Source organism: Triturus cristatus, chromosome 1_2 (assembly GCF_964204655.1).
Source record: "Triturus cristatus chromosome 1_2, aTriCri1.1, whole genome shotgun sequence".
Taxonomy (NCBI): domain Eukaryota; kingdom Metazoa; phylum Chordata; class Amphibia; order Caudata; family Salamandridae; genus Triturus; species Triturus cristatus.
In genome coordinates, this window is record NC_140580.1 from 841,673,713 (window position 1) to 841,817,891 (window position 144,179).

General features: G+C 45.8%; 1 long non-coding RNA gene across 1 annotated transcript; it reads left to right on the forward strand.

The window, feature by feature from the left end:
• The first annotated feature begins 44,711 nt into the window (after positions 1–44,711).
• LOC146868124 (uncharacterized) lies at positions 44,712–100,378 on the forward strand. Its single transcript, XR_014962417.1, has 3 exons — positions 44,712–45,501; positions 74,166–74,298; positions 100,226–100,378. It is a non-coding gene; the product is annotated as an uncharacterized LOC146868124 (long non-coding RNA).
• Positions 100,379–144,179: the final 43,801 nt, after the last annotated feature.

The window sequence follows — 144,179 nt, forward strand, 5'->3', positions numbered from 1 at the left end:
TCCTTCCCCTCCCAGGCCGGGGAGGCAACGTGCAGCCCTCGCCGAGGTCCCGCTGCGGAGGCCCGGCGGCGGTGAGACCAGCCTGGTGTCTCTGAGACCCTGTTTCCCGTGCCTGCGTTCACCGGTCTGCTGCGTCCCTGCCGATCGAGAGGGGTGGGGCCGGCCGCCTGGAGGGATCTGCGAGACGGCCCTGCAATAACCTGAGAGCCGGTGCTTTGAGGGGAGCTGAGGCCGCGCTGCCGTGACTGCCTTCCAGCCACCTGATGCGATGCCGGTGAGTGCCCCCTGCTGACGGCGAGGCCTGCCGGTGAGCCCTGCTGCTTTCCTACGCAGCGAACTGACACACGAGGCGCCCCCCCTTCCCCTGAATTGCTGGCTTCTGCGGATCCCCTGCCGCGAACTGCTGCCCGAGCTGAATCCCTTGCCCTCCTGAGCGCCTCCGTGACCTGCTTGGCGCGTACCAGTAGGAGGGGGCGCGTTAGGCCATGCATTGACCTGTTGGCCCACACTGATCCCGGGGGCCCGCGACGAATTGACCACACGGGGACTGGCTAACTCCGCCATCTTTACGTTTGCATTACTGTCTGGCGGGGGAGCGATAGACACACTGCGGCACATCAGACACTCTCCATAACGACGAAGGCAGGAAAGGGGGTGCTAACCACTATTTGAGGCCCTTGACCACCCACCGGCCAGCTACTACTACCAGATTGCTTTGGGGCGACCCCCCCCATATGGATAGGAGGGGGGTGAGGGCAGGGTACTCCTTAGGGCGCCGGGCCCTACACGAAGATACGATGGGACGCACGGATAAGTCGCAACCCAAATTGTCATTTGACCCTAGGCGCCCGAAGCCTGGCGGAGCCGCGACGGAGGGAGATGTCGTGGACCAAGACCAGAACCCAGACGAACAACACCGGGATATTCGCGGCCTCTTGCTCTCCATGGAAAAGAACCTCCAGGGTGGGATAACCTCTTTGGGGGCCAAAATGGATGCGCTGACCTACAGAATGGACCGCATGGCGGACAGATTGGACAAACATGCAGAGCGTCTGGACAGCTCGGAGCGCAGGCTGACGGAGACGGAGGAGGCGCAGACCGCTCTTGATGCGGAACACAAACAGCTGGGCAGGGTGGTGCAGCTCCTCCAGGACAAGACAGAAGACTTGGAGGCCCGCTCTCGGCGCTGCAATCTCCGCATCACGGGCCTGCCGGAGACGGCACCCACAGGGAGCATGGAGCTCTTCATAGAAAAGCTTTTGAAAACACTGTTGGGTGACTCCTCCTTTTCAAACATGTTTGTGGTGGAGAGGGCGCACCGCTCTCTTGGCCCCAGGCCGGCGCCGGGCGCCTCTCCCAGGCCAGTCATAGCTAAACTCCTGAACTATAGGGACCGTGATGTCGCTCTTAAACTTGCCCGCGAGAAACAACCGCTTCGATTCGAGGGGTCGACAATTTCACTCTTTCCAGACTTCACTGCTAGAGTTCAGGAGGCGAGGCGCTTGTTCGCACCCATGAAGAGACAGCTTCGGGAGATGGGTGCGGATTATGCCATGCTCTATCCTGCTAAGTTAAGAGTGAATCGGCAGGGCCACTCACATATATTTACTGATCCGAAAATCCTGCAAAAAGCTTTGAAGGATTGGGCGAGGGAGGGGCGGGCACTGCCGGACCGCTGGCTCTTGGACGAAACGACCGGGGGTCCCTTGGATGAGCAGGGCTGACCTGCTTTGGAAGACAGGAACTGTTGTCATTTATTGTTGAGTGTTTCATCCACCTATGTGTTTCAGATCACCGAAGTCTTATTATTGGGGGCCATGACTGTTCTCCTTTATATTTGTTGCTATGTGCTTGCTGCTTGATTTGTATTAGGTATGCGACTTGCTTATTTCGCCCCCCTTTAGACCCCGGGGGACATGCGCTCTGCTGCATTTATTCACAGCTGCACGTTTGCATTATGGCGGGGAGCGGAGCAGTGAGCTAATTGATCACACTTTTCTTTTTCTCTTTTTCTGTTGAGCGGGCTACCTCCCCCCCGTGTGTAGTACACCTGGGATGTTTCTGGATGTTTTGATTTGGGTGGGGTTTCTTTTCATTGGGTGGGTGGGTTGGTTCCGCAGCCTAGTTGGGGTTGGGCAGGCGTGGGAGGGGGGCGAGAAGGGTCTGATTTTTGTTTTGTTGCGTGGCTTGCTATTGTGGGATGTTGACATGGGTTTTTATGCCCCTGGCAGGCTGACGCCTACTTTGGATGCTGTCTGTATGATTGGGCACGATTGGGGGCGCAGGTTAGTGATGGGAAGGTTCATGGTTTTATTTTCGTTGCATTTTTATTTGGTTTATTGTTAAGGCACGACACCGTCTGGATTGCACTCTCTTCGTCCTTTTATTATTGTCTTACCACATATGAGTGACACAGCTAAGTTTCATTGCAATAGCCCCCTAGACTCGCTGGTTTTGTTGACCTGGAATGTCCGCGGCCTTAATGATTTCCGTAAAGTTCGCAAAATATTAAGCTACTTGAATAGGCACCACGTGGATGTGGCCCTCCTGCAGGAGACCCACCTTCACCCGGATAGCCCCATACTGCGTACCAAAGGGTTGATGGGTAATATACATGCTGCGGGCTTCACATCACACGCCAGGGGGGTCATGACGTGGGTGAATCCGAGGGTTGCGCTCTCATTGACGCCCCTGGATACGGACAAAGAGGGTAGATTTGTTTTGTCTAAGTGCTGTGGTAAGGGGCTCGAGCTTTTCATTTTCAATGTTTATGGCCCTAACTATGACCACCCTGACTTTTATGCTAACTTAGTGGCGATGTCCCAACTATACGCTTTGGACAATATTCTGTGGGGCGGGGATTTTAATTTTGTCATGCACCCTGCTCTGGATAGGTCCAATGGCCCGGACAGACACCCGTCGGCCTCTGCCAGACTGGTAGAGTCGTCCCTGAGGAAGTTGGACATGCATGACGTATGGCGCCGTAGACACACTCAGCAGGGTGGATACACGCACTATTCTGCACCTCACAACATACATACGAGAATTGACTACTGGTTTGCTTCACAACAATTGACTCACCAGATTCGGGCATGCACGGTCCTCCCCCGCACCTTCTCTGATCATTCTCCATTGCTTCTTACGCTGGCCTCCCCAAAGAAACGCATCCCACCATTTGCATGGCGCTTTCCTCCATTCTCCCTTCTTGATTCTGTTTTTAAGGAGGAGATCGCAACGTCCATTAAGGCCTTTTTCGAGACGAACATAGGTTCAGTTGACTCCTTTCTGACAGTTTGGGAAGCCTTTAAAGTATATATCAGGGGGGTGACCATATCCAAACATGCGGGGGTGCTAAAGTCGATACGCACCAGACTGACTGCTTTAGAGCGGAAACTGAAGGACCTTGAATCCTCTCGTAGACAGGTACACAGTGAGGAACTTGACCGGGACCTGGCGCAAACCCTACGAGACTACCATAAGGAAGCTGATGCAGAGATAAAACATCTCGGGAAATATGCCACCCTGGTTGCGCCTGAGCAGGCTCGCTTTGTTCCCAGCCGTAACTTAACCTATAACCTGCGAACTGTCTTCGCAGCTTTACAACATACCCGCTCGGAGGTCCCGGCGGTCGCGGTATTCTTAGACATGGGGAAGGCCTTCGACTCTGTTGAGTGGCCTTTCATGCGGCACGTCCTGAGCCGTATGGGAGTGGGGCCAGTTTTCCTGCAATTACTTGCGACACTCTACTCCTCCCCCACGGCACGCATTCGTATTGGGTCCTTGGTCACCGATCCCATACATATTTTTAGGGGCACGAGGCAAGGATGCCCTCTCTCACCAATATTGTATGCCCTGACGGCGGAACCCCTGGCTTGTGCACTCCGTGAGTATCACAGCCATAGGGGCATTCGATTCCCAAACTATCACCTAATCGTATCAACGTATGCGGATGATACGCTAATTTATGTTAGGGAGCCCGAGACCCATCTGTCTCCGGTATTAAGGGAGGTGGTCCTCTTCGGTTCTCTTTCAGGCATAGGGGTCAATTGGAACAAGTCTATCATGTTTCCTCTTACTCCAGCCACGGTTCGCTTTGAGCCGGAATACCCCCTTTTATGGTCCACAGAGGCGGTACGATACCTGGGTATCCGACTACATACTGACTCGGAGGGTGTTCTGCGGGAAAATTATGGTGCTGCGATCTCCAAACTGGAGGACGATGTGGACAGATGGATTGCTCTTCCGCTCTCTCTGATGGGCAGAGTGACACTCATGAAAATGATAGTCCTACCGCGGTTTCTCTTTCTATTTATGAACATACCCATGGTTCTGTCCAGGGCATTTTTCAGTCGCCTTCACTCTCTATTGGTGCGCCTGGCATGGAGGGGCAAGCAACCTCGCGTTGCCTGGAGGATATTGACGTTACCATATGCGATGGGTGGCCTTGGTGCCCCTGACTTGGATTTGTACTATAGAGCCGCCCAATCCTCATACGCACAATATTGGATACATGGACCCTCGGATATACCCCACTTGTTGATTGAGACTATCGTCGCCGATCCCAGGCCTCTGCCCGCCTTGCTGTTTTCGCCTTGTGACAGGCGTACGGGCATAATGGACTCTCTTAATTCGGTCGTACACGCTTGGCACTCTATACTGGCTGCTCATGCCGGTAATCTTCTGTATGCTCCATTGACCAGTTTGGACTGGTGCAGTTGGCTGGCGCCATGTAGGGACAGAGGTGTTCTCCTGGCACTGCAGTCACTCAATTTACATACCATGGGTGACCTCTTTGAGGGCGGTACCGCCCGTTCCCTGAGGGATGTCACTGAGGGGGATACAGTCTGTACTCCCCTTGCACTATTTCAATTCCATAGGGTTAGACACGCCCTTAAGGAAATATTAGGAGCGGACATGGCGGAACCTCCAGAGCTCCCGATATTGACCGCCATTATTAAAGCTCAGTCATCGGCTAAATTGGTCTCTAGAATCTACCACTCCACATTAACTGCTAGAGACAGTGCATACGCGAAGCCACGGCTAGCATGGCAACGAGATCTGCAAATAGATTTGACCGATGATAAGTGGCGATACTGTTGCCTGAGCACTAAACGAATCTCACTCAATGGGCGCCATAGATTGGTCCACTTTAAATTTCTCAATCGGGTTTACCATACCCCGGAGCGATTACACCGCTTTGGTCTACGTGACAGCCCCCGGTGTGATCGATGCGGAGAGCCTACAGCTGACTTTCTGCGTGTGGCCTGGACCTGCCCGGGGATTGCCCACTTCTGGGGTGATATATTCTTAGAAATTAATCGCGTTACGGACATGTCTCTGTCCCCGGATCCGCTCCTCGCTCTACTAGGCTACTCACAGCCACTCCCCAAGAAACATAGACGCCTTGTTGATATGGCGCTGCTACTCGTGAAGAGATGTGTAGCTGTCTGTTGGCTTCGCGGCCCTACGCCGGCTCTGACTCAGTGGACTAGAGATATGCTTTACTGTTGTACACAAACTGAAAATTACAGCGAATTATTGCCACCTCGTAACAGACCTAAAAACTTTTGGGCCCTGTATTTGGACCGGAAACCAACTTCAGCTGCTGCTGAGCAGGGAGAGGATACATCCCGGTCGGGGGCTACTGCCACTTCTTAGGGTTCGATGGGACTGTACACCCTATGATATGTGCTGCGCGCCCTTGCCCCCTCTCTCTCTTTCCCCCCTAAACGGCGATACACAGGATAGGGCGCTACGGCTTGCTTAGCTGGTGGGACCACTCTTTTGTTTCCATTCTAAATTCTTTTTATCTATTATTGCTTGATTAAATCTATGGCATATGCTTTGTATGTATGTATAGGACCTGTTACAGGAGGCTGTTTATGTTTGGACTGTGTCTATGCTTTGTTCTTATTGTTTGTACTGCTTGTTAATTTTTTCTTTTGTTTTGTTTTACTTTATTTAATCAAAAGTTCAATAAAAATATTAACAACAAAAAAAATGATAATGCTCTCAAAATAAAGTATAAAGCGGGTCGGGGGCCACCAGGGCAGAGGAGGCTATTCTGCCCCTAGCATAAGAAGCGCAAAAGGGAAGGGGTGCAGCTACATGGCACCCAATAATCACAGGGGGAAGAGGACAGGAGGAGAAGGGGGCTACTCCTCCACGAGGACAGGGAGGAGAACGCCCGAAGGGTGTGGGGGGTGCACAGGGTGCGAAGACGAAGCGAAGACGAAGCAAAGGGGAAAAAAGGAGATAGCTCTTTTAAATTCAAGGGTGTGCATGAGATGAAAAATCTAGAAATCTTTATAAGATGGAATGGAAGGAAAATTTACAACATCTATATCAATCGGGTGAGAGTTCTCGGTAGTACTGCAATGTACTCTGGTGCTGGTTTACACCTTAGTGCTAACTTATTGAGACTATTGTTTATTGATTATCTACAACAATCAAGTGAGATTTTTAGGTCATTTTGTAATTTTTGTATGCATTTTAGGCACTATACTGCACTTTATGCCCAATGCTCTAGGACCTCTGGTGTATAGATGTTTTATTTGGTTAAAACTCTTCTTAGTACTGTATTGAATATTAGTTGCATTGTAGACGATTGCCAATGTCAGGATTTGCACAGGAAGGCTTTAAGAAATTCGATAGAGCCCTCTGAGGAACAAAGAGCAGTGCGTTTTCGGGAAATCAAAGGCTTGTTTTTACTAAACATTTATTTCACTGTCACTTTAATTGTTACCTTCTTCAGAGACACTGTCTTTGACCCTATAGTATGCAACTATGCGCTACGCACTATATTCTGCACTGTAACTTTTACAGTTATCCAGATACTGAAAATCAGTACGTCTTCAGTAACTAACATTGGTGTAGGGAAATTCAGGGGAAATAGAGGTTTTTTTGGTATTAATAAGGGCACTGCCTCGCTAGAGAATGTGTGGGAGGCCTTTAAGGCCACAATCCACGGGGTCATATCATCCAAACAGATTGCTGCTAGGCGGGCACAACTATTAGAGAGTAATCATCTTGAAGCTAAAGTTAAGCTCACAAATTAGCAATATCTAAAGGTTAAAAGTACCAGGAATAAACGGGCATTAGACCAAGCTCGCCAGGAAATGCAAGATTATTATTATTACACCAAAGTTTATGCTTCTAATTCTGCTTATCTACAGAAAGTGTATGAAGAGAGTGAGTTTACAGGTAGACTTCTAGCCTGGCAAATAAAGGATAAACAAGCTCAGAACAGGGTGCATGCATTGACTAACATGCTCACTAAGAGCCGCACCATAGACGAAAGCACAATATACAGCGAGTTTGGCAGGCATTACGAATCCATCCATTCCACTAGACAAGAGGTAGATAGTAGGAAGTTAGACCTTTTTTTAATGAATTACAAATCCCAGAACTAACTTCAGACCAACGTATGAACTTAATGGTTGATGCTTCAGTACAAGAAATGGAAGGAGTGGTCCAATCAATGGCCAATGGCAAAGCCTGCGGAGAAGATGGGATTCCGATTTTTTTATTTTTTTTAAATTGCGCAAGTTTGAATAACGAACTTGTGATATTGGGCAATCATATTTTACACAGTGGGGAAATAGCATCCTCTCTCCGCACCGTTGTGGTCATTAGTTTTTTTTAAAAGGAAAAAGATGAAGAGGATGTAAACTCATATTGACCTATCAGTTTTCTGAACTCAGATTATAAAATCATAGCTAAATTAATAGCCAATAGAATTAGCAACTGTATAGGGTCAATAATTCATAAAGACCAATGTGACTTTGTCGCAGGGCGACAACTATCTTTTAACAGCACTTTTTTAATTGAATCACTGGAATATTTTACACAAAATAAAATTCCATCTCAGATCATGTTTTTAGATGCCGAAAAGGCTTTTGACCTTGTGTGTTGGAAAAGCCTTTTCTATTCACTAGCAAAATGTGTTTTTTCTCCTGAGTTGGTTACAGTTATTTCAAAATTCTATGATGGGGCCACAGCTCAAATAATAGTGAATGCCAAGAGGGTGGGGGCCTGCAGAGTAGTCAGGGGGACCAGACAAGATTGCCCTCTTTCTCCTCTGCTTTTTGCTTGCTTTATAGAGCTCTTGGCCACAGCCATCCGTACTTTAAGCAACACAACATCCCCAATGCCTGGTATGACTAATATTAAACTATATGCTGACGACATAGCCCTTTTTTTAAAACCTGAAAGGGAAGTGCAAATGCAAATTTTAAATGTATTTAAGGAATTTCAATCTGTTGGGGCCGATAAAATCAATACATCTAAAACAGAGATTCTGCTTTGCAATTGCACACATGATTCGCTACTGGTGGACTTAGCTCCATTGATTAATACGCGGTCTAAGAGGTATTTAGGGATATACTTAACAGAAAACATTAACGACCTTTATGTCTTAAATTATATCCCCCTAATAAATAAAATAAAGAATAAACTGTCAAAGTGGAAAGACCTCCCAGTTTCAATAATAGGCGGAGTAGCCATAATCTGAACGATGATAGTGCCTTTATGTAACTTCCTCTTTTTAGCTATTCCTAATGCAGTCCAAATGAACTTTTTTAAGGAAGCCCTAGGTCTTTTTTCAACATTCATATGGGCAAATAAAGCGACCAGGCTTTCAATGGATACGCTTTTTAGACGAGCGTCAGAAGGGGGACTAGCTCTTCCTGATTTGAAAGAGTACTACTATGCTAATTTTGCACACACCACATACAGAACTACGAAGGTTTTAAATATCAATAGGTAAAGAATTTTTTTTATACATTTAATCTATAAGGAATATCTAAACCGAGATTTTATAAGATTAATAAAAACCCCTAAAAAACTAAGGTATAAAACCCTTCAATGGAGTAATAAACGGAAAAAAAACAGCTATATAAACATTATTCGATCCCCACTATAAATGGAGAAGCCCTCCTCTCGGATATCCACGTAGGGCAAGATTTATTATTAGAAACAGAAATTATGTCCTATTGGAAAAACCAGGGTTTCAGTAAAATAGGAGATGTTTTGTTGGGAGGTTGGATGACCTGGTCTGAAATAGAACCAAGTCTTAAACATAGTAAAGTCATTATGCAATGGTCATTTATTAGGGTTAAAGGTTTTCTATCGGAACTTAACTCTACACATATTTGTGATGCCAGCGATCTCGAAGAGCAACTAGTAAATCATACACACTGAATGTCAATAAGCAGCTGGGTCTCTCTGTTACGGACCCGAGGGGCAGATACATTGTGTCAAAAAGTTTAAAAAATGGGCAAACCAGAAAGGGCTGCATATTTCCAGTACGGACTTGAATCAGATTAAAAAGTTTAATAGCACGCTGCTGAAAGCGGCTAACTTTAAGCGGATGCAGTTTTATTCTAAGTGGCTGCTGGCCGCACTCCAGATTTCCTGCACAAAATCAATCCCCAGATCTCATCAAACTGCTTTCGATGCAATTTACAGGGAGGGGGGAACTGGACTCATTTTATCTGTGAATGTCCAAAACTAGATGGATTCTGGGAAAGCATCAACAGATACTTTCATGATATTTTGAAAGTCCCCCAGACACTAGATAACCAGACAATAGTTTTAGGATATTCCACAGGGTTTACAGCAACCACGTTGCAGAACAAACAGATATTTATCCTGGTTCTAGCTGCTCGATCATTGATCTTACAAAAGTGGAGATCGAATGACATTCCCACTCCCACACAGCTATTTAGTAAATTAAAGAGGATTAAAGAGCATGAAAGAAAGTACGCTTTAAGAACAGGCTCCTATAAGAAGTTTAAGGCCTTGTGGGAAAATCCGGGTTAAACTACAATAGCGGGTTGTTATGCTCTCGGATTGGATATGCTTTTAAATTAATGCTAAATTAGACTGTATAATTAATTATGTGAATTATCATACATTATAAACCTTTTAAGTTTTTGAACTATGTATGGTTTTTAAACATCGGCCGTAATTGTGTAAATATGCAGTTATTGTTATTAATGAATTTCTTCCTGTTTCCTACTTATGTACTATGAATATATGAGCTATCTCCCAAAAACAAAAATATATATTAAAAAAAAAAAAAGAATGCTGGAGGAGCATCTCTTGCTGCCCGTCAGCTTGTGGGTGTTCAATATATAGGGGTACTTTTCAGGGTCTATGTTTCTTATTTCATGCCCTAGTCAGTGAAAGTGGTTTTCTCATTCAATACTCGGCTCGCCGTTGATGGTGATTTCCAAGTCCAAACAAAGCAAAGGAGTACTCCCAATCGACAGAAAACTGTCTTTGGGGTATTGGAACATAGAGCAGAGGAAAGAGATTATCTTTCTTAAGAAGACCCCTCACTCACCAACCTGGTTGGTGACATGCTTCATCATCGGGGTCCCGCCTAGACAGCCGAGTGCCATCCAGGTGTGCTGCGACACCTGACTACAGTGGAGCTGGTTTTTGTGTGAAGGTGAATAGAAAATTTAGGTTAAAAATTGGCCAAATTTAACCCAATCCAAATAATTTATTCTAGGGCAATTTGGACAATGTTAAAAAATGATATAGATACCTTGATAGGTTAGATTGACCTAGAGTATCTTCAAGTGAATAAAAAGTGATAAAAGGTCTACATGTTTCAACCATCCGTTGTTATTACCGGGTTTTCGTCAGGACCAGTGAATGTGACCCGGGGGGTGTACACTCGCTAATGTGTACCCTGCCCTTGGTCACTTTTAGAACCTAACCATCTACTCACGGTTAGGACTCCCTTCCTTCAAATGGTCGAAAGGGAAAAATCGTGAAGATTCAGAGGAGCAAATCAGTCCATGGTGTACCTAGCGTTGAGACCGGCCGATACGGCCGATACGGCCGGTCTCAACATTAGGTACACCAAGGACTGATTTGCTCCTCTGAATCTTGAAGATTTTTCCCTTTTGACAGTCCATGAGGATTTCTCCTTTTTTTCTTCAGTTTTTTCTATTGCCTTCTTGTGAGGGGCTTATGAGATATTGAGCTTGCCTGATGAGTTTGGTCTGCCCTTAGCCCTGGAGACTTACTATTTGAGATTGCAAAGTCTAACGGCGAGACCAGGGGGATTTGCTTTTGGTTTGCTTTTGGTGTGCCTGATCACTCTTAATTATTTCTGATGGGCCATTCACTTTGCTTATACATGTAACCTCCTCTCTTGGCAGTTTGGTATTCCTGAAGTTCTCCGCCAGGCTTGACAGAATGTCAGGGAGGGTACAGAGTTTTTCCACTATAGGGTTGCAGGCACATTACTTGTTCCCACCAATGGATTTAAATGACCTGAGCATGCTGTCTAAATTATTTGTTTTAGATTCCATTATGGGAATGGAACAGCAAGCACTTTCATCAGATCTATTTGAAGTTCCAGTTTATGTGACTGCCATGTTAAGGCATTTGTAGCTGCAAGAAAGGTTGTATTAATGGACCTCAATGTGACCTCCATTGATAAACTCCTAGATAAACCAGGACCCCTTACTTTGACAAATCCGCTCTGAGATTAGGGGCCATTCCATGCTTCTAACATCCTTTTGTGTGTGTAACCATCTGTCTCTAAGTCAGTGAATGAAGTGCTAAGTGATCTCCTTTGGTGGAACTGGGATCCTTGCGGGATAGATAGGATTGAATGGGATCAGCCAAGGGCTCATCATGCCCTGTCTTCTTGTCCCCTGCTCTCTCAAAGAGATGATGAACTTGTGCTGTAGTCTGTATAATGTGACCATGCTGCCCCATCGATGTGGAGTTGAAGGTTCTCGGGGGAGCTGAGGTATGGCCACTTTTTTGAAGGGCCGGAGAGGCCTCCAAATCTGTGGTTGAAGATAATTTGATGATGTCTAAATTGCAGTTTTTCCTTGTGGGTTGGTGGGATAAAGCTAGATCTCCCACTGCACCTACAGTATTTCACGTGTCAGCCATGGAGGGACTGACCATGCCAACCACAAGAGGAAGAGCTATGTATGGTGAGGAACTTATTGCAGCAGGTACAGCATGACACCAGCCCTGATCAATGATTTCTAGCTGGTTGACCAAAATGGAATCCTCTTTACCTTGCCTATTGCGTTGAATAGTACTGGTTAATTGAGAATGAGTGCCCCTTTCCTATTACGTGGCTTTTCTTTAGCCCATCTAGGTTTGCCTACAAGTTGGTAATGCACTGTTCGTAGGGGCTTTCTTAGTTGAGCTTTGAGTTGGAATTGTTTGTTGCTTGATTGTGCTATTTTTTTTAAACGATGTGGCACTCTTGCACCCAGTGAGGAAGATTCTACGTGATAGTTTCCAAGTGTCCATGCACATGGAGCCATGAGCATAAGGGAAATACCACTTTGTCCGTCGGAGCCGGAGTTTTCTGGATCTTGTCTGTACTTTCAAGCAGGACAGCGGCTGCTTTCCCTTGAAACACTTCTGGGTGCCTGAGATCATTTGGATAACAGAGGATCAGCTCTCTCCACTCATTCATTCTTGCTCTCTGCCCTAGGTTCTTGTGCTGCCGCCTTCTTTAGTCAGACCTAATTGTGAACTCCATCCTTACTGTGCTCATGTCGTGATTTTGATGTAAAGGTACTTCGAGTGAGTGCAAGTACAGATATATGACCAGGGCTTCTGGGTGATCTTTGGGCCCCTGCCAGTGTTCTGGAGGTTTTCTTTAGGTTACTTCATATAATAATCTGTACGCTTATCAATGCAACAACCCTAAGATGAAGCATGCCACCTAAGGGTGGGTGAAGACCTTCCATTCTAAACATTAGGGATTTCAGAACATGACAGCATTTTACTATTCATAAACACAACAGAAAGCATATCAGTTGGATTACACAAAAAAAGGTTCCATTGTTGTTTCCAGAGTACCTTTTGGTTGCATATTCTCAATAAACAGCTACATTCATAATTGACTAATTAAAACATATTTCGAGAGAAATAACATTGTAAATCAGACAGAAAAATGAGGCTAATATTTTATAATAAAGTGAAGTTGTCAAAGAATATACAATATTGACAGGCCGAGAGCACCATAAACCAGTGGTGTTGGAGCACTTTTAAGAGCAGGGTGCTAGCTATCGGCATCACTTCACTGAATTGATATAGTTGACAATACTCCAAGTGCTACTTAAAGAATGAGTGGACTGTATATGTCAAACCTAGCTTCAAGAGAGTCGGGGAGAATAGTGGAGTTCTGTGGTGCATTTTGGAGAAGCGTTGTTTTTTACTATATCTTGTAGCTAAAACCTGGTAAAATTATAATTTTATAGACCGTGTTCTTCAACAAAAAGACTTCTTTGTACAATAAAATGACTAGAAATTTCAACTGACCTCTGACTCAGTTTTGATTGATGAAGATGCCTTGATCATGTTTCACGATTTAAGTTGGTATGTATTAATGACAGACTAGATTGTGTCTCAGAGGTGTCTTTCCCGCCCAAGATCTCCTCTTTTTCTATTTTCTTTTTCTATTTCTGCTACTGCAAAAAGCAATGTGAAAAATGCGTTCTTCCCTTGGCAGTGGTGTACCAGCTCGCAGTCCTGGCCATCTTTAATCCTCCAAAACCCGAAAAAAGACATATCTGATAGACAGCTCAAGAACACATTGAATATTTTTCAAATAAGTTTCCCAACAGAGCCACGGAAAGAGAACTAATGTGTGCCTGGTCTGTGCAATTTTATACATTGAACCACATCAGACTCATGACCATCCCAAGAGCTGAGCCTGGAAATGTAAGGCGACCAAGAATGCAGTTTTTTTGAAAAATAATAAACCACAGGAAGACGCTATGTGCCGGATAAATCCTGCATGAGTTGAATGTGTGACCTGACCAGCAGAAGCAACACACCACTCTGGTGCTGAAATGAAATAAGAACCCTCAATGCCTCCCATCAGAACCGAGCTTCTTGAAACAGTGGGGAAAGACCAAGCATGCAAATTACTCTGCAGAGGCCATAGTCAAATAACAACAGTATCCTGCTGACATGAAGAGACCTGACAACCCTATCTCAAATACAGCAAAACAGTCATTCTTGTTCAGATGCTAATTAGCGCACATAATACGTAGCACCCTCTGCCCAACTGCCTTAACTGCACCCTAGTGAGCGACCCTGTGAGGATAAGGAAAAAGATTGGTGCAAACTCCTGATGTCGGAAGGTGAACTTATCCCAGACTGCCACTAACCAACTCTCCAAGCTACCCCCCCCCCCAGTGAGCTGTGACATATGTATATATATTGTGTACCGTACTATGGGGCGCATTTATCAACAAATCGCGCAGCTCAGCAAAGCACCTTGCTGTGCTGCGTGATAGGGAAAGGGCAGGAGTCTGTCGTACTTCACGTTATACGGTGCATTCCTGTCTTTCCATGCACTGCTGCACAATATGCTGCCTAGCGACAACGCAGTCACCCTTGCACCGTGGTGCAGATTTTTTTGTGCAGGAAGGGGCACCTTCCTGCACAAAAACAATCCTCTGAGGTTTTTTGCTCTTCTATGCAGCACACTTAGAAAGAGTAAATAACGAGGAGAACTAAAGATATTTCTCCTCGTTACACCTCACCTGGTGAGTCATAACATTTTGACGCATTCTCAGGTTTACCAGTATTGGTAAATCTGGGAATGCGCCAAAATCCATGGGTGGATGTGTGGGAACACTCACGCTCCACCCATGGAATGCCTCCCTGAGGCAGAGTAAGGTAATGCCGCAATTTGCCCTGCGTTGCGTTACTGTAGATTTATCAAGCCATGTATGGCCACGCAAGGTGGCCTTGTGTGACTTGATAAATCTCGTTTAGTAGTTGCGTTATACTTGCACCCCATTGCGTGGCGCAAGGGTGATGCAACTACTTGATAAATATGCCCCTATGTGTATTTGAAGTTGTAATGTTTGTTTATTTATTATTATTGGGAACTAAATTGGGCGGTAAAGCCTAATAGTGGATATGACTGTTCCTCTGGTCAATAAGGCTCTGATTTAATATCACTGGATAAAAATGAGCCAAACATGCGATAACATTGTTACTGAATGATTGTCCACATTTATATCAGTCATTTCTGCCCCATTGTTTTGCTGGTGGTAATGTGACATCTGTTTTACTTGCTGTGATAGCCTTTTTTAGTAGATCATGTGAAACTACATCAAAAAAGCTATCTTACTGCTATACTTAGGTTATTGGTATTTTTACAGAAATCTTTCTATACCCCTTGTGATGCCTGAAGTGCAAAACCACTTGCAAACAGTAAGAGCTCCATAATATTCATTTTTCCACACATTTATGTTTGCTCTGCTCTAAGTAAGTGTCATGCCAGGTGCCATATATATGATATATGGTGTGAATGCCAATAATAAGGAGGCTGACATTTTCTGTTGCAGAATGCAGTGCTTTTTGGGAAATCACCATTTTTGATTTTAAATGAAATAAAGTATATTTACAAAGTATAAAAAGTATGTCACACGGGTTAAATTAATATGTCTTAACTTAAATGAAGGATTAAGAGACAATGTAACTAATTTGTATTTACTGTCTGCACGACCAGAAAACTCTGTACATTACTCAGAACATTGCACCCTAATGCCATGCTTTTAGCACACAAAAATACTTTAAAAATAGTCACGCACAAGGAATATGCCCTACCCCAACACTAGGCCCTCGTGAAATTTTCTTTACACCGGCATAATTACACGTATATCAGGCGTTTAACGTTATGCATGCTATAGGAAATTCCCGATATTAAACCTTACGCCTGGTCACGTAATTAAAGACTGTTCATGCAAAAATCCCATTGCAGGAGCACGGAAACAATGAATGACCAGGACGTGAGTGTCTGTTGTTTGTAACACTTCATTTTTGTTCTACTTTTTTGGGTGTAAAAAAGCATCACACGAGGACACATTTTGCACGAAAATATAGCTGGATTTCCATTTCAAGTAATTCCAAGTAGTTGTTCTACCATTTCGTGTACGAACGCAAAAGGAATTATGCACATTTCTCACACCTCTACTCGTTCTACTTAGGTGGCCTAGTGTGCAAAATAACGATGGAGTGGGATGTGGTCGATAGTGATTACCAGTGGCTGAGATTAATTCAAGAATTCCATCCATCACCGTCTTGTATGCTTATTGTGTTGCCCTAAGCAGAACGGGTATGCCCAGACATGCCTCCCATGCACACTGTACCACTGGAACCAAGCCGTACACAGCTGATGAGCCCATAACTAGGGCGAAACAAGTCTTCTGTTGCTTGTGTTCCAGTTTGGGGAGGACCCGGCTTGACAGTTCGGGATGGACTTTTCCTAATGGAGCACGGTCAAGACTGATTTGCATATAGCCGGGTTCAAACAGAGGTGGCATGGTGTGCAAAATAACGATGGTTTGAGATGTGGCGCGAGTGATTAGCGGCAGCTGAGATTCATTCAAGCATTCCATCCATCAGTGTTTTGTGTGCTCTGTTACAACAGCACTCAAGTAGGAGAGTTCTGCCCATCTGTCAATGGGCGTTAAAGAGGTACACTCTGCTATCTTCTTCTGTTGATTGTGTTAGGTATAATTTGAAACCCATCCCCTTCTTTGTGCCACACAGAGAATGGGTCTGTTAAACTCTTGTGTGAGCGTATTAAACTCTTGCGTTTTAACCAACAAGTGTGGTGACGCAGAGTTTGCATCCAGTTTGCATTCAATTGCATTAGTTCAAGCAAATCTGAATATATATGGGCTAATGTAGAAATGCGCAGTGCACTCCAAGACGTCCATTTTTAAGTCTCGCCTATAGACAGCTTTTATAGGTGAGAACTATTGTGGAAAATACAAATGCATAGGGTGAGCCCACTGCTTATCATTGGTTGACTTTCTTGTCACTCCCATTTGCTTGCATCTTATTCAGTGGCTTTCCTTCTTCTTCTTGTGTGTTTCCCTCTCCGGGAGCATGTCTTCTTCACCATAGTTTTGACTGGATTATTTGTACCCTTCCACTGATCACATCTGGGGAGCCACTTTTTTCTTTCTTTTGCTTCAGCCCTTCGTTAAAGTATATGAGTTTTTATTGCTCTCTCCCTGATGGGCTGACCCCGCCCCCCATGTAAAGCGCTCCAATACCTTAGGTTCAAGTTTGCGCTACACGAAACTGCACTCAAAAAAAGTGACACTATCCGGCATGTTGGAATTTGGACGGAGACAAGCAAATCAATTCCAGTGGCCAAGATAGCATGAACAGCAGCGTAAAACACATTCAGGACTTAGACAACTAACTCTTCTGGAAACTTTGTTTTAAGCACTCTCTTTCTTCGCTCTGGAGACTAGTTCATTTTACTTTCATGTGAAAAAATGTTATCATTTGAATTAGTTATCTTTTCTGAATGCTTCAATTAGTTCTCACTTACAAAACCCTCCCCACTACACTTTGTATTAGTAGTTTTGTTTTAACCCTCCCCACTACACTTTGTATTAGTAGTCTTGTTTTAATGTGTAAATTATTTGTTATCTGAAGTCCGCGAAGCAGTACAAAAAAGAGTTTTCGCCTATAAATTTTGCGGCATTGTGGTAATAAACTCGAATTTACTTTGGTTTTGTAAATGCCTGAATGCATGTTTGGTATTACATTTGCTCGAAATAACCTGCCCCGTATATTTTCACTGGCGTACGACATCCACTCTAAAGCCACCTTTTTGTGTGCAGTTTCGTGTAGCGCAAACTCGAACCTAAGGTATTGGAGCGCTTTACATGACCACCAGTTAGTTACATTACACAAGGACACATTCATTTTTTGGTAGGCACGGGGGAGATTAAGTGATTTGCCCAGAATCACAGGATCTTGAACCGACGCCGAGACTCGAACTTGGTTCCCCGGCGCCAAAGTCGACAGCTCTGGCCGTTATGCCACATCCCTTAACTTTATCTACCCATGTCTATAGATGCACTTACATGTGACACCGGATTGAAGAGATAAGAAATGCCTCTAATATGAAAATACGTTATTTCCGGCACTATTGAAAGTGTGGCATAGGCTACCACACATGCAGAAATGCGTTCTGGGCATATAAATAATTGCTTGTTTTTCCATTGCGCTTCATAGCAAGCTTGAGCTTGTGTGCGAATATGCACTAAATTCTATTAACAATACAAACCGCAGTTCTGTCGCATCTAGGCGGTACACCATTTAATGGCGCTCATTTCTCCATATGCGAAGGATGGAATGCTGTGGCTGCCGTGCCAGGATTCGGACTCGTGATCTGCAAGTTTCAGAAGTGATAATTCAGTTGACAAAGCCCCCTACTCTTCATAAATGTGCAAGGAAAAAACACCCTTTTAATTGACGGGGCCAAGCCATGAAAACAAACAAAGAAACAATAGTTCTACGTAGTTTCGCGCCCCCAGCAATGACCAACAAAAATGGGTAACAGAATACCATATGTATGTTGGGGTTCCATTGGGTAAGAACTGCTGGACCAACTTTCACTGAGTGGGCCCATGAGGGAAGAAGGGTTAGTATATCATCTACATGTAACTGTATAAGGAGATCTGAACTTCTTAACAGGACACTGAGAGCAGGCAAACAGATCGTGCAGCTGCAAGCACTGTCTGTGTATTTATCTTCCGTCCTCTGATAGCGGGTTTTAACGCTTTAGCTTCATTAACAAACTATGCGTGCGGTGGTAAGGATGGCCACCTCGAATAAAAATATAAACAGGACAAGAATCATCTGTTTATCGAGCAGCACGCACCAGTGATAAATTCGCGGTCAGGGATTCTTACAGCCTAGCTAATGTTCTCAGAGCATAGAGAACATGTGAAATTTGTGTTTGAGCTAAACGATTTAGGTGAAATACAATGACCACGTTAAACGGGTTTTTATTTTAATCTGAATTAATTCACACGAGATAAACATGCTATAAAGTAAGCGATGACTGATGAGCTTGTTATCTCTACTAACCCTGCGTGCCGTATGTTTATTCAGCAGCAGAAACATCGGTGCTCGTTTAGCGCTGAAGGCACCAAGGGGCTGCACTTTTAAAGTTTAATTCCCAAACTGAATCCAAAACATAACAACTGATTACATCGCTGGCCTTTTCAATTTGAATATCAGTACGTGCCTACATTTATCTATAATGTGCATTGGCTTTATAAATCAATAATAACTTTAACTTCAACTTCCTTTCAGTACCTGCAGGATTTCCTTCGAAACTGCGGGGCAGATTTACAATATGTGGCGCATATCAGCAGGGATGCGCCAGTTATTGTGCGCCATGGCTTGGCCACCTCCTCAGCATCCTACCGATGCTGGGTCCCGGCGGGCACCCCAGGCTTGTCAGCACCCGCGCATAAGGTACCCCAGGACCACGTTCCCGGTGTGCAAACACCCCTCGAAGATCTGCGTAACGTTATCTGTGAGAAAATGGATTTACGACTAACCAGAACAAGCGTTGACATAGCCAATAGGTCTCGCTTTTGCGAGAGTTTATGCTATTGGCATTGTAAATGACGATGCCTTTTTTTTTTTTTTTTTTTAAACCAACACATTAATATAAGGCATTGTAATCTACAATGCCAATAGCTCAAACTCTAGTAAATGCGAGACCTAATGCATTGCAAATGCTTGTTCTCTTTGTGAACCAAAAGTGAATGACACAATAGTGACCTTTGATGCAAACAGGAGAGTGACAGAGATACGCATCTGGTGGCCGAATTTTAAAATGTGCACCCATATATGCAGGAATAAATACTGTTTTCCCTGCTTGTCCAAATTGTGTGTCAGTATGCAAATATTTTATTTCCCAGAGCTTCCTTTTTCTTTATCATCACAAATGAGTGCACATTTAAATACTTGAGTTCAGGATGTGCCCAAACAAGAACCTCTTATGCTTAATTTAACAGACTATAATGTTGCTCCTTCTATAATAAGAATTTGGGCCATGGGCTTATCTGACTACTGAATTGTCTCTTAGTTCATTAATGGCATTGGCAATGTCGCAGACAAGTCATACATATTTCTGAAAACTATTACTTTTTGAGAATGTCTCTCCTCTATGCAGTGGTATAATTGATTGTAAAAAGGTGAAATGCTTCTGCATGTTACAGAAATACACTAATATTACATACTTTCACGCTTTTTTTTCCGCACAATAAACATGCCAACCATTTTTATGGTTTAGATTGTGCATGGACTCTTACAGCCAAGCTGGACCATGACTTGGCTCACATGCGCGCCCTCTGCGATTTGAGACTCTGGCTTAGTACCATCAGTCACTTGATAAAATAATTAGTAAGAGGTGAGGACTAGAAATCTGGAGCCCTGTCCACATGCACCAATTTGACAACCAGATCTTCTTGTAGCAGAGATGAAAAAGAGTGCGCGCAATAAAGATACATTTAGAATAAGTGACCCCCGGACAGGGACTCCAGACTGTTGTCTTATAGATGACCGCAGCCATGAGTTACCAGAACTACCAGGCGCAGGTGTGATATGTAGGGGTGTTGCTTCCCGGGGGTGGGGTGGGTATTTAAGGTGTGGCACCCCTCAAATGCATTCTTGGTTTGGCAGTTGGACTAGGGACCCCTGAGTCAGATCTGCTATGTCTGTGTCAGTTTTTCCCATCATTCTCATCTCACAAAGAGATTTTAACATGCTCATCTTTCGTATCTAGAGCTTAATATATAGGGACCTGTTTACCACCAAATGTAGTGCCAGAAAATTGGTTACTGGTTGAGGTGGGCGGAACCCATCCAAGTAGTAACCACAATCTTTGTCAGGGTGATGTCACAAGCAACCCCATCTTAGCCTGTGTTCAACCCTCTGGCAGCTTGGCATAGAACAGTCAGGCCTAACCTTGAGGAGGCAAGGTGCAAAGTATTTATGCAGCACTTCAAATAGTAATAATTGAAGACACAACACATGCAAAACCATACACCAAAATGACAAAAACCCAATCAGTAGAACTGGAGACCTGCAGTTTTAAAGACTTCTATGAAAATAACACCTAGGATCACAAAGTGCCACTCATGACTATCTGGTCATGATAGACTAGGAGAAAGTCACAAGTTCAGGCCGACCACGATGAAGCACAGGCCGTATACAGGGACTAGGTTATTCCCACTGAAAGAGTTGCCTTCTCAGTCTAGCACCAAGAGTTCCGTTAGCGGTAGAAGGGCTCCCAAGGAGCAAAGAAAGTGTTGCAAGTGTCTGTCAAAGTAGTGTGAAGGACTGGCCGGGCATTATTAATGGTCGTTACTGCATCGTGAAGAGCCTGTCAGAGTCACAGACAGTTCGTATGCCAGAACTTTGCTTTGGCAGTTGGCACGGGTGGCATTGTCTTGGTGTGAACATGCATGTTTGCATTTGCGAAAAGCCCAAAAACTTCAGAGAAGCTCAACTAAGCCACACCAAGGGTCCAGGACCTGAGGACACCGCCAGTGGTCAGGAATGCACTTCATCAGAGGGCAGCAGGGCTCAAGTAGGTCCAGGCGGCAGGTATGCTGGGCAGTTGCAGGGAGCCCATGGAGCTTGTTATGAATGAATTGCATTTTTATAAAGTTCACTAATGCCATTATCAATCGCTAGCAACTGCCATGGAACTATGACCCCTAATGGAACATATTAATTTAAAAAAAATCAGGTTGGGAACATACAACTGGAATCTAAATGTATTATATTTAGGACCACGATTATGTAGATCCTTATGAGAAACACACAAAGCCTTAAAAACAGACTGTTTTTTTATAGGAAGCCAATGTAACTTAGGTAAAGCTTGGAATACCGACTGTAACTTAGGAATGCGAAGAAGAAGCCAAGCATCTGCATTTTGAAGAGTTTGGAGTTTATTCATAAGTTGGTGTTGGAAATTGACATAAAGAGCATTGCATTAGTCAATCCTTGATAAGACCAAGGCAACTATTACTGTTTTCTTCAGCTCAAAAGGAATGCAAGGAAAGATTTGTTTCAGTATTCTCAAAATGTAAAAATAATAGGAAGGGTTCTGATTAATTTGATCTGAGAAACTCAGTTTATTATCAAAAAGCATTCCTGAGTGTTTTGCCTTTCTAGAAGGGGACGGTAGAATGCCTAACTCCTGAGGTCACCAAGAAGGGGACCAGAAGGATACAAAATTGCAAAACAGACAATTATTTTTCACCCATTTTCCTATTTCTTTCATACAATTATGAAACCTATGTGCTTCCTTCTGAATGTCACTTGAAATAGCCACAACACTTTGGGTATCATCTGCGAATCAAACTATGGAAAACCTAAAAGTGCAAATCAGTCTGACTAGAGGTGTAACATGTTCATTTAACAATGCGGGACTAAGTAATAACCCCTGTATGTCCCTGTAGCTCAAAACTGGAGGCCAGCTGATTGACCCTTGGAGTCACTTCAGCCTGGGATGAAGGGTGCAGGACAAATCTTCTCAGCAAGCAGGGCAGCAGGCAGCATGGTAGCAGGGCGGCAGTTCTTCTGGCAAGAAAGCAGCGCAACAGTCCTTCTTCTGTTATATCCACAAGTCCAGGAGTGTACTGAAGAGTTGGTGTCTGAGGTCCAATATTTAGACTTGGTGCCTCCTCTGAAGTGGGAGAAGCATTTGGAGGTTTCCCTTAAATTTCACAGGTTTCCTGCACCCCATGGATCTGGAGTAAAAACAGGTGATCTGCAGTCCTTTGTGTAAAGGCAGGTTACAGCCTATTCCGGCGCAAGTGGGGTTATACCTATCTTCGCCCTCCCATCCTGTCAGTATTAGCCCATTGAAGCAAACCTAAGCTCTCTGTTGTGTGTGGTTGTCAAGGAGGAATACACAATGACCAACTGCCAACTACACCTAATCATGTGACCCAGAGACAGGCAGCAGGCAATAAATGGCTAAGGCAGGAAAATGACAACTCTCTAAAAGTGGTATTTTCAAAATGTTAATAGAAAATCCGACTTCACCATAAAAGATGATTTTTCATTACAATTCCAAAGACACCAAACAAGCACTGTTTACCTATTCCCATTTGGAGGTTTCCCCTTATTAAATGTAATAAGGCAACTTCAATGTTATCCTTTGGGAGAAGCAGGCCTTGCAGTAGGGGAAAATGAATTTAAGATTTGTTTTCACTCTCTTAGAAACAGTCCATCATCAACATTGCTCATCTCACCTCTCCACTCTGCATTCATTCCCATAAATCGAACTGACTAAGCTACAACCCTGCTTGCTTGATGGGTGTTTTGTCTTGGTCTGCCTGTAGTATGGTTTTATACATTGTCAACATAAGGTTTTCCATCATTACATTCATCTATGGCCGAAGGGTGCTTGATTTTCCACAATGTGTTCGAAGTCATAATATTCAATGAATGAAGGCCCATTGGTTGTTTTTATTATTTGAGGAATGCTCCATGCTGAAAACATCTCGCTGGGCATTGAACTAGCATGACAACACATATTGATAACAGCTGATCCGAGATGACCATTAAGTATTTTCCTGACTTCCGTGGACCAAAGAATTCAATCATGATGTGGTACCATGTGTTGTTCGATAGTTCTGACATTTGTAATGGTGGTGAATTGTCTACTTCGCTAGTTACTTGCCAATTGTTTCATTCTTTTAGCATGTCTTCTACAGTTTGGTTGAGCATCAGAAAAAACACTTGCTCCCTCGGGGCCCTTTTGGTGGCCACAGCCACTGTGCCTCAATGTCCTTCTTAAGGTGGATAGATGACTGGCTGGCATAGAATTTTGGGGTGACAATTCCTATCCCTCCGAGGAGGACAGCACAGGTGGCTACTGCCAATTCTTCATTCAAATGCTAGAACACTGACAGTTCTTTCATGAGAAACTCAGGATCAGGTTCATGAAGTTTGATGTGAGACCAGTGATGTTTGTTAACTCTTCTTTTCACTCCACAAAGTGAGGGATCCATTAGTGTTACTTTGGTGATTGACTTCAGCTGTACTGAGGGTGCTGATGCCTGTTTGATTGCAAAATCTAAATATTTTTTAGGGATGACAGGACAAGCAATAGGCTAGATTGTTTTCTTTCAGTGGCATGAGTGTTAAGACATAAGTGTATCCATACAGACATATTACCCATCACTCAATTCTGGGCAGCATCTTCGCTTGAAATTGCCAAATATTGTTAGTAATGCTTGATGGGTCTGTCACATTGTAAATTGTTTACCATAAACAAATAGATGATAGGTTGTGAGTGTGCTCTCTCGACGCCTGGTTTGCTTCTGCTAGAATATGACTCAGTCTAAGAGGGCCATCTTCTTTTTAGGTATGAACTTTTGATAAAAGTAAAACTGAATATGTAATATAGTTACTGATTGAGGCTTTCAGTTGGTCTGTTGTTCTGTCATTCACATGTTTTTTCCACCAAGGACAGCATACAGCATGGGTCAATGGGCCAGCCTACTTGAGGCATGGTTAACTTCACTCTGAGTGATGGTTTTTTGCTCTTTCATAGGGAACACATCCACACAAAAAGTAGTTCCAGTTTCCCTAAGTACACAGACTGCTATGGCAATGTGTGCTTTTAAAACCAAAATTGCTTTTGCTTTTCTCCCCCAAAATTTTCAATATTGGTGTGGGGTAGCAGCGACAACAGAGATGTTTTTTTTAAAATAGCAAAATAAAACAAGCACTGGCAAAGCCAAAAGGCTAGCAGACGCCAGACTTACTAACATTTCCAAACCTTGCTGATGTTGTGCTAATAAGGCTCCTAGGCCATCTGGCTGGCTTCTTAGGTGAGTTGTGTGCATCAAAGTATGCCATGTGGTCAGATCCACTGATTCTCTTCTTGATCGACTCACATGCTTGATCACGCTCTGCCATTCAGTTGATTGCCTTTCTTTGTTTTGTCTGTTGTTGACTTATTGTGTGCAGTATGTGACAATGTGAGGAAGGATCTGACGTCACTGACATCTTGAGGGGTTGGGGAGTTCTTTAGCGGTTTGATATTTCTGGGTGAGGCTGCATGCCCTAGTCTGAAAAGACATGTCCCTAAAAACCTCTGATGACAGGTCCCTAAAAACCTCAGATGACAGGTTCATAAAAACCTCAGATGTTTGCATTTGTCGGCATTGATTATTAGGTTGGCTTCCTGTAGGGCATGGAAGTCCAGTCTCAGTATTCAATCGTGTTTGTTTTGTGTGGCTCCAAATACTAGAAAGTCACTACTCTAGATGAAGATGTTGATGATTGGTCTGCTTACCTTTCGAATTGCTTCTTGAAAGATTCCAGCCACTGATGATACTCTAACAATCTTTGTAACGAAATAAGCCAAGATGCTTGCTCAACATTGTGATATATCATGAGTATCTGTGAAGCTCCAGCTGATGATAGCCTTTGTTAAGATCCAGGTTTGACAGGTTTGACAGTATCTTGTGTTTAGTAGTGTAATCATGTTGTAATCATGTTGAAAATGTGTGCTCCCAGGAGTCTTACTCTCTCAGCCACTGTGCTGGATAGTTACATATCAATGCACAGTAACACTTTGCCTTCGGCATCTCACTTTGGCACTACAACCAGTGGTATACCCATGGATTTGGCCCTTTTGAATCCTCAAGAATGTCTGCTTAAAAGAAATCTAAAAGTTCATCTATTACTGCTTGTGACAAGTTAAAAGCAAAGTTGAAAAATTTATATTTTCATCTATGTGAAGGCAAAATTGACAATTATTCATTTTTCCAAATCCTTGGAATAGCTTTGTATATGCCTGGGCAAGCGATGGCTCATCCTGGATTATGTACAGTATAGCAACCAGTTACATGCGTCTGCGGTACGAAAATGTTGCGTAAACAATCAGATGCTACCAGGCCATCATGGCATGTACGTCTGCCTCTATTGCCCTGTCTTTGTTTTCGAATTTCGTCTGGAGCGCCTCTAGGCATAGTAATGGGTTGTAAATCACCCATGGGAATACTCTCATGTCTGCAGGTCTTTGACCTGGGTTGGGTGTCATCTTCCTGCATTCAGTCACGCAGAGGGAGTTCAATGATGCCCCGCAGTCAAGGATGAACGTGGTATGATGATATCCCATTCAGTGGTTGAGCATGGGTCATTTTCCTGACTGTCTCATGTTAAAACCATGAACTCATACTTGTCACTATCTCAGAAGCACGATGAGGTGCTTCTGTATGAGTGTAGTGATGCCAATCTAATTTTCGCTGATGCATAGGTTGCTCTAGATGTTGTACGTGATTGAGAGAAGCTGATGTTCCATTCTCGTACTGCTCTGGCATAGCTGTGTTTCTTGTCTCTGGTTCTTCTTGAACATTTTCCTCTATTAGTGTTGCACACTAACTCACAGTGATTGTCTTTCCCACAGCTGTGGCACATATGTACCCTGGCAGGACATTTGCCTTCATTGGGATATTTTTGCTCGCATCATTAGCAGTCCGTCTTTTCTTTGCGGTGACTCAGTGGTGTAGCTAGACCTTAGACCGCCCAGGGTGGTCCCTGCATTTGCCGCCCCATGGAGGCCACCTTGAAGGGCGGGGGTGCTGGTGGATTCCCTGGACTGTTGCGCCCAGTGCCCATGACGGCCGCACTGAAGGGCGGGAGGAAGCGGGGGGTTGATTGCTACCCCGAGATGGCCGGTAAGAGCTCGGGGGAGCCTGCCGCTTCCTCCTTGCTACGCCACTGTGGTGACTGTTGATTTCTTTCAAATGTATCCCATTGGTTTATGATCAACATTTTTAGGATCCGGATAACTCCTTTGATTTCTGCATGTATTTTGTCTTTGCTCTGCTTGGCCGCTTCAGTTTTCTTGGCCTATGTCTCGGTCTGTGTTTCAGCCTGGTCATTGATTGGGGGGTCATCTCCTGTATTTCACCATGTTTGTAGCTTTTCTTTAGAAGCTTGCATCGCAGGGATTCAGATTAACATTCCTCTATGATTTGCAGGTTCATTGCATCATCATCTGAGGATTTGCTGAACTCTATATACCGCACTAGGCTTTGAAGATGGAGTCATCCATTGTCTCTCCTCGCTCTTGCAATGAGAGTTTGAGGGTATATTTTTCATACGTCACATTTTTCTTTTCAAGGAATTTAGCATTCAGCGCCTTATGCATGCTGTGATAGGCAGCTGCTTCCTCAACAGGTAGATCTCTGATTACTTTGAATGTGGCACTTGCTGCCTGCTACTTGTTTCATGGTAAACAACGTATGCATTCATCTGTTTCTCCACTGGCTTATATCAAATTGTTCAGATCATTGATCCTGATTTTTCATTTAGGCCCTCAGTTGCTGGATAAGGTACCCAGCAGTGTTTTAAATGGGATGAAGAAGGTAAGGAGGCGTGGCCAAAGACGTATAACTAGGAATTGCTTCCAAGAGGCGTGGCCTATGTAATTAAGAGCATGGCTTGGAACATGTAAACTAAAATCCTGTGCTTCACACAGAGTGCCACCTCCACAGCACTGGGTGCCTCTCTGTGAATTTTCTGGTCTTGCATCCAGACAAATAACACAACAAAAGGCATATGCTTGAAACACGCCAGACCTGTTGACTTTGCCATCACTTGTTCGAATGACCAAGTATGTTGTGAGTGATTAGAAGGGAAGCATTTTAATTCTGTATATATGATATCATGAATTAGATAATACTTAGGTCTGTGGAAGGGGTAGTGATCTTCGGAGAGTCTCATTCACTCCTGGACTTCTCCCCATGTCAGTTTCCTCTAAAGTTTAACACTTGTTAGAATCTTATGTCCTTTGGTTCCCAAACATTTTGTAAATCCTCCATCTGCATATCTCGTGTCATCTCTTTCCTCTTCAGCACATCTTCTCACTGTCTCATTCTGCACGTATTTACTTTCATTTCCCCTTTTTTATCACTCCTATACACAGACTCAACCCACCCATCCCCCTGTAAGCACTTTTCAGCAATTTTAGTTGGCACACAAGTGACCATCACCCTTTGCACTGTGCAGAGACGCCAATGACTGGATATGCACGCAGTCCAACCACTGTTAGGACCCACTGACAGGCACTGTGAGAAGCTTACACTGTCTTCAGTCTCAACTCCAAAACTCCCAATCATGCCTTTTCAGGTAAACACCCACCCACAACCAGAATTCACCCAGACACTTTAGGCACCTCTGATCACAGTAAGCGCCACATAAGTGTCATATGTTGCTTGAAAAAAGAAACTTTAGAAATACATCTGGAAAAAGCAAAACACTCGTGGGGAATGTCATGATGAAACAAACATGAAATGTAAACAGGGGCCTCATTGTTGACATAGATTACTAGTGTGCCTACAGTCACTGTTTCAAAACCAATCAGAGTGATTGCCTGTGAAGTTAAAGGCATAAATATATTGCCAGATTGGGGCCTGTTTCAAAGTCAGGGCCAGACTGGGAACCAAAGAACCAAAAAACAGCCCTGGCACAAGTGTTCACACCAGCCTGCTCCCTTCCTCTTCTCTCATTTCACTCTCTCTCTGTCTCATTTTCTCTTTCCTTTCTCTTTTTCCTCTCTCTGGTCTAAAGCACCCACCCTGCCTGCTATAATTACCTGGGGAAGCTGGGGAAAGTGGTGCCAGAAGCGGCTCTCTACATCCCCTAAAAAACCGCCCTCCATTTGCTCCAGCCCACCAGAAAAATACACAGTGGAATAAACAGGCAGTCCGTCCGTCGTGTTCGAAGTCCCTTTTTCAGAACCGGACCCAGTCCATTCAATGCCCTCTTCGGGCGAGATGGCGCATCCCAAATGACTACTGACTCCGTAGGTGTGTGAAAAAGCTTGCTTTGGTGAGATAGGCAAGCATCACAGCCTTACAGACTAAACTTAGAAACCTCACTAGTGCATAGTATTCTTGAACATCGTCCACCTGTACAGTGAGCAAAACCAACCCTGTGTTTATCCTTCTCTGCAGTGTACAACCTACCAGCACCTACTCATAAGTGACAACCCCTTTCCCTATACAATGTACTAAACAAAACAAACACACCTAGTGTGTTCGATGACCGAAGCCAGAACCACCCCCAAAACCCTGCGGATAGGGTGGGTGAGTGCACTGCCCAAAAACACAGCCCTACTCCCTACCTGCCTCCTTGTGGGCAGCGTGTACTCAGTGATTAATTTGTAAAAAAACATAAGTGCCAGGGCTCTCGTCAGGAGGCCATTGCAGCTTGCCCCACACATTGCCTCTGCCGTGCTGCCAATGATAGAAACAACACAACAACTAACCATCACACTCCTACAAGTGTGATAATCCAGACTATTTCAGGCCCCTGAAGCAATAAGAATGGCTTGGGCGGGAGGTAGTTGTAATTTTGAATATATATTGAATTAATAATTAACTGTTGTTGTGGTCAACTCTAAATTATCCAGACAGCCCCACTATGTGGCAGACTGTCACCAGCGCCCATGTTGACAAGTCAGTGCCAGAGCCAAGCACCGAAAACCACCTGCTTAAATTAAACACTACCAGGCACTTGCATCAAAAGAAAAAACGGTCGCAAACGGGCAGATTCTCAGAATCTGCCCTTTTGCGACCGGAATTTTTGCATTTGGGATGCATCATCCCAAATGCAAAAATCACAATTTAAGTAATCTCTAGATTGCGATTACTTAAATTGCGATTGCATTTAAGGAATCGCAAATTGAGATTCCTTAAATGCAATGCATTAAAGTAAAAAAAATTGCGATTTCTTCATGGTAACTTGCAAAACCTTTGAAAAATGCACTTATGTGCATTATTTAAAGTTTCATGTTGCGCACACACATGCCCTTAGGGCATGTGTGTGTGCAACATATGTGCACAGATCAATTTCAGGGGTGCAACAGAGTGTCCTTTTGACACTCTTGCACCCTAAAATTGCATGCGCAATTTGCGAGGACCTATTGGTACTCGCAAATTGCGCTTGCAATTTCCCATTCATTCCTATGGGCCTGTAGGTCCATAGGAATGAATGGGGAAGTTATTCCTTATTTGTGACTCGCAATTTGCGACTCGCAAATAAAGAATGTGTAGGAATCGCTATTATTATAGCGATTCCTACATGCATAGGATATTGCAAATCCTTAATTGCGAATCCTTAATATTCGCAATTAAGGACTCGCAAAATCCTAGCTTGATGCATGTGCCTGTACATGTACTTATCCTAAATAGGGACTCCCCCTGACGACAATGCCTCTTCAGGATTCAAAACCCCGCCCTCCTTGCACCCCTAGCCAACCCCTGTTCAGAAGACCCATGGCCTGCACCACTTGCCCAAAGACCCTGGTGGGAGGACAAGGCTTTTACTTGCCTGTACCCCCCATTTCTCACTCCACAGCTCAAAGGTGTGTTGAGGAGAAATTGATTTTTCTGCCCTCAGTCGACATTGTCTGTTTTTGATTAATGTATATTACACTTACTGTGTTTGCTTCTAGCTGTCTGGCCTTAAAACGATGTCTTCTTGTGCTATCTCGGGCTTGGATCGAGCGATCTCGTGCTTCCTGATGCACCTGACGTCACCACTGATTGTGAAAATGACCGCTTTGGTCAGAACTAATGTGTGTTTGTTGCCTCGCTGGGGACGCAGCGGCGCTCGGCCCTTCACGTGAACTTCCCCGTATCTCTGTCGTGTTCCCGTCCACCGCGCCTTCCTGTGCGTCTTTTCCGGCGCTGGCGCTGCAGCCGGGCCGCTTCCTCACCCGTGCTTCAGTTGCTCACCCGTCCATCCTGAATTCCTGATCCACTCACTGGTGTAGCAAACCCTAGTAATTATTTGTGTTACAACATCGATCCGGTGGGCCAAAGAGCGACTCCTCACATTATTGCATTTTACAGATATGCTTGAAAATCAAACTTCGTCGTCATTATGTCGCGAACATGACAAGCCAGGTGCCCGGGACTGGTAGGGACGAGGCAATGTAAATATACTGATGGTAATTACATTAAGTTAATTACACAATGGCTATCTCCCAGAGGAGCAACTAGAACCAAATTTGGGGTGGGGGGGGGGCTAAGAAAAAATTTCGGGGGGGGGGGGCTGAATCTTTTAAGCAATAGGCAGAGTGGAGCTGCAGGGGCTCTTAGAAGGGGTGAAACAACAGCGAGGCCTCATTAGCATGCAAATGGTCTTTTAAAGACCTGTGAAGTGCCCTGGTGCGGCTGTGTGTGTACCCGGGAAGCTGTCTCAGCCCGGGCTGCCACACGCGAGGGGGGGGGGGGGGGGGGAATCCGTCCCAGTTCCGTTGCAAGTACGGCTCAGAAGGTACAATTGCTGCTCGGTGCGTGGCTAGGAAGGTTCAATTTGCTCCTTTCTTAAAAGGCGCTTTCATGCATATTTTATTCCTTTTTTGTAAACCTACTGATCTACATGGGAATCTACTTTCTTGAAATGGTAAATTTAAAAACAATTGCCCCCACGTCATGCTGTATCCATGCGCATGCGTGGTCACACATGCACACTCAAGCTGGGCCACCTCCTGTCATGGGCCATACTTGTGCCTGCATAATGACATGCACATCATCAAATTTTTTTGGTCCATACTGTTCAGCAGGGGCAACGAAGCATGTGTTTTTTCCTTTTTGCTACTGCAAAACAGCACTGGTGAAAAACAGATGGGCAAAGCCAGTAGGTCAGCACTGGCAAAGTCAAAAGGCGAGTCCTATTAGCTTTGCCAATGCTTGTTCCTAATTGCATGCCACTCTTACGGTGTAAGCACTGTTTTTAACAGACACGGCCCCTCGAATGAGTAAAGGACCCAAGCCGCCTTTTAAAGTATAGTCAGAGGTGATCATATGCACATCCAGTGTAGCTGGACACAATTTAAAGAGATGTACAGATAAGCTTCTGGAGTAGCCAGATCGTGCAGCCAGCCCCAAAGTATCCAGGGCAGCAAAGCTATTGCACTGCACAGAACATTGCTGGAGACAGAGGACTCAAAATCCAGCACACTATGACCCTCTGACAGCATCCTTCCTTAAACAAGGGTTTACATGCTTTGCCACAAATCCTGATGAATGTGCCCCTGTGGGGCCTTCAAAGGGCACCGAAACATATAGAGAGTGGTGAAAGGTTCATACATACACCATCTTGTTTTTAGGCCTTGCACCTGGACTGCCTTAAACAACTTCTTGTTCAGCTAGGCACACACAAGTTTACTTCTTTTTGTCCTGGTGAGGTACGGTAGTGATTTTGAAATGTTGGTAGAGTAGTTGAACTGTTGTAAGGTGGATGGGCGTGGATGTCTGAAAAGGTGAAGGGTAGACTTAAACATGTATATTCCTCACCTTGCATTGGATAGGGATAATTCCCTTTCCAACAACCTTAATAGGTCCTCTCATCTTGAGATCTAAGTCCTGATTTATCACTGGCTTGCGTGGGTGTGTGCTTGATACAAAGCCGTGCAAACAACAGCATTGATGATCTTTCCGATACTAAAGTATTTTAGCTCCTAACGTTGACTCTCACACTGCTTTACAACTGCTGGTAGCATAAGCAATGGAGGGTTGTCAAGGAATAATAGAGCAAAAGACCCTAGGTTTTGATGCAAGTTAGGTCAACTAACAAAGCCTGACCCGGCTTAGTGTCAAATCTCTACCCCCAGTGAAACTAAGCAGTTGCCAAGCGGTATATCACGCAATATACAGACACATAATGTGTATTTTACACTTAATCATACCTCATCTGCGGCAAACCCCTGCGTGGTTGTCTTTGTGTAGGAACCTGTATTAGCTGGTGTGCCTCGAGTATAAGTCCTTCTCTAGACACCGCTGGCTCTGTTTTGCTCCATAGTGCAAGGCTGAGTGTTGCATACAACAGCTTTTTTTTAGCACCACTGACATCATTGGCGGACGCCTTGTGAATCTGGTGCTGTGCACTTTTCTATCACTTACATAAGGTGCAGCTCTCATTTTTCATGTAGTTGTCTATTGCATGAAAGGTAGAACATCTAGGTTCTGGTTTGGATGGTCCTAGTGCAATCCTTGGTTATTGGGCTTCAATTGTGACAACTGGAGCTGATTACCACTGGAGTGCTGGACTCACCTCGAACCTCAGCTTGAATTACCAAGTACTCCCCGTTAGCACATGAATCTCAAGGGTAACAAGGCAGAGTAGTCTAAGGCTCACCAAAGGAGTACAACGAGTCAATTATGCTGGACAATCAAACCCCTTAATACCTGAATGTCCAGTCAGTGGTTAACTTTGACCAAAAACGTTTCTTAATATAGTCTTAGAGCCATCCGTCGCAAGCTCTACTGGCTATTAAAGGCCGCTTCAGCGTTCGGCGAGGGCTGTTAATAAGGGAGCGGGCCTTTAATAGCCGGTAGAGCCCGCTTCGGAGGGCAGAATGTTCTAATTTGCAAAACAAAATCCTCACAGAGCCTGAGGGGATTTAAATCCCCAAGGGCTCTGTGAGCCTTTGTTCACAGCAGTAGCTGCGAACAAACATTGGAACGTTGGAGCTCCAGGCTTCTACCAGCCATTGGAAGCCCAGAGCACACCACTGTTTTCAATGGAGCTCCCAACATCCCAACATTCTAATATGCATTAAGTACTAAATATTACACATGAAATAGGGATATACAAAGAAAAACAGAACTTTCTAGCTCCCTACTAGTCACAGATCGGATCCAAAACATTATAGCACCTATGTACTAAATCCTACAATATCCTATATTGTTGGAGTCTGTGGCCAATGTTAAGTCTTGGAGGTGTCCAAGATCAGTTTCAACTTCGTGGGCACAGAACCAAGGCTCACAGATAGGTTACCTTCTACTTCAGTGGGAACTGTTTACACAGCATGCTTGTGAGCACATGTCCAAAGAGTCAAAAGTGCAATGGACAATCATCTCAGCCTTTCACTAGAACATTTAACGTGGCCAGCAGTCCGTTTCTAAACTTCAAACAGGAATGTATCTCTTTGTGTATTTAGCAAGATTTGTGCTACTGTTTAAAGATTCAATGTTATTACGTAGACTCAATGCATGCTATGAAACCTGTTAAAATATGTCCTTAAACCTCTCAAAATGGCCCCGCTATCCCATCCTAATCCTCGTAAACCAAATAGTTACTAAGGGAGTAAAGTGTGCATGCAGTACCTGGTGGATGGGCACAGTTTATCTAAGTCCAATAGCGCAAAGGTGATGGTGGTGGAACTATAGCTGCTTCCAGGGCATGCACACTAGAATTCTCTTACAGGACGCAGGATATTGAAAAATCTTTGTGTCTTTTAAACCACCAGTCACAGTAGGAATGTTTGCTGTCAGAGGTGCCCACAGGCCCAGAGTCATCAGTGCTCCAGTCAAGACAAAGCTGGGGAGAGGGACGGGTTCAAAAGTATGTATCTCCAGAACCTCACGATGAATTTAGATGTGGTTGACACTTCCAGAATGTGTGCACCCACCCCCAGCTACATCTCTGACAGCAGTAGGACGGGGGAGCCAAGGTGGTCCTTCAGACTTAGTTTAGGCAACGGAAGGGCGCACACAGGTTAAGCATGGGTGGATAAGGGACGAATACAGCTCACCAACAGATATTGCAGGTAAACTCTTCCACAGGGCCCAGAGGGGATGCTGGCAGATAAATTAACAACATCCTCAAGCAGATGGATGGGGAGGCTTCATGCTCTAGAGCTGCTGCAGTCTAATGACGGCTTCCAGAGGTTTTCTTGCTTGTGTTAGAATCTGGTTAATCGGCAAACAAGCACCCCCCCTGACAAGGCACAGCACAGTATCTTCTCTCCACAGGCAATTGCTCTCTTGCCACAGAGTGACACGGCAGCTATTCTTTTTGAGTTTTTCGTCTAAGTGTAGTCACAGTTGTATGAACGAGAAGAGTAACTAGTGAAATGCCGCCTCCAGAGTACAAGTGTCTCTGCCACACAGGTGTGCCACGCCTCCATGGATCAGGGAGTATCATTGAACAACTTGCTGGTCAAGGAGCTGTGTTCGTATATTAATAGCTGACAATTAGCTTGACTGCAATCTAATCAAAGACTGCATGGCCACACTATGATCGGCTCAGGCCAGTCCCAAGTACAATAGAAGGCTCTCCTGAGCTTGTTCCAATCAGTACAGTTGAATCGTTTCCTAGAACATTGGAATGTTGAGCACTCCATTGAAGACAATGGAGTGCTCCGGGCTTCAACTGGCTAGTAGAAGCCTGGAGAGCAACATTCCAATGTTTGTTTCATTTCACAGCTGTTGCTGTGAACAAAGACCTCTCGGAGCCCGAAGGTATTTAAACCCCCTCGCTCTGAGAGGCCTTTGTTTTTACAAATAAGAACATTCTGCCCTCTAGGAGAGGAATGTTCTAACAGTCTTAAGCACTCCGTAGCGGGCTCTACCAGCCATTAAAGGCCCGCTCCCTTGTTAAAGGTAGTCGCCTTTGGCTCGGGCCTTTCACACTGGAGCAGGCGTTTAATGGCGGGTAGAGACCGCAACACCGAGCATTCAGGCTATAGAAGTTCCCTTACAACTGGAAACATCTCTTGCAAAAAGAGCTCTTGCAGATGCAGGTCAAGTGGGAAAAGGAGGAGGCACTGAGGATATTCTGGAGGAGGTCGTGTGGAAAACTTTAAAGGGAAGAGGTCCTGACTCTCCTACAAATAGAAACACTTTATCATCTTTCACTAAAATACTTTGGAGGTAACGCACATTGAGTGAACTCTGATGCCAGCATTGGCCTGGCCAGGCTTGTGCAAAGCCCTCCACCATTTAAAGTTTTCACACACACATGAAATCCAAAATAGATTCCACCATACAGTTTAACAAACATGCATATATATCTCACACTCAAACCTTACATATACACTGTACATGCACACCTTCCACCCATTGCCCACACGGCTGGAAGTGAAAGACCTAGTTAAGGGAACATTGAATAACCTTTACCCAGAAGGGTCAGTAGGCCTGTTCTGCTGAAGGCAACAGTGAAAAACGCTGGTCCTTTTGGCATCAATCATGCCTCCACCAATGACAGTCTCACAAATCCAAGATGGAGAGGCAGTAGTCACTCTATTCAAAAGTGGTAAACTTTGGGTGCCTCCATGACGTCAGAGCACAGCTATGGGGTCTCAGTCCACTAAACTGTGAAAATCTTTATTGGGCTTACATGACTATTGGGCTGACTGGAGAAAAGCAAAAAATGGACACACGCTATTCATGAAAACAACTTATGGCAGCTCTCTACAGCCATGAAGGAGACTTTCTGTCTCAAACCCACCAAAAGGCACAGTCTATGCGGAAACCGACTACAGCTAGTGAGAGAGAAGCTGCCCTTTGGTTTAGGTTAGCTTTGAGGGAACAGGGGCTCCACCTACCAGACCCCACATGACCCACCAAAACATCACACTAGAGCAAACGTATGGAGGCCGCCTCCCCTGAAGTTGTTAGCCCAGCTCCATATCACAGTAGAGCCTTCTTCACCCACAAAATCATCCACCACAACAGTAAACCTACCCTATAATCAGTAGTGGAATGTAGGGGGATACCACTGGGCCCCGGTTCCACTTGTTATTTCCCAGAGAAACATGCTGAATTTGTCCTGAGTTTTGTTCGCATTGCATTTGTCAAAGCAAGGTGTAGGAAGGGAGGGAGCTTTCTTATTTTAACATCCACCTGGCCCCAAAACAAAGGCCTGATTTGAACACAGCATGCTGGAATGTGACACAACCTACTAAAGGTAATTTTAAAAATGCACAATGGCAAATTTACACTCGGACTTACTTAAAGGAACAATGCACTTTCGCTTTACGGACTACAAGTCCCATTAATCACCAGTATGACGATGCACTCAGCAGACGCCCACTGGGGGGCTTGTTAATTAAAAAAGCCGGAAATGAAGGGTAAAGCGATTTCTGAGTGTTTATTTCTGCAGCCTCTGAAGACGGGGTTCCTACCCTGAAACGCGTCAGGCAAACTAAATGGAGAAACAGGAAGGCATGCTTGTGAATAATGACTGGAGGGTCAGAGCAATGTCGAGTGCTTTGGCAAATGCTGATGGCAATTTGTTTATTGATTTCTGCACGGCGGCCTGGTCGTGGCCAAAGCACCATCGCCTGCTGGAAGAGAAAAGATATTCAGCAGTGCGAGGCTTGAGCCTGAAACGAATTCGGACTCTGTGGCACAGCGCTCTATTATCAACACAGCATGCTGGAATGTGACACAACCTACTAAAGGTAATTTTAAAAATGCACAATGGCAAATTTACACTCGGACTTACTTAAAGGAACAATGCACTTTCGCTTTACGGACTACAAGTCCCATTAATCACCAGTATGGCGATGCACTCAGCAGACGCCCACTGGGGGGCTTGTTAATTAAAAAAGCCGGAAATGAAGGGTAAAGCGATTTCTGAGTGTTTATTTCTGCAGCCTCTGAAGACGGGCTTCCTACCCTGAAACGCGTCAGGCAAACTAAATGGAGAAACAGGAAGGCATGCTTGTGAATAATGACTGGAGGGTCAGAGCAATGTCGAGTGCTTTGGCAAATGCTGATGGCAATTTGTTTATTGATTTCTGCACGGCGGCCTGGTCGTGGCCAAAGCACCATCGCCTGCTGGAAGAGAAAAGATATTCAGCAGTGCGAGGCTTGAGCCTGAAACGAATTCGGACTCTGTGGCACAGCGCTCTATTATCAACACAGCATGCTGGAATGTGACACAACCTACTAAAGGTAATTTTAAAAATGCACAATGGCAAATTTACACTCGGACTTACTTAAAGGAACAATGCACTTTCGCTTTACGGACTACAAGTCCCATTAATCACCAGTATGACGATGCACTCAGCAGACGCCCACTGGGGGGCTTGTTAATTAAAAAAGCCGGAAATGAAGGGTAAAGCGATTTCTGAGTGTTTATTTCTGCAGCCTCTGAAGACGGGCTTCCTACCCTGAAACGCGTCAGGCAAACTAAATGGAGAAACAGGAAGGCATGCTTGTGAATAATGACTGGAGGGTCAGAGCAATGTCGAGTGCTTTGGCAAATGCTGATGGCAATTTGTTTATTGATTTCTGCACGGCGGCCTGGTCGTGGCCAAAGCACCATCGCCTGCTGGAAGAGAAAAGATATTCAGCAGTGCGAGGCTTGAGCCTGAAACGAATTCGGACTCTGTGGCACAGCGCTCTATTATCAACACAGCATGCTGGAATGTGACACAACCTACTAAAGGTAATTTTAAAAATGCACAATGGCAAATTTACACTCGGACTTACTTAAAGGAACAATGCACTTTCGCTTTACGGACTACAAGTCCCATTAATCACCAGTATGACGATGCACTCAGCAGACGCCCACTGGGGGGCTTGTTAATTAAAAAAGCCGGAAATGAAGGGTAAAGCGATTTCTGAGTGTTTATTGCTGCAGCCTCTGAAGACGGGGTTCCTACCCTGAAACGCGTCAGGCAAACTAAATGGAGAAACAGGAAGGCATGCTTGTGAATAATGACTGGAGGGTCAGAGCAATGTCGAGTGCTTTGGCAAATGCTGATGGCAATTTGTTTATTGATTTCTGCACGGCGGCCTGGTCGTGGCCAAAGCACCATCGCCTGCTGGAAGAGAAAAGATATTCAGCAGTGCGAGGCTTGAGCCTGAAACGAATTCGGACTCTGTGGCACAGCGCTCTATTATCAACACAGCATGCTGGAATGTGACACAACCTACTAAAGGTAATTTTAAAAATGCACAATGGCAAATTTACACTCGGACTTACTTAAAGGAACAATGCACTTTCGCTTTACGGACTACAAGTCCCATTAATCACCAGTATGACGATGCACTCAGCAGACGCCCACTGGGGGGCTTGTTAATTAAAAAAGCCGGAAATGAAGGGTAAAGCGATTTCTGAGTGTTTATTTCTGCAGCCTCTGAAGACGGGCTTCCTACCCTGAAACGCGTCAGGCAAACTAAATGGAGAAACAGGAAGGCATGCTTGTGAATAATGACTGGAGGGTCAGAGCAATGTCGAGTGCTTTGGCAAATGCTGATGGCAATTTGTTTATTGATTTCTGCACGGCGGCCTGGTCGTGGCCAAAGCACCATCGCCTGCTGGAAGAGAAAAGATATTCAGCAGTGCGAGGCTTGAGACTGAAACGAATTCGGACTCTGTGGCACAGCGCTCTATTATCAACACAGCATGCTGGAATGTGACACAACCTACTAAAGGTAATTTTAAAAATGCACAATGGCAAATTTACACTCGGACTTACTTAAAGGAACAATGCACTTTCGCTTTACGGACTACAAGTCCCATTAATCACCAGTATGACGATGCACTCAGCAGACGCCCACTGGGGGGCTTGTTAATTAAAAAAGCCGGAAATGAAGGGTAAAGCGATTTCTGAGTGTTTATTTCTGCAGCCTCTGAAGACGGGGTTCCTACCCTGAAACGCGTCAGGCAAACTAAATGGAGAAACAGGAAGGCATGCTTGTGAATAATGACTGGAGGGTCAGAGCAATGTCGAGTGCTTTGGCAAATGCTGATGGCAATTTGTTTATTGATTTCTGCACGGCGGCCTGGTCGTGGCCAAAGCACCATCGCCTGCTGGAAGAGAAAAGATATTCAGCAGTGCGAGGCTTGAGCCTGAAACGAATTCGGACTCTGTGGCACAGCGCTCTATTATCAACACAGCATGCTGGAATGTGACACAACCTACTAAAGGTAATTTTAAAAATGCACAATGGCAAATTTACACTCGGACTTACTTAAAGGAACAATGCACTTTCGCTTTACGGACTACAAGTCCCATTAATCACCAGTATGACGATGCACTCAGCAGACGCCCACTGGGGGGCTTGTTAATTAAAAAAGCCGGAAATGAAGGGTAAAGCGATTTCTGAGTGTTTATTGCTGCAGCCTCTGAAGACGGGGTTCCTACCCTGAAACGCGTCAGGCAAACTAAATGGAGAAACAGGAAGGCATGCTTGTGAATAATGACTGGAGGGTCAGAGCAATGTCGAGTGCTTTGGCAAATGCTGATGGCAATTTTTTATTGATTTCTGCACGGCGGCCTGGTCGTGGCCAAAGCACCATCGCCTGCTGGAAGAGAAAAGATATTCAGCAGTGCGAGGCTTGAGCCTGAAACGAATTCGGACTCTGTGGCACAGCGCTCTATTATCAACACAGCATGCTGGAATGTGACACAACCTACTAAAGGTAATTTTAAAAATGCACAATGGCAAATTTACACTCGGACTTACTTAAAGGAACAATGCACTTTCGCTTTACGGACTACAAGTCCCATTAATCACCAGTATGACGATGCACTCAGCAGACGCCCACTGGGGGGCTTGTTAATTAAAAAAGCCGGAAATGAAGGGTAAAGCGATTTCTGAGTGTTTATTTCTGCAGCCTCTGAAGACGGGGTCCCTACCCTGAAACGCGTCAGGCAAACTAAATGGAGAAACAGGAAGGCATGCTTGTGAATAATGACTGGAGGGTCAGAGCAATGTCGAGTGCTTTGGCAAATGCTGATGGCAATTTGTTTATTGATTTCTGCACGGCGGCCTGGTCGTGGCCAAAGCACCATCGCCTGCTGGAAGAGAAAAGATATTCAGCAGTGCGAGGCTTGAGCCTGAAACGAATTCGGACTCTGTGGCACAGCGCTCTATTATCAACACAGCATGCTGGAATGTGACACAACCTACTAAAGGTAATTTTAAAAATGCACAATGGCAAATTTACACTCGGACTTACTTAAAGGAACAATGCACTTTCGCTTTACGGACTACAAGTCCCATTAATCACCAGTATGACGATGCACTCAGCAGACGCCCACTGGGGGGCTTGTTAATTAAAAAAGCCGGAAATGAAGGGTAAAGCGATTTCTGAGTGTTTATTTCTGCAGCCTCTGAAGACGTGCTTCCTACCCTGAAACGCGTCAGGCAAACTAAATGGAGAAACAGGAAGGCATGCTTGTGAATAATGACTGGAGGGTCAGAGCAATGTCGAGTGCTTTGGCAAATGCTGATGGCAATTTTTTATTGATTTCTGCACGGCGGCCTGGTCGTGGCCAAAGCACCATCGCCTGCTGGAAGAGAAAAGACATTCAGCAGTGCGAGGCTTGAGCCTGAAACGAATTCGGACTCTGTGGCACAGCGCTCTATTATCAACACAGCATGCTGGAATGTGACACAACCTACTAAAGGTAATTTTAAAAATGCACAATAGCAAATTTACACTCGGACTTACTTAAAGGAACAATGCACTTTCGCTTTACGGACTACAAGTCCCATTAATCACCAGTATGACGATGCACTCAGCAGACGCCCACTGGGGGGCTTGTTAATTAAAAAAGCCGGAAATGAAGGGTAAAGCGATTTCTGAGTGTTTATTTCTGCAGCCTCTGAAGACGGGCTTCCTACCCTGAAACGCGTCAGGCAAACTAAATGGAGAAACAGGAAGGCATGCTTGTGAATAATGACTGGAGGGTCAGAGCAATGTCGAGTGCTTTGGCAAATGCTGATGGCAATTTTTTATTGATTTCTGCACGGCGGCCTGGTCGTGGCCAAAGCACCATCGCCTGCTGGAAGAGAAAAGATATTCAGCAGTGCGAGGCTTGAGCCTGAAACGAATTCGGACTCTGTGGCACAGCGCTCTATTATCAACACAGCATGCTGGAATGTGACACAACCTACTAAAGGTAATTTTAAAAATGCACAATGGCAAATTTACACTCGGACTTACTTAAAGGAACAATGCACTTTCGCTTTACGGACTACAAGTCCCATTAATCACCAGTATGACGATGCACTCAGCAGACGCCCACTGGGGGGCTTGTTAATTAAAAAAGCCGGAAATGAAGGGTAAAGCGATTTCTGAGTGTTTATTTCTGCAGCCTCTGAAGACGGGGTTCCTACCCTGAAACGCGTCAGGCAAACTAAATGGAGAAACAGGAAGGCATGCTTGTGAATAATGACTGGAGGGTCAGAGCAATGTCGAGTGCTTTGGCAAATGCTGATGGCAATTTGTTTATTGATTTCTGCACGGCGGCCTGGTCGTGGCCAAAGCACCATCGCCTGCTGGAAGAGAAAAGATATTCAGCAGTGCGAGGCTTGAGCCTGAAACGAATTCGGACTCTGTGGCACAGCGCTCTATTATCAACACAGCATGCTGGAATGTGACACAACCTACTAAAGGTAATTTTAAAAATGCACAATGGCAAATTTACACTCGGACTTACTTAAAGGAACAATGCACTTTCGCTTTACGGACTACAAGTCCCATTAATCACCAGTATGACGATGCACTCAGCAGACGCCCACTGGGGGGCTTGTTAATTAAAAAAGCCGGAAATGAAGGGTAAAGCGATTTCTGAGTGTTTATTTCTGCAGCCTCTGAAGACGGGCTTCCTACCCTGAAACGCGTCAGGCAAACTAAATGGAGAAACAGGAAGGCATGCTTGTGAATAATGACTGGAGGGTCAGAGCAATGTCGAGTGCTTTGGCAAATGCTGATGGCAATTTTTTATTGATTTCTGCACGGCGGCCTGGTCGTGGCCAAAGCACCATCGCCTGCTGGAAGAGAAAAGATATTCAGCAGTGCGAGGCTTGAGCCTGAAACGAATTCGGACTCTGTGGCACAGCGCTCTATTATCAACACAGCATGCTGGAATGTGACACAACCTACTAAAGGTAATTTTAAAAATGCACAATGGCAAATTTACACTCGGACTTACTTAAAGGAACAATGCACTTTCGCTTTACGGACTACAAGTCCCATTAATCACCAGTATGACGATGCACTCAGCAGACGCCCACTGGGGGGCTTGTTAATTAAAAAAGCCGGAAATGAAGGGTAAAGCGATTTCTGAGTGTTTATTTCTGCAGCCTCTGAAGACGGGGTCCCTACCCTGAAACGCGTCAGGCAAACTAAATGGAGAAACAGGAAGGCATGCTTGTGAATAATGACTGGAGGGTCAGAGCAATGTCGAGTGCTTTGGCAAATGCTGATGGCAATTTGTTTATTGATTTCTGCACGGCGGCCTGGTCGTGGCCAAAGCACCATCGCCTGCTGGAAGAGAAAAGATATTCAGCAGTGCGAGGCTTGAGCCTGAAACGAATTCGGACTCTGTGGCACAGCGCTCTATTATCAACACAGCATGCTGGAATGTGACACAACCTACTAAAGGTAATTTTAAAAATGCACAATAGCAAATTTACACTCGGACTTACTTAAAGGAACAATGCACTTTCGCTTTACGGACTACAAGTCCCATTAATCACCAGTATGACGATGCACTCAGCAGACGCCCACTGGGGGGCTTGTTAATTAAAAAAGCCGGAAATGAAGGGTAAAGCGATTTCTGAGTGTTTATTTCTGCAGCCTCTGAAGACGGGGTTCCTACCCTGAAACGCGTCAGGCAAACTAAATGGAGAAACAGGAAGGCATGCTTGTGAATAATGACTGGAGGGTCAGAGCAATGTCGAGTGCTTTGGCAAATGCTGATGGCAATTTGTTTATTGATTTCTGCACGGCGGCCTGGTCGTGGCCAAAGCACCATCGCCTGCTGGAAGAGAAAAGATATTCAGCAGTGCGAGGCTTGAGCCTGAAACGAATTCGGACTCTGTGGCACAGCGCTCTATTATCAACACAGCATGCTGGAATGTGACACAACCTACTAAAGGTAATTTTAAAAATGCACAATGGCAAATTTACACTCGGACTTACTTAAAGGAACAATGCACTTTCGCTTTACGGACTACAAGTCCCATTAATCACCAGTATGACGATGCACTCAGCAGACGCCCACTGGGGGGCTTGTTAATTAAAAAAGCCGGAAATGAAGGGTAAAGCGATTTCTGAGTGTTTATTGCTGCAGCCTCTGAAGACGGGGTTCCTACCCTGAAACGCGTCAGGCAAACTAAATGGAGAAACAGGAAGGCATGCTTGTGAATAATGACTGGAGGGTCAGAGCAATGTCGAGTGCTTTGGCAAATGCTGATGGCAATTTTTTATTGATTTCTGCACGGCGGCCTGGTCGTGGCCAAAGCACCATCGCCTGCTGGAAGAGAAAAGATATTCAGCAGTGCGAGGCTTGAGCCTGAAACGAATTCGGACTCTGTGGCACAGCGCTCTATTATCAACACAGCATGCTGGAATGTGACACAACCTACTAAAGGTAATTTTAAAAATGCACAATAGCAAATTTACACTCGGACTTACTTAAAGGAACAATGCACTTTCGCTTTACGGACTACAAGTCCCATTAATCACCAGTATGACGATGCACTCAGCAGACGCCCACTGGGGGGCTTGTTAATTAAAAAAGCCGGAAATGAAGGGTAAAGCGATTTCTGAGTGTTTATTTCTGCAGCCTCTGAAGACGGGGTCCCTACCCTGAAACGCGTCAGGCAAACTAAATGGAGAAACAGGAAGGCATGCTTGTGAATAATGACTGGAGGGTCAGAGCAATGTCGAGTGCTTTGGCAAATGCTGATGGCAATTTTTTATTGATTTCTGCACGGCGGCCTGGTCGTGGCCAAAGCACCATCGCCTGCTGGAAGAGAAAAGATATTCAGCAGTGCGAGGCTTGAGCCTGAAACGAATTCGGACTCTGTGGCACAGCGCTCTATTATCAACACAGCATGCTGGAATGTGACACAACCTACTAAAGGTAATTTTAAAAATGCACAATGGCAAATTTACACTCGGACTTACTTAAAGGAACAATGCACTTTCGCTTTACGGACTACAAGTCCCATTAATCACCAGTATGACGATGCACTCAGCAGACGCCCACTGGGGGGCTTGTTAATTAAAAAAGCCGGAAATAAAGGGTAAAGCGATTTCTGAGTGTTTATTTCTGCAGCCTCTGAAGACGGGGTTCCTACCCTGAAACGCGTCAGGCAAACTAAATGGAGAAACAGGAAGGCATGCTTGTGAATAATGACTGGAGGGTCAGAGCAATGTCGAGTGCTTTGGCAAATGCTGATGGCAATTTGTTTATTGATTTCTGCACGGCGGCCTGGTCGTGGCCAAAGCACCATCGCCTGCTGGAAGAGAAAAGATATTCAGCAGTGCGAGGCTTGAGCCTGAAACAAATTCGGACTCTGTGGCACAGCGCTCTATTATCAACACAGCATGCTGGAATGTGACACAACCTACTAAAGGTAATTTTAAAAATGCACAATGGCAAATTTACACTCGGACTTACTTAAAGGAACAATGCACTTTCGCTTTACGGACTACAAGTCCCATTAATCACCAGTATGACGATGCACTCAGCAGACGCCCACTGGGGGGCTTGTTAATTAAAAAAGCCGGAAATGAAGGGTAAAGCGATTTCTGAGTGTTTATTTCTGCAGCCTCTGAAGACGGGGTTCCTACCCTGAAACGCGTCAGGCAAACTAAATGGAGAAACAGGAAGGCATGCTTGTGAATAATGACTGGAGGGTCAGAGCAATGTCGAGTGCTTTGGCAAATGCTGATGGCAATTTGTTTATTGATTTCTGCACGGCGGCCTGGTCGTGGCCAAAGCACCATCGCCTGCTGGAAGAGAAAAGATATTCAGCAGTGCGAGGCTTGAGCCTGAAACGAATTCAGACTCTGTGGCACAGCGCTCTATTATCAACACAGCATGCTGGAATGTGACACAACCTACTAAAGGTAATTTTAAAAATGCACAATGGCAAATTTACACTCGGACTTACTTAAAGGAACAATGCACTTTCGCTTTACGGACTACAAGTCCCATTAATCACCAGTATGACGATGCACTCAGCAGACGCCCACTGGGGGGCTTGTTAATTAAAAAAGCCGGAAATGAAGGGTAAAGCGATTTCTGAGTGTTTATTGCTGCAGCCTCTGAAGACGGGCTTCCTACCCTGAAACGCGTCAGGCAAACTAAATGGAGAAACAGGAAGGCATGCTTGTGAATAATGACTGGAGGGTCAGAGCAATGTCGAGTGCTTTGGCAAATGCTGATGGCAATTTGTTTATTGAGATATATATATATATATATATATATATATATATATATATATATAAGACTAGTTATACAAATATTGATTTAAATGGCACCCACTCTTTTTTATTTAAATATTGTATAGCACTACAGATCCCTGTGTAGAGTAGGTGTTAGAGTTCTTTACATCTCACACACAGAGGCACAATATATCATACAAGTGGGTAAATCAATATACAGGAAAAGTTACATAGGACAATGAGGGTTTTAGGGAGTATGAATCAAATTGCACTTGCATACATTACATTTCAAGAGTGACTGGTCTGGAGAAACACAAAGTCAAGATGTAAAACAGAACTCAGTGATTGTGGGTGTCTGTACTAGCAAGACTTTATTACCTCCCAATCTAACCCTTCTTTGCAATTTTTGAATAATAACAGATTGAGAACAAGCATTGGCATAGTGAATAGGTCTCGCCTTTGGGACCTTATAAGTGTTTAGTTATCCAGCACAATATCCTTGGTGCAACAACATCAAGTGTTGCATGGCTAAACACTTATAAGGTCCCAAAGGCGAGACCTATTGGCTATGCCAATGCTTGTTTTGAGCGAGTGGCTCGTGCAGGTATGCCACTGTGAGGTAGAGATGCTGCGAGTGCTTTTACTGAAGCCCCTGTGACATTGCACCTCTTCAAAATGTTTCTTGGGTATGGTGTAATACTTCTAGCCCCTATTCCCGTCTTATTGCATCCAATGCATCCCTAAATGTCCCATGTACAGCTGGGGTTGACACTCCTATTACCCCTGCACTCCAGTGACACTTTACCTGTCACAGGTGGTGGTGGTGGACATAGTTGTGGTGGTGGACCTGGTGGTGGACATGGTGGTGGTGGTGGATGTGGTGGTGGTGGATGTGGTGGTGGACGTGGTGGTGGACGTGGTGGTGGTGGAGGACGTGGTGGATGTGGTAGTGGTGGACCTGGTGGTGGATGTGGTGGTGGTGGACATGGTGGATGTGGTGGTGGACCTGGTGGTGGTGGACATGGTGGTGGTGGTGGATGTGCATGTGGTGGTGGTGGATGTGGTGGTGGTGGACGTGGTGGTGGACGTGGTGGATGTGGTGGTGGTGGTGAACGTGGTGGACGTGGTGGTGGACATGGTGGTGGACGTGGTGGTGGACGTGATGGTGGTGGACATGGTGGTGGTGGACTTGGTGGTGGACGTGGTGGTGGTGGACATGGTGGTAGTGGTAGATGTGGTGGATGTGGTGGTAGTGGACGTGGTGGTGGACATGGTGGATGTGGTGGTGGTGGAGGACATGGTGGTGGTGGAGGATGTGGTGGTGGTGGACATGGTGTTGGTGGTGGACATGGTGGTGGACGTGGTGGTGGACATGGTGATGGTGGACATGGTGGTGGTGGACATGGTGGTGGTAGATGTGGAGGTGGTGGTGGTGGATGTGGTTGTGGACTTGGTGGTGGACGTGGTGGTGAACGTGGTGGTGGTGGACATGGTGGTGGATGTGGTGGTGGTGGATGTGGTGGTGGACGTGGTGGTGGTGGTGGAGGTGGTGGTGGAGGTGGTGGTGGTGGATGTGGTGGTAACATGTTGGTGGATGTGGTGGTGGATGTGGTGGTGGTGGATGTGGTGGTGGTGGACATGGTGGTGGTGGATATGGTGGTGGACATGGTGGTGGTGGACATGGTGGACATGGTGGACATGGTGGTGGTGGACGTGGTGGTGGACATTGTGGTGGTGGAGGTGGTGGTGGTGGTGGATGTGGTGGTGGTAGTGGACGTGATGGTGGTGGACGTGGTGGTGGATGTGGTGGTGGTGGACGTGGTGGTGGTGGACATGGTTGTGGACGTGGTGGTGGTGGATGTGGTGGTGGTAGTGGTGGGCGTGATGGTGGACATGGTGGTGGTGGACATGGTGGTGAATGTGGTGGTGGTGGATGTGGTGGTGGTGGATGTGGTGATGGTGGACATGGGGATGGTGGACATGTTGATTGATGTGGTGGTGGTGCTGCTGGTGGACATCGTGGTGGATGTGGTGGTGGTGGATGTGGTGGTGGACATGGTGGTGGTGAACATGGTGGTGGACATGGTGGTGGTGAATGTGGTGGTGGTGGACATGGTGGTGGTGGACATGGTGGTGGTGGACGTGGCGGTGGTGGATGTGGTGTTGGTGGACGTGGTGGTGGACATGGTGGTGGACATGGTGGTGGTGGATGTGGTGGTGGTGGACGTGGTGGTGGACGTGGTGGTGGACGTAGTGGTGGTGGAGATGGTGGTGGTGGACGTGGTGCATGTGGTGGTGGTGGTGGACATGGTGGTGGTGGACATGGTGGTGGTGGACGTGGAGGTGGTGGTGGATGTGGGGGTGGTGGATGTGGTGGTGGACGTGGTGGTGGACATGGTGGTGGTGGATGTGGTGGTGGATGTGGTGGACGTGGACGTGGTGGTGGTGCTGGTGGTGGACGTGGTGGTGGATGTGGTGGTGGAAATGGTGGTGGATGTGGTGGTGGTGGTGGTGGACGTGGTGGTGGTGGACAGAGTGGTGGTGGACGTGGTGGTGGATATGGTGGTGGACGTGGTGGTGGTGGATGTGGTGGTGGACATGGTGGTGATGGATGTGGTGGTGGTGGTGGACATTGTGGTGGTGGACATGGTGGTGGTGGATGTGGTGGTGGTGGACATGGTGGTGGACATGGTGGTGGTGGAAGTGGTGGTGGTAGACATGGTGGTGGTGGACGTGGTGGTGGACGTGGTGGTGGTGGATGTGGTGGTGGTGGATGTGGTGGGGATGGATGTGGTGGTGGTGGTGGACATTGTGGTGGTGGTGGTGGACATGGTGGTGGTGGACATGGTGGTGGTGGACGTGGTGGTGGACGTGGTGGTGGTGGAAGTGGTGGTGGTGGACATGATGGTGGTGGACGTGATGGTGGTGGAAGTGGTGGTGGTGGACATGGTGGTGGTGGACGTGGTGGTGGTGGATGTGGTGGTGGTGGACATGGTGGTGATGGATGTGGTGGTGGTGGTGGACATTGTGGTGGTGGTGGACGTGGTGGTAGTGGTGGAGGAGGTGGTGGTGGAGGTGGTGGTGGTGGATGTGGTGGTAGACATGATGGTGGACATGGTGGTGGATGTGGTGGTGGATGTGGTGGTGGTGGATGTGGTGATGGTGGACATGGTGGTGGACATGGTGGTGGATGTGGTGGTGGTGGAGGTTGTGGTGGAGGTGGTGGTGGTGGATGTGGTGGTAGACATGGTGGTGGACATGGTGGTGGATGTGGTGGTGGTGGTGGACATGGTGGTGGTGGATATGGTGGTGGACATGGTGGTGGTGGACATGGTGGACATGGTGGTGGTGGACGTGGTGGTGGACATTGTGGTGGTGGATGTGGTGGTAGTGGTGGAGGTGGTGGTGGTGGTGGATGTGGTGGTGGTAGTGGACGTGATGGTGGTGGACGTGGTGGTGGATGTGGTGGTGGTGGATGTGATGGTGGTGGACATGTTTGTGGACGTGGTGGTGGTGGACGTGGTGGTGGACATGGTGGTGGTGGACATGGTGGTGAATGTGGTGGTGGTGGATGTGGTGGTGGTGGACGTGGTGATGGTGGACATGGTGATGGTGGACATGGTGATGGATGTGGTGGTAGTGCTGGTGGTGGTGGTGGACATCATGGTGGATGTGGTGGTGGTGGATGTGGTGGTGGACATGGTGGTGGTGAACATGGTGGTGGACATGGTGGTAGTGAATGTGGTGGTGGTGGACATGGTGGTGGTAGACGTGGCGGTGGTGGATGTGGTGTTGGTGGATGTGGTGGTGGACATGGTGGTGGACATGGTGGTGGTGGACGTGGTGGTGGTGGACGTGATGGTGGACGTGGTGGTGGACGTAGTGGTGGTGGACATGGTGGTGGTGGACGTGGTGCATGTGGTGGTGGTGGTGGACATGGTGGTGGTGGACATGGTGGTGGTGGACGTGGAGGTGGTGGTGGATGTGGGGATGGTGGATGTGGTGGTGGACGTGGTGGTGGTGCACATGGTGGACGTGGTGGTGGATGTGGTGGACGTGGTGGTAGTGGATGTGGTGGTGGTGCTGGTGGTGGACGTGGTGGTGGATGTGGTGGTGGAAATGGTGGTGAATGTGGTGGTGGTGGACGTGGTGGTGGATGTGGTGGTGGATGTGGTGGTGGTGGTGGTGGACGTGGTGGTGGTGGACATGGTGGTGGTGGACGTGGTGGTGGACGTGGTGGTGGACGTGGTGGATGTGGTGGTGGTGGATGTGGTGGTGGTGGACATGGTGGTGATGGATGTGGTGGTGGTGGTGGACATTGTGGTGGTGGTGGTGGACATGGTGGTGGTGGTGGACATGGTGGTGGACGTGGTGGTGGTGGAAGTGGTGGTGGTAGACATGGTGGTGGTGGATGTGGTGGTGGACGTGGTGGTGGTGGACATGGTGGTGGTGGATGTGGTGGTGGTGGACATGGTGGTGATGGATGTGGTGGTGGACATTGTGGTGGTGGTGGTGGACATGGTGGTGGTGGACATGGTGGTGGTGGACGTGGAAGTGGTGGTGGTGGACGTGATGGTGGTGGACGTGATGGTGGTGGACGTGGTGGTGGTGGACATGGTGGTGGTGGACATGGTGGTGGTGGATGTGGTGGTGGTGAACATTGTGGTGATGGATGTGGTGGTGGTGGTGGACATTGTGGTGGTGGTGGTGGACATGGTGGTGGTGGATGTGGTGGTGGTGGATGTGATGGTGGTGGACGTGGTGGTGGTGTTCTGGTGGTTGTGGTGGTGGTGGACGTGGTGTTGGACATGGTGGTGGTGGTGGCCATGGTGTTGGCGGTGGACGTGGTGGTGGATGTGGTGGACGTGGTGGTAGTGGTGGTGGTGGTGGTGGTGGACGTGGTGGTGGATGTGGTGGTGGAAATGGTGGTGAATGTGGTGGTGGTGGACGTGGTGGTGGATGTGGTGGTGGAAGTGGTGGTGGTGGTGGTGGACGTGGTGGTGGTGGACATGGTGGTGGTGGACATGGTGGTGGACGTGGTGGATGTGGTGGTGGTGGATGTGGTGGTGGTGGACATGGTGGTGATGGATGTGGTGGTGGTGGTGGACATTGTGGTGGTGGTGGTGGACATGGTGGTGGTGGTGGACGTGGTGGTGGACGTGGTGGTGGTGGAAGTGGTGGTGGTAGACATGGTGGTGGTGGATGTGGTGGTGGACGTGGTGGTGGTGGACATGGTGGTGGTGGATGTGGTGGTGGTGGACATGGTGGTGATGGATGTGGTGGTGGTGGTGGACATTGTGGTGGTGGTGGTGGACATGGTGGTGGTGGACATGGTGGTGGTGGACGTGGTGGTGGAAGTGGTGGTGGTGGACATGATGGTGGTGGACGTGATGGTGGTGGACGTGGTGGTGGTGGTGGACGTGGTGGTGGTGGATGTGGTGGTGGTGAACATTGTGGTGATGGATGTGGTGGTGGTGGTGGACATTGTGGTGGTGGTGGTGGACATGGTGGTGGTGGATGTGGTGGTGGTGGATGTGATGGTGGTGGACGTGGTGGTGGTGTTCTGGTGGTTGTGGTGGTGGTGGACATGGTGTTGGACATGGTGGTGGTGGTGGCCATGGTGTTGGCGGTGGACGTGGTGGTGGATGTGGTGGACGTGGTGGTAGTGGTGGTGGTGGTGGACGTGGTGGTGGTGGACATGGTGGTGGTGGACTTGGTGGTGGACGTGATGGTGGTGGATGTGGTGGTGGTGGATGTGGTGGTGGTGGACATGGGGTGATGTATGTGGTGGTGGTGGTGGACATTGTGGTGCTGGTGGTGGACATGGTGGTGGTGGACGTGGTGGTGGTGGACGTGGTGGTGGATGTGGTGGTGGTGGATGTGGTGGTGGTGGAGATGATGGTGGTGGACGTGATGGTGGTGGACGTGGTGGTGGTGTTCTGGTGGATGTGGTGGACGTGGTGTTGGTGGTGGACATGGTGGTGGTGGTGGACGTTGTGTTGGTGGTGGACGTAGTGGTGGTGGACGTGGTGGTGGACGTGTTGGTGGTTGTGGATGTGGCGGTGGTGGTGGATGTGGTGGTGGTGGTGGTGGACATGGTGGTGGATGTAGTGGTGGTGGAGGATGTGGTGGATGTGGTGGATGTGGTGGTGGATGTGGTGGTGATGGTGGACGTGGTGGTGGTGGATGTGGTGGTGGTGGACGTGGTGGTGATGTGAATGTGGTGGTGGATGTGGTGGACATGGTGGACATGGTGGACATGGTGGACGTGGTAGTGGTGGTGGATACGGTGGACGTGGTGGTGGTGGACGTGATGGTGGTGGTGAACGTGGGGGTGGACGTGGTGGACATGGTGGTGGTGGACATGGTGGACGTGGTGGTGGTGGATGTGGTGGTGGTGGACATGGTGGTGATGGATGTGGTGGTGGTGGTGGACATTGTGGTGGTGGTGGTGGACGTGGTGGTAGTGGTGATGGAGGTGGTGGTGGAGGTGGTGGTGGTGGATGTGGTGGTGGACATGGTGGTGGACATGGTGGTGGATGTGGTGGTGGATGTGGTGGTGGTGGATGTGGTGGTGGTGGACATGGTGGTGGACATGGTGGTGGATGTGGTGGTGGTGGAGGTTGTGGTGGAGGTGGTGGTGGTGGATGTGGTGGTAGACATGGTGGTGGACATGGTGGTGGATGTGGTGGTGGATGTGGTGGTGGTGGATGTGGTGGTGGTGGACATGGTGGTGGTGGATATGGTGGTGGACATGGTGGTGGTGGACATGGTGGACATGGTGGTGGTGGACGTGGTGGTGGACATTGTGGTGGTGGTAGTGGTGGAGGTGGTGGTGGTGGTGGATGTGGTGGTGGTAGTGGACGTGATGGTGGTGGACGTGGTGGTAGATGTGGTGGATGTGGTGGTGGTGGACATGGTTGTGGACATGGTGGTGGTGGACGTGGTGGTGGACATGGTGGTGGTGGACATGGTGGTGAATGTGGTGGTGGTGGATGTGGTGGTGGTGGACGTGGTGATAGTGGACATGGTGATGGTGGACATGGTGATGGATGTGGTGGTGGTGCTGGTGGTGGTGGTGGACATCATGGTGGATGTGGTGGTGGTGGATGTGGTGGTGGACATGGTGGTGGTGAACATGGTGGTGGACATGGTGGTGGTGAATGTGGTGGTGGTGGACATGGTGGTGGTAGACGTGGCGGTGGTGGATGTGGTGGTGGTGGACGTGGTGGTGGACATGGTGGTGGACATGGTGGTGGTGGACGTGGTGGTGGTGGACATGGTGGTGGACGTGGTGGTGGACGTAGTGGTGGTGGACATGGTGGTGGTGGACGTGGTGCATATGGTGGTGGTGGTGGACATGGTGGTGGTGGACATGGTGGTGGTGGACGTGGAGGTGGTGGTGGATGTGGGGGTGGTGGATGTGGTGGTGGACGTGGTGGTGGTGGACATGGTGGACGTGGTGGTGGATGTGGTGGACGTGGTGGTAGTGGATGTGGTGGTGGTGCTGGTGGTGTATGTGGTGATGGATGTGGTGGTGGAAATGGTGGTGGATGTGGTGGTGGTGGACGTGGTGGTGGATGTGGTGGTGGACGTGGTGGTGGTGGACATGGTGGTGGTGGACGTGGTGGTGGACGTGGTGGTGGACGTGGTGGATGTGGTGGTGGTGGATGTGGTGGTGGTGGACATGGTGGTGATGGATGTAGTGGTGGTGGTGGACATTTTGGTGGTGGTGGTGGACATGGTGGTGGTGGTGGACGTGGTGGTGGACGTGGTGGTGGTAGAAGTGGTGGTGGTAGACATGGTGGTGGATGTGGTGGTGGACGTGGTGGTGGTGGACATGGTGGTGGTGGATGTGGTGGTGGTGGACATGGTGGTGATGGATGTGGTGGTGGTGGTGGACATTGTGGTGGTGGACATGGTGGTGGTGGACATGGTGGTGGTGGACGTGGTGGTGGAAGTGGTGGTGGTGGACATGATGGTGGTGGACGTGATGGTGGTGGACGTGGTGGTGGTGGACATGGTGGTGGTGGACGTGGTAGTGGTGGATGTGGTGGTGGTGAACATGGTGGTGATGGATGTGGTGGTGGTGGTGGACATTGTGGTGGTGGACATGGTGGTGGTGGATGTGGTGGTGGTGGACGTGATGGTGGTGGACGTGGTGGTGGTGTTCTGGTGGATGTGGTGGTGGTGTACGTGGTGTTGGACATGGTGGTGGTGGTGGCCATGGTGTTGGCGGTGGACATGGTGGTGGATGTGGTGGACGTGGTGGTAGTGGTGGTGGTGGTGGACGTGGTGGTGGTGGACATGGTGGTGGTGGACTTGGTGGTGGACGTGATGGTGGTGGATGTGGTGGTGGTGGATGTGGTGGTGGTGGACATGGGGTGATGGATGTGGTGGTGGTGGTGGACATTGTGGTGGTGGTGGTGGACATGGTGGTGGTGGACGTGGTGGTGGTGGACGTGGTGGTGGATGTGGTGGTGGTGGAAGTGGTGGTGGTGGAGATGATGGTGGTGGACATGATGGTGGTGGACGTGGTGGTGGTGTTCTGGTGGATGTGGTGGACGTGGTGTTGGTGGTGGACATGGTGGTGGACGTTGTGTTGGCGGTGGACATAGTGGTGGTGGACGTGGTGGTGGACGTGTTGGTGGTTGTGGATGTGGCGGTGGTGGTGGATGTGGTGGTGGTGGTGGTGGACGTGGTGGTGGATGTAGTGGTGGTGGAGGATGTGGTGGATGTGGTGGATGTGGTGGTGGTGGTGGATGTGGTGGTGATGGTGGACGTGGTGGTGGTGGATGTGGTGGTGGTGGACGTGGTGGTGGTGTGAACGTGGTGGTGGATGTGGTGGACATGGTGGACATGGTGGACGTGGTAGTGGTGGTGGATAAGGTGGATGTGGTGGTGGTGGACGTGATGGTGGTGGTGAACGTGGGGGTGGACGTGGTGGACATGGTGGACGGGTTGGTGGTTGACATGGTGGATGTGGTGGTGGTGGACATGGTGGTGGATGCGGTGGTGGTGGATGTGGTGGTGGACATGGTGGTGGATGTGGCGGTGGACCTGGTGGTGGTGGACTTGGTGGTGGACGTGGTGGGGTGGATGTGGTGGTGGACATGATGGTGGACGTGGTGGTGGATGTGGTGGTGGGGACATGGTAATGGTGGACGTGGTGGCAGATGTGATGGTGGTGGTGGACGTGGTGGTGGTGGTGGTGGTGGTGCGAGTGCAAGCAAAATAGAAAGTGAGTGAGGGAGGAATGAAAAAAAAAGCGCAGCCTGTGCCAGATAAAGTACTGACACTGCTTGAGTTATTCAATGCACTTTATGCCCTGCAGCTGGTAGTAGGAAAGTAACATGCAAACATAATGCAATTAATGTGATGGGACACTTTGGAGAGAGAGCTGTGCACGAGGGAAAACTTATAATGTGATATTTTAGGGCTCAGTAGTGTCTGCCTTATATTGAGGCTATTGTTAATTGTCATTATAAAGAACATTGTAAGAGGAATTGCTGTCTCTGTGCAACCTTCTACAAGAAAGAGAGAGAGAGCTTGAGACAGAGTGCGAGCGAAAGAGAGAGTGAGTGGGGGGGACTGAAAAAAACAAAAAACGCAGCTTGTGGTGGCATTCGCCTTGCGAAAGCGAGCAGCGGCCGATTAGCACGCACGCCGCTGCTCGCTCCTGCAAGGTGGACGCCACCACAAGTACGAGTGTGCTTGAAAAGGAGCAGACCGATGGCTAAAGGCCCTCCTAGAGCAGAGCATGCGCGCAGCGTAGGCAAGACCTAAAAACCCTTAAGGATCTAAACCCATGGCTTCCAGTTTGCACACATCTCCTTGATTCTGGTAAACAGATCACTGTGCTGTATAAGGAGGCCGGTGCTTAATGTGTAGATGAATAAGTACCAGTGCCCAAAGCTCTGCTCAGATGCCTGTGGCTGGCACCAATGCACTGAATACTGAGGCTGCGTAATCTGGAATCCACTTCATGTCTATTTAATCGACTACCAGACAATTCCTGCCCCTTTATCTCACTTTTGCAGGTTCGTGCTTTCCCTATTTGTGACGGTTTTCTCTATCTTTCTCTTTCTGCTTCGTTTCCCTGTGTGTGTTTACCCTCTCTTTTTCTCACAAAATGTCCGATGAGGAAAAGTAAGTACCGGCCCCACCGGCAACCACCTTCTCAAATTAAGCACCGTAGAAGGCTTACAGTTTATGAAAAGGAAGTAACAAAATTACCTCAGTGTCAAAAGCAGTAGCCCTCTTACCTGTCTAAATAAAATAAAAATGTGAGCTGCATGTTACAGGATGTGTTGCAGCAGGCACATTAGCGCTCTGTGCTTCTTTATGAGTCAAAGCTGTAACTGGACAAAAAACAATTCTCCCAGAACTGTGTTAACCCCTTGTGTTATTTTACCTCTATTATATCCCCTCAAAATTGCTGGCCACACAATAATATCTGTAGCAGGTGTCTTAACTCTGTAAGATAATTTAAAATGGAGCCTCTTTGTGACCTACTAAGCAATCTAGAACACTGTCACGTGTCCTTGATGCCAATTTCTTAGCAGCAGATTTAAAAAATAAATTGTAGAAGCTGACTGTCAGATGCTGCTTTTCAAGCTCCGCCCCACGTGACTCCTCACCCTTTCCTGTACCACACCTTGACACCCAATTTATGGATTTCTGGAGTACATTTTTTTCAATTCCAGCACTGCCTACAACACTCTTTTTTCACATCGGGTGGTACAAGCACAACCCATAACTGGAAGTACGCAAACAGAGAAAAAGAGAAAGAATTTCAGAAGTTCATCTCCACATCTATTTTTTAAAATCTTTTTATTGATAAACAAAACAGCAGGCTTAAGAAATCTTTCTGTAGTGGTATAATGAGGTTACAGCACATTATTTGCCTTGGTGCCTCCCAATCCATTTGTTACAGAGTCTAAACTTATACATTTGGCAGGTTTACGGCCATTTAAATCGATTAGCATTGTACACCTTATCTTCTTTTACCATACGATTACCCTCGTGCTTATCCCATAAGCTATAACCCATGTAGGCTCTCCAGTAGCCCCACACATTTCTTGGGGCTACGTCGACTACCTGTTCCGCCCTCTGGCATCAATCTAGGTCCACCTTCCAGTCCTCAACCGCCAGTATGGCCGCGGCATCTCCACATCTAAAATCTGGTATTACTTCCTCGCACAATCAATGAAAACAACTCAAGAGTCACCAGTGTATAGACTTCTTAACAAACTAGAGCACCAGTCTTGGCACCCACCACCCACTCATCGCCTTATCCTTTCCAACACAAATGGCTATTGATTTGCCATCATTTTGTGTGGTTACCAAGACAGCTATAATTGTAGCACCTAGGGGTGAAAATGCATGTGGCTGTCCAGCAGCTGGTTTGAGATACTGTTTACCATTGTCCATGGCTGAATGTTGAAACGTTGTGTGAAAGTTAACAAATTGTTATCCACAATTGTGAAACACGATTAAAAAGTAACTCACGAAGCACCTTTGCAAACAAGAAAATATCTCAAATCCTTAAAACATTTAATCGGCTCTGTGAATGAATGAATGAATTCCCCAATCAATAAATCAACCAATAACTTGGACACCCTGGTTATACCGGGGTCATCTGCAAATTAATTCAATGCATCAGTCAGTGAATTATCTACTTCACAAAATAGTTTTTACTTGGAGAGCAAATATTTAAATGTACCATTTCCCTCGGTGGGGCATTGCAGTCCTGCCAAGACTTAATATGATCTCAAACCATTGAATTTGATCACAGATAATCAATCATCCATCAGGAAAGCTCTTTTTTTAACACCTCTAGGAAGATCTCAGGCCATTCGTAGTAAATGAAATTTGTCACTCAGGGTAAAATCGGACTCCTCTGAATCTGTATTTATCGGATGTGATAAATACCTTCAAATTCGCCACATTGCCCCATATATATATATATACATATATTAAGCCAGGTGAAATTTAAATTATACCGACATAATTTCGTGAATTTTGCGTCACACTAGTTATGTGAAATTCACAAAATCACGCCATTATGCCAAGTTGCATAGTTATTCAGTGTTCACAGTGAAAGTTTACTGCAAGTGCGCAGGAATAACGCAAATGGCCAGAACACATGTGGCTGCTGCTTGTAACACCAGTGTTTTTTGTTTTTTTTTTACTACGAAAATCACAATGCGAGGAGACATTTTGCACTAAAATATAGCACTAAATAATGGATTTGCTTTTTTGTATAATTACACATGAAGTATCCTAAAATTTTACATTATTTAATGTAAGCAAATTACGCAAAAAAATCACACACACCCTGATATTTACCAGCCATTTTTCCTCAAAACATTTCTGCAGGTTAGATTTTTCGAACTGTATCAAAGAGGATGCGATTAATTGTCAGGATTAACAGGAGTTGCCCCAAACATTAGAATTTAATGGCCAACTCGCAATGAGTGTCTTAGAATTCACAACGTGTGCTTCTCTTCCCTTCCTGTGAGGTGGCAATGCTGAGATGCTGCGCACCGTCCCCTCCCATCGCTGTGACCCTTAAAATGTCTCCATGGTGGATGGATACCCTGTGTATTTCCAAAATCAACTGGCCCCTGCATAATGCGACGAGGGGTCCCCGAGTCTCCAATATTTTACAGATATGCATTGGCCTTCAGCTGAATTCCGGACCCCTAGAGGGTTGGCCCCCCTGCGTTAACCTATGCCCCTGCATTGAGCCCCATGCCAGGTCTGCTCTTGACTGGCCCTATCAGAATTACCTTTGCCTCACGCGCCTTCCGTCAGTGCTCCCTCGTGTCTATCCCGCGTTTTTTCCCTTCTATATACGTCACTTGCTTTTCTCCAACACAGATACAAGTGCCGAGGAAGACAAAGCGAGCTGACGGAGAAAAAGGGAAGGATGAGGAAAGTAAACAGTCTAATCCGTGCGACATTTAATCAGTTGGGACCAACTCACTCACATATGCGCTTCGTGATAAGGCCCATGGCTGATAAAAACGGATATTTGTCAAAGGAAGAAAACAAACGAAACCAAAAGAAAACGCACTAGTTTTAACCTCTGTCCCCAGCCAGGAGCCCGACCGGATGTAAAAGACAATCGAATTTACCGAACTGTTTACGGCGGTCAATTAGCGAGGGCCTTTGTTTAATCTGGATCAGGCCCAATCAAAACCTGAGGTCTCTGGTACAGCGATGGGTAACTCACCTCTGTTGGGTGAAGCTTTGTGTTCGGGGCTAGTTTCCCGAGTTATTGCTTGTGAACGAACCGCACGCGCTCTGCCACGCACAGCTCTATGTAAGGCCTGCTCTTATTGTTTCTATGCAGCTATTAGACCCCCAGCTCTAGCAATGCATTGTATTGTAACATTTGTATTTCTTTATCTTGCATTTTTATGTAGCGCAAACATTACAGAAGGTGCCAAAGCACTTTTCAGTAGATATATGGTATTACATGGATTGTTACAGAGGTACGCGTCCATTTGTGCAGTGCTTCATACATCCCACAAGGCCCCAAAGCGCAGAGAAGAGAAGTAAATAACTACTACTGAATTAGATTCACATGGTTATAAGGTGATTGGTAAGCCATGTATCCTATAAATTAAAAGTCTGGTGTTGTGCCCAAATCGTGTCACCGCTATCTTATAGTAGTGCTTACATACGTAAGTGCCAATAGGACGCTGAAACGTCAGGTTTGTGAATGGTAGAGATGCATGCTGGAATGATATCTGAATGGCTGGGGATCAGAGGACTTTGAGGGTGAATACCATGGATCGCACTTGGAAATTAAGTTCACCACGTTCCAAGTGGGCCGGTAATCCATCCCCCAGAAGTATTTATGCCGCGGGAGCAAGCAAGCCCAAGTTGGAGCAAATCATCTCTAATTGTGCATCAGGCAGTTGTACACTACCAAAATGCTTCATTTTGATTTGCTCCTATGTGGTTGTGATCTACCCAGGAGATTCATAACTTGTACCCGGGACGAGCCTCCTTACAGCATCACCCAATGCTCCTTCTTTCCATAAGAGCTGCTTGTGAACATCACAGAGTTCGAATAAAGAACCCGGATGTTCACTTAAGTCACTGAATGCACTTGTGCTGGGAAGGTTGTATGATAGAGGCACGCATGGCTAAACGCAGTGGTCGAAGTGGGAAAAACATAGTAGGGGAACTGTGGGCGGAGAATCAGAGGGCGGGAATAACCTGAGGATTGGATCAGTGGGCGGAGTTAGAGGTGTGGCCAGGATGCGCAAAACATCCCAATCTTTAGTATTTGTTTGGCATTTCACTGACCAGTTACAGCTTATTATGTTATTTAATTCAACCAATGGATACACATGATTATTTAACGATTAATATGAGTTATTGACACTAAAATAAATTCACAAAGTGGGTTATGTTTCTAATCACAGAATGTCCCAAATATGCTTAAAAGTAGAAGCACAAGCCATTTGTTTCCGAGCCATGGAGTTTGTCGTCAGCAATATACACAGACAATCAATTTTACGTGTGTAAATCACTGTATAGGAAATGTTACCTAAGACAAAGGACTACAAGGTGTAGGAGTCACATGACAACTATACTAGTAGGCAGTATAGTTTTTAATAGTGATTGATCTGGAGTAACACAACTCAGAATTTAAAACTTAATACCATGCTGTTCAAAGAAAGAAAAGAAAACAAAAGTAGCGCTCCACTGCTAAACTCTGTAAAGTGACGCTAATGTGTTTGGGTTTGAATGAAACCAATCTGGCCACTTTAAGAACACTCTCTCTTGCTTTATTTATTTATTTTTCATATTTTGAACCGCTTATTTCTGAGGCTGCACTTTGGAATAAAAAAATGTCAAAAACAGCATTTCCAGAAAAAGTGTATTTTTTATTTTTTTTGCATCCATTTCACAGGGGAACAAATGGACGACAGGAAGAAAGAGAGGGTGTGAAGCATTTCTTGAGTCACGGTTTTCGGTAAGTGAGGACGAGCTAGACAGAAAGAGAGGGAATAAGAGTAAGAAAGAGAGGGGGGAATGGGGAGGGGCGCTGTTAGCGTCAGAGCAGAAGCAGACATTGTCCTTGTCTTGTCTGTGCAGGAAGCAAGAGATGGAGATCTTTTCCTTCTCTGCTCCCCGCCCGTCCCCGAACAGCCACTAATGCCGAGCCCTCTCTGTAGGCCTTGGTTGGATATTTCTGACGTCCAGGGACGCATGTTAAAAATAAAAAAGTAGGGGAACGGAATCTATAGGATTAAAGAAGATGGGACACACTGTGCCCTGCCAATCCCGCCCACTACCACGTGTGCTTTTACAACTCTGCCGTAACCAGGAATGCTTCTGAACAACACATTCCTTTACCAACCAATTTCATGGTAAAGGCATGACTGGTAAAGGAATATGTGTGGTAAAGTTCACACCCTCGTCCTGAGCCCTAAAATCTGCCCTAACCACCCCAATCCATAAAAACTACCCTGCCCCGAGCCCTAAAAACTATTCCGCCCTCCCTTGAGACCTAAAAACGAACCCGCCCCAGCTCTAAAAACGACCCGACCCCAAAAAGTACCCCGATTCCCCCAAAGCCCTAAAAGCTACCCCGACTCCCCATTGATAAGCATACAGAATATTATACGAAGTAACCTACTGAATACCTGCAGAACACTGACAAGGACCCCAAGGTCGCCCAGAAGCCCTGGTCATGTATCTGTACTTGCTCTCACTCAAAGTACCTATACACCAAAATCACGACAGAAGCATGGTAAGAATGGAGTTCACAATTAGGTCTGGCTAAAGAGCTCTTTCAGCCATGACGTGTCCCTCTACGAGCTGCTGATGGAGCAGAAGAGAGTGTCGATTCATCATCTGAAAATCTCTTGGCATAGATCAGACATAAAAGTTTCCGCGCTCATGGTTTGTACCACAAATAAACTGGCTGTGTGCCCATATCTTTGCCTTAAAGACAATGTGCAACAAACGTGTAAAAACTGGGATATCTGGAACAAGCAATGAAATCATAAAATCAATGTATTCATCTCTGAATTGGAAGCAGATGATCAGCTACAGGCCCACTGGTGCTTGTAAACTGAAGTGGGGACTAAGGCAGTGGGGCAACATCAGTAAAAAGCTGTTAAGCATACACTTCAGTGCCAACCCGCTTGAGAAGGTCTCCAACCCACGGCTACAGGCGCAACGCAGATAAATAACATGTCTGTTTCACGACAATGAACTGGTGACATAGACTCCCACTCTGGAAGACCAGCAAAGGAACCTGGATCTCCCAGCAACCTGCTGTGAAACAAGGGTTTGCAGGTTACCCTGAAAAAAAAACTACATTTAGGGCTCAGAATCAATCAAATAAATTCTAGTTGTTCATTATTATACTGACATAGGCATACATACGTATGGGAAAACATGGCATGTTTTTTGCACTATATAGAAACCACTGTGAAGATTTATTCTTCCAATAAAACAATCAAAAAAGTATTTCACAGTAAAATTCTACCAGTTATCCAGATGGGTGATGGCTAGTGACCAACAGCGACTCAAAACTACCAAGACAGGAATAAACACGCACACAAATATTTTCTAGCAGTTCTGCATAAGCAATGAACGTAACACAAACACATGACACTGTCAGTGAACAAAAACTAAAGTTGTCCCACAGTATTCTAGGGTTCTACTTAGGACCCGCTCCAGGCTATGAGGACATCATCCACATGGCTGTTTGCATCACTGCCACTTCACAGGAGGACATCAGACTCAAATACTACAGCAAGCCCTGAAAGGCAAATGTACCTCTCTCTGGGAAGGGCAGCTAGAGGGAACACGGGGCCCAGTGTTGTACATCTGTGCCCAGGAACTAAAGCCAAAAGAACAATTGATGGACAAAATTCAGAACAATGTCATACGTTCACCCCGGTGCAGAGATCTGGGCCTAAATCCATCGTTTTTTGCTCACCATGCCTTTCCAGTTTGAATCCAGCAATATGCAAATCAGCCTTGACCCTGCACCCAATGGGAACAGTCCAGCCCGAACTGCCAGGCCAGGTCCTCCCTGGTCTGGAAACAAGCATCCTAGGACCGGTTTCGGGGTTTCACCCCTCATCAGCCAGGATATCTTGACTTCAGTGGCATGGAGAGCCAAGCAGGCTATCTCACATCTGTGAGGGTTGGATACCACAGACAGACACTCAAGAGATGCGGACAGAGGGACCACAGACTGCAGACTGGAACAGGTAGACATTAACACAAGAGGGACCCCAGAGAGGCCACACTCTGCCCTTAGCTGACAAGGGAAAAGCAGAAACTGATGCATTTCCTCCCACACAGTACAAAGCGCACTGACTCAGAGAAACATTCTTTCTGAAGTTGTTTGGTAAGTAAAGTAGGATGCACAAGAAACTGAGAATGAGTAAAACTGCATTCCACTCTCAGGGGAACAAAGAGGCGATTTAAATAGCTGCCTGCCTGACACTTAACATCCAGCATGTAGGTCATACATGAAGTGTAACCTCAGGCAATTATTTTAAAACCATATCTATGCTTGTTTATACCTCTGTGTCAAAACAGAAAAGGACCAATGCATCCGTCCTGCTGTTTTCACATTGTTTATATGAGAGACCAGACTCTGCAAGAGCGAGACAAGGGAAAGGCAGACACCGAAGCATTTCCTCCCACACTGTACAAAGCGCACTGACTCGGACAAACACACTCTGACGGTCTTTGATAAGGACAGTACAATTCACAAGAAAAAGCAAAGAAGTAAAACTGCATTCCATTCTCAGGGGAACAAAGAGGCAATTTAAAGAGCTAACTGACATATAACATGGTGTCAGTAACTTACTCACGAAGCGTAACCTCAGGCAATTATTTAAAAAACCATCTTAGTGCTTGTTTTTACCTTTGTGTCAAAACAGAAAAGGACCGATGCATCCGTCCTGTGTTTTCACATTGAGTGCGTGGCATGGATGAGCTTTGGCAGTACTGGGCTCTTGTCAAACCAGTACAATTCATTTGAATTTTGGATTTTGCTAGCACGTCTGAAGGGTCCTCGTCACCTACTTTGAAGCACACAGTAGTGCATGGGAAGTCGGGGAGAAAGTCAGAGCCCCCCCCCCCCCCCCGCCACTCATACCCACACAAGTATTGCCCAAGATTGAACCCCCTCCCATGAGCATTCTTGAAAGAACGAGGTCTGAACCCCAAATCACATGCACGGTGCAAAATACAGCCATACGCTAAAAGGACCTGTCCTTGAGAAAAGAGAAGCAGCGGGGCTCAGGAGAAAACGTCACAGGTACACCCCCGTAATATGTTTTATTGTGTCATTGGCAGGCGGTAGTTTATTTTCTGCTGAGCTGCCCCCTTGGTATTTGCATTCATGGGGCAGCAACAATGACCGCTGTTGTTCTTTGTTCCAGCATGAGAAAGTGGTAAATTAAACTGGACACAGGGCTGGTGAGAGGGTTTTATTATTTAATAACTTTTGATATAGTACTGCTAGACCCCTGTGGGTGACAGAGCTCTTTATATTAAAGGTTAGAGGAGAGGACAGAGCGTGTTTACACGGATCAGAAGGACACTCCAGACCTTGGTAAGGTTCCCTGAGAAGGTGCGTTTGAGAATGGACTCTTTTTGTTGCAGGGAGCTTTCGCGAATAGAATAGATTTGCTTCACAAAGTGCTGTTTCTGCTTGACTATTACATTCTTGTATGTTTTAAAGAGGTAAAATTAGGGATATGACCATGTATTCAAGGATGAATTATTGTGGTATTTCAGATTTGAAGCTTGTGCAGAGTTATGGGTTTTAAAAAGTAGTGTTCTGTCAGACACGTATAACCAGTTTGGTACTGTACCTATAGTGCCCATCCTGTTATATAAGGTGCGTAGGAGGATGTATTGATCAATATTATTGAATGATGCAAATTGTAGCGGAGTACACACAGTGCTTAATTTGAGCTAGTGGTTGGAGGTGGGACCCAAAGACACTCTTTTTTTCGCTCATTTATTCTCAACAATTCGATCCAGTGCAAGAGAAAGAAAAACACAAACGGGGAGAATAAGAGGGAAGAGTATGATGGAAAACCAGTGGCAACTAAAAAGCAGCTATGATTAATAAGCTAAAAGAGCGAGATAAAGAGGCATGGAGTGTGCTGGTGGAGTAAAGATGCATACAATAAAATTAATATAAAGTACAGCACTTGAAAGCTGGAGTTTATTTAATGCATCTTTTGCATCTTTAATCTACATATACTACCTTCCTTTATGCATCTATATACCTTCCATGAACTTATGGATCTATATATTTATTACTTTACTTCTATTTCAGCATATCCAATGCACTATCCTATTTTTCACCCCATACCGCTTTCAATATAGCTTCTACCTCAATTCTCTGACTCATCTCAAACAGGGCCGGACTGGCCGTAGCGGGCACCGGGCAATCCCCCGGTGGGCCGCATAGGTGGGGGCCGGTTTTGGGCCCCTGGGGGCCGTTTTTGTTACAGGGCTGTTTTTGCAGCATAGTTGCAAAATCGTCCCTGTAACAAAAGAAGCCGAAAACCGGCCCTGGCAAAGAGCTCGGCAGCACGCCCAAGCCCTGGGATCAATACCTCTATCAATATATCCTCTACCTCCACTCTTTCATTCATCCCAAGCCCCATACCAATACTATGATCCCCAAAATAACCCTTTGTAGTGGAGACGGAGGTTCAGGTACACACATTGCTATGTTGGCATAAGCGGCTTAGAAGTTAAAACGCCATCTTGCAACTTTTGCTGCTTTTGCACACGACACTGCTGATAGATGTTATTATATGAAAATTGCTTGCTTGCCTTTTCTTCACACGAGAACGGTCTGTTGTTCATATCCCTAGATGTACACCGTGACCTTGGTCTGAACATTGTGTGCAGACACTGTCAGGGCTAACAAACAATGTATGCTTTTGAATTCAGGTTGATCGTCCCACGCTCTAGCCATAACACACAACCAGCTGCAAATATCTGAAATTCGAGCGCCTTTAACCTCTTCAGTGCCCATGACGAGATAGTCTCGTCATGGAGCACGGTCGCGCTGTGCCCATGACGAGACTATCTCGTCATGAACCCCACCCACTAATAAAACGCCCGGCACAGGAGGGGGAAAGGGCGTGGCACAGAAGGGGTTAATAGTGCAGTTTGCATGCATGAGACACACTTTGGAGAAGACTTTTTCCAGACACAGAGTAAAGCTGGTCCTGTGATGTGGTTCACCTAAGCTGATCTTTACGGTATGAGGTTCCCCATTCAAACCTAGAGACCTTCTATTAGTATAATAATACTAGCTTACTAGTGAAGGGAGGATGGTTTTATTCCACTATCATTTGTAACATGATTTCTCCCTTCATTTTCTATGGTATTGTAACAATGCTGATGGTTTTATTCTTAATCATTTGTCTGCTTATGTTAGCCAAAGTTCCGCATCTTAGGACACGTAGTTTATAAAAGAAACATTTTAAATTTTACTATGTCTCCGATTACTCTTGTTGTGGACTGATATGAGAATAATAACGAACAGGTATTTCTGATTCCCACCATTCCTGAGAATACTCTAAGTCGCATGTTCTGGGTTGTCTAATCATTGGTAGCTTCGAGATGATACGGAGAGCGAATGAGACACTGATGCTAGTCGGATAGGGGTTCCGGGTACTGAGTTGAGTTTTTGGTACACCGCAATTCACTGAGGTCCTGGTTTCCTGCGCATAGTTCTGTGCATGAGCAGAATCCCTGCAACACCTTTCGAGACTCCTTCCTACTCTACCCCTCCTTGCATCATCTCATACTTCTTTTACTATTCCGATTCCCCAAAACAAGCCTTTCTAAACCCTTCCCTTTGACTCTTCCACCTCCCTTTTACTCATCCAAAGCCTCCCCCTACTGCTATGAGCTCCAAAACAAACAAACAAAAAATATTTCTAAATCATTCCCTCTTCTATCCCTCTACTAACCTGTCCAATCCAAATAACAGACTAACTTGTCCACCACTCAAATTAATTTCATATTTCACTATACTAATTCACCACTAATACTTTATGGGTTCCGGAGTAGGGTGCTACTCGCCAAAAAAGTGGTTCAACGCCTCGTCAGGGGTAGTAAGCACTATATAAATGCAATTACAATACACTACAATGAGGTGGAATCAAGACATAGCAGCCTTGGCATTCAGCACTCTTTTGATATTGCAGGCCACGGGATTCTGAACTAAACTTTGGGCACTGGTAAATATTCCTTTACAAATTTAGCACTGACTACACACTGTGTTTTCCCTCATGAAAGGGAGGTAAGTTCTTTTAACCATGGAGGTTTCTGTGCTGTGATCAGATCTAAATTCAGAAAGGTACATCCCAATTAGGCGGTTTGCAGTAGTAAAAGTTTCCAACTGAGAGCCACCACATTTCTCCATGAATTTAAGGGAGATTGCTAGTCCTGGGATGAGTTACTAATTATCAAGACTTACCGGGTCTGCATTAAGTTTTTTGGTAGAAGGGAAATATAGCCCACTTGACGGTTTTGGGAATATTGCCTCATGCAAAGGAGGAAGTGAAATAATTTCCAGCCATATGGGTGTGAGGGCATCCATCATGTGTTTGGACAAGGGAAGGTGAGATGGGGTCTGAGGACTAGGCTGGAGCCTGGGTGTGTGATAGGGCTAATTTTAAGTCAGTTTTAGAGATGGGTCCTAAGGAGTATCATGATGCATAGGGTGTTATCCTGGTAGGGGAATATGCTGATCTTCTGGTTTTATGTTTGAAGGTCGTCGCTGCTATGGACTATACCTGGAGGAGCAGCAGATGTCTGTGATTTAATTTGTGGACATTTCAATCTGGGGTTAACATCGACACACTCTGGATGCCAGGTGTGCGCCCCACAGAAATTGCAGTGTTTTTTCCAGGGGTGCCCCCCTGGTATATCCGCTGCCCTGCCCACCCTGCCCACCAGTATTTCACCACCTACAACTCTAGCGCTGTTTATTTAGGCACTGTTGTGCAGGCGGCGAAATATCAGTCAGCATAATAAATGCGGCATAAAATCCTCATGCCATATGAAAAATGAAATGAAAAATAAATTTATAAAGAGCAAAAACATTCACCCAAGGGTGTCAAGGCGCTAACTCATATGATTTGTCACATGTTATTATGAATAGTTTTCTTTAAATATTAGGGTGCCTAATACCAAGGCTGTGTAGACTTGATCCTATCTAATGCCTCTTAAATTGACTACCAGATACTTCCTGGCTGTTTATTTCATTCATTCTTGCAGGTTCTTTTGCATCCCTTCTTTTTCTCGTTGTCATGGTTTCTATGTCTTTATCTTCCTTATTATTTCACCAGGCGTATTTTTCTCTCTCTTGCTCTGGGCCAAAGTCTGATGAGGAAAACTAAATTCCAGTCTCAAAAAGTAGTGCCATCGTGACTCTCCTGTAACCCCTGGCTCAAATTAGGCACTGCTGACATAGTTGGAGGAGAGCAGAGCATTAATGTAGTAAAAAATGGTTCTTTGGTAGCTGTGATATTGGGCTCAAGTGTGCTATCTTCACTTGGTTCAAAGACTCTGAGCCACTATCATGGATTCCAGTGTAAATACAGTGGGTGGTTTTCTGTTGTATCTTTGTCTGATGTTGCCTCTGATACACCTATGGTGGAGTTAGTTGAGTTACGTATCTGAGCCAATAATCCACCTTGCCATCATTCTTCAGATTAGTATCAGTCATTGATATAGTATCACTGGCAGAGCTGTTGTTGTTAGAAGTACAGACAGGGCTTTAAGTGAGCCTGGTCTCACCGGTGCTGAGCACTGGCAGTTTTTTAAAGGGGGGCTCGAAATGGGTCTCTATCGGGCTCTATTTTGTGCCCTGTTTTTTTTCCGGACTGCAGTGACAGCAGGCACATCGGTGTGCGCCTGCTCACACTGCTCACTTCTCACTAGTGGGGAAGTTACGCCATGACGTCATGCCAGGTGAGCGTTGTAGGGTAAGGGAAATCCTTTAAATATAGTCTTTTTCTCTCTGGATTTCCGCATCTTTTTGAAACTCAGGAGCAGCAACATTGTCGTGGGGTCACCAGGGCTTTAAGTGGAAGCTTTCTCAATATAATATACAAGCCATAGTTGCTGCTTACTTTTCTCATGCATTACATCAGCCACGTCCCGCTGAGAGACCCCCCATTTTTTTCATCCCACTTAAAGCCCTGAGTACAGAGGACATGAATTAGAATTGTGGTGGTATGTCTTTGGTGATTGTATTTATCATGGTCATCACTACAGTTGTGGGAATTTTTGCTAAACTATCATTGGCAATGTTGGTTCTGATAGGAGAGGAGATGGCTGATAGAGGTGAGCGGTCTCTGTGAGAGTTTGTAGTGGCAGATTTGAGTGATTTTGTTTGCTCATATCTGGTGGTAAATACATGGAAATTTACATCTTTAATTTGGAGCATATGCTTGCCATTGGTACATATAAAAAACAATTAAATAATAAATGTACAAATAATAATTAATAGTTAATTATTACTTAATTAACTTCCCATCCTATACGCCTACAAACCTAGCATCCCACAACTAAACTATAAGTAAAATAAATAAATATTCCATATTTTACATAATTCTAAAACAATTAAGTAATTAATTAATAATTAATAATACATTGTTAATTAATTAGTACTTAATTAACTTCCTATCTTATACCCCCACATACCTAACAGCCCATGAATAACATAGAATGAAAATAAATCAGTGTTACATAAATTACATAATAAATATCATTCATATAATTAAATAAAATGTATGAAATAATTATTAATTGTTTTCTACCTAATTAACAACCCACCCTATCTCCCTACAAATCCAACAACCTGCTACAACTTGGTTATAATTAAAAATGATGAAAAATTCTAAATCACTTAAAATTGAAGCTTTTTTAAAAACAGTTCATATATAACACATAAAACGATTATATAAACTAAAACACATTCAAATAATGCAAAAACACTATTGTTAAACACTATATTAGTGTCAACATTAATAAAAACATACATCTTATCAACAATGATATTACTTACCTAAAAAAAATGATATTCTTGTTAACGATATCTGTATTACTATATTTGTGTGTCACAATATTTAATTTCAGACATTTCTGTTTCCCAGTATTTTTAAATCAATATTGTGCTGAAAATCTTTGAATGTTATAGGTATAGCACTCTGAAGCTGATATTTAGTCATATATTCATTTTACAACTTGATAAAATCCAAAATACAATATATTTGCAAAATAGAGTGCGATTGCTCCCAAAGTTCTCAGGAAATGAAATATTTACCTTTAAAAGAGATTAGTCAAGGGTTAGAGATTATGTAGGTGTGGAATAGAGCAAACTAATATATTTGAGAATTTGAGAGTTAGACTGTGCCATTGCATCATCCCCTTTGCAATGCTGGGAGCATAAAATCCCAATGAACACGGTGAAAGGCTTTTTCAGCGTCAAGTGTGATGACTGCATGAATGTCGTGACACTTGGATGTCTGGTGAATAATGTTGAAAAAAGTTCTAGAATTATCAGTAATAGATCTACCCTTAATAAATGCAGATTGTTCCATTCCAATTAAATCAGGGATGACTCGATTAAAACACAGAGCCAAGATTTTTGTGAAGATCTTGTAATCTATGGTAATCAGGGAGATGGGTCTGTAATTTCGACATAAAGAGAGGTCTTGAGCACTCTTAGGGATTAAGCAGAACATAGCTTCGACAAATGTGCCTTGTGCAGTGTTTAACAAAAAAAGCGTTGAATTAAAAATAACAGTTTTGAGATTAATATCCGAAATGCATAAAAAGAACAGAAGGACATGGAAACACAGAACACAGCAATCCAATTGTCATGGACAAATAATGTAACTATAAAGGAAAAATAAAATGTTAAATATCAGTAAATAATAAAGGAGAAAAATGTGTTCAATTAATGAAATGATATAAGAAAGAATGGCTTTAGCTAATCCATTTGCAACAAGAGTAATCAAATCTTGGCAGGATCCATCACCTCCCCTTTATTGGAAGTGGACACATTTTTTCAAATCCTCTGTGTTGTCAAAAGTATACGTAAGTGATCTTGAAGAAACAAGGGTGGATGAGGCAAAAGTTGTCATTCATCTATCATAAAGCCGGGTGCGAATCCCAAAACTCCTTTAGTCTATTAGTAGTTGATTGAGCCTTATCTTGAGTGAAGAATATCTCCTGATCTGACCAGAGCATTGGTCTTCATTACTTTGCAACCTAGAGGACCTTCATAAGATCTGAGTACTGTACGATGAAGGCAATGATACCTCTTGGACAATTGAAATAAATTGTTCTTGGAAGTAGACGTAGAAATAACTCAATGGGATCGTATGTTGAGCATATTGACATCATGTAATGTGAAAATTTTGAGAATAGAAATGATTAGAAACGCTATTGTGTTAGAGCCTTCAGTGCCTTATGGAATCCAAAAAATTATCAGGTTATTCCGTCTGATGCGGTCTTTTAAATCTTCAGTTTGCTTTTTAAGAGACAGAATTTCTTCAGACAACAAATTAAGTTTGGCCATAACGTGTCACTAATTCTCTGTTCATCCTCTGAAATTCTGGACCCCAAAGTAGACCATTTTCTTCAATTCGTTTAAGGATTGCAGTCGTCTTCACCACAAAACATTTTAAATTCTTAATTTTGTCCATGATATCCTCCAACGTTAGAGAGAGCAGAGATTTTGTAGGGGAAGCTGGATATTTCTTAGCCCCCTGATTAACATTGCCAGTCAATTCCTTACGAGGATTGATATAGGGGCAGGTGAAGCAAAATATTTAAAAGTAGAGAGAACCTGGTTATCCATTATGAAGAAGTCAGAATAACTTGCTGCTCAGGAAATAATGAAAGTAGTATATCTGGTGTAAATGATCGTCAAACGTGTCAACAAAATCTGTAAACAGAGCCTAAACTGAGAGGTGAACTGCAAACTGCTGTGACAACCATGGACAGCCATGCATGAGCAATCACAGCAGCGGTACATCGTAATATTATGTATTATATACTGATAAATATGGTCATTATGGCAGCATTACAAATCAAAGAGCCCCAGTCAAAGAACTCCTTAAAGATGACACATCAATATTCAGAGAAAAGTGATGTAGAAAAATGCAGGAACAGATAGACGTGGTATGTGTCAAATCTAATTTGCAGGAGAAAATAGCGGCTGAGCCGGTGCCATTTGAGGAGTAGCAGCAGTCAAGAATGCGGCATAAAAGACTAGTAAGCGGTAAAAATAAACTCACGAGCCACTCCCTCACTGCTCCGATGCCGGGACCGCTTGCCATAATATAGCAGGAGAAGGGGATCCGCAGAAAATCTCACAATGGTGGCTAGGGCGGACGAAGAGCTACGGACTGGTGTCCATCTTGTTGGCGCTCCCGAGCGCCTCCCATAAAAATACATTTTGAAAGGGAAAATAATAATAAATAGAATATCTCTCAGTGACTTGAATTACAGTTACAGTGACACCAGTACAGGATTTCTGACAAGATAGGGTTGAGGACTTGGTTTTCAGCTTTAGCATATGTACTGTCTACAAGGTCCATTAACATAACCTACAGAAAATATTCAAAAAGGCAATTACTTATATATTATGTTATCAGCATGCAAATAGCTAATTTCTGCCATTTGTATGGTGCCAAGTGCTTTTGTAATCATACAGGATTTCAATCACAAGGGTCACTGTTTTCATAAGGAATTTCAGTTGCCGATAACTGACAGTGTATGAGTCTCATGTGTTTCTAGGTACTGCAGATGGTAGGTACAATGAATAACTTGGGCTCATGGTTTTATGGTATTTTCTTAATAGAGTAATGAATAACTAGTCTGCACGTCAAATGCATTTTAGCCACACGATAGAAGTTACCCTTGCTGGAAAGCACAGCACTTTAAATTCAATTCAATTCAACGTACACTTGCAGCAAGTACTACAGGATGAATTTGTGGCACCTGGGCTGGTTTTCACAAAGGAGTTTAGCAGCTCACCCCACTATCTGTTCTGGAGGCTTTGTCGGGAACTCATGGTGAAGTTATTCCTCCTTTTTGGATTGAGTTTACTACCATTTGTGGATTTCATGTTGGCATTCAGCAGGATTGGCATACTTCTCAGGTTGATTAGAAACCTTTGTTCACATCCTATGGTGGATTTAGCAACCACTATGGCCTTTTATGCTGGAATTTAGCACCATCTGTAAGCCTTTAATGGTGTAATTTAACTGATTTTGAAGACACCTCAAGGTTAGGCTAACTTTGCAGATGCCCTTTGGAAGACTTTTGCAGACTTTTCAGACATCGTACGCTGGAGTGTGGCTGCTTTTGTAGATATCTCTTGGTTGGATTATTTAGCCTGTATTGGCATCACAAGGTGGAGTTTAGCAGACTTTGTAGTCATTTAAATGTTGGAGTAATGAGGTCATTTATAGTTTAGTAGAGTTGCATCTCCATACCTGCAAAACTAATGGCTCTCCTCTTCTATTCAAAGTTGAGAAAAGAGCATGATTTACCCAGATAGCTCTGCTGGTATAAACCCTTGACGCTATCATGATTTCTAATCCGTGTTTGTTCAATGTTCACTAACTTGTATTTGTGGCCCAGAGGGAGTGATACATGTCCTCCTTCACCCTTTTGTGCACAACTGGGAGAGCAGTCTTAGGTTTCCTACTGTTGATTTGCACACCAGGAGGTTGGGGTCGGTGAGAAAAGAAAGACTACTTCTCTGGCATAACCATCACGACCAGATAGGCTATCTTAGGGTCTATCAAACGTCTGCTTCTTCACGTCTTTCGGGGATGGTATGTAACTGGATAATTAGAAACATCTTGGTTTAGTATCGAAACATCTATTTGTTATCATACATTTACCTAGTCACACATTAATGAATCCCACACTGTTCGTATTATCTAATTTTCCCATAGTTCAGTTTTAGTTTGGTAACCAGCTCTTTGATTCAGTTTTCATGACGTTGGTTAAGTGTCTTTTCTCAAGCTTAAACATCCTGCTGATTATTCACAAAGATACTTGAAATCATCCATTGTCAACCTTGTTATAAAAATTGTCTTAGTTGAACATTTCCTCTTAGTCAGCTTTTTATTAGAACCGGTTCGCTGTACTCTGCTCCAGGTCTCTAGAATGCATTACCCAAATTATTGTATTTGGTTTGAATTTGCACAATTAACTCTCAGCTTTTACAGTTTGCACTTGCTTTAAAAATATCTGTTCTTTGTTGTCTTTTCTTCTAGATTGTTCCTGATGGCCCGAGATCCACTGGATGTGGCAAGGTGAATCAGGCAAATGGGTTGAATCTTCTAGATGTCACATTTAGTCGCCGTCTCTAGTCTCTCTCAGACTTGATTGCCTAGCAAGGAATGGCAGGTAAGGGTGAGGATTTATATATTTTTGGACCCAAGATTGCGACTGAGAAAGTTTCTCCTGGATTCTAGAAGCTTCTGGAAGTTTCTAGAGGATTCCTCCCATTGACCACAATAAGAACCATTTTATCCAATTCAGGATTTTGTTGATACACATAATATTATTTACTCGTTATGTTGGCCTGAAATATCATGCAAGCCTTTAGCCTCCACTTTCATATTCACACACAGTTTACCCGGGAAGTGTTCTGGGTTGGCTTACACCGATCACAATAGGAAAGCAAAGCTAAGTTTTTGAATGTATGTGTTTGTATTTAACTTTTGTGACATTTGACATAGTGTTCTGTCCTTATTTTACACAGGGGCTATTTGAGAACAAAATTCTCGTGCCCAAAGGGTAGAGAGGATCTAGGTCAGAGTAACACCTCCCAATATCAATATTAACACAACAATATTTTACTCCAACTGACCATGTCGTGGTCTTTAATATTCCCTAAAGATGGATTTATTCGATGAGCTGGGGAACTTATAACTTCACCCCTAGGTGAGCAAGGAAGCAATTCCTTTTAGTTTTTATTACCCTCACACACCCTAGTGGTGTCATGCTTCATCATCGGGTCACCCCGACACCTAAAAGTCGGGGTGGGCTCGACCACAGTGTTGGGAGCGCTTTGAAGAAGTTGCAAACCAGGGAGGCTATAAGATAAAAAACCTCAGGCAGATCCCCGGTTTCCCTTTATTCTTGGGTCTGTCTGGGTTGATTAAAAATAATAAGTAGGGTTATGTATAGGAATATTATGGTCCTATGACCCTAGTGCCAACATGTTTCAGTCCACTGTGGCCTTAAAGGTCCAGGACTTTCATCAGGGCAAATGTAACCACCCTGGGATACAGAAGGTGGAATTCCCTATTCTGTTTTATTAATGGACAAGGGTAGAGTAGCTACTCCTTGTATGGGAGACGGATTAAATAATCTGTCTTGCGTTATGAATCCATCTGTAAGAAAAAACACAAAGAAACACATATCCAATTCATATAAATCGGTTTTCATCAAGGTATTAACATAGTGACGTGTTTCAATTTCGTGTTTGAAATCAAGAGCCACACCTATAAGTGCCTAGTGGTCAAAAGGCATAATAGTGTGCAGCTGTATCCAAGTCTGTGTCACTCACAATTAGTGGCTCTGTACAGTTAATTGGCGTGTCTGGTATATTGTGCGGTGGCGAATATGCTCGCATTCTATATAGAACCAATCCGTGACCGTGGATGCTATCAATGTAAAACAGACTCTCATAAAATACTCCCATACATACCTCACACACACCTTATCTGTGGTAAACCACAGTACTTAAAAACATGCGTGACTCTTAACCTCTATGGGTAACAGTGCAAGTAACATTCATTCCTGCATCCTTGCTTACCCGCATTTCGAACGGAATTCGTTTCTCAGGGGATGGAAGGGCTAATGGAGTAGCTCTGTAGTCACACCCTAACGTTAGCCCCAGGGAAAATATAAAGCGAACAGTTGTCACATGCTTATGAGGTTTAGGGCATCCGGGATCTAAAATCATTGATGCTAACTCTTTTTTTTCTATTTAAAGAGATTCATCCTACTATACTAGGATGAATCTCTTTAAATAGAAAAAAAAGAGTTAGCATCAATGATTTTAGATCCCGGATGCCCTAAACCTCATAAGCATGTGACAACTGTTCGCTTTATATTTTCCCTGGGGCTAACGTTAGGGTGTGACTACAGAGCTACTCCATTAGCCCTTCCATCCCCTGAGAAACGAATTCCGTTCGAAATGCGGGTAAGCAAGGATGCAGGAATGAATGTTACTTGCACTGTTACCCATAGAGGTTAAGAGTCACGCATGTTTTTAAGTACTGTGGTTTACCACAGATAAGGTGTGTGTGAGGTATGTATGGGAGTATTTTATGAGAGTCTGTTTTACATTGATAGCATCCACGGTCACGGATTGGTTCTATATAGAATGCGAGCATATTCGCCACCGCACAATATACCAGACACGCCAATTAACTGTACAGAGCCACTAATTGTGAGTGACACAGACTTGGATACAGCTGCACACTATTATGCCTTTTGACCACTAGGCACTTATAGGTGTGGCTCTTGATTTCAAACACGAAATTGAAACACGTCACTATGGAAATACCTTGATGAAAACCGATTTATATGAATTGGATATGTGTTTCTTTGTGTTTTTTCTTACAGATGGATTCATAACGCAAGACAGATTATTTAATCCGTCTCCCATACAAGGAGTAGCTACTCTACCCTTGTCCATTAATAAAACAGAATAGGGAATTCCACCTTCTGTATCCCAGGGTGGTTACATTTGCCCTGATGAAAGTCCTGGACCTTTAAGGCCACAGTGGACTGAAACATGTTGGCACTAGGGTCATAGGACCATAATATTCCTATACATAACCCTACTTATTATTTTTAATCAACCCAGACAGACCCAAGAATAAAGGGAAACCGGGGATCTGCCTGAGGTTTTTTATCTTATAGCCTCCCTGGTTTGCAACTTCTTCAAAGCGCTCCCAACACTGTGGTCGAGCCCACCCCGACTTTTAGGCGTCGGGGTGACCCGATGATGAAGCATGACACCACTAGGGTGTGTGAGGGTAATAAAAACTAAAAGGAATTGCTTCCTTGCTCACCTAGGGGTGAAGTTATAAGTTCCCCAGCTCATCGAATAAATCCATCTTTAGGGAATATTAAAGACCACGACATGGTCAGTTGGAGTAAAATATTGTTGTGTTAATATTGATATTGGGAGGTGTTACTCTGACCTAGATCCTCTCTACCCTTTGGGCACGAGAATTTTGTTCTCAAATAGCCCCTGTGTAAAATAAGTTTAGCGCAGCGCACAGCTGTAGGGTTTCCACACAGAGAATATCTGCAAAGGGAATCACTTCGGTGGATTTGCAGGTTCTCACATTATTTCTCCCACTACATACACTTGCCCACCTTATAATACTTTATACACCGGATACCCAGGATGGCCGAACTATTCGGTATTGGCTTTTCGGATGAAGACGCTTCCGCAATCTTAGCGGGTCCATCATTGTTGTCAGACACTAATATTAACCAGACTTTGACCCAAGCTCAAAACTGGGATGAGCTGAAAGAATTAAAACGATGTCAGATGAAAATATTGCTACACGGGGCAATAATGACGGAATATCTCCGTGGTAATGTGGCACCTACGGGCTTACTGGTGACTAACGCCCCAAGAATCTTCCTTGATGATCCCCAATTTAAAAAAGAATGGTCTCTTATTGCTTGGAGATGCTCACGTGATTGGCTTATTTTAATAATCAACACAGCCAAACGTCTGTCAGAGGCCCTACTGATAAAAATAAAGATCAGTGAGGACTCTTTACTGACAGAGATCAAGTTAACTCTCTATAAAAAGAAACTCGAAGAAGTAAACAAAGAAGTAAATGAACATAAAGAGTATCTGATGCAAAATAAGATAAACAAACTGCAGAAAGATCTGAAGAAATTCAGCCATGAGAAGGTATATCCTTATATTAAAGATGACTATAAAAGCCAAGTCCCATCTGACTCAGGATCCACAAGAAGTGAACAAACAGGATCATCTGATTCAGAGTATGATGACTGGTCGAGTGATGGGTCAAATAAGAGCTGGCGTGGCAGGGCAAGAAGACCCCGCAGGGGTAACTACAACCCAAGATACGGACATCAACAGATGTTTCCTTGGCCAGGCCCTTTTGGACCAGTCCAATATCAGGGCCCCCCTCAATTCCCAACAGGACCATACTACCAGCCGGACTTCAACCAACATTTTTTAGGTCAGGGCGGAAGAAGAGGGAGACGAGGAAGAAGGGGAAAACGAATCCAGTGGGAAGAAGAACGGAGCTCAATCAATACCAGGAGCAGCAGCAGGGAACAACAGCCGAGTACAAGCAACACGAGGGACTAATTGTAAACCTTACGGATGTCATCCTCACCACAGACGAGCAAACGATTCTGAATAAAGGCCTCGGATTCGTTCCCACTACTTATCTGGACAAATTCCGTCTGCGATGCGAGTTAGGGGAATTCTTTCGAAAAATACGATTAAAAACCTTCTTTCAAGACAAAGAAAGACCAGCTGAAGACAACAATTACACGGGGTTAAGACCAAAATCTTCTTTTCTCCCCCCCACCAACACGATGCCTCCGGAAGTATTATCCTTTGAGGAAGCAGTCAGCAAAGAAGTTGAATTACTTCAACCCAAAAGAAACGGATTTAACAATCTGAGCAAAAAAGAACGTGCAGCTCTAACCACCCTACAATCAAGAACGGACATTATCATCAAACCAGCGGATAAGGGCGGGGCTACCGTGATACAAAGTACTAATGCTTACAGAACAGCATGTCTGAATCTACTGGCTGATACGAAATACTACAAAAAAATCAACCGGGATCCCACACAACGGATAAAAACAACTATCATGACACTAACAACTGATGCCCTAACAAAAGAATGGATTACGAAGAAAGAACATGAATTTCTGAACCAGGAGAACCCCAGAATTCCCTTGTTCTATACCATCCCTAAAATACACAAAGGGAAGAACCCTCCCCCGGGGAGATCTATCGTCTCAGGGATAGGTTCCATTCTGGAACCTCTGTCAAAATATACTGACTGGTTCTTACGTCCCTTGGTCAAGAAGATTAGATCATATGTTCAAGACACCAAACACCTCTTTAATCTCTTGACACAGGTTGAATACGATCCAGCCGTTAATCTGTTGGTATGTTTAGACGTAGAAGCGTTATACACAAACATACCTCAGGCGGAAAGCATCAGAGTGATCCAAGAGATACTCAGGAAGGAAGATTGGGGATGGGCAGCACCCATTGACTGGGTGATCACCCTCATACACTTGGCATTGACAGAGAACTTTTTCACCTTTGAAGATCAACTATACTTACAAATACATGGGACATCGATGGGGAGCACATTTGCCCCTAGTCTGGCATGCCTGTACGTCAGTTATTTTGAGGACCTTCACATCTGGACTCAAAATCCATACAGTATACATATCTGTAAATGGTATAGGTACATCGATGATGTCCTCATGATCTGGAGAGGTGATCTAACCAGTCTTGAGAACTTCAAAATGTGGATTAATTCCCTAAACCCACATCTCCACTTCACTATGAATGTAAACAAAGAAAGTATCTCGTTCTTAGATGTTACGTTCACAGCTAAAGATGGCACACTGGAAAGTTCGCTATATACAAAGCCAACGGACAGGAACAGTCTATTGAGATTTGATAGTGCCCACCCACGATCCTTAAGAGAGAATTTACCAGTAGGCCAATTCTTGAGGATTCGTAGGAACTGTTCCAACCTTCAAACATACAAAAAAGAGGCAACCATTCTGAGCGAAAAATTACAACAGAAGATGTACCCGAACAAAATCATACAAAGGGCTAACAAAAGAGCACGCAACACACCAAGGGAAGCACTGTTAGAGACACACACTAAGGAACAATCAGACCAACTTATATGTGTAACAACATATAACTCATCATCCAATGACCTGAAAAAAATAATAAATAAGAAATGGTCAATATTGACATCGAACAGGCTATCCTTTGAAAAACCCATGTTCTCATTTAGAAAAAATTCCAATTTGAGAAATGCACTGGTACACACTAACTCCTTCATCCCTAAACAAACTAATCAACAGACACTATGGGGATTACCACCAGTAATGGGACACTATCCGTGTGGGTCATGTGTGGCCTGCCCCTTCACTGAACACACTAAAACTTTGGAACTGGGACTTAATTTTCCATGGGAGCAGAGATCGCACACCAATTGTAACTCCGAGTCTGTAGTCTACATGATAAAATGCCCCTGCAGACTCATGTACATTGGTATGACAAGTCGTATGATCAAAGTCCGCATTAGCGAACACAGAAGCACTATACGCAGATCTGTCACAGCCACAAGGCTTACTGCCCATTATCAAGAGAAAACACATAAGGACACAGAGCTGAAGTGGACAGTATTAGAAAAGGTTACCACGTTGGGTAATAACTTGCAGCAAAAACTTCTAGAACGTGAACAACGATGGGTGTATCGCCTAAAGACCCACGAGACGGGTCTTAATGATGGTATCCCTTGGAACCAATTGAATAAATAGATGGAGCACAGTAATCTCGATTAGCACGGGAATAATTCTAAGTGTCCACCTGAAATCTGTGGGGAACCCTCTACAAACTACCATCTCCCTAGTGGGGTCCGTAGTTACCACATAATGTGAGACACTGATTACCTTAGACTTTAAAATAGTCAACCATCCTATATATGCAGCATGTACACTAAAGTAACGTAACACTCCTCAGACACCATTATCCATCAGTGAATATACACTCCCTCTTACATTCTATTCAAGACTGGTCTTAGAATTATGAGTAAGTGATGTCAAAAGATTATCACGGATATCATATGAGCCCCGTGTTACGAACGTTGCTTTAGATCTCCAAGCAGACGACGAAACTGATCGGGACACCAGCCTGCGCATGCGCAGAGAAAATACATCCTAAACTATGTCTCGATCTATTTACTAATATAATAAAACATATACTCGTTTTAGGAATTTAAATGCATAATTTACGAGTGTTCATGTAGACATCTACATTTGTGTACAATCGGAACCACGGTTCCATTAGCGAGCGATGTACCGTTCCTCTGACAAGCCCCTGCTTCCCATTGGCTTCCACATTGGGTTAGAGGTCACGTCTGACCAATCTTGTGCGGGGAACTTCCCCGATCACGTGCTGACGCGGACCTATCCCGTCAATAGCTACATCAACACGGAAGTATAAACCTTCCTAGACCCGTAACACGGCGCGAAACGCCGGGGATCGGGTCCTAATAGGTGGCGAAGCGGAGCAGGACTCTTGACGAAGTAAGTCTGGGATACTAGGATGAATCTCTTTAAATAGAAAAAAAAGAGTTAGCATCAATGATTTTAGATCCCGGATGCCCTAAACCTCATAAGCATGTGACAACTGTTCGCTTTATATTTTCCCTGGGGCTAACGTTAGGGTGTGACTACAGAGCTACTCCATTAGCCCTTCCATCCCCTGAGAAACGAATTCCGTTCGAAATGCGGGTAAGCAAGGATGCAGGAATGAATGTTACTTGCACTGTTACCCATAGAGGTTAAGAGTCACGCATGTTTTTAAGTACTGTGGTTTACCACAGATAAGGTGTGTGTGAGGTATGTATGGGAGTATTTTATGAGAGTCTGTTTTACATTGATAGCATCCACGGTCACGGATTGGTTCTATATAGAATGCGAGCATATTCGCCACCGCACAATATACCAGACACGCCAATTAACTGTACAGAGCCACTAATTGTGAGTGACACAGACTTGGATACAGCTGCACACTATTATGCCTTTTGACCACTAGGCACTTATAGGTGTGGCTCTTGATTTCAAACACGAAATTGAAACACGTCACTATGGAAATACCTTGATGAAAACCGATTTATATGAATTGGATATGTGTTTCTTTGTGTTTTTTCTTACAGATGGATTCATAACGCAAGACAGATTATTTAATCCGTCTCCCATACAAGGAGTAGCTACTCTACCCTTGTCCATTAATAAAACAGAATAGGGAATTCCACCTTCTGTATCCCAGGGTGGTTACATTTGCCCTGATGAAAGTCCTGGACCTTTAAGGCCACAGTGGACTGAAACATGTTGGCACTAGGGTCATAGGACCATAATATTCCTATACATAACCCTACTTATTATTTTTAATCAACCCAGACAGACCCAAGAATAAAGGGAAACCGGGGATCTGCCTGAGGTTTTTTATCTTATAGCCTCCCTGGTTTGCAACTTCTTCAAAGCGCTCCCAACACTGTGGTCGAGCCCACCCCGACTTTTAGGCGTCGGGGTGACCCGATGATGAAGCATGACACCACTAGGGTGTGTGAGGGTAATAAAAACTAAAAGGAATTGCTTCCTTGCTCACCTAGGGGTGAAGTTATAAGTTCCCCAGCTCATCGAATAAATCCATCTTTAGGGAATATTAAAGACCACGACATGGTCAGTTGGAGTAAAATATTGTTGTGTTAATATTGATATTGGGAGGTGTTACTCTGACCTAGATCCTCTCTACCCTTTGGGCACGAGAATTTTGTTCTCAAATAGCCCCTGTGTAAAATAAGTTTAGCGCAGCGCACAGCTGTAGGGTTTCCACACAGAGAATATCTGCAAAGGGAATCACTTCGGTGGATTTGCAGGTTCTCACATTATTTCTCCCACTACATACACTTGCCCACCTTATAATACTTTATACACCGGATACCCAGGATGGCCGAACTATTCGGTATTGGCTTTTCGGATGAAGACGCTTCCGCAATCTTAGCGGGTCCATCATTGTTGTCAGACACTAATATTAACCAGACTTTGACCCAAGCTCAAAACTGGGATGAGCTGAAAGAATTAAAACGATGTCAGATGAAAATATTGCTACACGGGGCAATAATGACGGAATATCTCCGTGGTAATGTGGCACCTACGGGCTTACTGGTGACTAACGCCCCAAGAATCTTCCTTGATGATCCCCAATTTAAAAAAGAATGGTCTCTTATTGCTTGGAGATGCTCACGTGATTGGCTTATTTTAATAATCAACACAGCCAAACGTCTGTCAGAGGCCCTACTGATAAAAATAAAGATCAGTGAGGACTCTTTACTGACAGAGATCAAGTTAACTCTCTATAAAAAGAAACTCGAAGAAGTAAACAAAGAAGTAAATGAACATAAAGAGTATCTGATGCAAAATAAGATAAACAAACTGCAGAAAGATCTGAAGAAATTCAGCCATGAGAAGGTATATCCTTATATTAAAGATGACTATAAAAGCCAAGTCCCATCTGACTCAGGATCCACAAGAAGTGAACAAACAGGATCATCTGATTCAGAGTATGATGACTGGTCGAGTGATGGGTCAAATAAGAGCTGGCGTGGCAGGGCAAGAAGACCCCGCAGGGGTAACTACAACCCAAGATACGGACATCAACAGATGTTTCCTTGGCCAGGCCCTTTTGGACCAGTCCAATATCAGGGCCCCCCTCAATTCCCAACAGGACCATACTACCAGCCGGACTTCAACCAACATTTTTTAGGTCAGGGCGGAAGAAGAGGGAGACGAGGAAGAAGGGGAAAACGAATCCAGTGGGAAGAAGAACGGAGCTCAATCAATACCAGGAGCAGCAGCAGGGAACAACAGCCGAGTACAAGCAACACGAGGGACTAATTGTAAACCTTACGGATGTCATCCTCACCACAGACGAGCAAACGATTCTGAATAAAGGCCTCGGATTCGTTCCCACTACTTATCTGGACAAATTCCGTCTGCGATGCGAGTTAGGGGAATTCTTTCGAAAAATACGATTAAAAACCTTCTTTCAAGACAAAGAAAGACCAGCTGAAGACAACAATTACACGGGGTTAAGACCAAAATCTTCTTTTCTCCCCCCCACCAACACGATGCCTCCGGAAGTATTATCCTTTGAGGAAGCAGTCAGCAAAGAAGTTGAATTACTTCAACCCAAAAGAAACGGATTTAACAATCTGAGCAAAAAAGAACGTGCAGCTCTAACCACCCTACAATCAAGAACGGACATTATCATCAAACCAGCGGATAAGGGCGGGGCTACCGTGATACAAAGTACTAATGCTTACAGAACAGCATGTCTGAATCTACTGGCTGATACGAAATACTACAAAAAAATCAACCGGGATCCCACACAACGGATAAAAACAACTATCATGACACTAACAACTGATGCCCTAACAAAAGAATGGATTACGAAGAAAGAACATGAATTTCTGAACCAGGAGAACCCCAGAATTCCCTTGTTCTATACCATCCCTAAAATACACAAAGGGAAGAACCCTCCCCCGGGGAGATCTATCGTCTCAGGGATAGGTTCCATTCTGGAACCTCTGTCAAAATATACTGACTGGTTCTTACGTCCCTTGGTCAAGAAGATTAGATCATATGTTCAAGACACCAAACACCTCTTTAATCTCTTGACACAGGTTGAATACGATCCAGCCGTTAATCTGTTGGTATGTTTAGACGTAGAAGCGTTATACACAAACATACCTCAGGCGGAAAGCATCAGAGTGATCCAAGAGATACTCAGGAAGGAAGATTGGGGATGGGCAGCACCCATTGACTGGGTGATCACCCTCATACACTTGGCATTGACAGAGAACTTTTTCACCTTTGAAGATCAACTATACTTACAAATACATGGGACATCGATGGGGAGCACATTTGCCCCTAGTCTGGCATGCCTGTACGTCAGTTATTTTGAGGACCTTCACATCTGGACTCAAAATCCATACAGTATACATATCTGTAAATGGTATAGGTACATCGATGATGTCCTCATGATCTGGAGAGGTGATCTAACCAGTCTTGAGAACTTCAAAATGTGGATTAATTCCCTAAACCCACATCTCCACTTCACTATGAATGTAAACAAAGAAAGTATCTCGTTCTTAGATGTTACGTTCACAGCTAAAGATGGCACACTGGAAAGTTCGCTATATACAAAGCCAACGGACAGGAACAGTCTATTGAGATTTGATAGTGCCCACCCACGATCCTTAAGAGAGAATTTACCAGTAGGCCAATTCTTGAGGATTCGTAGGAACTGTTCCAACCTTCAAACATACAAAAAAGAGGCAACCATTCTGAGCGAAAAATTACAACAGAAGATGTACCCGAACAAAATCATACAAAGGGCTAACAAAAGAGCACGCAACACACCAAGGGAAGCACTGTTAGAGACACACACTAAGGAACAATCAGACCAACTTATATGTGTAACAACATATAACTCATCATCCAATGACCTGAAAAAAATAATAAATAAGAAATGGTCAATATTGACATCGAACAGGCTATCCTTTGAAAAACCCATGTTCTCATTTAGAAAAAATTCCAATTTGAGAAATGCACTGGTACACACTAACTCCTTCATCCCTAAACAAACTAATCAACAGACACTATGGGGATTACCACCAGTAATGGGACACTATCCGTGTGGGTCATGTGTGGCCTGCCCCTTCACTGAACACACTAAAACTTTGGAACTGGGACTTAATTTTCCATGGGAGCAGAGATCGCACACCAATTGTAACTCCGAGTCTGTAGTCTACATGATAAAATGCCCCTGCGGACTCATGTACATTGGTATGACAAGTCGTATGATCAAAGTCCGCATTAGCGAACACAGAAGCACTATACGCAGATCTGTCACTGCCACAAGGCTTACTGCCCATTATCAAGAGAAAACACATAAGGACACAGAGCTGAAGTGGACAGTATTAGAAAAGGTTACCACGTTGGGTAATAACTTGCAGCAAAAACTTCTAGAACGTGAACAACGATGGGTGTATCGCCTAAAGACCCACGAGACGGGTCTTAATGATGGTATCCCTTGGAACCAATTGAATAAATAGATGGAGCACAGTAATCTCGATTAGCACGGGAATAATTCTAAGTGTCCACCTGAAATCTGTGGGGAACCCTCTACAAACTACCATCTCCCTAGTGGGGTCCGTAGTTACCACATAATGTGAGACACTGATTACCTTAGACTTTAAAATAGTCAACCATCCTATATATGCAGCATGTACACTAAAGTAACGTAACACTCCTCAGACACCATTATCCATCAGTGAATATACACTCCCTCTTACATTCTATTCAAGACTGGTCTTAGAATTATGAGTAAGTGATGTCAAAAGATTATCACGGATATCATATGAGCCCCGTGTTACGAACGTTGCTTTAGATCTCCAAGCAGACGACGAAACTGATCGGGACACCAGCCTGCGCATGCGCAGAGAAAATACATCCTAAACTATGTCTCGATCTATTTACTAATATAATAAAACATATACTCGTTTTAGGAATTTAAATGCATAATTTACGAGTGTTCATGTAGACATCTACATTTGTGTACAATCGGAACCACGGTTCCATTAGCGAGCGATGTACCGTTCCTCTGACAAGCCCCTGCTTCCCATTGGCTTCCACATTGGGTTAGAGGTCACGTCTGACCAATCTTGTGCGGGGAACTTCCCCGATCACGTGCTGACGCGGACCTATCCCGTCAATAGCTACATCAACACGGAAGTATAAACCTTCCTAGACCCGTAACACGGCGCGAAACGCCGGGGATCGGGTCCTAATAGGTGGCGAAGCGGAGCAGGACTCTTGACGAAGTAAGTCTGGGATACTAGGATGAATCTCTTTAAATAGAAAAAAAAGAGTTAGCATCAATGATTTTAGATCCCGGATGCCCTAAACCTCATAAGCATGTGACAACTGTTCGCTTTATATTTTCCCTGGGGCTAACGTTAGGGTGTGACTACAGAGCTACTCCATTAGCCCTTCCATCCCCTGAGAAACGAATTCCGTTCGAAATGCGGGTAAGCAAGGATGCAGGAATGAATGTTACTTGCACTGTTACCCATAGAGGTTAAGAGTCACGCATGTTTTTAAGTACTGTGGTTTACCACAGATAAGGTGTGTGTGAGGTATGTATGGGAGTATTTTATGAGAGTCTGTTTTACATTGATAGCATCCACGGTCACGGATTGGTTCTATATAGAATGCGAGCATATTCGCCACCGCACAATATACCAGACACGCCAATTAACTGTACAGAGCCACTAATTGTGAGTGACACAGACTTGGATACAGCTGCACACTATTATGCCTTTTGACCACTAGGCACTTATAGGTGTGGCTCTTGATTTCAAACACGAAATTGAAACACGTCACTATGGAAATACCTTGATGAAAACCGATTTATATGAATTGGATATGTGTTTCTTTGTGTTTTTTCTTACAGATGGATTCATAACGCAAGACAGATTATTTAATCCGTCTCCCATACAAGGAGTAGCTACTCTACCCTTGTCCATTAATAAAACAGAATAGGGAATTCCACCTTCTGTATCCCAGGGTGGTTACATTTGCCCTGATGAAAGTCCTGGACCTTTAAGGCCACAGTGGACTGGAACATGTTGGCACTAGGGTCATAGGACCATAATATTCCTATACATAACCCTACTTATTATTTTTAATCAACCCAGACAGACCCAAGAATAAAGGGAAACCGGGGATCTGCCTGAGGTTTTTTATCTTATAGCCTCCCTGGTTTGCAACTTCTTCAAAGCGCTCCCAACACTGTGGTCGAGCCCACCCCGACTTTTAGGCGTCGGGGTGACCCGATGATGAAGCATGACACCACTAGGGTGTGTGAGGGTAATAAAAACTAAAAGGAATTGCTTCCTTGCTCACCTAGGGGTGAAGTTATAAGTTCCCCAGCTCATCGAATAAATCCATCTTTAGGGAATATTAAAGACCACGACATGGTCAGTTGGAGTAAAATATTGTTGTGTTAATAGTGTTCTGTCCGCCACTGAGCCGGAATAACATCAATCATTTTCCTTACTTGGGCCCTGTAAGTGAGGCATATCAGCCCTGTGTAAGGGTAAATGCACATTAATAACCAACTGCAGGGGAGAGTTTTCTGAGACCATTGTTTTTTGTTTGTTTTCTGAAAACAAACTCCTGCTTTGAGAATATGTTTTCAGAAAATAAATATATTTGCAGAACACGCACATTAAATCTGGGTGCCCCTTAGCAAAGGATCAATACCTTTGATGCAGCTTCCACATCAGTGGCTCCATCGCAGTCAAAGAGATCCCTGCCAGAAAAATTGAGATCTTGAAACATGGTGGATAGTCCTGTGTCAAGGTAGCAAAATCCATAGACTGCTGACATGGCTGACCAACGACCTGACCACCAGGCTTTAAATGAGACCCTCACATTTTGCAGACATCGCAGGGAACAATTTAGTGGTCTACAAAGGCATTTCACTTGGGAGATTAGTCATCTTTTGCAAGAATGCAGCCATAGTAGACACCGTTTTGCGTAATTTATTTCAATTTGCAGACATTTGGGGATACGTAGTGTTTTCAGACTTCTTGTAATTCTCTAATTAAACTATTTAACTGTTCATTAAGCTATTTCTTAGTGGATATTATCATCTTTTGACTTCATTTTTAGAAGGATTTGGTTGCTGTCACAGAAATCTTAAGATAGAGTTTAACAACCTTTGTATGCATCCCACGGTTGTAAGAACGGTGCTCAGTGTGCCAAGCAATCTATCATTGCCTATTTCCGTACTCCCCTTTCACCAACTAATTTTTTTTCTTGTCAAATGATGCCACCCAGTGGTAGCACCCTCAAACTACTTTTTACTACACCTTTGTCTCCCTAAGTTGAAAGGGTATGCTGAGACGTAGGTCCCGGGCTCACTGTGCCGCTGGATTAAAGCTATCCTGGCTGATGTTAAGCTATGTTATGTGTTTTCAGAATTTGACTTGGTCTGTGTATTGCCGTATATGAAACCGGTCCCAGGATGCTTGTTTCCGGTCTAGAAAGGACCTGGCCTGGCAGTTCGGGCTGGACTGTTCCCATGGGGAGCAGGGTCAAGACTGATTTGCGTATGGCTGGGTCCCAACTGGGGTGGCGTGGTCAGCAAAAAACCAATTGATTAAACCCAGATCTGTGACTGCGGGTGAATGTTTGATTTGTTCATTGTTCCCTCCATCATTTGTTCTTTTTACTCATACCAGAGACAGCATTTTGCTTTGCTAAAAGTCATTATGTATACATTTGTACTTTTATGACTGTATGCTAGATGCTTGCCTTGTGCGAAGCTTAGGCTTAGTACAATGGCCTTAAGTTGGTTATGGTGACAAGCCTGTGATAAAGAATATATGCAAATGTTTATTGGAAGTTACGATAAAGGCACTAATCCTGACGTATTTATTGTGAAAAGCATATGTTGAAGTAAATAGGCATTTAAGAGTGGATTGTTATTACTCTGAATTAAAGCCTATGGATAGTTTTTTGGTAAATGTAATCTCATTTAGTAGGCAAGGGTTTTGGTGTTGGTTACCTCCTCTGACAAACCATGGGCATAAAGCATTTATACTTTTAGAATCTTTGTTAGGCCCTCATAGGAGAGATAGCATTTTGCTTTGCAACTGTAATTTTGTATACTATGTAATTGTATCTGTATGCCTAATGGTTGCCTTGTGGGAAAGCTTATGCTCTTTGTAAGAGGCTTCCACTGAATATAGTCATAATCCATTGATAACAGCTACAGGCCTGATTGGTTCACAAGGAAATCATGTTTCTGTTGCCATATATCTGATCAGTTTATTATTAAAAGTTATAATAAACACATAATGCTTGACATATTAATTGTGAAAAGCATATGTTAATATCAACAGGCTTTAAGGGGCGGATTGTGTTAGTTACTGCCTCTGACAAATTCTAGGGGGTAAGACCTGCACGGTAATACTTCTTGCTAGAATCTCTTCTTATGTCTCCCAGGATCTTGTAATAAAAAAATATCAATAAATAATTCATACATCCATATGTATATACATATATATTTATTAATATATATATTCATCTAGATAGTTAAGTGGCCTTTGGGTCTACTCCGTTCTGCCATTGGTATATCTGAGTATCATTCACACTATGCTTTCATCCATGCCAGCGAACTGCAAAGGATAATGGCTCAGTCTGCATAAGTCATTGGCTCTTTTGCCCTGTGAATGATTGCATATTCTTATCATGTGTGTACATCCACTTGAAAATGTGTGTGCTTCAGTATCAGGGCTAGGTGGCCAATTCTTTAGTTTTGCTTTTTCTCCTTTTATAGTTCCACATTAATTTATTTGTTTCTCCTCTTATATTTTAAAGTTTCTGAAGAGGCTACTGCAGCTCTCAAGGCAGTGGCAATGGATTTACTTGCCTGGAGTTCATTTCTTTTACAGTGCACTGAATTTCACTTGGGCACTTCCTGTAAACCAGTAGATCATTAAGGAATGCTGTTTCCATAGTGTATACATATCGTTTTACCGTTCAAAGATTGCCAACATGTTGGTACTAAATTTGGCAGCTATGCGTGAACTTTAAAACAATGAGAGAATATTTAAAATACCTTTGCAAGATCAACACCTGCTGCTGTGCTTAATGTTGCTATTGCAAACATATACCTGCCCTGTTTAGCGACAGCATGTTTCATTTTTCTACTTGTATTCTTTTAATTTATCTTGCATATGTTGTTGAGTTTGTGTGTATTTTATTGAGGTTGTGTCAAATGGAATGATGAGTCAGTGGATTGATGAATTGCTGCACGAGTTACAGATTGCATGTAAATGGCTTAATGAGTGTCTACACACATCAGTGTCACAAAAGTCACTTTTATTAATAATCCAGACATATTGGCATCATCAATACTTGCTTGCAGTCATTTTGGGCCAGCGTTTAGAAGTCATTGTAGGCATCTCCTATTGATGTAGAAGTCTTTGCAGCCTTCAAATGGCTGGGGTTATAACCTTTGTAGGCTTTCTTCATGGTGTATTTTTCCAGCCTTTGTTTTCCTGTAATTATTTGTAGTTTTTTATTGCAGTTAGGAATAAAGGAGGATTTAGGAGTGTTTTACAAGAGGAAAAGGCAGTATATTCGCAATAGAAAGCTGGCATTCGTATGAACATTAGTCCTTAGGAGAAAGCAGGATTGCAGATTCTGCCAATATTAGGAAGTTACAGTTTAATTTTCCTTTTAACAGGTTGCCAAAAACAATACAAAATCAAACAATGTACAATACTCCCTACTCCCCCTGAATCCATGCTTACCTCCTGTGTGTGCGGCTCACCTGGGGGCACCCTCTTTCTTCTCATACATGCGGCCGGCCCGGTCGCGAGCTGCACTGCCGCTGATGAGAGCGGATCCGTTGCTGATAACTTTGGTGAATACGGAGCGGGAATTGTGTGGTGGTATTAGAGGGAGTACCTGGCTGAGCAACCATACGAACTATCTACACTGCAGCCTGCCATGCGGCCCACTTGGGTAACGGCGTTTGGACTTCCAGTCCCAGAATTCCTGCTATAGGCTCACCTGAGCGTGCTTGTTAATAGAAATAAAAGAAGGTCTGGAAGTGATGCCTCGCTGGTGGTTTGTAGAGCTGAACCCCTTGATGAAGAGCGTCTGCTCGAAACGCGTCGGGGACGCGATGGACTCTCCCTACTCCCCCTGAATCCATGCTTACCTCCTGTGTGTGCGGCTCACCTGGGGGCACCCTCTTTCTTCTCATACATGCGGCCGGCCCGGTCGCGAGCTGCACTGCCGCTGATGAGAGCGGATCCGTTGCTGATAACTTTGGTGAATACGGAGCGGGAATTGTGTGGTGGTATTAGAGGGAGTACCTGGCTGAGCAACCATACGAACTATCTACACTGCAGCCTGCCATGCGGCCCACTTGGGTAACGGCGTTTGGACTTCCAGTCCCAGAATTCCTGCTATAGGCTCACCTGAGCGTGCTTGTTAATAGAAATAAAAGAAGGTCTGGAAGTGATGCCTCGCTGGTGGTTTGTAGAGCTGAACCCCTTGATGAAGAGCGTCTGCTCGAAACGCGTCGGGGACGCGATGGACTCTCCCTACTCCCCCTGAATCCATGCTTACCTCCTGTGTGTGCGGCTCACCTGGGGGCACCCTCTTTCTTCTCATACATGCGGCCGGCCCGGTCGCGAGCTGCACTGCCGCTGATGAGAGCGGATCCGTTGCTGATAACTTTGGTGAATACGGAGCGGGAATTGTGTGGTGGTATTAGAGGGAGTACCTGGCTGAGCAACCATACGAACTATCTACACTGCAGCCTGCCATGCGGCCCACTTGGGTAACGGCGTTTGGACTTCCAGTCCCAGAATTCCTGCTATAGGCTCACCTGAGCGTGCTTGTTAATAGAAATAAAAGAAGGTCTGGAAGTGATGCCTCGCTGGTGGTTTGTAGAGCTGAACCCCTTGATGAAGAGCGTCTGCTCGAAACGCGTCGGGGACGCGATGGACTCTCCCTACTCCCCCTGAATCCATGCTTACCTCCTGTGTGTGCGGCTCACCTGGGGGCACCCTCTTTCTTCTCATATATATTTATTAATATATATATTCATCTAGATAGTTAAGTGGCCTTTGGGTCTACTCCGTTCTGCCATTGGTATATCTGAGTATCATTCACACTATGCTTTCATCCATGCCAGCGAACTGCAAAGGATAATGGCTCAGTCTGCATAAGTCATTGGCTCTTTTGCCCTGTGAATGATTGCATATTCTTATCATGTGTGTACATCCACTTGAAAATGTGTGTGCTTCAGTATCAGGGCTAGGTGGCCAATTCTTTAGTTTTGCTTTTTCTCCTTTTATAGTTCCACATTAATTTATTTGTTTCTCCTCTTATATTTTAAAGTTTCTGAAGAGGCTACTGCAGCTCTCAAGGCAGTGGCAATGGATTTACTTGCCTGGAGTTCATTTCTTTTACAGTGCACTGAATTTCACTTGGGCACTTCCTGTAAACCAGTAGATCATTAAGGAATGCTGTTTCCATAGTGTATACATATCGTTTTACCGTTCAAAGATTGCCAACATGTTGGTACTAAATTTGGCAGCTATGCGTGAACTTTAAAACAATGAGAGAATATTTAAAATACCTTTGCAAGATCAACACCTGCTGCTGTGCTTAATGTTGCTATTGCAAACATATACCTGCCCTGTTTAGCGACAGCATGTTTCATTTTTCTACTTGTATTCTTTTAATTTATCTTGCATATGTTGTTGAGTTTGTGTGTGTTTTATTGAGGTTGTGTCAAATGGAATGATGAGTCAGTGGATTGATGAATTGCTGCACGAGTTACAGATTGCATGTAAATGGCTTAATGAGTGTCTACACACATCAGTGTCACAAAAGTCACTTTTATTAATAATCCAGACATATTGGCATCATCAATACTTGCTTGCAGTCATTTTGGGCCAGCGTTTAGAAGTCATTGTAGGCATCTCCTATTGATGTAGAAGTCTTTGCAGCCTTCAAATGGCTGGGGTTATAACCTTTGTAGGCTTTCTTCATGGTGTATTTTTCCAGTCTTTGTTTTCCTGTAATTATTTGTAGTTTTTTATTGCAGTTAGGAATAAAGGAGGATTTAGGAGTGTTTTACAAGAGGAAAAGGCAGTATATTCGCAATAGAAAGCTGGCATTCGTATGAACATTAGTCCTTAGGAGAAAGCAGGATTGCAGATTCTGCCAATATTAGGAAGTTACAGTTTAATTTTCCTTTTAACAGGTTGCCAAAAACAATACAAAATCAAACAATGTACAATATTAGGCCATGCTTAACAGAACCATCAGGGTCGTAAGAGCTTTGGTAATCCAGTGGAAGATCACCCTTGAAGAAATCATCTTAGACATTATTGCTTCTGGTCTATTTTTAACATCTGTAAACATTTGTTTACATCGCTGAGAATAGAGTACCAACTCTTTGGAGTGCTCCCTGAGAACAATTGTGCAACAATTCTTTGTTTCTTGAACATGAGGAGTTCCAGGAGCATAGAAAGAGTGCAACAGGTGGTTCATTTTTGCCACAGGTATTTTGGGGTACCAGATTGCAAGGTTTTGTGACTGATACATGCTATTTTGTAAGAACTGCAAACTTCAATAGAAAACCAATTCAGGAAAATGAGGCTAGGGGAGATGTGCTAATTCCAATCTAGTTGTACATTGGTTGGAACAGTGTCACAACATTGCCCAATTTCGTTTTTTGGTTCTAGAAGTTTTGAAACCTAAGGAGGTATCAGTGGAAGACACATTTACAAAAAGAAATCCAGTGGATTAAAAACTAGACACCATGATGCCCCTGGGATTAAATGATAAACTAGGCATGAGTTGTTTTTTGTGACGCAATTCGACACACAAAACTCACTAGTTAGTCACAGTCAAGATCGCTGTTGTGAAAGTTAATTGAATTTACAGTAGTCAGGTGTTCATGCATTCAGAACATACTTGGGGGCATATCAACAAGGGCTTTATCTCTGCTTTTTTGGCTTTAAAAGCCAAAAAAGCAGAGATAAAACTAGCACCCTATCAACAACAGGGTGCTAACACGCAAATTTGCATGTTAGCACCCTTTTACTCTACGCTTCCCCTTGCATCTCTAATGAGATGCAAAGGGGGCGTTCCAGAGTAAAATAATAGGAGAAATGTCGCTAAGCGACATTTCTCCTATTATCAAGAATGTCGCTAACCCTGTTAGAGACAAAAAAAGCAGCGCTGACCGCGGTTAACGCTGCTTTTTTACGTCTGCTAATTTTCAGACTTAGCCATGACATCCTATGGAAGGAGGATATCATGGCTAAGTTTGCCTGTCCCTATCAACAAGGTAACGTGTGATTATCGCTGGGTTTCCAGCGATAATCTTACGTTAGCCTGTTAGCGTGTAGATTTTTATCGCTATTGAGATAAGCGTTGCTAATAGCACGCTATCTCAGCGATAAAAATTCACGCTAGCCGGCGATAATTATCCTCACGCTAAGAGCGCTGAGTGATAATTATCTGTAAATGCGACAATATCCCAGCAGGATATACTGAAATTATTTAAAAAGGTATGTACAAGACATTACAAGGAACAAAAGAGAGGAAACTCAAAGTTATTTTTTCAAAAGCGCCAATCGGCGTCATATATTTGGATAGATCAAAAGAGCACAATAGGGTATCAAATACTCTGGCAACCCTAGTGAAAAAGTGTACAAGGTGCTCGTGCTAGTGAAACAACGGCGCTAGTGACAACGTGAAAAAACAACACAACAGCCGGCGCATGAAGGCAATATATACAATAGAGGGTCCATATAACAATTTACTCGATAGTAAGATTGGTAATTTTCTTTTTCAAATGAACCAGGTTTGTGTGCGCCAAGAACGTTTAGGCTGGTGGGTAATGGTCAACGGCGTTTCGATCCTGCCAATTTAAGGATCATCATCAGGACCTGGGTTGCTTAAATTGGGAGTGCTCTGTAAAGAAATAATTAACGAATCAGAGCGGCGGCCAGGAGACAAGAAAAGGGGAGAGTGTGGGCAAGACAATGCCAAGAGGGATGAGGCATGTAAAGGAAAGAGGGGGGATGGGGGGGGGGGAGGGGAAGAACGGAGAAAAGGGGAGAAAGGGAGGCGGGACGGGGAAAAGGGAAAAGATAGAAGTGGAACAGGCAATGACTAGAAGCCTACCTTGTGCATGGGGAGAGGGCTGAGTGTTCAGCAATAGGTGAATATGAATGTGGAGGGCATGGGGAGGATGTCTCCCTCGGAAAGCTGTGGAAAGGGAAGGATAAGAGAAAAGTTAGAAGGAGGGGTGGAAGTAAAAATACAGAGGAAACGGAGGCGGCAAGGCTAGATGGACTCACCGAAGTAAAAAGGAACTTTGCGGGAAAAGCAACCGATGCAGGGGGAGGACCGGTATGCAGCCTAAGAAAGGGGGTAGAGAGGGGGGCAGAACGTTACCGGCTGTACAGTGGGGATGTGACTACGAACGATCAAATGACTATTAGAAGCTTACCCAAAGTAGAATGGAGCCGCAGTCAAGGATCTGGTCGCGTAGTTGAATGGCGATCAACAGCAATTCAGGAGTGAATCCAGAACGGGAGAGAGGACTAGAGGAGCCAACTACATGTGCACCACCTAGGTCGATTAGTGACAGTGAGACGAGCAACGGAGCTGCCTAAATGAAGGCAGACTGGGCGTGACGCGGAGCCGTCGTCTATTGGACGGTGCTAACGGGAGGCGGGGAATGAGTCAGCGTTCTGGTAACAAAGGTGGTGGGAATGCAGCCCGGTTGCTAAGGACGCTAAATGGACGGGAAAAAGGTAGAAGAAAGGGAAGAGTTGGACGGGGTCGCTGGGGATAGAACCAGCATGGTGACGGACAGGGAAAAAGGCAGAAAGGGGGGCAGACAAGGGGGAAGAAAAGGGGGGGGGGGGGAAAGGAGAGATTGGTTTTGCGGATAAAGGGAAGGAACAAGAGGAGGTAAAGACTGACCTTAACACCACCACAGTTATGTAAACAATAATGCAGGAACAAACATCATGGAAATAGAAATCAATTCATTAGTAGAAAAACAACAAGGTTAAAAATATGAACTACCATTCAGAGACAGAGGGCAAGGGATTTCAGGGTCTGTAAGGACATCGGACAAAGGATCCGGGAGGGTAGAGTAACAAGGTATGGTATGGAAGGTGTATAGGAAGGGTTGCATATCAGGTAGTGTAATGAATGGTACCATTCCACTCATCAATCGTGTTCAAGCCATGGTGTACGGAGTTACAACGAGTTATCCATTTGCATTCACTTTTGTCAAGGAGAGCTTGAAGGTTTCCACCTCTGGGTGGCAGGCGGGGCTGCTCAATAACTTGCCATTTCATGTCCAGAGCATCATGATTTTGTTCCAGATAGTGTGAGACCAAAGGTGCTGTAATGGTTTTACAGTTAATTCTGCTCTTGTGTTGGATGATCCTTTTCTTAATCATCTGAGTAGTTTGTCCAATATAGACTAGATGACAAGGGCATTCGATGGCATAGATCACATTTTGTGAGTGGCAGTTGGTAAATGTGTTCAGGGTATGTGATTGGTTGTTGAACTTAAAATCTTTAGTGTTGGTTGTTAATTCGCATACGCTACAAGATTGACATTTGTAGTGGCCCAGTATGGGTGGTAAACCCCAACTCGAGGTGATGGTATTGGTGGTGGTCGATTTATTGGGCCAGGTGATGGCGTGGACAAGATGGTTCGATAAATTGTTGCCACGTTTGTATGAGAAGAGTGGCGGTTCTTGGAAGGATTTGTTAGTCCGCAGCAATGTCCAATTACGAGTAATAATTTTCTTGACCTGGTTACTACTCGGACTGAACTGAGAGACAAATGGAATCCTGGAATTGGTTTTCTTAGGTTGAGGTGTAAGTAAAAGATCACGGTGGCAGTACCATGCCCTCTTTCGTGCCCGTGAGACCAATTTTCGTGGGTAACCTCTGTTTGTAAGTTTCTTGCATAGGACTTCCGATTCTCTGAAGTAATCTCTGCGCCACTTGCAGTTTCTTCGAATCCGAATGTCTGCCCCCCTTTCTGCCTTTTTCCCTGTCCGTCACCATGCTGGTTCTATCCCCAGCGACCCCGTCCAACTCTTCCCTTTCTTCTACCTTTTTCCCGTCCATTTAGCGTCCTTAGCAACCGGGCTGCATTCCCACCACCTTTGTTACCAGAACGCTGACTCATTCCCCGCCTCCCGTTAGCACCGTCCAATAGACGACGGCTCCGCGTCACGCCCAGTCTGCCTTCATTTAGGCAGCTCCGTTGCTCGTCTCACTGTCACTAATCGACCTAGGTGGTGCACATGTGGTTGGCTCCTCTAGTCCTCTCTCCCGTTCTGGATTCACTCCTGAATTGCTGTTGATCGCCATTCAACTACGCGACCAGATCCTTGACTGCGGCTCCATTCTACTTTGGGTAAGCTTCTAATAGTCATTTGATCGTTCGTAGTCACATCCCCACTGTACAGCCGGTAACGTTCTGCCCCCCTCTCTACCCCCTTTCTTAGGCTGCATACCGGTCCTCCCCCTGCATCGGTTGCTTTTCCCGCGAAGTTCCTTTTTACTTCGGTGAGTCCATCTAGCCTTGCCGCCTCCGTTTCCTCTGTATTTTTACTTCCACCCCTCCTTCTAACTTTTCTCTTATCCTTCCCTTTCCACAGCTTTCCGAGGGAGACATCCTCCCCATGCCCTCCACATTCATATTCACCTATTGCTGAACACTCAGCCCTCTCCCCATGCACAAGGTAGGCTTCTAGTCATTGCCTGTTCCACTTCTATCTTTTCCCTTTTCCCCGTCCCGCCTCCCTTTCTCCCCTTTTCTCCGTTCTTCCCCTCCCCCCCCCCCCCCTCCCCCCTCTTTCCTTTACATGCCTCATCCCTCTTGGCATTGTCTTGCCCACACTCTCCCCTTTTCTTGTCTCCTGGCCGCCGCTCTGATTCGTTAATTATTTCTTTACAGAGCACTCCCAATTTAAGCAACCCAGGTCCTGATGATGATCCTTAAATTGGCAGGATCGAAACGCCGTTGACCATTACCCACCAGCCTAAACGTTCTTGGCGCACACAAACCTGGTTCATTTGAAAAAGAAAATTACCAATCTTACTATCGAGTAAATTGTTATATGGACCCTGTATTGTATATATTGCCTTCATGCGCCGGCTGTTGTGTTGTTTTTTCATGTTGTCACTAGCGCCGTTGTTTCACTAGCACGAGCACCTTGTACACTTTTTCACTAGGGTTGCCAGAGTATTTGATACCCTATTGTGCTCTTTTGATCTATCCAAATATATGACGCCGATTGGCGCTTTTGAAAAAATAACTTTGAGTTTCCTCTCTTTTGTTCCTTGTAATGTCTTGTACATACCTTTTTAAATAATTTCAGTATATCCTGCTGGGATATTGTCGCATTTACGAGTGATAATTATCGCCGGTTGTTGTTGATATGCCCCATAGTTACTCCAATGGGGAGTGTTAGATTCAAAATCATATGAAAAATTGGGTTGTATAATGTATGGTCACACATTGGACTGAATGAATTTCAGGCAGCTTACATGTTTACTCCATGCATTCATTGTGTTCTAACTTGAGTTGTTGGTGTAAAGATACTTCTGTATTGTAATCAGCACAAGCTTTAATGTGTATATGTTTATTTTTTTATATATCCTTATGTTTGTTTGTGTATTACAACTTTGTTTATTATGATTGAACTTAGAACCTGTGTAACACAAATGACATTCATATTCACTTCAAGATGCCCCACATAGGAATCCATAAATTCTTGTGTGTTGATGTGACATCCTGTAAGCACTAGATGCGATTGGGCATGGGAACCTAGGTGAGCACCAGTGGTTGATTTAGAGCACTCACAAGAACTGTGCTTATTTCACAATGATTTTTCAACTCTGTTTTTTGAGTCACAAGATCTAAGATGTGATAAAGATTTATCTTATTTTAAGATGGCCAACATAGAATTTCCAGAATAATTTTACGCAAAACTAATAGTGTAGTTGTCAAGAGTTTTTTTTTGGGGTGAGGGTCACCCAGTGAGCATTCAGTAAAAGGAATGCAGTATTAACTTAGCATTGTGTGAATTTATTATACACAAGGAATTAGTACAAGTCTAAGATAGCCGCCGCATTCGTTCAGATTTCGCACAAGGTTTTGGTTTAGAAGGAGCATGGTTGGCGAGCGCTGTTAAAGCACCTTTTCTCGTACATGTTAATTTAACACTCTGTGTGAAATCGGTGAAGAACAAAACCAGTTCTCCTGGGCGCGGATAATTTTGAACCCAACTGGGTAAGCTCTACTAGAGAATTTCTTGTAGAGTATGAGTACACTATGTTAAAGAATTATTTTTCGCTAGATTTTAGCATTATTTGATTGTTTTGTGTTGTAGGTGCAGTTTAAAGACACACTCTGGGTATTTAGCAAGAAATGCGAGGTATGATGGTTTGGTGTATGTTTGGCCAGGTGCATGGGCAGAGAAACAGTGATAATTTACTCATTTGGTTTATATATTTCACACAGATTTTTCACTTTTAAGGTTGTGGTCTTATTGGTAGTAACCGAAGACTCCGTCTTTAAAGTGAGTAACTTCAAATTTGAATGTATGGTAATTGGTTGGAGAGTTGGTGAGTTCATGGATGCTTACATATTAGTTTTGCTGATTGTTGATAATCAATGCGGACATTAATCACCAGCAAATGTTCACATGGTTGAGGTCGTAGTGAGGGCCTGCAGTTGACTCACGGTGATGTAGGGAGCTATTGGTAGTCATAGAAGTTGTAGGTAGCGATTTCTGATAATGTTTATATTTTTGTTTACATTTTTTAGAGGCATCTGAAGAAGGGACCCTGGATGTCCCGAAATGCATAGGGCAACATATGGATAAAGATGGAGTCAAGTCAAGAAACATTGATTCCTTATGTTACTTTGTATTATGATTGCTTTATTGTATACTTGAAATAAGTGATAAAATGGAAAAACCACATGAGATTTTGTGTATTTAAAGAAACATTTAATACAACAAGAAAGAAAACAAATGGACTGATGATTATTTGTATGTAATTTGCTTCTATTCAAATGTAAAGTTGCAATTGAAATTGTTGATATAAATACGGCTGTGCACACAGTTACTCAGGTGCACGTTTACTTGAACAGTTAAACATGAATGTAACCCTGCCCTGAGTGATCCAACATTATGTAGTACCTGGTATTCTGATTTATTTTGCTACATTCTCATGCTGATCCAGCTTGTGCACAAAGGCCTAGGCTGCCCTTTCACTCTGAGGTTCACAACCTGGATCTAAGATCAGGATGGACATCTGAATTGTGCATAAACAAAAGGGACAAGTCCTTTTATGAGGTAACTGTGGTCAAAAGATCCTTGCCACTACCTTCAATAGAAAGGAGTGCAAACAACTGTAGGTAGTTTTTAGGAAACCCCTCACCCACCTACCTGGTAGGTGGCATGCTTCATCATCGGGGCCCAGCTGGATCACCTAATGTAATCCAGCTGTGCTTCAACGCCTGAGTTACAGCGGAGCAGGTTGTTTGTGAAAGAAAGTGAAGTGATATGTGAAGTGCAGTTATGAGTTAAAAATGTCTCTAGGAATAACCCTTATGAAAGTTTTAATGAGAGGGTCCTAGGATATATGTAAAAACAACATCGGGATCTCTAAGAGGTCTAGTATGTACCTCGGTATCCCTTTGATTTTAGGTCTACTAGTTTCAGCCTTTGGATTAGATCATAAGGCTTTCGTCAGGACCAAATTAGTGAGTGACCAAAAAGGCAGCCACGTGGGTGTAAATATCAGCACACACCCTAAAGTATGCTGTGAGTGTAGTGGATTGTGGTGTTACTCACCAATCCTCTGGTCTGAGTACTTAAACTCTGAGTGTGTTATGCCTCATAGATCCGATCGGTCTCTGCTGTACCCCATGCTGACCGTCTGTCAGGGGAAAAGAGGCTGTTTGACCTACGCAGCCAGTCGCACAACAGCGGATCCGACTCCTCCAGCCGATGGGTTTCACAACTATTTATTAGCAAGGAACAAGATTAATATATATATATATATATATAATCACAGTGTTTTGCTAATTACTTTGGCATTGTTTGATGAATCGTCACAAAACTTTCCCAATAAAAGGTTCATCCACCTCAGCTCCTCCATGGAACATTTTCGGGTGATCTATCAAGTGGGGGCCAAGAGAAAGGGGTTCCCAAAACACGTTTTCCATATGCTCTTTTCCATAGGAAAACTGAACAGCGCTGCAGCCAAAAATCTGAACGGAATTACACAAAATTTGACAGAAAACTAGACCTTTACCCAGAAAATGTGCTTTTTCGTGATTTGCTGTAGATATCCAGTTGCACTGGAGTACCTCCAAACTGGCAGATCAAAAGATAACAATCTTATTGGGTACTGTCAACATTAACACAGATGTTTGGCAGCCGTTTTAATACTCTGGAACTCAGCCCCGCCGGTCCTGGAAAAACACAAACAAAAAACATATTGGGGCATAGGGTAGGCCCCTAGGCCTGGCAGGGGGAGGAGGTGGAGGGGGTTCCCAGATGGACGGTCCCCTGGGGCCGAAATTTAAAAAATAAAGTTTTTTTATCACAAAACCACAAAAAAAAAAACATGCCGGGCCTTTGTTTTCCACTTTAATCCTCCCATGGTGGTCACACCCCAGGAGTGGTGGTGGGGGTTGGTTTACTTATGTTTTTTTTTAAAAGGCATGTGTTGACCCCTCTATTTCAGTCAAATTTGGCTCTGAGTGCCCCATCACTGTGGTCCTATGGATGTCTTTTTTTAAATGTAAATTTATTGGGAAGGGGGCATATGTGTCCACCTCCTCAAGCCCACATAATGGTCTCAGGGACCACATCCCTGATGGCCCATGGCACGGTGCATTATTTATTTATTTGGTGTGGAGGGCCCTACTCACTGATCCACTTAATGGCCCTGGGGTCCCTATCCCCTGAGGCCCGACAACTTATTTTTTTTTATGGTGTGGAAGTGGGCCACCTTTCCGAGCCACTTCATGGTCCTGGGAACCCCATAATCTGGGCCTGAGGCTAGACAGTGCCCTGGGAACCCATCCCCAGGACACTCCGTGTTGTACCCCCCAGGACACTCCGTGTTGTACCCTGTCTGCAATAGCACAGGTTGGAAACAACAGAAGCTCCCAGCCGGGCGGGAACAAATAAGTGAAGCAGGCTCCAGCCGGCACCTGAAGAAGGCTCATGAATCATAAGGGAATGGATCACTTGTAACTGGAAATAGGGGTCTTTCGGGTCGTTTCCTGAACCACTAATACCTAAATAGGTATTATGAGAACCCTCAATCACGTATTTTTTGATGGTATTGGCGGTGTATCTTGATTCTCCGCCTTTTAAATAGTACGAGCCCTGCAAGCCAGCGTCAGCACAAGTTGTGCAAAGCCCGCAAAAGGAGGCAAAACGGATGCGCCCAAAAGGAACAGAATAACCTTAAGATATTGTTTATGAAAATCATCATAAACCTCATTCTTTGAACTGGAGAACACCGGTTCACACATTCACTAGGTCCTCAGGAATGCCCAACGACCCCCTCCAGGGGCGCTAGAGGGGCAGAAACATGTCGACCATTTTTGTTTTGGACACTTTAAAGTGCTGGGGTTACATAATCTGACCTCCTGCACCACCATTTTTTAGAAGTCTACCAATACACCTGACAGAATAAATTTTGCTTTTTGAAGGTAGTACTGGTAAGACATTTTAACGTTAACTTTTCACGTTATTTTGCACCTTTTTTGCACCAATATTTCTGATCACTACTGCGAATTAGCGGTTCCCTCCAGGTGGAGGAAGCATAACACACAAGAGACCCGATGATAATGCTTAAACGTATTTAAAAGGCGGAGAATCAAGATACACCGCCAATACCATCAAAAAATACGTGATTGAGGGTTCTCATAATACCTATTTAGGTATTAGTGGTTCAGGAAACGACCCGAAAGACCCCTATTTCCAGTTACAAGTGATCCATTCCCTTATGATTCATGATATATAACTAGGAGAAGAATGGATGGATGACTGCTCCTTCTAGCTCCCTTCTCTTGATCACAAGACCTGAAGAAGGCTGCCAGCTGGGGAGCAGGTGAAGACACTGAAGCCTTGGGCACCCCTCCATGGACCACAGCATGAGCCAATATTGTGAGTTACTGGGGCACCCACCAAAAAACAAAAGCATGGTCCCACCAGCACTAGGAAGTTAGGGCGGGCATGGGGTCCAAGAGCCTACCCCTCAGGCCCCAACAAAAAAGTTTTGTGGTGCCAGGTGCCCACCAATAACAGAAAAAATGTTTTTTTAAAAAGGGCGGACACTCCCGTGCCTGCACACCATTAAAAGTGCTGGCCAGGTAGATGTTGGGGCCACAGGCCTCCCCTGCACCCCTCCTTGTGACTTCCAATATTAGGCCTAAGTACGGGTGCACCGGGTGAGAATGGGGTACCCAGATATAAATACTTATTAAAAGAACACTTGTAGAGGCCACAAAAGGTGAAAGGGTGGCAAAGCAGATCATAAAATATTTACTGTTCTAGAGAGCAGCACCCCATAATGCCCAGTGAGGGCTTTATTTTTAAATTTTCTATTTATTGTGGGAGTGGAAGGGGCACCATAAATGATTTATTTAATTGTTGTGGGGGCTGTAGAGAGCACAGCAGTACCCCAGAAGCATTAAAAAAAACCTTATAATGAGTCCCCTGGATCATTAAATGGTGCACAGACAGAATATTGAGTTTTAACTGTTGACATACACAAATATCGAGTTGGAAAGATCGTGATGCCGAAATATCGACAGCAAGAATATGGTGGTCAAGAATATCGACTTAGAGGTAAGAAATATCATTTTTTTAAATATCTAAGTCATCAAAATCGTTAGAAAAAATATAGTTGTCTAAAATATTGATGTTTTAATTAGTGTTATGTATTTTAGTATGCATTTTAAAACTATTTTTTGGTCTAAGTATTGCTTTTGGTTTTTAATATATGTGTTACATTTTTAGTAGTTATTAATTTTATTTTAATTACATTTCGCGTTTTTTAGTTCTGTAGTGGGTTGTGGGTTTATAGGGGGATAGGGTGGGAAGTAATGTATTTATAATGAATTCATAATTATGTGTTAATTAATGCTAATTAATGACTTGAAATTTAAATATGGCAATTGTGTAATTAATTGTAGATGTGGGTTGTGGGGTTTAAAGTGGTAAAGGGTGGAAAGTAATATCTTTAAAAAAAATCATTAATAAGTTGTTGTTAACTGATATTAATGTATTAATGTTAAGTTAGTTATGGAAATTGTGTAATTATTTTTAAGGTGTGGGTTGTGGTGTTTATTGGAGTAGAGGTTGGAAAGTTATTGAAGTTTAATTAATTAATAATTAGTTGATCATTAATATTAATTCATCAATTCATAAATATTTATGGTAATTGTTTATTTAAGTTTTACCCCTCCGCTATCCAGCACTTTTCCTACTGTTGCACTCACCGGAGTGGGAATAGTGATTTTTACCCCTCCGCTATCCAACACTTTCCCTACTGTTGCACTCACTGGAGTGGGAATAGTAATTTTTACCCCTCCGCTATCCAACACTTTCCCTACTGTTGCACTCACTGGAGTGGGAATAGTAATTTTTACCCCACCGCTATTCAACACTTTCCCTACTGCTGCATTCACTGGAGTGGGAATAGTAATTTTTACCCCTCCGCTATTCAACACTTTCTGTACTGTTGCACTCACTGGAGCGGGAATAGTAATTTTTACCCCTCCGCTATCCAACACTGTCCCTTTTGTTGCACTTACTGGAGTGAGAATAGTATTTTTGACCCCTTCGCTATCCAACATTTTCCCTACTGTTGCACTCACTGGAGTGGGAATAGTTACTTTTATCCATCCGCTATCCAATACTTTCCCTACTGTTGCACTCAATAGAGTGCAAAATTTAAGTTTTAAAATATATTTATTTGTTTGTTAAAATGTATATTAAATCCAAATATTTTTTTTAAGTTAATTTTATTATTAAGTATATTTAACATTATTTTTTACATATATTTAAAAATGATATTTTGTACATCAATATTTTTCACATCGATATTTGTTTTTTGACTTTTTGATACCATCATAAATATAGGATGTCGATATTTTTGAAATTGATATTTATGACTCGATATTTGTGTATTGGGATATTTTGGGCGTTGATATTCTATCAGTTAACCTCATTAAATACATGACCTCAGGAGAACTTGCAATTTTTTTAAACTACTCCAAGGTGAGGCTGTATGCTTTCAGCTGCATTATGTGGACATCTTGTGGTTGTTCCAATGGCTGCATTATGTGTTCTGGGGACTGTTAAAGAATGACCCACACCTTTTTGTGATGATAATTACTATTAATGGTGTTGTCATGCATGTATTAATAACAAATGTATTCAACTTTGAGAAAGGTGATAGGTCTGCTTTATAAATATTAATGTCCTGACCCCTGATAAAGACAAAAAACATGCCCTTTATATAATGATATTCTGATACTTTGACAAAGCCAGTAGGTCTGCTTTTCATTAAATTGCCAAAACTCCGACGGCTCTTGTTACGTCGGGTTGTCAGAAAACTGTCTCAGCGATGGAGCCGGGGTAGCTCTGTTATCAACATAGTGAAGGACAGCCTGCCTTTAAATTAGGTGGGCGACTGAGGGTTTTGATACTCCATACTCCATCAAAGTTGCGACGGAGTGCCCTCTCCACCAAACTCTATCTCAGGCTCTTAGGGTCCTGGGGATGAGAGTGAAAACGGTAGGCATGAATAACTCTGTAGTGACATTAACATTCCCTTGGGCCTCACCATATTTCCTGTATTGTCTCCTGAAGCTGCCTTTGCTTAAGTGTCACATAATGTAGGTCTGTATGTACAAAGCATTTTTTATGGTTGATAGATTTGAGATTTGCGACTGCAAAAATGCTTTTTCTATGTAACAATCCTATTTTTGAAGTTGTTAAACTTTTATGACCCATACAAAGTGGCTGATTACGATGGCGGGTGTATCGCCACCACCGGCCCGGTGTGACCTGATTTACCCACCGGCAGATTACACTGGCAGTGGGTAACGTGGCAGACGGAAAGTCCGTCCGCCGCTTTTCCGCCGGTCGGCAATCGTTACGATTCCCGGCCGGGCGTAGCTGGGGCACATATATGGTGGTGGTGCCTAGCAGGCATCACCATCCGTATTATGATGTGTGTCTTTTAAAGTCTTTCCATGGCGGTGATGCCGCCATGGAAAGGCTGGCGGGGATTTGCTTTGGGGGCCCGTTGTGGTGGGGGCTGCACTTGGGGGGTACCTTTGATACCTGCTACATTGCCATGCATAAGGTGGCAGGCAGCGCGCGGTGCCTGCCGCGTTGTGAATGGCAATTCACAACATGGCATTTTACCATTGAGGCGGGCGCTGCAGCCAGCAGCACCCGGCGCAATGTTAAAATGCCTGATGCGACTGCCGTATGGCAGGTGGGCGGTCCCGTTACCGCTAAGGTTAAGTCCGCCCACCAACCTAATCACCACCAAAGTTGGTATTTGAAAGTGGTGGGAAATGGGTTTCCCTCCTAAATACTAAATCAGTAAGCAGTGGAGCAATGTTTTGCGACCCTGTTCCAGTCGCAAAACATTTAAAGGTTAGTCTCCCGAGCTGAGTTTTTATCCCATTTGTAAACGGGTACCCCTTCCCCTTACTGGATATAAAAAAGTTTTTGGGTTAGTAGGCAGAAGTCCGGGGGACCCCTGCCAACTCTCAAATAATCTTTAAAAAACAGAAATAAACTATTTTTTAAAGAAAAGTAATTTTTTTAAAGGCCTAATGGGTGTGGCCACACAAAGGGGTAGAGGTTAGATTTTAATGGGGTGTTTATGTTGTGGCCCACGTGGGGGTCCTTAGAGCTCGATTCACATACAGGGTAAGGAGCAGTGGGTGGCAACAAGTGAACCACTCCCTTAGCGTATGGACTACTACTTATGCTTCCTAATTGGATAATGAAAGCTGGGGGAGGGGGCTGCCAACGAAACTGTCTGCGCAGCTCCAAATTCAGGGATAATTCAGCACGCAACACATGTAGTCCATGTGTTTGTTGGCTGTTTACTGATCAAGTGGCACATACAATCAAAACATTAGCTGCCAAAAGAGCTCTCCTTATGAGCACCCAGGTGTTGGTTTTTGTTTTATCAGACTCTGGAAGAATTACTTGTGTACGCAGCTTCTCTATGTAAAGTAAGGTTCCTGGAGCATTTTTCTCTGAAAATATGTGCCACGTGGGCTTCCTTTATAAACATGCCTTCTGCATGAAGGCAAAGCTCTCACCAGTTACAGGGATCCCGTCTACTTACTGCAACCAATACATTTGAAATTTTAGTTTAATTTCAACAGTGATGTAGCTGCTTTTTTTCTTTTTGTTTTTTAAATCATGGAAGTATAAGCATTTGCTACTGGAAATTATAGGTCGGCCAAGGCAACAAACTAACAGGGAGTTGACCCAAGGCTCTGGCTTGCCTCTAAGAGCAGAGCTCTAATTCTTAAAAATAGATGGCATGTAAATCAAGCAGTAGGTAGCACATAAAAACACGATAAAGATTCTTCAGAATTCAAAGAAGGGTATTTCTTTAACACAGGAATCGTGTCTCCACAGTACTCAGATTATATCATAACATTGAGAGGCGTTTCATAAAAGGGATCGTTTTTAAAGATTACATTTAGAAACTAAGCCCTAACAGGCAAGTCAGTTGTCAAGTGCGGCCTATTTGAGGCCTAGATTCTTATAATAGAATAGAGGGGTTTGTACAGCAGGCCTTCTGAACTCATATATTTGAATGCTCTTTCACATGTGATAGTGAAGAAAAAGGAGGTCACTTGAAATAAAATATTTGTCTAGGATTACACAAGTTGACCAAACGGGGAAGCCGGTGTTCAGCCTAGGTTTTCTGCTTTTATGTTGTGTAATTCAGCCACAAAATGGTATCTCTCCTTTTTTTTTTACATCAGACGTTGCTGCTTTATTTCTAAGTCTTTGTGCATGAAGTCAGCGGGTAGGGGGTCAGACAGAAGAAGCCACATTAAAGTTCAGCTCGATATGGGTTTGAGGGGTCCAGATTGAACCTGGCTTGAGCTTTTTTTTAAAAACAAAGTTTTATTGTTTTTATTAGTTTTCATGTACCACATATTAGCATAGCATTGCAGAGTTACTTCTACAGTTCCCATACATTATTACATATAGCCTACTGCTGTGATTACTGTACTCTTATCTACATTACTATATCTGATACTTTGCAGTGCAATATGCATTAGAATCCCACAAAAACATAGCTGTTGTCCACTTAAATTACCATCAATGTGGTGACATTTGAGCTTTCTGCATCAGCTGCACGCTCCCGTGTCTGGTTGTATCCCTGCCTAACATCAACAAATACTAAACAAACCCACAACTGTGCTGTTCCCTCCCCACACCCTCCAGTTCTGCATGCACACAAATCCTCAACAAAACAAGGAAAAGAAAATTCCAAAGGTTAGCCATTTGCACTACCATGATGTCAACCTACTACGGGTATATTGCGCTCTACTTATGACCAGGGCCAGAATCCCGGCTCCAGACCCCTCATTGCGTGTTACCAACCATAGGATCAAAAACCACGTCCAAAGACCTACACGTTTCCATCATTATATCCCAGTCCATTCAATCGGTGTCTTCCGCAGCCCTCTCGCCTCCTTCCGCCTCAACGCAGCACTCTCTGCCCCCCCCCAGCGAACCACTTCACTGTGCCATGCATATACTGTGGGTGGCGTTTTTGATCTCCACCACTTGGTGATCGCCCGTACTGCCAACAGGAGTGCCATATTAACAAATCTATACTGCACTTTATAATTGGAGGTTCCTCTCCTCAGTCCCAGAATACAACCCTCTTTAGTAGCCGGAATCTCCCTCTGCGTGATCTCCGCCGTGTGGTTCCTAACCGAGTCCCAGTACCCTCCAATCCGGGGGCATGACCATAGCATGTGTATCAGATCAGCTCCGTCCGCCTTACATCTGCGGCAGTGGTGCCGTGTAGTCGGGAACATTTTGTCCAGTTTACGTGGTGTCAGATACGCTCTGTGCAAAATCACGGTTTGAATATACTTAAACTTTGCGTTCCTCGACACCTTTTTGGGGTGTCCCAGTACTCTCTCCCATTCCTTATCCTCAAGAGCCCTACCTATGTCTCCCTCCCAGACATTACGCAATGGGGTCAGGTCAATCTGTGCGTGGGAGCGCAGCCCTACATACAGCCATTTAATGAGGTGCCGGCCCCTTCCCATGTAATACAGGGTTTTCACCAGATCATTTGTGGGGGGTTCTTGCCTTTGCGGGGCCCAATGCGTTCATATTGCAATAGCGCTGCATGTAATAAATATAAATGGGCCGGCGCCCCCGATTCTCTCACAAAGTTATCATGGTCCATCAACACCCCGTCACAAAAGAGATCTGCCACCGTAGTGACCGCCGCATCTGACCATGGCATGTGTCTGCGCGTCGTCAGGCGTCCACCCTGCAATGGAATACCAAGCAGAGGTATATTCCCGGCATACGCAGGGGAGACTCCAGTATACTGTAAAGCTGCCCTCCAGCATTGCAATGCCGTGCGCAGAAGGGGGGGGGAGATCCCGCAGTGGGCTCTTGGGCAGTACGAGGGTGTGTAGCACCCCATGCCCTATGTCTTGCTCAGTCATCCCTATTTCTTGTAAGTTCCGCCCCGCTGTCCAGAAGGACAGCCACTGTAGTTGGCAGGCGTAGAAGTACGCTCTAAGATCAGGTACTCCCAAGCCCCCTCCAGACGTGCTGCGCTGTAAGCGTTTCAGACTGATTCTCCGCCTACCCAACCCCCAAATGAGGTCAATGAGTAATGTATTCATTAAGTTGAAGGTGGCGCTCGGGAGCATGAGTGGTATATTCGTAAAATAGTAGAGGAGCTGCGGGAGGACCACCATCTTTGCGACCGCCGCCCTACCCGCTACTGACAATGGCAGAGTGGTCCAGAAGGCAATGCTGGCATGAAGGGCCCTCAGGGCTCTGTTCAGGTTACCCTCCAGCACGTCGGTCTGTGTCCGATATACATTGATGCCGAGATACTTAAACGCGTGGGGCGCAACCTTAAATTGCATCGTGCCAAACTGCAAATCCGGCAAGGGCGCTTGTTCTTTAAAGAAGAATACCGTCGATTTTGACGGGTTGATAGCGAGACCTGATATCCGTTCAAATCGTTCAAACGTTGCAGCCATATCACCCATAGGGTTGCGGAGATCACGCAAGTAGAGGATAATATCATCCGCATATGCTGACAACAAATGTGTGGTGTTACCCACTCTTATCTCCATGTCATCCCGTTCCACTCGGATCTTCAATGCTAGTGGTTCAAGTGCCAGTATAAATATAAGTGGGGAAAGCGGGCACCCCTGCCTCGTCCCCCTACGTATCTGGTACTCCGCCGATATATGCCCACCCATCCTCGCTCTCGCCGTAGGGGCGTCATACAAGAGACGGATCCAACTGACATACCCCTCCGGCAGCCCAAATCTCCTCAGGGCCCTGAATATGTATTCCCACTTAATAGTGTCGAAAGCTTGGCGCATATCTAATGACACACAACCCGCATAATCATATCGGTGTGGGACCTCTGTGAGCAGGTGATGCAGTTTCCTAATGTTTAAGGACATGCTACGCGCAGGCAAAAACCCGTCTGATCGATATGGATCAGCTTATGCAATGTCGGCATTAGTCTGTTAGCTAGTACTTTACTAAGGATCTTATACTCCGTCGCCAACAATAACAACGGGCGATAACTAGCCATGTCAGTGTGGCCCCTACCTGGTTTTGGGAGTGACACCAATAGCGCCTGCGCTGTGGTGAGGGGCAGGTAGCCCTTTTCTAGTGCCTCATTGTATAAGATTTCCAGCTGGAGCACCAGGATATCCGCGTAAGTAGCGTAAAATTCAGCTAGCAGGCCGTCCATCCCAGGGGTTTTATTACAGGGGAGTCCCTTGATGGCGGTGGAGATTTCTCACTTAGTGATGGGGCCCACTAATCCTTTCTGCCCATCTACTGATAGCTGAGGGCATGGTATGGCAGACATAAAGTCGTCTATATGTGTCCCTTCGTCCCCCATTGGTTCACTATATAGTTCTGCATAGTATTGTCTGAAGGCCTCATTAATGTCTCCTTGGGTATATACTGAATCACCTGAGGGGGTAGTGACTTCGTTAATAACGACATTAAGGGGGTCATCCCATATTAATTTGGCCAACAGGGTCCTTGCCTTGTCCGCCTCCGTGTGACACAGCTGCGTGTATTTTTGATGGTCTATGACCCGGAGCGACTCCAGTAGTTCAGCGTGTCTGATCCTGGCCTCCTGCAAGGGGGCCCTCTTATTCACGTCTCTCGCAGCTTCCTGTTCAAGCCTGCCCAGCTCCTCTTCTACATCCATAAGGGACCTATGAACTTCCTGTCGTGCCCCTACCGTTGCACCTATCGCCCTCCCACGGACCACCGTTTTGAAGGCATCCCATTCGATCAACCTATTTGACGCCGTGTTACTATTTTCTGTGAATAGTGTCTGCTATAGTAGAATGGAACACTGAGCCCTCCAGCATTTGTGGTTATAGTTGCCAAGTTGGCACCGGAGTGGGAACCCTACCCCAGCTAATCACTAACTCCAGTGGGTTGTGATCGGAGAAGGACTTTGCCAAGTGTGTAGCAGTGAGCACCTGCATCGCAATTCTATTGGAACAAAACAGTCTGTCAATTCTGGTGTAGCATGTGAACCGGTGAATAAAAGGAGTACTCCCTATGTGTTGGGTGTCTCATCCGCCACACGTCATACAACCCCCAACCCTCAGCCCATCCACATAACGCATCCGCCTGCTTACAAACCCCCATCCCATGGAGGGGAGGATGCGATCTATCTAGTACAACATTCATTACTGCATTACAGACCCCACCAATTATCCAAGGGTAACTCTCCCACCCCCTCAGCGCCACGGATAGTGTGCTCAGGAACTTCTCCTGCTCCGAATTTGGTGCATATATAGAGCCTAGGACTACTGGCTGGCCATCTAAAGTGCCCCGCACTAGTGTACCTCCCCTGTTGATCCACCCGCTTCTCCACTGACGCAAAGGGGACTCCATGTCTGATCCAAATTGTAGCGCCGCATGCAAATCCGGAGTATGTGGTAGAGAAAATCTGGCCCTTCCACTTCTTACGGAGTCTCCCCACTTCCTGCTCAACCATATGAGACTCTTGCAGGAACGCTATCTGCGCCTTGCGTCTCAGTAACTGCAGATGTATCCTATGGCGTTTTTGGACCGAGCCCAGGCCCCGAACGTTCTACGTGATTATGGTATATTTATTCTGTGTATGCATTGTCTACCCAGATCTGACCGCCATGTGGTCAGTGCAACGTGTTTGGTGCAGGGCCCACCCAGGAAAACGTGCAGAACAGGACCATTTCCCTCCCCAATAATGCCCAATACACGGTCCGGTCGAAGAACTATACCGGACCACCCAACTAAACGCAAACCATAGAAATCGAAATTGCATTCATGCAGAGCCTTTGCATGTTGGGGTACATGGCCACACCTACCCATACAGTGCACACTCTTATTCAGATGAATAATGGTACTCAAACAGCCCCCGGGCCGTCATAACAATTGAGATATTGAGGATACAGTGGCTGGTTTCATTACTGTCCAGTTCCGGATACACCATACAGTTCATCCAGCTAAGGAATCAGACCGTCTGCCGTCTGCGGTGTCACGGAGGGGAACAGGGCTACACTCCCCTCAGAGTCCGATCTCTGAGTGTCCACTTCGGAGGTGGTCAGTTCGCCAATCTGTTGTGGTTCGGAAGGAAGAAACTGTGAGGATCGCCTTCTCTTTGCCGTTCTGCATTTGCTGGGTTGTTGGTCGGAGTTGCGTATTCCTTTTGCGCAGTCTGCGCGAGCTGCGTTGTCCAGGTGTCGGTCCATCACGGGCAGTTGAATTCGAAGCCTGAGACGCCCTCCTCGATTGCTTCCCCGGTTCCATCACCTCCAACCATTCCTCCACATCCCCAGGGTTCTCGAAGAAATATGTCTTCCGTTTGTGGATGATCTTTCATCTCGCCGGGAAAAGGAGGGCGTATTGTAAATTCAGTTCACGTAATTTCCTTTTAACTGGCAGGAAGGAGGAGCGCTGTTTCTGCACCATGAGTGTGTAGTCTGGGTATAACGAGACCTTAGTATTAATTTGGGGCAAATCTCTTGATTTCTGCAGGAGCACGTCCCGGTCCCTATAGTTCAGTAATTTGATAATGAGTGGTCTCGGCTGGGTCCCCCGGTTTCGGGCAACCCCTAGGGATCCTGTGTGACCGCTCAATGCAAAATTGCTCCGAAAGACCCACAGAGGTGACGTGTTCCCTGAGCCATCCCTCCATGTATCAGGCAGCGTCATTCCCTTCACTTCTCCTCGGCATACCAATTACACATATATTGTTCCTCGCCGCTCTCCCCTCCGCGTCCTCCACACGTTCCATCAGGGTGGCCACTTCGGTCTGCATCTGTTTAATATGGGCGGTGTTTTGGGTCTGCTGAGGGGAGAGGACCTCCAACTCCATCACGTGGTTCTTTACTCTGTCGGCTAGTTTGGCGTGGTCGGCACGGAGCAGCGACAGACTGGCCATGAGGACACCAATTTGCGTTTCTATGGCCTTTCTTGAATCACGCACTTCCCGCAATATTAAATCCAATTTCTCCGAAGTCTTTGTGGTGTTAGTGGGCGGAATACAGCTGGACAGCTGGGAGGCGTCCATGGATGCCGCAGTGTGCGGGACATGATCCAGGCCAGTGTCGCCGTCAGGCTGCTTGCCTTTCAGCCGCCCCATCATGGAGTCGCTGGGGGCCTCTCCCGGCACAGGGACCGTGTAGACCCCTACTATGGCTCTGGAGCCACTCACCCTGACTTCACCGCTCTATGCAGCACCCAGTTTTCCCTCACCTCAGCCTCCCAGCGCTGTTCGCTTGCGCAGATCCCGGCTGTCTCAGTGGGCAGGGGGGGTAGGATCTCCTCGCGCTTCCTGGGCAGTCCCCAGCAGTCTCCAGCAGATGATGTCCCAGCGCACTCCACACCGTCATGTGCGCCACTGCCACACCTCATAGGCCGGTCTCCACACCGCTCCCAGCCCTATTGCAGCCCCGGTCTGCTCCACATCACCATGCGTCTAACAGTCCTCCTGCAGCAGCCAGGCAGCGTCACCTCCGTAGGAGTCGACAAACTTCGCACCCCTCATCGCCGCAGGGCCCTCTCCCCCTTACAGTGTCAGCCGTTCTTCATGTATGACTTACAGTCCCCTCTGCTTATGGGGAGGCACCGCAGCAGGCCACACCGCGTCCCCGGGGCTCGCGCAGTCTCAACCCCGGGCCACACGCACTAGGTCTGCAGCCGCTCACCTCCAGGGTAATGTCCGGTCCAGGGCGTCACTCCGCCGCCCCTGTTCGACTCCGACGGAGCACCACAGCGCCAGTGACACCCTTCTGGCGAGGAGCTCTCCGTCGTCCCATGGCGTTGCTTTCAGCTTGGCAGACCACACCACAGCGCCGGCCCAGGCCTCCGCAGCCCCCCGCTGTCCTGCAGGCCCTGTAGCGGAGGATCTCCCACCGGGGCCTCGCAGGGGTCAGACCGCAACTCCAAATGCCGACACCGGCTTCCCACAGCAGCGCCCGCCTTCGGTGTTCTGCTAGTGGCGCAAAAAACGGCTATCAGTCAGGATATCGTGGCCCGGAGCTCCCTCAGGAGGCGACCGCCATGTTCGGCAGTTGGCCACGCCCCTCGCCTGGCTTGAGCTTTAAGTGGCTTGCTCGCCTCTACTGTACATTAGGGAATCAAATGTTATGTTTCTTCTAAAGGTTTTCTCATAGGGTTTTCTTGCTTCTTGAAGACAAAGTGCCACTCTCAGGCAAATCTGCATACCCAGTGGTAATGAATGTACCCTGAATTGAGGTACGACCCTGTGATAAGTGTGACACGAGGTCAGGCCTTTGGGTACATTTTAAAGGGATTATTTCTGCACCAGTGGGAGTGCATGCTTTCTCTTATTTGTGTACTTCTCATTATACGTGGTATTCCCCACCTCTCCAGTGCCCTTCTGTCCAAGCTACCCTTCTCTCTTCATCACACCCCAGACAGGGCAAAATGTGATTGTGATTGCCTAATGCCTATGAGGAATGTCCTTATTGTTTTCTGTACAAAATTAGCTTTAAAATGCATAATTTGTCCCTCTGTTCCTCAACGTTACCCCAATACTCTCCTTATGTTAGTTAAGCTCGCTTGCTAATTTGAACTGGTTTAATACTTTTAAGCCTCACCAGTTTGTAAAGTCATTGGCCACCACAGAAACTCACCAGTCATAGTTAGCAGCACTAGTTATAACGTATGTCCCTGCCATGCACTGCTTATGACCTCACATACAACATCACTCATGACAGGTTCTTTGACATCATATATGATATCACTGATGAAATCTCAAATGACATCATTAATGACAGCACTGATGGCATCATCCAATGAGTGTGCCATTTTGTTTTATAGTTCAAATAGTGGTGGGTAGTTGTCATATTACCTTTCTACCTAATTTTGTACAGCTTGGATTCAGCTAATGCGTGTAAGTGTTTACAAAATGCATGTAATCCTATTTCACCATAGCTTTGTAGAGATATTGAACCCATTATACATTTTTAACTTAAGAGTGAATCTGTGTGCAGGTGACATTTGACTTGTGTTCATTGTGCTTCAGTCAGGGTTTTTGGTTCTAAAGAAAAAGTTTCCTACAGAAGAAAGATTCCTCAAACTTCCTTAAGCTGCCTTGAGTTATTGGAGAGAATCGTCTCAGAATGACAATTTCTACTTAACATAGAAGACTGTGTGCACCAGGTAATAACCTATGTACATGTGCTTGTTTTGCTGCAGAAGATTGGCTATCTGTAAAGTTCTTTCCACAGTATGAAGGGTGCAGGTGGTATGTTCTTTAGCACCTTCAGATTGTTGTTATTTTTCAAAATAGTGTTTTCGTGTCAACTGTTGCAGAAAGTGTTCACTGTTCTTAGTAGATTGTTTTAATACTCTGTGGTGCAATTCTCATGAGAGTTTCGCTGTCCGCAAACAGTGTGATAGAGAGTAAACTCTCTATAGAGAACAAAACTGTTTATAGTACTTTCTTTTTGGCTCATATCAACATCATTTTTCAATGTAGGTTTGGTGAGTGTCATGGGTTTGAAACAGATAAAAGCAGTCCATAGTAGAGCATTTGGTTTTAAACCGACATTTTGATTCTCTGTCAATAATTGTGTAGATATTAAACACTGCAGTCAATGAGTGTCTCTCGTACATCTGTGGTTGATTGTTAATTTGATCTATGCTACCTGTTAAGTGTATGCTATAGGCTCAAAGTTGCATAAAATGCTTGTTTTCAACATCTAAGTGAGATGTTATTGTGGTGGCAATAGTAACACTGGCGTAACGAAACTTGAGGGGGCTCGCTTGCAATATACGTGGAGGGGCCCCACTGGACTCAATCGGGAGCTCTCCGGCCAGAGTACTGTGCTGAGGGGGCCCCCTGGAGCTTGGGTGTGGGGGCCTGTGTTACACCACTAAGGGCACGATTCCGATCTTGCTCGGAAGGGCTACGAATTGCATCCGTCAAGTTCGAGTCTGATTTGTGGACCCGATTTTCGACAGACTCATACTGCTGTACGAGCGAGCAAGTATGATTCATTTTAAGCCTCACGCTATGACCGACTCGTACCCGTCAGTGATGCCTTCCGAGCAACTCCAAAATGGCTGCTGCCTACAGCACAATGCGTACGATTTCTGAGTGAGCGATTGCGCTGCGCGTTTCGAGCAGCCGGAGCGAGTCGGGCCTCCAATTCAAAAAGCTCCGGGAAGTGGACTTTGGGGGTCTGCGGCGGACCCCCTTCACCCAGGGCCCTACGGCTCAGCCAGTGGAGGGACCCAGGGGTCCCCCCTTCCATTGCATGCATGGTGCGGGGTGCACCGAGGCGACCCCGCGACAGGGGGTGCCCTTTTCCGAAACGTGCCTTTTTCGTCAATGGGATCCTATGTACGCTCTGTACAACAGGCTCCCATTCACTTGAATGGGGCTCCAAGCGACCCAAGCCCGTTAGCACTGAATTGCATCGTACTCGGTGGCTCGGAGCCCAGGAGCCCGAGTCGCTCGGAAAGGTCTATGGGCGCGAGTCAGCCGTAGGGCTTTCCCAACGAGATCGGACTCGGGCCCTGAGTAGTAATCTATTTTGTGCTTACTGTCAGGCCTCTAATATCATTCTAATTTATGGAGCAATATGTGTGAAGGGGAAGCTTGGATGATTTCATCAGTGATGTCATCAATGATGTCATCTGAGATGTCATCAGTAATTTCATAAATTATGTCATAGAAATTGTCACAAGTGATGTGGTATGTGAGGTCATAAGCAGTGGATGACGGGGGTGCAAGTTATAGTTAGTGCTGGTAACTATAACTGGCGAATTTCTGTGCTTTTTAAAAACTTTTTAAAACATTAACATTGTCACTGAGAAATTCACCTAACTGTAACGTTATGTTGTGAATTTCAAACTTGTTTTTTAAAAAGCAAAAACAAATCTTTTTATCGGGAAACGTCCATTACAACACATCGCAATGCCTTTACAACGCAACTTTTACAATGCAAGTGCCTTTACATCGCGTGCCGTTACAATGCATGCCATTTCAATGCATGTCATTACAGCGCATGCCATTACAACACATGCCATTACAACGAATGCCATCACAACTAATTATAAGGTTAGTAATGGGGAATTTTATGTTTTAGGGTGGGTATGGGTTTTGGTTTTGGGGTAGTTGGGAATAGTAATTTTTACCCCTACACTATCCAACACTTTCCCTACTGTTGCACTCACTGGAGGGGGAATAGTAATTTTTACCCCTACGCTATCCAACTCTTACCCTACTGTTGTACTAAAACTATTATGCATTGTAATGGTATGTGTTGTAATGGATTGCGTTGTAATGGAATGCCAAGTAATGGTAGTTTTCAAAAATGCGTTGAAATGGTATGCATTGTAAAATCATGCGATGTAATGGTAGTTGCATTGTAAAAACTGCGATGTAAAAGCATGCGTTGTAATTGTTTACGTTGTAATTGATTGTGTTGTAATGCCAGATGTTCCCTTTTATCACACCTAAATATAATATTACGCTAACTTTGTTTTTTCCAGTTATTTTCTACTTTTCTTTAAAGTTAATTTTTTTTAAAGTTTATGTAGTGTAGAATAACTGAATAATACATCCTGTGTGTGGACATTATTCTGAAAGGAAATTGCTTTCATATTGTAACTTACCAGGAAAGGCTGCACACTTTGGAAAATGTTTCTAAAAAATTATGTTTGAGTGTAAAACAGAGTAACACAACAATATTTGTATTGAGATTGTCTATCGTAGTTCTTCTGACTTTAATATTGAGACATTTTCCCAGCAAGTTCATTAATATAGTGTTCTGCTTGGGTTTTCGGATCAGATAGAACCCGCTCATCAGAGCCTCACTAACCCAGCCAGAACGTTACCCCCTCCCTAGAACCTATTTACAATAGTGCAACCACATATATCTATCACCTAAGGACAGGGAATTCCTACTATACATACCACGACCTCTTATAATCGGCGGCCTCGCGATCCCATACGGATCCAGACCTCTCTACCCAGACGGCAGTCTCAGCACAATCGGCGGCCTCGCGATCCCATACGAATCCAGACCTCTCTGCCCATACGACAGTATCACAAGTGGCGGCCTCGCGATCCCATACGAATCCAGACCTCTCTACCCAGACGGTAGTCTCAGCACAATTGGCGGCCTCGCGATCCCATACGAATCCAGACCTCTCTGCCCATACGACAGTATCACAAGTGGCGGCCTCGCGATCCCATACGAATCCAGACCTCTCTACCCAGACGGTAGTCTCAGCACAATCGGCGGCCTCGCGATCCCATACGAATCCAGACCTCTCTGCCCATACGACAGTATCACAAGTGGCGGCCTCGCGATCCCATACGAATCCAGACCTCTCTACCCAGACGGCAGTCTCAGCACAATCGGCGGCCTCGCGATCCCATACGAATCCAGACCTCTCTGCCCATACGACAGTATCACAAGTGGCGGCCTCGCGATCCCATACGAATCCAGACCTCTCTACCCAGACGGCAGTCTCAGCACAATCGGCGGCCTCGCGATCCCATACGAATCCAGACCTCTCTGCCCATACGACAGTATCACAAGTGGCGGCCTCGCGATCCCATACGAATCCAGACCTCTCTACCCAGACGGCAGTCTCAGCACAATCGGCGGCCTCGCGATCCCATACGAATCCAGACCTCTCTGCCCATACGACAGTATCACAAGTGGCGGCCTCGCGATCCCATACGAATCCAGACCTCTCTACCCAGACGGCAGTCTCAGCACAATCGGCGGCCTCGCGATCCCATACGAATCCAGACCTCTCTGCCCATACGACAGTATCACAAGTGGCGGCCTCGCGATCCCATACGAATCCAGACCTCTCTACCCAGACGGCAGTCTCATACAACAGTTCATCCTATGATCACCATAACATACAAAAAGGGAATCAGTCTCACTATTCATCCGATCACACAAGGACTGCCAGTTCGAGCATAGCCTGTTCTCTGGTTCGAGGGGCTCCTCTTTCCCTTATTCAGTTACCACTTACCTGATCAGGGTTAACATCTGTTCATGCAGCCGCAGCTGACTAGAAGAATAGGCTACCCTCTCATACAAGAACACGCAGCACATGTTGGTTCACTACAAACTGGGTACTTTATTACTCATTACATACGCAATCACATAACATTACAATATAACACATAACCTGCAAAGAAAAGTGAAAGATTAAGTTGTACACTCTAATAAGAAAGGGTCGACATCACCTTAGTAGTGTGTAGCCTGCACTCAGTGGTCATCTAGGTTCCCTTCTCGTCTGTGCCTCGGCTCGCCTGGAAGTCACACCTCCGCAGTCACGGATACATGTCTGCACCACTATGCGCTGTTCTCTTCACCCTTCTCCGAGTCACTGGGACCTCTTCCTTATCGGCTACTCTCTCCTCTCTGGTTATTCTGCTAGGAGAGTATCTGTCTCTCGGTTCTTCTCCGCCTTCAAGATGGCGTCTGTCTTCCCTGGAATAAGTAATAGCTTTACTGCTAACGGCTAGATGCCGCCTACGGACTGAACATGTAACTGCCTCAGACTTTCACTAATATAGAGGTGCGTTTCCTCATGGAAAATTCCGGCCCGTAACCTGCCGCCCACCAAATTCTTGTACCTCCCCGTACCAAGGACACTTTCCCAGCCGGCCGGCCTGATGTAGTGTCTTCGGCATGAAGAAAAATACAATCCTTCGATAAGGGCCGGCCTGAACCGGTTCTCTCCAAGCGAATAACACCTCATAACTAAAACATTACATTTGACCTAGAAGCATCCCAAGCTGCCGGAGCAGAAAGAAAGATGGAGTCTCTCCCGTTTGAGGCCTACCAGGCCTGAATTCAGCACGGCTCCATGAAATACCCTCACTACAGGACAGGTTATCCCTAATACTAACGAATCTATCCCCTAGGCTATGTGTGCAAGCCCTGATCTATGGGGAAGAGCACAGAATCATGTCGAAGTGCCTAGTAAATAGGCTCCATTCACTACTCTAACCCTTAGACTTGAATGATAAGAGACTGAAGTCACATTCCATCATTGTTCCTCACAAGAAGGCCGGGAAAATCAAGCAGAACATTTCACCCTTGACTTCAGTCTATTATACATTCATTAAACAGAACTAATATCTGTGGAAGAATAATATGAAACAAGACTAACTAATCTATGTCTAGTACCAGGTGTGCAGAATTGAAGTAGTGAAGGAATACACTGAATAAAGCAACAGATAGAAATCAAAATGCCGATAGTAATCAGAATACCTCCTAATATCTGACGTAACATATGCAAATCAGGTAACCAATTAAAGAGCCAGTCAAACCAGCCCTGGTCAATGTGTTTTCTAACTTCTTCTGTCAAGTCATGTAGTTTATCAATGTGAGCTTGAATGGATTTTGTATGATCCGACAAGTTAAAACAACAAAGACCCTCAAAATCAGAACAATCGTGTCCATGTTTAAGCAAAAGATAATCAATGGCCGCTCGATTTTGCAAGATAGCCCTACGTTCACCCTGGGCGTCTAATAGCATGTCAGACAGGACTGTAGAAGTATGATTGATGGATTTTACCATCCAGCAGGCCATTTTCCCAATAGATTTGGCATTATAAACTGCCAAAGCAGGAACACCAACAATTGAAATAGCCAGGCTAAGGTATTCAGACTTGGAATATAAATGCAAAGATGAGTCACAATCCTCCTGTAACCTCACTGTATCTCGAATCACACGAGAGTTGGCATTCGGATGTGATGAAAACATTAACAAGCTCAGTCTAGTAATGGCACAAGGGCCTCCAGAAATATTTGCGGGAATATATGGCCAGGAAGTATTACCACATGAGAAAAGCCAGCCGGCAGGTAGTAACATCGTGCGATAATGACTGGGGGTAACTACCAAACTCTTGCAAGTCATGTTATTCTGAACAGAAGTACATGTTTTCGGTGTCCTTTGAAGGCACAAAGTTCGTTCATGAGCGGTGAATGAAGTGGCACCTTTCAATCTTAAACGCATACATTCAGAAATCGCACTAGGATCACAAGTAAGGAAAAAACACAAATCACCCTGTGTGATATTATAGGTAACTATTTGGGACTGGATGGGGGGTATCGGGTCTGACAGTACAGTACACAAGGGGCAATACTCATGGGCAGCGAAATCGCCCAGAAGAACATTGGGGCGAGCATTCGATATATTAAAAATATGAGTCAAAGTCTCCAATGAAGCAGGGACAGCAACTAAACAAGTCGCTAGAATGTCAGTCACCGATCTCATCGGTGTCAAGCAGAAATGAGGGGCTTTAATCACTTGTTTGGCTAATGTAATCCAAAAGTTCGACGACGAATCCCACGCAGCGAAGGAACGCGACACTCGGGTTCTCAACTCAGCCCGGGTTGATGGGATCCCTCCTCTCTCGTCGTACCAGCCCAAAAGGAGTCCAACGCCGACACATCCTGCAGCAACAGTCCAAAGAATGATCTGAAAGAGAATCAAATACAAGCATTATTCATTCTCGTAAGTAACATTTGTCAGCCGGGACTGCTTCCCAGCTATCTTTCCCTGGTCTCATAACTAAAATGGTGTTGTCTTGACCGGTTGCAATGACTTCTGCTTGTTCAGGGGGATTCTTAGGCGACTGCACCCAAACTCTGGCCCCAGGATTATCTGTGGAGCCAAAACCTTTCTGGCCTCGTACAGTTAGCAACGTTGGGGCAGTGCCTTTTGTGATCTCACCACTGAAAACAGGCATTATTAGCAATTGGGCCACTCGGTCAGTTTGATGTATCAGTAAGTCAACCTCACTGCTATTCAGCAGGAGCACCTTAATCTCTCCCTGATAATCACTATCAATGATTCCTCCAAGCACCTGAATGCCTTTTACAGCCAGCCCCGATCTAGGGGCGATTAATTCGAAATTTCCAGTGGTATATGAACACCAACACCAGTTTCAATGATGACTCGATCCTTACTTTTTATAACGGTGTCATCCATGGCATGCAAGTCTAAACCTGCCGACCCTGGGGTCACTCTACATGGAGCCAAAGCACCGGGAGTAATTTCCCAGTACATCACAGTCTCTCTGATTTCATTGGGCTTAGCATCAACATTCGGAGGAAACAAACGCATAAGTGGGGATTCAGCATTTAGAAAAGGACGGTTATTCAAAATCAATAACGCTTGAGGCAAAAAGTCTCGCCAATTCTTATACTTGTCATCTGTTAATTTACGTAACTGATCTTTCAGCAGGCCATTCAACCTCTCCACAAGACCCGAGGCCTGTGGATAATATGGTATATGAAACACCCATTCAATATTGTTTTCCACACAGAATTCCTGTACCAATGTTCCACGAAAATGGGATGCATTATCAGATTGAATTTGGAATGGCACACCATAATACATCATAATCAATTCCAATGTTTTAATAGTATTCAATTGGGTAGCTTGCTTACAGGGAAGGGCCACCAACAGGCCACTGTATGTATCAACAATAGTGCAAACATATTGACAATTCCTACTCATAGGAAGTGGACCGATGTAATCAATCTGCCAAATTTGAGCGGGCAATTTCCCGCGATGTAAATGACCTTTAACAGTTTGGGGCACTTTGCGCTGCCTGATATGCTGACAAATGGGACAATGTAGAATAACATTTTTGATTAAATCTAGGGGAATATAAATTCCTCGATCAGCAGCCCACCTGCTAGTGGCTTTCTCTCCAAAGTGTCCTGCTTTCTGGTGGGCCCATTTCGCCAATCCCGCAATATCAGAATCTTGCCTGTCCACCACTGCCTCAGCAATTTTAGATTTCTCATCTGCAATGTTATGAAAGAATTTGTCAAGAGAGTCTATCGGGGTATGAGCATCCACATGGAAGATTGTAACAGTACTCTGTGGGAGCATTTCCCAAATCTCCTGCCATAATTCTTTTCCCCACAGTTCTTTTGAATGGATTCTCCAACTATGGGAATGCCAAGTCGGTAACCAAACTGCCAGCCCATTGGCAGTAGACCAAGAATCGGTGAAAATATGACATGTGCCAGGTAACTCTTGTTTCAGAACTTGATAAACAGCATAGAGTTCAGCAAATTGACTGCTCTTACCCTCACCAGTTGTACTCAGCAATTTTTGTGTGATCGGATTATAGGACACCGCCTTCCAATGCCGTTTCGTCCCTATGAACCTTGCTGAACCATCCGTAAACCAGACATGGTTTCTGTCCTCTGCGGACAAATCATCAAAAGGTCTACCCCACTTAACAGGAGACTCCTGTACTAAAGGTACGGAACATTCACTCTCAGTCTCAGTTGATGGCGCCCGTGCCACCTGCTCATGCAAAGATGCAACTCCTTTTTGTCCCACACGTGCCCTGTCTTGTATATACCATTTCCATTTAATCACACTCGCCTCTTGAGCGTGTCCAATTCGGTGAGTTTTCGGCGAACTCATAACCCACTGCATGATAGGAATTTCAGGTCGCAAAACTATATCATGTCCCAAAGTCAATTGCTCGGTATCCACCAGAGCCCAATAACATGCAAGTAACTGTTTCTCAAAAGGTGTATAACGCTCACCAGCATCAGGTAACTTTTTGGTCCAGAAACCTAACGGTACTCTACTCCTGCCTTGTTTCTGCCACAAACTCCAATTCGCATAAAGGCCTTGTACAGACACATTCAAATCCACATCACCATCACATACAGGCCATAAATCCAGAGCATGCTGAATTGCTTCTTTTGCCAGACTGAACGCATCTTGCTGTGGTTTATCCCATTCAAATGCATTCTTTTTACGAGTGACCTGGTACAAAGGGGCCAATATTTGACTTAAATGAGGAATATGCTGGCGCCAAAAACCAAACAAGCCAATGAAGCTTTGGGCTTCTTTCCTATTCCTCGGAACTGCAAAATCAAGAATTTTCTGTTTAACCTGAGGGATCACTTCTCGGTGCCCCTCATGCCAATTAATGCCCAAAAATTTCACAGCCTGGGACGGACCTTGTAATTTATCCGGGTTGATTTCCCAACCTTTCTCACGCAAGCACTCAATGACTCTATCCAATTGGGTCTGAACTTCCTCTTGTGTTTCGCCTTGGATCAAAATATCATCAATATAGTGACATATCTGAATTTGCGGATGAACCGGTACCTCAGCCAAATGCTCTGCCACCAGCCGGTGACATATCGTAGGACTATGCACATAGCCCTGGGGAAGACTTCTAAACGTCATCTGACGCCCGTTCCACGTAAAACTGAATTGTTCCTGACACTCAGGGGCAATCGGAATCGAAAAGAAAGCATTAGCAATATCAATGGACGCATACCATGTACCTGGATGTTTTTGGATTCTTTCAATTAGGGTAATAACATCCGGTACTGCAACAGTCAAAGAGGGTGTGTGTCTATTCAATTCTCGATAATCAACAGTCATGCGCCAAGAATTATCACTCTTACGTACAGGCCAAACAGGATTATTCCAAGCAGAAGTAACTGGGGTTATAACTCCTGCATCCACCAACTCCTGAATAGTGGTACTAATCTCTTCATGACCACCTGGAATACGATACTGCTTCTGACGAACCACTTTTGTCGCCTGGGGAACTTTTATGGGGGGCATTCTTAAACGACCAACCCGTACAGGCCTGGACGATGTATAATGTTTAGTTCCAAATTGGTAACATCCATCATCTAAGTGCAAAGTCATTCCTTTCAAAATATCAATTCCAATTATGAATTCTAAGAGTGGCACCACTAATACAGAGTATTCTTTTCTAGGAATTCTACCTATTCTCATTTCAAGTAAAGTTTGAACTGCGGGAGTTTCCATTCCACCTAATCCGGTAATTGTAAAAGGCTGACCTTTAAACTTCTTTGATTTTCCATGAATAAGAGTGGCCTCCGCTCCTGTATCTACCAATGCTCGGGCCCTTTGGATATTACGATGTCTCCAATAAATATCGATATCTACATAGGGTCTATTATCTCTGTGAGCCCATCTGTGTACTGGAGCTTGACCTATTTCCTAGTCATTTTTACTGCGTTCTGTGTACCAGGATAAATCAGGATAAAGACTCTCACGTTTCCCAGGTATCGATACCTCCTGTTCATATCCATCTCCATTACGAAATGGATTCCTGTTCTCTGCATTGTACTGCGGGTTTCGATCGGCCAATATGTGTCGATCCTCTCTCCTTCTCAACTCAGGGGATTGATCCCTATCATCTCTACGTCTGCTGTTAACATAATCATCTCTCCCCCTCTCTCTTTCCCCCTCTCTCTCCCTGTCTCTCTCACGACGGGGGGACAAATCACGTACATAACGTCGATCATCACGACGATCAGAGCGCCCACGGCGGTCGTCATCACCGCTACCGTCAGAAAAACCACGATCACACTCAGTTGTCCGAACACGCCGGGCACCCTCCTTTCGATCCAAGCCACGTTTGCGAAACATTTCCCACAAACGAGAAGTAGTCTCACCATCAATGTCCTCCTTCCGCACACCATCGGCCATAAGACCAAAAAACATATCACGTCTAGTAAGTTTATTGTCACCAGGAGTACGAGTGTCAGGCCGGGACTGCCGTTCAGGTTTAAACCACTCACCCAACTCACCGAGTTGGCGTACCGATTCCAGCACCACAGATAACATGTTACCAGTCTGATTAATCAATAAAGTCATCATGACCTGCTTATAAGCAACAGGGGAAGAACGAATAATACGATTCCGCACAGAAGATGTCAAGAAACCATCAAGCAACCTGTCAGCAGTATTTAGAAAAATTGCCGTTTTCATCACCTCCTCTTTGAGACGTTGCGCAGCATCGCGCAAAGTATACCACGGTTTGTCATTCACAGGCCAGTCAGACTCAGTAGGATATTTTTGATTACAACCCTCAGTCGCCAATTGAAGCAAAGAAATTTGACCACCAACATTAAAGTTACGAAAATGATCCTGTACATTAGAATCCGAACTCAAGGAACAAAACTTCAAACAATCGCCAGCATCCAATATAATGCCAGCAGCGCCCAGTTCATAAAGGCGCACCATCCATGTGAGTAAGGTCTCACCAGCTCGCTGCCGAAATCGCTGCAAAATATCACTAATTTCTTGTTGAGTAAAATCCTCCAAAGAGTCTAAAGCAATACCATTCGGAGCACCGGGAGCCTGCTGCAACTTCCGCCGAAAAACTGGATGCACCGAGACCGCGGGACGAGCATCACAAGGAGCTCGACCAGTACACGTAGAGGAACAATCAGTGTAAGAAGCATCGACCCCGTTCGAAGGACGAGCGCAATCACGGGGTGCACCATCAGAGGCGCAAGAAGCAGACTTACAATCACGGCCGGAGCGAGAGGACTCGCTCTTGGCAGACTCCTCACCCGAGGAAGGAGAATCACTCGAGTTCCAGATATTACCATCCCATTCATCAGGATTCCAATCCAGCCCGGCTTTCGCCACGACCAGACGCACCTTTCGCGTCGAAACCCGACCACGCCGATTCTTGTATTTATAACAAGCAATTCGCACAGCCGCCCTCTCGGCAATAGTTTGGTACGTCTCAAGTTTATCAGCAAGCAACTTATTTTGACATCGCAACAAAGTATGAGCATTCTGAATCTCAACAAAGTTCGCTTCCAAATCCTTATGCAATTTCTGTAACTTCAACAACCTCTCATGCAGAATCCTGTACGCAGACAGAACAATCCAACCTCTGCGCCCCAAAACGGGAAGCTCATCACCCTTAGATACCGGCGCCTTCTGTAAACAAGTAATCACATTAGCCGGCTCCGCCAGCTCCAAAAAAGAATTCCAATTCTCACTCAAACCAGTAGAATCAGCCCACTCACGGGCTAAGGCTTCCTAAGGCGTTGAATCCCAGCCGGGAATATCAACGGGCAACTTAAAAGTAGATTTCGACTTTCTAGAAAACATCTCGGAAAAGAAAGAAAAAGAGAAAAAGAAAAAGAAGAAAGAGAAAAGAAAACTACACACAATTATATACAAATAATATACAAACGAAACCACGCACGCGCCGAAAGCAAACACGATACAACCACAACGCACACAGGTTTCGTAAACGGTTCGTGACGCCAAATGTTCTGCTTGGGTTTTCGGATCAGATAGAACCCGCTCATCAGAGCCTCACTAACCCAGCCAGAACGTTACCCCCTCCCTAGAACCTATTTACAATAGTGCAACCACATATATCTATCACCTAAGGACAGGGAATTCCTACTATACATACCACGACCTCTTATAATCGGCGGCCTCGCGATCCCATACGGATCCAGACCTCTCTACCCAGACGGCAGTCTCAACACAATCGGCGGCCTCGCGATCCCATACGAATCCAGACCTCTCTGCCCATACGACAGTATCACAAGTGGCGGCCTCGCGATCCCATACGAATACAAACCTCTCTACCCAGATGACAGTATCACAAGTGGCGGCCTCGCGATCCCATACGAATCCAGACCTCTCTACCCAGACGGTAGTCTCAGCACAATCGGCGGCCTCGCGATCCCATACGAATCCAGACCTCTCTGCCCATACGACAGTATCACAAGTGGCGGCCTCGCGATCCCATACGAATCCAGACCTCTCAACCCAGACGGCAGTCTCAGCACAATCGGCGGCCTCGCGATCCCATACGAATCCAGACCTCTCTGCCCATACAACAGTATCACAAGTGGCGGCCTCGCGATCCCATACGGATCCAGACCTCTCTACCCAGACGGCAGTCTCAGCACAATCGGCGGCCTCGCGATCCCATACGAATCCAGACCTCTCTGCCCATACGACAGTATCACAAGTGGCGGCCTCGCGATCCCATACGAATCCAGACCTCTCTACCCAGACGGCAGTCTCAGCACAATCGGCGGCCTCGCGATCCCATACGAATCCAGACCTCTCTGCCCATACGACAGTATCACAAGTGGCGGCCTCGCGATCCCATACGAATCCAGACCTCTCTACCCAGACGGCAGTCTCAGCACAATCGGCGGCCTCGCGATCCCATACGAATCCAGACCTCTCTGCCCATACGACAGTATCACAAGTGACGGCCTCGCGATCCCATACGAATCCAGACCTCTCTACCCAGACGGCAGTCTCAGCACAATCGGCGGCCTCGCGATCCCATACGAATCCAGACCTCTCTGCCCATACGACAGTATCACAAGTGGCGGCCTCGCGATCCCATACGAATCCAGACCTCACTACCCAGACGGCAGTCTCATACAACAGTTCATCCTATGATCACCATAACATACAAAAAGGGAATCAGTCTCACTATTCATCCGATCACACAAGGACTGCCAGTTGGAGCATAGCCTGTTCTCTGGTTCGAGGGGCTCCTCTTTCCCTTATTCAGTTACCACTTACCTGATCAGGGTTAACATCTGTTCATGCAGCCGCAGCTGACTAGAAGAATAGGCTACCCTCTCATACAAGAACACGCAGCACATGTTGGTTCACTACAAACTGGGTACTTTATTACTCATTACATACGCAATCACATAACATTACAATATAACACATAACCTGCAAAGAAAAGTGAAAGATTAAGTTGTACACTCTAATAAGAAAGGGTCGACATCACCTTAGTAGTGTGTAGCCTGCACTCAGTGGTCATCTAGGTTCCCTTCTCGTCTGTGCCTCGGCTCGCCTGGAAGTCACACCTCCGCAGTCACGGATACATGTCTGCACCACTTTGCGCTGTTCTCTTCACCCTTCTCCGAGTCACTGGGACCTCTTCCTTATCGGCTACTCTCTCCTCTCTGGTTATTCTGCTAGGAGAGTATCTGTCTCTCGGTTCTTCTCCGCCTTCAAGATGGCGTCTGTCTTCCCTGGAATAAGTAATAGCTTTAAGGCTAACGGCTAGATGCCGCCTACGGACTGAACATGTAACTGCCTCAGACTTTCACTAATATAGAGGTGCGTTTCCTCATGGAAAATTCCGGCCCGTAACCTGCCGCCCACCAAATTCTTGTACCTCCCCGTACCAAGGACACTTTCCCAGCCGGCCGGCCTGATGTAGTGTCTTCGGCATGAAGAAAAATACAATCCTTCGATAAGGGCCGGCCTGAACCGGTTCTCTCCAAGCGAATAACACCTCATAACTAAAACATTACATTTGACCTAGAAGCATCCCAAGCTGCCGGAGCAGAAAGAAAGATGGAGTCTCTCCCGTTTGAGGCCTACCAGGCCTGAATTCAGCACGGCTCCATGAAATACCCTCACTACAGGACAGGTTATCCCTAATACTAACGAATCTATCCCCTAGGCTATGTGTGCAAGCCCTGATCTATGGGGAAGAGCACAGAATCATGTCGAAGTGCCTAGTAAATAGGCTCCATTCACTAATCTAACCCTTAGACTTGAATGATAAGAGACTGAAGTCACATTCCATCATTGTTCCTCACAAGAAGGCCGGGAAAATCAAGCAGAACATATAGTAATGGCATACTTTTCATTGGCTTTTTATGTGTTTTTACTTTAAAGTCATAATTATAATTCAGAAAGGGAGTAATCAGTCTTTTTGAAATATTGCATAGCTTTAAATTTCATTATATAAATCTATTTTTTAAGTGTGTGATTATTCATAAGAGTTTTATATTTTTTTTTATATACTGTTTAGAGTTCTTTTTCATGTGTTCAATTATTATTTAATGTTAACCTCTATACAGCAAGTCATTAAAATATGGTTGTAATATTCATTTCCTTTTTTTTAAAAAGGCGGTGACTCTCATGAGATGCTCACAGGAGTCAAACACACAGGGCCCGATTCACAGAACAAACTTAAGACAAAATACTAAACTTAGTAGCATTTTGGTATTCACAGAAGGCACTTACTACTTCTGGTATTCACAGAATGAACTTACTCCTTTTGCTATTCACAGAATGAACTTACTACTTTTGCTATTCACAGAATGGACTTACGACTACTAACTTTACGTCCGCACTCGGGCCGGAGTTTCCACCTCCGGAGCGGAAATCCCGCACCCGGAGCGGGAAGTCCGCTCATGGGCCGGATGTTCTGCTCATGGGGCGGATGTTCCGCTTACGGGCCGGAAAGTCCGCTCCCGGGCTGGAAGTTCAGATTTGGGGCAAGACTACATTAACTGTGGCCATTGATCATTTGAGCCAAGGATAAACACATGTCCAAGTCCCTACCATCCCCCACCATGCATCAGCTGACACACTCCAGCCAATCCTAGCTCGACAGCATGTATAACTGCAGAGCAGACACACACACAAACCCTTACAACATGTCACTGAATGTGTTTGTTGCACTGCCCCTTGCCATGCGGCAAAACTACTTGAGGAGGAGGAGGAGGAGAGCAGAGAGGATCTTCAGACAGAGGATCAACCTATTTGGAATGTCCAGCCAAGATGTAAGGGCCAGGTACCGTTTCCCTCCAGAAGTCATCTTGGATATGGTATGTGAGTGGGAGCAGGAACTTGACTCTGTGACCTGCTGCTCACATGCAATACCAGCATATCTCAAGATCCTTTCTGCGCTCCATTTCTTTGCCACTGGGTCTTTCCAAAGGGTCTCCAGTGACCATGTGGGCATATCCCAGGCGAGCCAGTCATGGTGCCTGCATCAGGTACTGAGATGCATCACTGCAAGATCCCACAACCACATACAAATGCCACGTACACTGGCCCTGAGACAAAGGGCAGCACAAGATTTCTATCTCATTGCACAATTCCCACGTGTGCTGGGTGCAATTGATTGTACCCATATGGCCCTTCAGCCACCCTGCCACATTGCACACATCTTCTGCAACAGACACCAATGGCATTCCATCAACGTGCAAGCTGTCTGTGATGCCAGGGGGAGGTTCATTAATGTGCATGTGGTGTTCCCAGGCAGTACCCATGACAGCTTCATATTCTGCATGTCACCTCTTGCCCGGCGGATGGCTGCGGGAGAATTTGGCAACATGTGGCTACTGGGTAAGTACCAAGCGTTAGAAATAAGGAAAATGTGTTTTTGAAATGTCTGAATGCCCCCGAACATTAACCATTGTACAATAAGAATCATAAAGCTACATACATGGCCCAACAGATACTGCATGTAATACAGTATAGATCATGTCCTGTGCAATTCAAAGAGGGAAATGTAACCAACTGCCCTTACTCCTCTCCTCAGGTGACGCTGGGTATGCACTCACCCCACATCTCCTCACCCCTTACAGGCGTGCAAACACTGTACCACAGCGTAGGTACAATAGGGCACACATACGGACTCGAGCCATCATAGAGCGCACTTTTGGTCTGTTGAAGTCGCGATTCAGATGTCTCAACCGTACAGGGGGGCGGGGGTGGGGGGGGGGGGTGCTGCAGTACTCCCCAGAAGTCGTGTGCAAGATCATATTAGCCTGTTGTGTCTTGCACAACATTGCCTTAACGCATGGCTTACACATACCACTGGAACCTCGGCTAGCTCTGAATCTGGGAAACCGGGCCATGGCACATAACCGAGGTCAGGGCATGCAAGTCCGTGAGCAGCTCGTTGCCACATTTTTCACATGAGCAACCTGTAGTGGAATGGACTAAATGTGGATTGCTGTCTGTTGCCAATGATGAAACTTGGATATACACGACTGTGTCAATAAATTCCTTCCTGAGACAACTTTGCAAGCCACTCTAACTGCATGTCAATCCCAGCTGTTGACAGTAGTCAAAAGGTTGAGCGTGCTTCAGCTCATGTGCCCATGTCAGCGATCAGTGTAGTGGATGTCCCTAAAGAATCAATTGACGCAGATGGAAAATGATACATGTACTATGAGACCTAGCCGGACCTCATGAGGATGGGTCACTTAATCAGAAAAGGCCATAACCATAGCATTGTCGGGCCTGTGCCCTCAACAGACGTGACCCCCACAAATGATGCACCCACAACGTGAATGATGTCATGGGTGAATCAGACACCATGCGTCTGTGATAAATCCACACTGCTCCACCCCAATGTTACGTAACACATCACACAACGCTGCTAATGAGCACCCAATATGGACTACATGTACCATAATGCAAAGTAGGAGAAACTGAAAGAGGGGTTTGATGTTGTGTCAGCTCCCCCCCCCCCCATAAGTGCAGAAATTTCATTAGATGGTCTCTACCCCCTCTTGTTACATTTTCATAATTCTCACATGCACTGTCATTTCTTTTTATTCACAACAGAACAGCAGGATGGCAGTAGATTTGATTCCTGATTGTGGATGGATCTGGATGAATACAAAATGGCTGCCAACTATTTCCTGTGATGTATTTCCTGCCTCCCACTCCCTGTAAAACATATCCTGTATGAAAGAATATGTTCCGGGTCCTTTTCGGAGTTTACGGCCCGAAAGCGGAAGTCCCGCCTACGGAGCATAAGGCGCGTGTGCGGACCCTCCGCTCCGGAACCGGAAACTGCGCTTACGGGCCGTAAACTCCGAAAATAACCCGGAACACATTCTTTCATACAGGAAATGTTTTACAGGAAGTGGGAGGCAGGAAATACATCACAGGAAATAGTTGGCAGCCATTTTGTGTTCATTCTGAGTCATCCTCTATCACAGATCAGATCCTCTGACATCCTGCTGCTCTTATCATCCTTATTTTCACCATAATGGCTGAGGGTTACGAAGACAAGGCACCCCCTTTCACTGAAAGTGAGTTAGACATCTTGGCTGAGGGGGTGCTGGCCAAATATCCTCAGCTATATGGGGACCCTGAACACCAGCTGAGCAATGCAGCCCGGGCCAGGCTGTGGGCCAAGATCGGTGAGCGCTGCAGTGCAGTGGGAGTCCACACCAGGAGTGCGAGGGCATGCCGCAAGCGCTGGGAGGACCTAAAACGGTGGTCCCGGCACAAGGCTGAGGAGCTGGTGGGCCTGTCTTCCCAGCACCATGTGCATCGTCCTCGCCTCTCCCCACTGTACAGGAGGGTCCTGCGAGCAGCTTGGCCGACCCTCCATGCTCAGCTGGAGGAGCGAGAGCAGCAGGGACATGGTAAGTGCATCATATGCTAAATGTGTCTGGGAGTATGATGTGAGTGAAACAGTGATGTACCATTGTGTGTCCGATGCCTCCATTCACAGATTCTGTGGCCATGCAGCAGTCACCAAGCTTAAAAAGGCACACTGTGGCATATGGACTGTACAGGGCAGAGTGCATTTTGGGAGTTGTAGTTTCGTCATGACAACTGGCTAAATGAGCCACAATTGTGCATTTATACTGAAATCTGCTCTTCCCGCACCACTACAATTGGCACTAGGAAATCATGTGTGCATTGGATGAGCAATGGTACAGACACTGTCCAGTGTGCGCATGGCAGGCCAAAGGGTATAGGATGCTATGACATGCATTGCTTTTGTAGAGTTTGGGTTCCAATTGTGACAAATCATCATGTGCGATGGAGTCAAGACAGACTTTGACATCCTTGCATCACTCTTAAGCGCTTCAAAACTTGCAAGGTGGGTCCACTGACAGACGTTTCACCCTCAGTGGCCTGTTTGACATTTCACATGTACAGGTAGCTGTCACAACAATCCCCCACTGTTCAGCGGTGTACTGCATTACCATATCAGTCACCAAAGCCAATATGTGCCACTGGATTGCCAGATCATGTGTGGGGACAGCAAAAGGCTAGACTCACAATGTAGCTACAGAAATAGCCCAGAGCCCCTGTGGATGTGTGACCTGACCTGGTCAGAGCCGGTCGCTCCTCCCGCCGCGTGGCCCACCCCGAGTGTGCCCGGGATCCGCTTGCCGCCGCCAAGTTTGTATCTGCCCCTGTAATTGTTCACTGCTCATTTACATCGTCTACTGTTGTACCAGTATTGTGCCTGTAACTGTTTTCCTTTCATTTGCATCGTCAACTGCTGTACCCCTGTGCTCGCTCCCAGTGTTGCGCCGTATTGTTTCTGCCCCCTGCCCCCTGACCTCAGTATTGTTTTGTGATCCTGCATTTGTTTTGTGATCGTTTGCATCGTTGTGCCCCTGATCGTTCCTGTGCCCCACTGCCATTTTCTACCTCTGACCCACCCCGCCGCTGCTCCCCCGCGGCCCCACCCCCGTTCCCTCCTGCATCACTGCTCCCCTCCCCACTCACCACCCCGCTCCCGCCTCCCAGCTGCTCCTCCCTCCCTCTGAACACAAAAGGTGGTGTCCGCGAGGCGGGGAGCTGTGACCTGACCTGACCTGGTCAGAGCCGGTTGCTCCTCCCGCCGCGTGGCCCACCCCGAGTGTGCCCGGGATCCGCTTGCCGCCGCCGCCGCCGCCGCCAAGTTTGTATCTGCCCCTGTAATTGTTCACTGCTCATTTACATTGTCTACTGTTGTACCAGTATTGTGCCTGTAACTGTTTTCCTTTCATTTGCATCATCAACTGTTGTACCCCTGTGCCCCTGTCCTCGCTCCCAGTGTTGCGCCGTATTGTTCTGCCCCCGCCCCCTGACCTCAGTATTGTTTTGTGAGCCTGCATTTGTTTTGTGATCGTTTGCATCGTTGTGCCCCTGATCATTCCTGTGCCCCACCGCCGTTTTCTACCGCTGACCCACCCGCTCCCTGCCACTGCTCCCCCGTGGCCCCACCCCCATTCCCTCCTGCATCACCGCTCCCCTCCCCACTCGCCACCCCGCTCCCGCCTCCCAGCTGCTCCTCCCTCGCTCCGCCCCGCACACTTCATTTATGGCAGAGTCAGCGCGTGCGCGCGCGCAGCGTTCACGCGCAGCGGCTGCGCCAATGGTGCGCTGAAGGCACGCCAAAGGCAAGCCCGTCTACGCCCGTCCACGCCTGGACCGCGCCCAGCGCCAGACCGCCTGGCCCCCGCAGACGCCAGCCCACCCGCCGGACGTACGACGCTGCCACCCTCAGCGCACTCAACACCGGCCGACTCCTCGGCTGCCACCGAGCCACCCCAGGACGCACCCACGGACCCTTCACCTGCCAACCCTGCAAGTTCTCCTGCATCCGGACCTGCACTGCACCCGCACCCGCCAATCCGAGCACCAACAGCAACCACCTGAAGTGCATCCTGCTCAACACCCGCTCCGTCCACAGACACGCCGTGGAACTATGGAACCTGCTCGACACCACATCTCCGGACGTCGCCTTCCTCACGGAAACCTGGATGACCGCCTCCTCAGCGCCCAACATCGCCATAGCCATCCCGGACGGATACAAGATCACCCGAAGGGACCGCGTCAACCAGACAGGAGGAGGCATCGCCATCGTCCACAAGAACACCATCCGCATCACGACCAGCTCCGACGACATCCTCACAGCCGCCGAACACCTTCACTTCCAGATACACACCGACCCCAAGAACACACTCAGAGGCACCCTCATCTACAGACCCCCAGGACCCCGCACACAATTCAGCGAAGACATCGCAGACTTCATCAGCCCACATGCCCTCCCCTCCGCCGACTACATTCTCCTAGGGGACCTCAACTTCCACCTGGAGAACAATTACGACAATAACACCACCACCCTGCTGGACAACCTCGCCAACCTCGGACTCAAGCAACTGGTGAACACCCCCACCCACTACCCCGGACACACGCTCGACCCAATCTTCTCCTCCAGCAAGTACATCTCCTTCAGCCACTCCACCGGACTCCACTGGACAGACCACAGCTGCGTCCACTTCAGCCTCAGAAAGACCACGACCCACCACCTCCCGCAACAGGTTCCCCGCAGGAGCTGGAACAAGATCACCACCGACCAGCTCACCACATCACTGAACCAGAACCCTCCCGCCAGATCAACGGACCCCAACCAAGCAGCCAACAAACTCACACAGTGGATCACCAACTGCGCTGATGACCTCGCACCCCTGAAAAACCATCCCAGCAGGCCCGGAAGCAAGAATGCCTCCTGGTTCAACGACGACCTCAAGAACTCCAAGAAGAACTGCCGCACCCTCAAGAAAGCTTGGCGAAAAAACCCGACCACAGACAACATGACCACCCTCAAGCACGCCACCCACAAACACCACTAGCTAATCCACACCACCAAGAAGTCAGCATTCAAGGATCGACTAGACAACAACGCACACAACAGCAAGGAACTCTTCAGCATCATCAAAGAGCTCTCCAACCCCAGCGCCGGAAACAACGACATCACTCCCTCACAAGACCTCTGCGACTCACTCGCCTCATTCTTCCACAGCAAGATCGCAGACATACACAACAGCTTCGACGACCAGTCCACGCACCCTACCACAGAACCAACGCCCCCCACCATCACCCTCCGCGCCTAGACCCCGGTCAGCAATGAAGACACCATCCGCATGAACACCATCCACTCCAGATCACCAACCGACCCATGCCCCCACCACGTATTCAACAAGGCCGACTCTGTCATCGCACCCCATCTCCGGGGCGTCATCAACTGCTCCTTCAACACCGCCACCTTCCCGGAAAGCTGGAAGCATGCCAAACTCAGCGCCCTCTTGAAGAAACCTTCAGCAGACCCCACCGACCTCAAGAACTACCGCCCCATCTCGCTCCTCCCGTTTCCAGCCAAAGTCATTGAGAAGACCGTCAACAGACAGCTTGCCGCCTTCCTCGAGACGAACGGATCCCTCGACCACTCACAGTCCGGATTCCGAGCCAACCACAGCACCGAGACCGCCCTCATCGCAGCCACTGATGACATCCGAACCCTGCTCAACAACTGGGAAACAGAGGCCCTCATCCTCCTGGACCTCTCCGCAGCATTCGATACTGTCTGCCACCGCACCCTAGTACAACGCCTCAGCAACGTCGGTATCCAAGAGAAGGCACTGGAGTGGATCATCTCGTTCCTCGCCGGAAGAACCCAGAGAGTCCGCCTCCCCCCGTTCAGATCCGAGGCCACCGAAGTCATCTGGGGCGTACCACAAGGATCATCACTCAGCCCCACCCTCTTCAACGTCTACATGAGCACCCTTGCAGCCATCGCACTCCAACACAACCTCAACATCATCTCCTATGCCGACGACACCCAGCTGATCCTCTCCCTCACCAACGACCCTGCCACCGCCAGAACCAACCTACACGAAGGGATGAAAGAAGTGGCCGAGTGGATGAAGAACAGCCGCCTGAAACTGAACTCAGACAAGACGGAAGTCCTCATCCTTGGATCATCACCCTCTGCCTGGGACGACTCCTGGTGGCCCCCGGCCCTAGGCAGCGCACCCAAACCAACGGACCATGCACGCAACCTGGGCTTCATCCTGGACTCCTCCCTCTCGATGACCAGACAAGTCAACGCCGTCTCATCATCGTGTTTCAACATCCTACGCATGCTCCGAAAGATCTTCCGATGGATCCCCACCGAAACCAGGAAGACGGTCACCCAAGCACTCATCACCAGCCGACTGGACTACGGTAACACCCTCTACACCGGAACCACAGCCAAACTACAGAAAAGACTCCAACGCATCCAGAACGCCTCCGCACGACTCATCCTGGACATCCCCCGACACAGCCACATCTCCGGACACCTGAGAGACCTGCACTGGCTCCCCGTCAGCAAGAGAATCACGTTCCGTCTCCTCACCCACACACACAAGGCCCTCCACGACCTGGGCCCCAGGTACCTCAACAACCGCCTGACCTTCTACACTCCCACCCGCCAACTGCGATCGACCAGTCACGCCCTCGCAGCGGTTCCACGCATTCGAAGAGCCACCATGGGAGGAAGATCCTTCTCCTACCTGGTAGCCAAGACTTGGAACTCCCTTCCCATCCACCTCCGTCGTACCCAAGACCACCTCTCCTTCAGGAGGCAACTCAAGACCTGGCTGTTCGAGCAGTAGCAACCCTCCCCCCAAGCACCTTGAGACCCTCCGGGTGAGTAGCGCGCTATCCAAATTTCTTGATTGATTGATTGATTGACCCACATTCACCACTTGTCTTGTCCCATACAATGCTACAAAGCAGATGACACTTGTCTAGACCTTCCATAGCTGCGACTCCCTATAAATGGCAAAAATCCAATAAATCAGGACTCTTCATGTTCTCCATTGGTGGCCTTCTTCTGGAACCTGCACGTGTAGCAGTGGCAGGACACACAGATCACCAGAATGCCAGGTTGAGGGTTGGCCAATACAGTTGTGTAAGCCACAAACATCCACGTGAGATGGCCATGTCAGACTCAATCCAGTAAATGACAGTGAACATACACGTAATGTCAGCTCATAGACACTGACAACTATAGAGTGTGATCAGAGGAATAAAAGTCTGACCTTGGCTCCTCTATGTATGTGTCTCGTCCTGCATGACACAACCATAACATTCGGATTTTGCTTACATTTCAGCAGGCACAGCTGGAGAAACGGAAGGGCAGCAGGACCAGGTCCAGAGCGCAAGGCCACCAGTGCGGCGGCGGCTACACCCTCTTTCCACCAGCGAGGAAGAGGAGGATGAGGAGGGACCCTCAACATTAAGAGGCAAGGGGATTGCGCCCACCCGGACTGACAAGGGACACCCTGATGCTGGTGCTACATCGCGGGTGGAGGCTGCGGACATTGAAGTGGGGGGGGGGTGAACATGACACCTCTGCCCATGATGTGGTTGAGAGCTACTCTCCCCAAGACTCTTCACCTGTGGGCCCTGAAGAGGTATCCTCGGGGCAGGCCAACACACAATCTGGGCCTGCCACCAGCCCCTCCCTACCTCTAGAGTCCCCCATTCCATTGGGGGCTCCAGCTGCATCCCTTGAAACCAGTCCCCATCATCGTAGCTGCCAGCTCGATGACATCATTGGCTCCGGACCTCAGGCACCACATCCCTCCTGTAACACCCAGGCCCCTCCCGGTGTTGTTCCTCCTGTGGCTGTGCCAGTGGACTTGATGTGGATGTGTGAGGGTCAGCCAGACATGTCCGCTCGCATCATGCTACAAGTGTGTATGGAGGTACGCATGATGCGAGCGGACATTCTCCGATCTCTGGACACCCTCACCACCAGCATCAATTCACTGACCAGAGCCATGTCGTCTAGTGTCTCCCAAATCCCTTCCCATAACACTGTCAATGTCTCTCCCTGTCCGTTGCCCCACACTGTTTCCCCCCATACTCCTCGTGTGTCACGAACACAAGTGGTGCCTGTTCCTGCACCCGCCAGACGTGTGCCTGCATCAGACTCAGAGGATCTGGACATTGTGGTCCTAGAAGATGACCAGAAGGACACTTGACTTTTGACGGAGACGTTGACGTGAACTATTATTTCCATTTCCCCTTGTAAATAGACTGTTTTCCCTGACGCTCCCTGACGTGTTATATTTTTTTTGCCCCACCCCAATCCAGGTTCCCTTCTCCCTCTGCATCAAGACCATCATTTGTTTTCCTTTCTCCCTTCCAAACGGACGGTTGTTCTTTTGTACCTTCATAAATTTCAATTAGGAATTCTAATTACTTCCACTTGTTTGACTTCATTTGGAATGTCTGGTTCAGACTATGGACACATAATTGGTGAGTCATCTGCTATGCACATAATGGCTTGTTGCAATGATGGGTTACACTGGTAACTGTGTCACACACACACATACCTTCTCACATCTCGAGGCCACATACATCGTTACACAGGACATGATACACAACAGAATCTCTTTTTTTGTAGGTCTTTATTTGGTCAACACACATTCACGTGGTTACATTGTCCTGGGTTCCTGTCACCGGCGATCATGCTTGCGACATCGCAATTTGGGGGGGGGATGACCGCTCAGAGTGGTCAGGTCTGGCTTGTCACCTACGTGGTGGTGGGTATTGTCCAAGGGATTGTTCAGGGTCATCTACATGTGCTGGGGCCGATGGTGTATGCACATTTGATGGTTGTGCCTGGACAAGGGCAGGTTGTGCACGTGGTGGGAGTGCCTGTACATGGGTTGGTGGTGGTTGGGCAGGTGGTGGCAGTGCCTGTACAGGTGTTGGTGGTGGTTGTGCAGGTGGCGGGAGTGCCTGTACAGGTGTTGGTGGTGGTTGTGCAGGTGGCGTGAGTGCCTGTACAGGGGTTGGTGGTGGTTGTGCAGGTGGTGGCGGTGCCTGTACAGGGGTTGGTGGTGGTTGTGCAGGTGGTGGCAGTGCCTGTACAGGTGTTGGTGGTGGTTGTGCAGGTGGCGGGAGTGCCTGTACAGGGGTTGGTGGTGGTTGTGCAGGTGGCGGGAGTGCCTCTACAGGGGTTGGTGGTGGGAGTGCCAGTTCAGCCCGCTGGTGTGGATGTCTCCCTTTGCTCTGTTGCTGTGCAGTTGGTACAGGTGTGGGGATGTGCTGTCCTGTGGGCAGATATGATGGCTCCCCTCCCTGCGTTGACCGTGAAGGGAGACTTTGGATCACTTTCAATATGCCCTCCATCATCTTCATGGCCAAGGCATGGTGTCTTGCACCCTCTTCCCTTTGGATGGATAGCATGTCTCACATATTTCTGGACATGTCCTGCCAAGTCCTATTCATCCTATCCAAAACTTGGCTCAGCCTGTCCACCACCTGAGGGAAGTGGACCATGTCCTGCAGGGACTCCGACATGTCCGACAGGGTAGCCCCTATGGCACTAATGTCCTGCTGTTGGTAGAAGTCCTGCTCCCACTGGCCATCACAGCCAGGTTCAGGCCCTCTCTGCATCTGTCTGCCATGGATGTGACGAGCAGGTCCAACAGCATGGGAGGGGGTGGCAGGTGGGAGCCTGTGGGCAGGAGAATGGTGCCCAGGGGATACCGCCACCACAACAGGGCTGGTACTTCCCCCAGATGGTGGAGAGGATGGCAGGGATACACTGTCTAGGGAAGAGCGGGTAGGGGAACCACCATGTTGGTCCTGGACGTGAGGGATGTGAGGGAGTGATGTCTGTGTTGTGATGCGTGGGAGCTGTGGCTGGTTTGTTCGATGCTGGTGACAGGCCATGCTATGCTTGGGAGGAGGCTGACGAACGTTGCTTGGCAGAGGATGTGATGCCCTGACCGATGTTGCCAATCTGGCACGAAAGCCCACATTGGCATCTGTATCCTCATCAGACATGTTGTCATCATCATCCACCAAGTAGACGTCGTCAGGAAATTCATCCTCCTCCTCTTGAGCAGTGCTTGCTGCTGACATCACTGCTTGGAGGATCAGGGGATTCTGCCCTCTGATTCCCCGTCGGCCCGCACTGGTCATAGGCCTGTCATCCTCATCCTCAGCATCCCCTGGAACAGAGGTTGCAACCGTATTAGGGATTGACCTGGTAAAACATGTGGTGCAACACAATGGTTTGTATTAACTGTACTTTGCATCAACAGATGAGGATCATGTGACCTGTGTAGGGTACCACCACAAATGACAGCTCACACCATAGCACTGAGGTGTTACACAGAGATGTACATGATACAAGCAAACTCACCAGCTCCAGCCACAACTTTCTGTCCCTTGCTGTTCCCCCTATTGTCACCTGCTTGACCCGTCTCCTCACAGCTTTTGTAGGCATAGCTGTCCCTGATCCAGCAGCTGTAGAGGGAAGTGACAACATTCTCAATGATCTGCATCACTAATTGACAGACAGGCACATGACACTCCTGATTTGTATTTCACTTTTTAAACAACAACTGCTGATTACATGCTTTCTAGGACCGGTTTCTGTCATTTTAGCCGTCTTCAGCCAGGTTTGCTTGAATCCAGTGGCAAAGTGAAGCAAGGGACTCACGTCTGAGCATACCCTGCCAACTTAACTAAAGAACGGTGATGGATTAAACCCAGATCAGTTGACTGGGGGTGAGTACTTGCAATGTTCAACACTCCGTCCATCATTTCCTTTGGTTTTTGCTTTGTTCGACATAAATTGGCAGGGTATGCTCAGACGTGAGTCCCTTGCTCACTTTGCCACTGGATTCAAGCAAGCCTGGCTGAAGACGGCTGAAATGCCAGAAACCGGTCCTAGGAAGCTTGTTTCCGGTCCAGGGAAGACATGGCTTGGCAGTTCGGGCTGGACTATTCCCATGAGGCACAGGGTCAGACTGATTTGCATATGGCCATGTCTGAACTGGGGTGGCAGAGTGGGGTAAAGAACGGTGATGGATTAAACCCAGATCAGTTGACTGGGGGTGAGTGCTTGCAATGTTCAACACTCCGTGTATCATTTCCTTTGGTTTTTGCTGTGGTGTCATCCTGTCAGCAGCTGTGATAAGACATACAGGTCTATATTTTTCAACCACAGATGGTAGCTCTGAGCCAACATGTCATTCTCAATGACCATTTGTGGGTAATCACGAACAATGTGCAGCATGTTTAGCTCATGAACTTTACATGTGGGCACCTGCTCACATGCAGCAGTTGCCAGCCGTTTCCTCCACACAGCACTGACATCAATAAGATGACACATCAACAGACACACCTCATGCTAGAATTACCTGAAGGACGGGTGCGCGATGGTTTCAACGCTGCAGCCAGGATGTCATGCAGTCCCCCGGATGGTGTCCGCTGCTGTGGTGTCATCCTGTCAGCAGCTGTGATGAGACATACAGGTCTATATTTTTCAACCACAGATGGTAGCTCTGAGCCAACATGCCATTCTCAATGACCATTTGTGGGTAATCACGAACAATGTGCAGCATGTTTAGCTCCTGAACTTTACATGTGGGCACCTGCTCACATGCAGCAGTTGCCAGCCGTTTCCTCCACACAGCACTGACATCAAGAAGATGACACATCAACAGACACACCTCATGCTAGAATTACCTGAAGGACGGGTGCACGAGGGTTGCACTGCTGCAGCCAGGATGCCATGCAGTCCCCGGGATGGTGTCCGCTGCTGTGGTGTCATCCTGTCAGCAGCTGTGATGAGACATACAGGTCTATATTTTTCAACCATAGATGGTAGCTCTGAGGCAACATGTCATTCTCAATGACCATTTGTGGGTAATCACGTACAATGTGCAGCATGTTTAGCTCATGAACTTTACATGTGGGCACCTGCTCACATGCAGCAGT